Source organism: Polypterus senegalus, chromosome 13 (assembly GCF_016835505.1).
Source record: "Polypterus senegalus isolate Bchr_013 chromosome 13, ASM1683550v1, whole genome shotgun sequence".
Lineage (NCBI taxonomy): Eukaryota > Metazoa > Chordata > Cladistia > Polypteriformes > Polypteridae > Polypterus > Polypterus senegalus.
The window spans coordinates 56798950-56943128 of NC_053166.1; positions in this window are offsets into that span (position 1 = coordinate 56798950).

The following is a 144179-nucleotide window of genomic DNA, read 5'->3' on the forward strand; positions in this document are numbered from 1 at the left end:
TCCATGCTTTCATGTTGTAAATGCCAAAATCTGATCCAACCATCCAAATTTCACACCAGAAATCAAGACACATTAGACCAGGCAATGTTTTTCTAATCTTCATTTGTCCAATTTTGGTGAGCCTATGTGAATTGTAGCTTCAGCTGCCTGTTCTTAGCTGACAGGAGTGGCACCTGGTGTGGTCTCCTGCTGCTGAAGCCCATCTGCTTCGAGGTTCAATGTGTTGTATGTTCAGACATGCACTTTTGCATACCTTGGTTGTAACAAGTGGTTATTTGAGTTAGTGTTGCCTTTCTCCTACATCAGGATGCTCCTTGTTGACTACAGCCACACCTTTAACACAGTTATCCCCCATAAACTCACCCATAAACTGTCTGCACTTGGCCTGCACCCCAACTTCTGTGACTGGCTACTAGACCTTCTGGCTGACAGGCCCCAGTCTGTTAGGATTGGTAATAGGATTTCAGCCACCATTATCACACACAGACACCCCACAGGGATGCGCCCTCAGCCCCATCCTCTACACCCTGTTCACCCATGACTGTGTCACCTCCCACAAAGATAACATCATCCTAAAGTTCGCAGATGACACAGATTGGACGCATCACTGGTGGGGATGAGGCATCCTACAGGAGGGAGGTGGACAGCCTTACGTCATAGTGTGAGGACAACAACATTACCCTCAACACAGACAAGATGAAGGAGATAGTGATAGTGAACATGAAGAAGGAGAGGAGACCTCACCGGCCAATGTTATCCGAGGACTTGAAGTGGAGAGGGTGAGCAGCATTACATATCTGGGTGTCTACATCAGTGAAGACCACACTTGGACACAACACCACACAGCTGATCAAGAGGATTTAACAGCAGCCGTAAACGCCTGCAGAGAGTGGTAAACACTGCTGAGAAGATCTCCAGGAACCTACTGCCCTCTCTGCAGAGTGTCTACAACTGCAGAGTCCGCAGGAGAACTGCCTTGATCCTCAGGGACCCCACCCATCCCCAACCCGAACTGTTCACACTTCTACCCTCAGGCAGGAGGTATAGAAATATGAAATGCAGGACTTCCAGGCTAAAGAACTCTTTTTTTCCCAAGGCCATTAGACTCCTAAATAAGTAACTAGAGTTTATAACCATGGTTCACCTCATTCATTTACCTCACACAACTGTATTTGACTTGTCCATCACACACCTACCTGCACAATTACACTTTATACTTCTATTCTGTTTTTATACTTTATGCTGCCTCTGTTACTTATTATCTATCTGCTACTTATCATTTATGTTTATCTTTTTACGTTGGTTTTGTCATTTGGACTGGACAGCAAAGAGTTTCATTGTACAGGGAAACACGTTTCTTTACTGTGCACATGACAATAAACTTTGAACTTGAACTTTCTTTCCACTCAAACCAGTCTGGCCATTCTGCTCTGACCTCTTGCATTAACAAGGTGTTTTCTCCCAGAGAACTGCCACTCACTGGATATTTTTCCTCTTTTGGACCATTCAGTGTAAACCCTAGAGATGGTGTGTTTGAAAATCCCAGTAGATCAGCAGTTTATGAAATACTCAAACCAGCCCATCCAGCACCAAAAACCAAGTTCAAAGTCACTTAAATCTCTTTTCTTCTCCATTCTGATGCTTGGTTTGAACTTCAGAAGGTCTTCTTGACTAAACCATACCTGTTTTAAGGTCTGATTAAAACACCCCACAAAACCATTAGCTTTTTTGATTTGGAGTTAAAATCATTGCTATACTATTTAATATTGCAGTTATTATTAAATAAATTAAAAATCGTACCTTTCTCTTAGTAATGTATTACTGCTGAAAAAAGTTAAATGCAAATAGCTCTACTAACGAACACTCAATAACTGGTGTTGATCATTAAAATTTACCAAAATGTTTTTCACAGCTAATATGCTAGGTTCACTGGTGACCTTGTTTACTGAACATTTTCTGGGAAATGTACCTTGTGGCTCAATTGGCTGAACCTATTTTCTTAGCTCCCCATGATGCCTTGCAAGGCCAGAAAACCTTACTCAAGAACATAATCCTGATCCCAGTAGTGGATTAAAAATTAGTGGAAAACTTGCAAATGCATTTAAATATAAAATGTGCATGCAGAAGGAAACTGGAAATGTGTCAGTGAATTCTTGTATTAAAGGTAATGTCCTTTTGTATAGTCTTGTATGTGAACTGTGTGTAATACTGAGCCTACCCCATTAATATTATTGCCCAGAGTGCTGTGCAGTTGATACAAACAGGAAGGAGTGAAAAATCCATGTGCATGCTATGCATATTACAGTAGCAGTAGAGAATAAGCAAAATCATCAGTTGACAGAGGTAAGTACTTTCTGTTGAACTTGTGGAGGGCAAGCCTTAGTAAATTCATGTTTTCTATATGCCACTGTCTGCAAGAAATTTTACTGTTCTGATATTTAATCCTATTCATTTTATCTTGGGGAAGCATATTGGCACAGTACAGCAAAGGTCATATTTTTGGCCACAATAATCTGTCCATAGTTGGCAGATATTTTCCTAGACGTCAGGGACATCCCACCATTATAATCCACTAAAAACTACTACATTTTGCTGAGTTCACAAATGTTCTCAAGCAGTTCCACAATTTTGCCAAACCCAAGGCGAAAGGAATTCAGCACGGTTTGCTTATTGTGAGAAATAACCTAAAATTTTTCATTTGATTGAACAAGCCAAATAATTTTAATTGGACAAGACAAACAAAAACAAGATGTAAAAATGCCTAGGACCATTTAACCAACAATTCACAAACAAGCCACACAATATGCAACAAATATGTCTTCATTTTGTCATTTTGCCCTAAATAGCTAATGAGAAGGGAACAGTAATACTATGATTAAGTAACAACCATACCATTTCTAAGACACAAAGAGCAGCTGAAAGGTAAATCATGCTGCATTGAATTTATACAAAAGCATATTTTATGTATGTTTTGATGTTAAAGTTGATTATTTTTACTGTGTACTGATTTATAATGATGGTTGTCTTATGTTGTCTCTTGCCTTTTTTCTTGTATATATGTTTTTTACTTTTCTACTGCAAACAAATGTACTTCTACTTAAGTCTGCCTATCCCGTACCAAACTAACATAATCATGGTTACACAGTCAAATGCATTCACACACAGGCTTTCACTGAACTGTCTAATGGAACTATTCAAAATATTTATTTTTTGTCATTAAAGTTAGACAGTGGCACAGTACCACAGAAGGCTGTGAAAAAAACCTGCATCCCATATTTAATTTCCTCTGTTATTATTGTCTGTGTGGGTATTTCTCCCTAGTCCCTGAAGATGTACAGGCCAGGTTCACTGGAAGTTCTAAATTAGATTTAGTGTGTGTGCATTCACATTGAGATGGACTGGCATTCTGTCTGAGAGTTGTTCTTACCTTGTGCCCAATGCTTGCTGGAATAAAGCATCTGGCCTGTGTGTGCGTGTGAGAACAGGTTCTTTGATGGGCTATTGTCATGTCTAGGGCTGTTTCCAGTCTAGTGCACAGTGATGCCAGAAGAGGTTCTAGTTGCCTGTGGCTCCGAAATTTGATTAAATGGATTTGAGAAGAGATAAATGAATATTAGAACTAAATATATCTTAATTTTAAAAGAGACCAATGGTGGGCATGTTCCCAACTAAGGTATTATATTTGGTATACAACTACTAAATACAAGTCACTGATGCTTGTCCAAATGATTGATGACTGCTAATTTACCAGTCTGAATTTTTAATGTCTTGATTTCTGGAGACATATCTACTCTAGACATTAATTCAAGACAAAAATAGCAATGCCTAGAAATAACTCAGATGTGTTTGCATTATATGGTAGTGCTGTACATGTCAAATTATTAAAAGAGCTACTTACCAGTTTTCTTAAACAAAACAAAAGATGGTATCGGTGCCAATTATTCAGCCAACTGAAAAAGAAAACCTCCTGGCATCTCTCCATACAGAATAAACTGTAAAAATTACAAAATTCTCTCTTGCTTTCTCTTGTACTCCTGAAAGATTCACTTTTGGAAACCATACTACCACATACATATGTAAAATCACTCCTGTCTGAAGGTTTTGTATGAGATGATTACCTAATTCATCTGGCAGTTTCTTGAGACCTGGGCACCTTGTCACAAGGACTGATAAACTTTTATTTTCAATTTTGTATTTTGTGTTACTTATGTTTTTATAGACATTTACAAGAGTAACCGTATAATAACTTAATAGAAAAAGCAAACAAAACCGCAACTCTCTAGAGCCTCACTACAACAACAACCTTTTTAAAAACCTTTGATGTGCAGCTAAGTGGCTAATCATAAGTACAATATATCATATTTAACAAAAATGCAATTTTAGCAGTTAAAAACTGTAACTTGCAAACAATGCAGAACTGTAAATATAAAAAAAAATCCTGTACAAGCTCCATGTGCGTAACATTCTTGCCAGAATTAAATTCTGCTAAGCAGCATACAGGCCACTGAACAGAATGGATAACCAGCTGCTCTTACTCTGTCAATGTGGCAACAGTAACTAATTATCAGAGCTCACGAAGCACATACTGTATAAGAAATTCTTTGCTGATAAGGACAGTGGACGTTCTTAGAAACTCAAGGGTTCATAAGCCCACAAAATGCCTCGCAAAGTTAAAGCTTAACCATCTGTTCTTTATTTATTTACCTAAAAAATACACTTTTAGCTGAAATTTTAAAAAAGAACGTCTGGTAAAATGTGAATGTAGCAAATAATAACCTGACACATGTAAAATGTTAAAATGGCAAATAGGCTGAACTCTGCGCAAAACATTGGTCTTTAGGAACAGCCTGTCGACATTGGTAAATCACTTCAAGTAAAGCCTTTTGCTGTACAAAAAGCAATAATGATAATAAAAAATACTTATTTCCTGGAATCTAAAGTTACTTTTTTGCTTTTTTTTTTAATACACCTTTAAAGTCAATGTAAATAAAACATACATAATTTTAAGTCCCACTGTTCAAATATGATTCTTTTTCTTACAATGTTTTTTTCCAGCTGAATTTTTAAAATGTTGTTTAACCGCTTATTTTAATTCAATTAAAAACGGCAATGACAACCTCACCCTGATCGAAGTGTGGACATGAGAAAAATGTATTTAGCGTAAAAGCTAAAGATCTGTGATGAGCTAGTTTAGAAACTGAATAGACGAGGTGTCTGCTTACAAATTTCAGTTGTACTGTATTTCTCACTTTCTTTTATGTATAGATCAGTTTGGTGTGTTGCTTTTTTCAAAAAAAAAAAACAGGGGATGTATTGAATGAGCACCTAATTAGAGTGGTACCAGAAAAGAATACATTTCAGAAAAAATTAAAAATGGTCATTTCCTTCATTTCAGCAATCGACACAGAGTCCTTGATTTAATAAAAAAGTTTCTTTAAATGTTAAACCTAAGTATCAGTGGGATGGTACTCACTGGTACCCAGTATTGGCACCTCTTTCAATTTCAACACAGAGTACCGGCAACTTTAATTCAAGCTACTTTTTTTAAATTTACCCAGGTACATCTAACCTACATAATAACAGGATTTACTGGTTATATAGAGTACTATGTTCTATCATCGTGTGGATGGGAGGAGAAATGGTGTAGGGGGTTATTCTGAAGGAACAGTATGTCAAGAGTGTTTTGGAGGTGAAAAGAGTGTCAGACAGAATAATGATTATGAAGCTAGAAATTGTAGGTGTGATGATGAATGTTGTTAGTGCATATGCCCCACAAGTTCGGTGTGCGATGGAAGAGAAAGAAGATTTTTGGAGTGAGTTGGATGAAGTGATGAATAGTATATTCAAAGTGGTGATTGGAGCAGATTTCAATGGACATGTTGGTGAAGGGAACAAAGGAAATAAGGAGGTGATGAGTAGGTATGGCGTCAAGGAAAGGAATAAAGAAGGTCAGATGATAGTGGATTTTGCCAAAAGGATTACCATGGCTGTGGTGAATATGTATTTTAAGAAGAGGGATGAACATAGGGTGACATACAAGAGTGGAGGAAGATGCACACAGGTAGATTACATCCTATGCAGAAGAGTCTATCGGAAGAAGACTGAAGACTGCAAAGTGGTGGCAGTGGAAAGTGTAGTCAAGCAGCATAGAATGGTGGTCTGTAGGATGATGTTGGAGATCAAGAAGATGAAGAGAGTGAGGGCAGAGCCAAGGATCAACTGGTGGAAGTTGAAAAAGGAACACTGCAAGGTTGAGTTTAGAGAGGAGGTAAGATGGGCACTGGATGGCAGTGAAGATGTTACCAGACAGTTGGGCAACTACAGCAGATGTAGTAAGAGTGACAGCAAGAAGAGTGCTTGACGTAACATCTGGACAGAGGAAGAAGGAAAAGGAAACCTGATGGTGGAATGTGGAAGTACAGGGGAGTATTCAGAAAAAGAGGATGGCGAAGAAGTGGGATAGTCAGAGAGCTGCAGAAGTTAGACAAGAGTACAAGGAGATAAGGCGTAAGGTAAAGAGAGAGGTGGTGAAAGCTAAAGAAAAGGCGTCTGATGAGTTGTATTAAAAGTTGGAAACTAAGGAAGAAGAAACCGATTGGCTAGATAGAGGGACCGAGCTGGGAAAGATGTGCAGCAGGTTAGGGTGATAATGGATAAAGATGGAAATGTACTCATAAGTGAGGAGAGATTGGCTGTGTGATTACAATCAATCAGTCAATCAATTACAGATACTTCTGATCTTAGCTCGTTATGTGTATAAAGCACACCTGTCCACGGAATCAATTTCTTCCATTCCAACCTGTCCACCACCATGGGCAAGACAAAAGAGCTGTGATAGGACATCAGGGACAAGATTGTAAACCTCCATAAGGCTCCCAATCTGTGGGTTGTAAGGGATCAAATACTTATTTCTCTCAATGACATGCAAATCAATTTATGACTTTTATATAATGTTTTTTTTTCTGGGTTTCTGGTTTATATTCTGTCTGTCTCCATTAAAATGAAAATACCATAAAAATGAAGAGACTTAATTTATTTGTAAGTGAGCAAACGTACAAATTCAGCAAGGGATCAAATACTTATTTCCCCCACTGTACATTGTTGGACATCAATTAATAATTTTACTGTGCTGTGCACATGTGACAATATGACTACACCTACTGCTACTAAGACTGCCTTAGGCAGTGAACTGCTTCATAAACTGTACAAAAGTATATTTTTGTCAGTTTATGGTGCATGGTGTAGAAGTTACATACAAATTCCTTTTTTAAATTGAAGTTATGTTCCAATTATTTTATATTAGTTGTAAGCTTTAATTATAATTTGTAACAAACATGATAGAACTGTTAAAAACAGTACTTTCCTTTCCTGTCTTGTGGTTTTTACCAATAAGAATTACACAATTCCTATTCCCATAAAGAACTGGAAAAAGGGATCTATGGATTCAGCATTTAGCTATCTTAATTTTTCCAGACATGCAGGCTGGTCACATAGCTGAAGTGTGTCATTTGTTATAAAAATAACTTACTTATTTTTAAGTATTTACCACTTGACAGAGATGTGCAAGATAAAGACCTTTGTTAATTAAAACTGTGGCTTACTTTTCTTCAATAATGATCAAAATATTTAACCATATTAATTTCAAAGCAATAACACATAATGACAGCATTGCTCCGATAAAGATAGAGTAGCTCTTTCAGTGGGAACATTTTATAAAAATGTCCTTATAAATTAATAATTACAACATAGTAATTGTAGAGAATATTTAATCCACTATGTTCTATTAAATTTTACAATGTCTTAATTCTGGAATACATCCTAGTTGACAAAGACAAATGTTCATTTTTATTTACATGGCCGTTCTATATATATTCAAACTAGTATAAATCAAACTAAAACATTTTTTGTAGCTCATCTTGGGAATAAACTAGAACAAGGCAAGAATAAGCTTTATTGGGGGCACCAGACCCACTGTTGGGCACACTGATGGAGACAGTCACAGTTACTCATATGCAAACTATTTAAAGTTGCCAATTAGCTTAAGAAGCATAGCTTTGGCAGTCTAGGAGGATATCAGAGCATATTACTAAACTCTGAAACTAGAACCATGGAACTGTGAGAACACACCATTAAATAGTAGAGAAACATGCCACCTAATTCAGTAATTCACATACATTATTTATGAACAGTCTATCTTCCTCCAGCTCCTTTTTTCAGTAATGACCTTCAATAATCTGCAGCTCTTTCTATTTTTGCCAAATATCTAAATATAGCCACTGTATGATATGCTTCTGATGTGCATAGGCCATTGGAAATTTTCCAGCTGAACACAAACAAAAATACATTTCTAAAAAGTTCCCCCTGGAGATTCAAAAATGTGGAGTTCATGGCTCTGGCAAAATGTCCCATTTTCCTGCAAAACTAGCCATGGAGTTACATTTAATAATAATTGGACTTTCCAATCAGAGATCTCTTGTGCATTCAACATTTCACTTTATTATCTAAATAACATTGCCAGTACTTGACACTACCTATCTAGTTTTAATTCTAAAGTTCCTAGCCATGCATCTGTCAACTGAATATTGTATTTCTTTTTAATGATTTTCATACCTGAAGAATCAAACATAAAAATGATAAAGCCAATGTCTTGAACCAAACCAAAAGTTACAAGCACTCAGATGGCTCTTATACACACCGGGTGGTGATATCAAACATCACTAATCAAATGCTAGTCAAGTAACATGAAATGGGAATGTAACTGAACATCAGGTAAGCTGATTTGTGTTTTCTCTTCTTCAATATGAATTTCACCATGGCATCAGAGAGCAGTGACATGTTGTATGTTGGTTAAACATCAGAAATATCTTACAGGAAAATTGTATAGTTCCTTGGACTTACTAAGCATTTGTATTTCTTAAGGCATTATTTTTAGCTAAGTGTGAATTTTCCCCTTTGTATTCATTTTATCTTAACATATTCTCTCTCTCTCTCTCTCTTTCATTGCCAGTGGGAGCTTTCTTTTGAAGTTTTGAAGATCATTTGGAGGAGTTCACAATCATATTGCTCTGTGAAGTTGTGATATATATACTTCTTTTCCCTCACCACCACTCTCTTACACATCTGCATGCTCTGCTCTAGTGCACCAACTTAGATGTGTGCCTAGGCCAGAGAGACTTTCATCATTTTAAAGTCAGTCTGGTCTTCTTGCTTTAGAGGTGTTCCTGTCAGTTGGGATGTCATATCTGAAATGGGTTCTGCCTGTAAAACAGTTCATAACATGGTCATTTCTCATTGGTCGTTCTACAACATGTTAAAATAAAACAAGTAACCAAAAACTGAACACTAACAACATATATAGGGTTCACATCAGTGTCTCTTACATTTTTGTATAAAATTCCTTTGAAAAAATTTGAAGAGAAAACTGAAAAAAAAAACACAGTGTGGATTAGGCTTGTTTAAATTTCTCTGCAATGTAAACAGGGGCTATAGAATGCCACCATTTTTTCCTTGATTTTTTTTTTTTTTTTTGTAACTTTGAGGTTAAGATTGAAAACCTAAATAAATTATTATTAACTTAAGAAGAAACATCCTTCAATCCCTTGAGAAAATTGTCAGAGATCAAACAAAACAGCGTTTTGAAAGTATTAAATATCTAGGGACAATCACAGACTCAAAATTCACTTTCAGGCCAAACACAGTGGCAGTGTACAAGAAAGGATTGCACTACCTCTTCTCTTTCAGGAAACTTTCTGAATTGACTCTTTTAGATGTGCATATTAACATTATAGCATTAACATAACAGTTTGACACTTTTATGGAACCCGCACTGAATCAGTTTTAACTTATGACCCCAACAACTAAACCTGTCATCAGAGTATTTTTTTAATCTTATACCCAACTGAAAATATATCAGAAGTTTTGTTGTTTACTATTATATGTTATTTATTATTTACCAGCTGTTTTACCTGGCTTCACCCAGGAAATTTCATAAGACAATGGGTGCCAGTTATAATGCTGCCATTTAATTAGTTGCATCAGAAGTACTATGTAATTAACAAAATCCATTTCTGTATACAGTATTTGAAGGCGTTTTACTAAGGGTTAAAATTATAAACAGCCGGTATGGTTTAGTGGCTAAGGCTTTAGACTTCAGGCCCTGAGGTTGTGGGTTCAAATCCTGGTACTGATGCTGTATGACCCTGAGCAAGTCACTTCCCCTGCCACAGCTCGAAATTGAAAACAATAAAAATGTTGGATAAAGGCATAAGTAATATTAATAATACGAATATGCTATATACTATTTTCCATGAGTAAAACATTCCTGAAAAAGATGAATTCTTTCCTTTTTTTGCTTTTCCTAATGTTTTGGATTTTGTTGATAGTCATTACAAAACACAGTTTTACAGGAATGTGTTTTCTTTTGAACTGAAACAGGTAATACGTAAGAATAATCTGAAATCTGAGTATATATTATCATTATTAGTTGTTTACAATTTTCGTTTATTTATGTTGTTCCCTCAAGTACAATTTCTTTTGTTTTTAGATAGTTGTATGTGGTCACTTTTAAAATCTGCAGATACAAATGTATATGCAAAACAGTACTTGAAGTGGATATACATAAGTGCTTGTGCCCTGTGTGTTATACTGATGTATTAACTTGAAGAGTGGCAAGCACAGAGTAGTAGCTTTGAGCGTCGCAGCATAACTTCTGTGGCTTCCCCATTAGAAATCCAAGTGACTCAATCAAAGATAGTATCTGGGGTCTTGCATGATTTAAGCATCCTGATTAAAGAGTGGGTGGTTTGGTAGGGAGTACCCCTTTGACCATGTGGGAGCTGGAGGTAGATTGAGCAGAATGGATAACCATAATGAAAGCCGTTAACTTAAAATGCTGCCAGTATACATCTAAGAGAGCAGGTAATCAAACAAATTGAGAAGTTTTATTGTTTTTGAACATGGTATTGGAACTTTCAATTTATATCTAGTGGCAAATTTAGCTTTACAATGTTAACATTACAAAAAAAAGAATTCAAAATAAGAGTACAGTAAATCTACCATTACAGTATGTTCGAATTTATTCAGCAAGATTCTAGTACATACTATCTGACTGAAAAGTAATTATCTTTGTAGTGTTGTTTTCATGGATATACTGCAAACCATACATAGGCTAATTTAAAAGGTATTCTGTGGAAAGATGTTAAGGTTGCATCATATTGTGCGTGAAGTGAGGACTTCAACAGATTGCATCAGTTTTGACTAATTAAAAGAACTTGTGATCAAAAAGGAACATTTTTGTTTTTTTTCAACCGTTGCCAAATTGGTAGTTAGGAGGGCTTTCATGTTGAATCTCCAAGCCATTTTACATCTTTTAGTTTATCCCTTTACAATCTGTACATGTAAAAATGCCAGTTTTTTTTTACAATTTATATTTGGATAATACTATTATAGCCATAACATTAAAACCACTGACGAATGACATGAATAACATTGATTATATTGTTAAGTAAAGTAAACAAAAAGTGATGTGTTGGAGATAAACAATGGGCAGGCATAAGGGCCTGAACAACTTTGACAAGGGCCAAATTGTGATGGCTAGATGACTGGGTCAGAGCATCTTGAAAATGGTAGATCTTGTAGGATGTTCCCAGTATACAGTGGTTAGTACCTGCCATAAGTGCCCCAAGGAAGGACAACCTGTGAACAGGCAGCAGGGGCATGGGATCCCAAGGTTCATTGACGCACATGGGGAGTGCAGACCAGCCTGTCTGGTCCGATCCTAGAAAAAAGGGCAGCTGCAGCACAATTTTATGAAAAATGTAATGCTGGCCGTGAGAGAAAGGTGTCTGAACACACAATGTATCACAACCTAGTGTGTATATGACTGCACAAAGACAGCAGATGATCTGACAGGATCTCCTTTGCGTGCGTTCAGCCGCACCCCCTTCACAACGTGAGCATCACTATATGTCCTGTGAGAAAGAGATGTAAGCACACCCAGGACTAGAAATAAAGGACAAGTATTGTTTTTACAAAGGTTTTAAAGTAAAAGTGAAAATAATGCATATATAACAATTACCATGAAAATAACAATCTCTTTAAATTGTATATCCGGTAAACTAAGCGAGCGAAGCGAGAGGGCGGACCCCTAGTATATAAATACATACATATATATATATATATATATATATATATATATATATATATATATATATATATATACATATACTAGCAAAATACCAGCTTACAGTAAGTAGTGTTTTAAAGAAGTAATGAAAAGAAAAGGAAACATTTTAATAATAACGTAACATGATTGACAATGTAATTGTTTTGTCATTGTGATGAGTGTTGCTGGCATATATATATATATATATATAAATATATATATATATACACACACACAAATATATATACATATACACACACATACATAGATATATACTGTAAATATACATATATACTGTACACATATATATATACATACATATATATACATATATATACACTTATATACACACACATACATCCACATATATATATATACAGTGGAACCTCAGTTTGCAAGCATAATTCGTTCCAGAAACGTGGTCGCAATCCAAAGCACTCGTATATCAAAGCGAATTTCCCCATAAGAAATAATGGAAACTCAGATGATTTGTTCCACAAACCAAAACTATTCATTTAAAAATGATTAATACAAAATATAAAGTAAAATACATAATACAAATTAACTTGCACTTTACCTTTAAAAAGAATCATGGCTGGTGTGAGGTTTTTAAACTCATGTGGGATTCCACCCAATGGGACGACACGCGGAAGAGCATCCCAAAGCAATCGCAGTCTCCCAGCGCTGTAGCAGTTTGCCGTATAAGCGCATCCATGAAGATCGCAGACATGCTATAAGTGCCTGTCATCAATGGGTCATACAAGGAACATTATAAAGATCCCACTACAATAAACAACAGCGCTGTTGCTGTTTCAAGCTGAATGAAGCTGGTGTTAAAGTACTGAGACTCAGCTTCGTGTTTTGGGGAGCAAGATGGGGACTCGCACTTCACAGCGCGCACACACACAGTCACAATGCTGTAGTAAACAGTATACGCTCGTACGGATGTTGACTATATGAGTGAGGCACACAGACTCAGACGGAGAATAGGAGACGATTGCCAGAGAGGGAGAGAGAGAGAGAGAGACAGAGAGATGGGCGAGCGAGATAAGGAGAGAGAGAGACGCGCTGGGCGAGCGAGTGAGCGAGCAAGATAAGGAGAGAGAGAGAGAGACGCGCTTGGCGAGTGAGCGAGCGAGCTAGATAAGGAGAGAGAAAGAGAGACGCGCTGGGTGAGCGAGCGAGCGAGATAAGGAGAGAGAGAGAGAGAGGCGCGCTGGGCGAGCGAGCGAAATAAGGAGAGAGAGAGAAGAGCCATCAGCTCAGTTGTAATCACATGACGCTCAGCAGACAAAGTGTATCCATACTACTCGTATTGCAAGACATCGCTCGTTTATCAAGTCAAAATTTATTAAAAATTTTTACTTGTCTTGCAAAACACTCGTAAACCAAGCTACTCGTAAACCGAGGTTCCTTGTATATACATACATCCACATATATAAACATACAGTATATACATATATATACATATACATCCACATATATACATATACATATGCATACATATGTATATATATGTGTGTGTGTCTATATATATATATATATATATATATACACACACACATATATACATATATATGCATATACATATCTACATATATATATACACACACACATATATATATATATATATATATACACATATCGTATATATATATACACATATATATATATATATATATATATATATATATATATATTAGGGGTGGGACTCGAAAAATTAATCTAATTAATTAGAGGGTTTGTAATTAATTAATCTTGATTAATCGCATGTAATCACACAAAAAAAATTTGTCCCAAAGCGCAAATTTTTTTTTAATTTAAAAGGGTTTTAGTGGGCGACAGAATCAAATAATAGACATGGACATGAATATTTTAAACTCAAGGTCTTTTAATTTCTGAAAAAAAATGCATTTAAACTGCATTTCAGTTCAAAACACAAACAAAAATATCATCCCTGGCTTAAATTGGGCAGACTTAAAAATAAAGTGGTATTCTAAGTACTTTAAGTACATGTTCCGAATGGCATTGTCTTTAAATAATAATAACAAAAATTTCAACTTCAAGTGCAGTTTTTCTGCTTAAAATAATAAGGCAGAAACATAAAAGGTAATTTGACCAGCTTCACCTTTAAACTCCGAGTAACATTAGCCAAAATTATTTAGTACATTAGGCTAAAACAGTGTGATCATTGAACATTCTGTAATTAGATGTAATTAAAATTACTAACGGTCACGGAAGTCCAATGAGCCCCAGTAAGAGCCACAAAGTCCGCTTTCTGTAATGCATCTAAATTTGCTTGCTTTTCAGTGTCATAAAGCTGTTGAATTTTACTTGAAATAGTCTTTCGGCACGGCAGTTGGAAAGTTGGAGAACCTGACACTAACTGTAGCACATTTTCCAACCCCCTATCTTCCACCACTGTTAGTGGTCTACAGTCCAAAGCAATCCATTTTGCAAGAGAATTTGTAAGTTTGACCGATGTTGACTTACGAATTTTGGTCCTAAAGCCAGTCATTTCATCAGGTTTGGGCTGCCGACACCTTTTGTTGGTACTCAAACTCGTACTGGTAGTGCTAACATCATACATAGTTTCTGTGCTCACTGTAACATGTTTTGCATTTAGATGGTACCGTAAGGTTGAAGTGCATCGGTGGTATGCAAACTCCTTTTTGCACAGTTTGCACAAAACCACGCTTTTATCAAGGCTTCCGTCGGGTAGTCTTTCGAAATGAAATTTGCCTCCTATCAGTCCTAGCAACGTGCTTTCTTCAGACTCTTCCATTTTTGTAGCTCTGATGTGTGCATCAATGTAATCAATGTACCAGGAAATCATGCATTGACAAAAGTTCCCCTTTGCTTGGAATGCAAAGTGTGATTAAATGCATTATTTTTAACGTGTTATGGAGCACATGCATCGACGGTTCTGAGCTGAGCTTGTGCTAAGAAAAGGAAACATTTTAAAAATAACGTAACATGATTGTCAATGTAACCTTTTGTAGGGTCTGTCCCTGAGACATCAATTGTCATCGCGAAGCAGAGCCTTACTGGAAATTGGAGGCATTTGAATTGAAATGTGAGATCAGAGGGTGTAACAGGGATGCGAAGAATACAAACTCTTTCCCCTGAGCAACTGCCAGTAAAAATAGTTGCCTCAATTAGGTTCTTTTGCAGACACGTGACCTGAATTTGCGTGCCGTTACAAAGTCTCAGTGGCTGTAAGGTTTTCAGTAATGTTATTGGTGTCCCAGCCCTCAAAATTAGATTATGCTCAGTAGTGCCTGGAGAATTCAGAGTGTGGAGAAGTCCTAGAGACAGCGTGTGTATTAACTTGTGGATTTTTCTGTGAGTATTTGGTGGCAGCGTCACAAAGATGCTTCCGCAAGACCGCGTTAGCTGCGGAGCTCAGCTCAGAGCGAAATGAAGTGAATGGGAGGGGAGATGCTGATGTAACTTCCCCCCCCCACCTTAACTGTCAATCCCCCCCAAAAACACAGTCTCTCGAAATTTGCATAAGCACAGTCCTTCACCAGCAATTTTAACTTAGAAAGTGATCAAAACTCTCGTTTATACCCTGCATCCTCTCATTAAACTTGTATCCCGCGAATATCATGCTAGTCGTGGCATGACAAACGCCAGCGGCAGCCTGTCTATGAACTTAATTTAAGGAGCGTGTCTACAAACTTAAACTTACGGTTTACACCGTGCTTTGTTTCCGCAGTAGCTGCACTTATCAATATACTTGTATGCGTCACTCGCTTGATATTCTTTTTCTGCCTTCTCATTTGTGTAAAGCGTCTTCTCTCAACGCTCTTTGGAGCTCTGCCTTGTTCTCTACGTACTGCGGTTACAGTCAGTTCGCGTGATTACGTGGGAGGCGTGATGATGTGAGACACAACTCCGCCTCCCACGGCCATCGAGAAGCAGTCTATTACAATATATGGGCGACAAAATAGGTTCCAGTATTGACCATTACGCGTAGAATTACGAAATGAAACCTGTCCAACTTTTGTAAGTAAGCTGTAAGGAATGAGCCTGCCAAATTTCAGCCTTCTACCTACACGGGAAGTTGGAGAATTAGTGATGAGTGAGTGAGTGAGTCAGTGAGGGCTTTGCCTTTTATTAGTATAGATGCTGGGTAGGAGCCGAGATGGATGATGGAATTGATGACGTCATAGGGAGCAGACAGAGGAAGGGCGGGAACTGGTGAAGGTAGACTTATGGCGGCAGTGCGTCTTTCTTTCTGTAGAAGACAAAGAGAGGAAGGTTAGTACCCTGCCACTCCCTCCTGGCGTATGACTTTCCGATTTCATTTAGGTCCGTCCACGGCCCCCTACTCGCACGTGCGTGACAATATATATATATATACAGGTACAATTTTGTTACAACGAATATCTTTACAATGAAATTGTCATTACAACAAAGTATTTGTATGGTCCCGACATCTTCCCCATATGACACAAGCTTATAGAAATCTCGTTACTACAAAGTACATTCAGCAGATACTTTCATTACAACGAAATGCACAAAAGACCTTTAAATGCCTGAACGAATCATCCACAGACCAGTTAGTTCTGTGGCCGAAGCTCAGTTGTGCACAACGATCCCCAAACAGAAACACTGTCATTTTTTTTCTTTCTTCGAATTTTCCTCGTACTGTTCTTTTGCCTTTTTTGTTTCCTGCGGTTTTCAGTGATACCTTTTGCTTATTGCTCGTCAACATTTGAAAAACATCTATTGGAATTTAACTCATTATCACCCTCCCATAGAAAAAAAAAACACATTTTTTTCGACACTGTCAACTTTCTTGAAAGACTGAGCAAAAAAAAGAATAATCTCGGGTTGCAAACGTATGTGTACTGCAGCATTTGAAGACGTCAAAAAAGCAGTTTTTATGTGGCTCAGTGATGTTTGTTCAAAAAACATTCCTATTAATGCAGCACTCATTCAAGAAAATGTGGGCTTTGTAAACTCTCTTGGGACCTCCCCCAACTAGACAGCACGCCGAAGAGCATCCCAAAGTGTGATCTCTGCATCTGTATGGGGCAATAGCAGTCTTACAGCTATGCTGCGTCTCTCCTCCAAAGTAAACAGAAAAGATCTCGATGGGTGATGCAAGGTTAGGAGCATGTAAATTGTAAATGCAGATAACAGGATTACTTGATCACTGACCTGGCCACGATCCTGCCTGACTGCTGTGTCTGTGTATAGCAGAGTGGCACATCACACTACAATAAATAACTGTGCCGTTCCTGTTTCAAGCTTAATAAAGCTGGTTTTGCTAAAGTACTAAGCCTCATGTTTTGGGGTGCAAGACAGGGACTTATAGCGCGACTCCGATCTTTTATGATTTGCTTCTGTGGGGCTTCACTGCACCGCTGTGAGCCTCCTATTGCCCTGCCCCAGCAACAGACAAACAATATTCCACAGATGCTGCAATCGCGCTTCGGGACGCACTTCAGTGTGTCGTTCCTGTCAGGTGGGAAGTGGGGGGCTCAAAACAGTTCAGAAACCTCTGTGGCAGGTGGCTGGGTGTGGTCACCAATCAGCCACCTACTTAAGGAGCTGCCGCCCTGCAATCAAGGCTGGAGTCGGGTGAGGAGGAGGACAAGGTCGTGGCAGTGGAGGCGAGGAGAGGCCCGAGTGTGTTGTGTTGAAAAGACAGTGGCTAGTGAGAGCCTAGACTTTGGGGAACTGGGGGGTTGGTGGCAGTGCACTTTTGTAAATAGTGTAAATTAACGTGGTGTGATGGATCAAACGGTGTCCGCCTGTGTGTGTCCAGGCCGCTATACTTCACACCTCACAATATGAAGAAGAAAAGGATGATTCAGCTCCTGATTGATAAATGTGCTGCCCACAACATGCTTCCACATTTTGATAATGTTCGCGTTGAATTCCTCCCACCCAATTGCACAGCAGTGCTTCAGGCATTGGATTTGGGCATCATTTGCACCCTGAAAGTGTATTATCGCAAGGAAATGCTGAGAAAAATTCTCGTCAGCATAACTTGTAGGAAGGGGGAGATTAAAATTAACACGAAAGAAGCTATTGAAATGATTGCAAACACCTGAATACAAGTTAAAGAAAGCGCTATAGTAACAAATACAGAATCTCATTACAACAAAATTTTCATTACAATGAAATATTTTTAAGGTCCCTGGGAGTTCGTTGTAATGGAATTTTACATATATATATATATATATATATATATATATATATATATATATATATATATATATATATATAGATATATATACAGTGATCCCTCTCTATATCGCGCTTCGACTTTCGCGGCTTCACTCCATCGCGGATTTTATATGTAAGCATATCTAAATATATATCACGGATTTTTCGCTGGTTTGTGGATTTCTGCGGACAATGGGTCTTTTAATTTATGGTACATGCTTCCATGCCCAGTTGATTTCATACAAGGGACGCTATTGGCGGATGGCTTAGAAGCTACCCAATCAGAGCATGTATTACGTATTAACTAAAACTCCTCAATGATATATGATATGCTTCCCGCGCGGTGCTTGATTGTTTGCTTTTCTATGTCTCTTTCACTCTCTCTGCCTGACAGAGGGGGTGTGAGCAGAGGGGCTGTTTGCACAGGACTGTTTGCCTAGAGGATACGGATGCTCCTCTAAAAAATGCCATTTTATCGCGGTGCTTCGGCATACTTAAAAGCACAAAAGCACGTATTGATTTTTTGATTGTTTGCTTTTCCTGACATGCACACTCCTTTGAAGAGAAGATATATTTGCATTCTTTTAATTATGAGAAAGAACTGTAATCTCTGTCTTGTCATGGAGCACAGTTTAAACTTTTGACTAAAGGGTGTTATTTCATGTCTATAGGGCTCTAATAATGTTAACAGTGTGGGAGAGTTTATAAGGGCTTAAAATATATAAAAATAACCATACAAACATATGGTTTCTACTTTGCGGATTTTCATCTATCGCGGGGGGTTCTGGAACGCAACCCCCGCGATCGAGGAGGGATTACTGTATATATATTTTGGTCTTTGGCCAGCTTGTCATCCCGGCCAATACCCCCAAGCCGCCAGATGGAACCCTCCCTGCAGTATGGAGGTGCCCCGTAGACCAGCAGGGAGTTATGGACTATGTAGTTTTTATACACAACCCTGCTGGATACCACAGGGGTCGCAAGAGGGAGCTGCAGGGAGGAACGAAGACCCATTTGTGCCCTATAACCCGGAAGTACGTCAAAGGAAGAGCAACGTGCTCCCGGGGTGAGAAGAAGGACTCGTACCTGACCCGGAAGTGATAGAGAATCACGTGGACTGGGGATTGGGAACACTTCCAGGTCAGGGAGGATAAATGGACTGTGGGAGCTCCCAGACGGAGAGCTGAGCTGGGTGGTTGGAGGGTAACGCGTCTGGGAGTCGGAGGATTGTTTATTGATTGTGTATTTGGTATTGTATGAGTATTGTGGTGGAGAGGGTGCTTTGTGCACTGTACTGTGACAATAAAGTCAATTATTGGACTTTTATTTGGTGTCTGACGTCTGATCGGGGGGTTCAAGGGAGCAATAGTGCTCCCTATCTGTCACAATATATATACAGTGGAACCTCGGTTTGCGAGCATAATTCGTTCCGGAAACATGCTCGCAATCCAAAACACTCGTATATCAAAGCAAATTTCCCCATAAGAAATAATGGAAACTCAGATGATTCGTTCCACAACCCAAAACTATTCATATAAAAATGATTAAGACAAAATATAAAGTAAAATACATAATACAAATTAACCTGCACTTTACCTTTAAAAAGAATCATGGCTGGTGTGAGTTTCTAAACTCATGTGGGATTCCACCCAACAGGAAGACACGCGGAAGAGTGTCCCAAAGCAATCGCAGGCTCCCAGCGCTGTAGCAGTTTGCCGTATAAGCGCATCCAAAAAGATCGCAGACATGCTATAAGCGCCTGTTGTCAATGGGTCATACAAGGAACATTATAAAGATCCCGCTGCAATAAATAACAGCGCTGTTGCTGTTTCAAGCTGAATAAAACTAGTGTTAAAGTACTGAGACTCAGCTTTGTGTTTTGGGGAGCAATATGGGGACTCGCACTTCACAGCGCACACACACACATTCACAATGCTGTAGTAAACAGAGAGACACGCTGCGAGAGCGAGATAAGGAGAGAGAGAGACGCGCCGTAAACAGAGACGCGCTGGGCGAGCAAGATAAGGAGAGAGAGAGAGAAGCGCTGGGCGAGCAAGCAAGCAAGATAAGGAGAGAGAGAGAGAGAGGTGCTGGGCAAGCGAGCGAGATAAGGAGAGAGAGAGAAGAACCATCAGCTCAGTTGTGATCACATGACACTCAGCAGACAAAGTGTTTCCATACTGCTCGTATTGCAAGACATTGCTCGTTTATCAAGTCAAAATTTATTAAAAATTTTTGCTCGTCTTGCAAAACACTCGTAAACCAAGTTACTCGTAAACCGAGGTTCCACTGTATATCTATACTAATACTGTAAAAGGCAAAGCCCTCACTGACTGACTGACTCACTCATCACTAATTCTCCAATTTCCCGTGTAGGTAGAAGGCTGAAATTTGGCAGGCTCATTCCTTATAGCTTACTTACAAATGTTAAGCAGGTTTCATTTCGAAATTCTACACATAACATTCATAACGGTCGACAACGTCTGCCATGTTAAACTTTCTTATTTATGGCCCCATCTTCACGGAATTTGGTAGGCGGCTTCCTTGTGCTAACTGAAACCGATGTACGTACTTATTTCCGTGGTATGATGCCACTATCGGCTGCCATATTGAACTTTCCAAAAGTCTTTGTTGCCCTCACTGACTCACTCATCACTAATTCTCCAACTTCCCGTGCAGGTAGAAGGCTAAATTTGGCAGGCTCATTCCTTACAACAAAAGTTAAGCAGGTTTCATTTAGAAATTATATGCATAACGGTCGACAAAGTCCGCCATGTTAAACTTTCTTATTTATAGCCCCATCTTCACAAAATTTGGTAGGTGGCTTTCCTGTGCCAACCGAAACCAATGTACGTACTTATTTCTGTGGTATGACACCACTGTTGGCCGCCATATTGAACTTTCCAACGGTCTTTGTTACCTATGGGCTCATCTTCAAGAAATTTGGTACGCAAGTTCCCAACGCTAACTGAATCCTACTTACGTACATATATACGTCCATAGCCTGCAGCTCGGTCACCGTGTGAGGCGACGTTGGGTCCCCCATCCCCATGCCTCCCACGTTGTTGGCTGCCTGCCTATATAAGGCCGTCTGTCGCTCCGGTCTCTTCATTCCCTTCGCCACAGTATTCATGGTCCCTGCTGATAGCTGCAGCCATTTTATTTAATCCACGACTTCTCCGCTGTTTTATTGTTCGTTTATTACGATTATAGTTATTGTATAGGTATTTTAGACTTGGTTTACATTATTCAGATATTTATTTCCTTTATCGTTCCAACTGTACCCCCATTAACATGTCTATCGAGGTGATCACCATTGATCAAAGAACTGTCACTTACTGAGTGGTTTCCATGCCTGGAGATGGCGCCTGCCTTTTCCATTCTCTGTGTTACATATTGCACGGTGATATCAGGCTCACTCTTGATATCCGGAGGAACATTGTGTCTTATGTATTGAATGACTGGGACAGGTTCAAGGTGTGGACTGATGAAGGTACAGGAGATAACTATACTACACAGGAGCACTATAAGAGTAAAATACTTAAGCCCTTCACTTATGGTTCTGCATGTGAGTTGATGGCTGCCACCATCAAGTGTCAAGTGTACCAAAATGGGCAAATATTTTATACCTAAAGACAACCGCCAATGCCTCTTAAACATCTTAGATTCACAGGTGACGATTTCAGCAGTGGACACTTTGATGTTTATGAATGTTTAAACTCTCAAAAGCTGGATGCGAAGTTATCAATGAAACCGGTTGTATGCTTACAACGCTTGACAGATGCCGAATGTCACTTCAACACAACAAGTCCTGCAAATACTAACGTAATGAAACAAACCATGAAACTCAAACCGATTATGACAGCAGCAATCCAAGCTGTGAGATTTTAGGCAAGATTGCTTTTCACATGGCCAAGTGTACGTTGCATGCTCAAGAGTAAGTTCAGTGCACAGCTTGGACATATTACAACCGGAGGGCTGAACTGACAACGTGGCATACAAAGAGATCCTTAACAAATAATTATTGGTATATTTTCCCTCAGTTTAAAAAGGTTTACTTTTCTTCTTAATAAAAATTTTAAGGCAGTACTTCGCCGCTGCGAATCGCAGGTATTTTACTAGTATATATTGTGACAGATAGGGTGCGCTATCGCTCCCTTGAACCCCTGTCCACGACTCCAGACACCAGGTAAAAGTCCAATTGTTGACTTTATTAAATTGCCACAGTGTACAAAGCACCCTCTCCTCCATTATACTCATACAAACACAATAATAACTACAATAATACAATCCTCCAACTCCCAGACCCATTGCCACCCTTCCACCCAGCTCAGCTCGCCGTCTGGGAGCTCTCACAGTCCTTTTATATTCCCTGACCTGGAAGTGTTCCCAATCCCAGTCCATGTGATCCTGTATCACTTCCGGGTCGGGTAAAAGTTCTTTTCTTCACCCTGGAAGCCCGTCGCTCTTCCTTTGACGAACTTCCGGGTTATAGGGCACAAATAAGTCTTTGGTCCTTCCTGCAGCGCCCTCTTGTGGTCCCTGTGGTATCCAGCAGGGTCATGTACAGTATAAAATCTACATAGTCCATGACTCCCTGCTGGTCTTCGGGGCACCTCCATACTGCAGGGAGGGCTCCATCTGGCAGCCTGGGGGTATTGGCCAGGATGGCAAGCCAGCCAAAGATCACAATATATATATAATTGATATATTTTATATATAGTGTATGTATGTGTATGTGTATATGTTAGCTGATTTGGCTGGCCGGATATTTTTGCGTCATTTACCTGGAGAAGAGATGCACTTTGGGAAGAAGGCAAGCTGGCGGTGGCAGTTTGATGCTCTGGGTAATGTTCTGCTGGGAAACGCCACCGGTATTGGCGTTCATGTGGATGTTACTTTGACATGTTCCACCAATTTTAAAACTGTTGCAGACCACATAATGTACACCACTTCAGGGCAAAGGTATTCTCTAAAGGCAGTTGTCTCTTTCAGCAGAATAATGGACCTAGTCACAATGCAAAAATTGCCCAGGAATAGTCTGAGGAACATGACAAAGTTTAAAGTATTGAGTTGGCATTTAAATTCTATGGGATGTGCTGGAAAAACAAGTCTGATCCGTGGAAGCTCCACTTCACAACTTACAACACATAGGATCTGCTGCTAGTGTCTTAGTGCCAGATATGACAGGAAACCTTCAGAGGTATTGTGGAGCCCAGGCCTCAATGGGTTAATGCTGTTTTGATGGCACAAGGGGGTTCAGTACAATATTAGGTAGGTGGTTTTAATGTTGTGGCTGATTAGTGAATATATTGTCTAAAAACAGACCTTTAATAAACAGCAAAAAATAATGTAACACTATGTTGCCAGGTATAATAAAGATATGGATCCAGTATCATTCCTTTTATGAACAGTCATGATTTTTTTTTAGAATAAAATACATAAAAAATGAATTTCCATGAATTATTGTATTTTAGGTATATTTAATTCTTAATTGGCATAATAAGTCAATAGTTAAAAAATCCTACAAGCATTTATTTTAATTAGACTATAAAAAGTGTGACAAGTTTCAGTATCCACCCACTCACACCAACAACACACTTAACACTCTCTTCCCACTTGGGAAGGCAAAATTGTGTAATACTGTAAATCAAAGAAAGAAAAAAAGAACTTTACCAAAATGAAGTAATGTGAAGATCAGATATAGAATGTGAATAATAAACTATCAATTGTTGAATCCTACCTCACTCAGCCTACAAATGTGATGACAGTCCAATCAATGTGAAGTACTGACACCATAATTCCAAGTCTTCTATTCATTATAGGTAACACTTAAAGTCAACATTTCCTTTTTTTCTGTTCAATGCAGAAGTCTGGTTTTAATTACAAACCTTTGCACTCATAAATTAACTTTAATTAACACCATTTATTTAAAGCCTAATTATTCGCAAAAAGTCCTATTTGTTGCAGTTTCTCTGAAGATCTGTGATAATAAAGTGACATTTAAAGGTATATTATTACCTTTTTTCTCTTACCTAGAAATGTAACTGGGAAATATCCCCTAAAATATAAATGTAATATCACAACTTTAATACAGGTTCTTCTTTCCTTGAAGTGTGTATGCATTTTTTGGCCCCCTCTGTATTTGTGTGTATATATGTATATATATCTATCCATCCATTATATATCTATCTACTATATATATATATATATATATATATATATATATATATATTAATCCATTAAAATAGTTGAAAGAAAATTGTGTTATTTATAATATATACATACTATGACTTTTTAGATGACAAATAATTTGGGGTCATCAACATAATCTTGATTCAGATGTAACTTATAATCATTAACATCATTTTAATTTCTCTGCATGCAAGTTATTATTTGGCTTTTGAATAACTGCCTAATAAAGAAGTGGTTACTCACTGAAGCTGAAAGTAGATATAATGGAAAGTAATAAAAACTCTTACTTATTTGTGAGAATGGGCTCACTAATCAGCAATTTACCAAATACCCATTAATAGAATATAAGCATTTTAATTGAAATATCCATGCATTTTTCCTTGTGTCAAAAAGGAACTGTTTTGTTTGCAAAGATGTTGTTCTTTAAAGCTATTTACACTTTATAGTGAGATATTGCTTTACCTTGTAATGGCTATATTTTGAGTAAGTTGGGCTAACCACTACTATAGTGTTAAATGGAGATCCTATTTTAACATGTTATTTTCATTGATTGCAAAATTAAAGGCTTATGCATAAATATTGGGAGGTGTTTTGCACAGGAAATGCCCCCAGGAATTTAGTTGAGGTTTAAACAAGACAATTTCATATCAACACTAGTTTCATGGAATTTAATTTGGTGGAGTTAATTTAAATATTAACCTATATATACAAATTAGAGACAATGGTATTTATCAGTCTTCAGCAAGATAATGACGAAAGCACTTGGACGTATGTTTTGGACTAATGTTCCTTTCAATTATATAACAAATAAAAACAAAAAACACAGGTTGTAATATGAGAGATTTAAAGGTCAAAATGTGTTGTAATAAAACCTTTTTGGTACTTATAGATCTAAACCACTGGCAAGACACAAGGTGAGTAAACAGTGTGTTAATGACTTTCAAAGCTTTTGGCTGTTTCTTAAAAAAAATAGTGTAGTGGAATTCATGACTCTTGTAGGAGTCCTCAGGATGGCTAAAGAATAATTACAAATTCAAAATCATTTGAGTAAGTACAAAGTGGCAGATTCATTAATCAGTCTGAGACTTTGGAAATCCATGTAATACGGTTCCATGCACATACACTTGTAATGAAACAAATGAACAAACCTTCTTTAAAAAGCATTAATAAAGAGAGAAAAAGTGGAACAGCTGAAAAAGACGAGAAGACCAAGAAAACTGTCCACAATCCAATTGACTGGAACAAAGCTGGGTCATGAAATAAATGTTTTGGCAAAAGCTGTTATCCCTTGGCTTTTGGAAATCAATCTTTTTCCTGAAAACGCTCATGGTTTGCCCAGTGACCACCCAGTCAAATGAGATTTCATTCTTTTTGAGAGTTTCTGAAGAAAGGAACTGGAAACTTTGACCTTATAGTATCATATTTTACATTGTTGCACTCTTAAGTACTAATACTTGTTTTATACATTGCATTTTTTCCCAAATAGGTTTCTCTTTATTAATCATTCAATGTACAGTATGCACTATAAGGAGCATTTGTAGAGTTATTACAGTAAAACAGCACCAAAAAGAAGCAAGCAAAAATGAGGTCTTAACACTAGAATCCCTGAAGCGTGCAAAAATATTCATAAGGCCGGGCAACCTTAATTTTACACGCACCTCCTCATCACTCCATTAATTGAACACCAATATCACCTTTCTTTTTCAAATGTGTCAATCGGCCTCAGGCAAGCACCCTGGTCAGCCAACCCTCTTAGTGAAGCAGCTGAAGTTAGACACAGAATTCTCACAGCTGAAGTCAGTTTATCTGGGAGTTATTTGAAATACATACATTTTATGTGTGTTCCCTGTCTACAAAGATCTGTATAAATTTAGGATGACAGGAAATGCAAGGCAAGAAATTATGAACATATAACCAAAACAGAACATTTTTTCATATGTTATAGTAATAACAAAATGTGAATTGTGTAATGTGTGAAGACTGAAGTTGAAATATCAAATAAACACTTTCACAAAAGATATAACAAAACAAGTGTGCTTTTATTCAAGAATAAACCAGAAGAAGAAAAAATGTACATAAAAACACACTTGTTTCGTTTTACCATGTCTTTATTTGAAAACTAACTGTGAAATTGGGGGAAGTGTGAATGTGACTGAGAGAATAAAACTGAATAAAAAAACAGCTAACTTTTACAAGTACTGTGATTTTACACAGGCTGTTAAACTTTTTTTTCTTCATTTTTTTCTTAAGTTGTATTCTTGAATAGAAGCACACTTGTTACGTTGATTTGTTAGAGACTCAACTCAAACATATATTTTTATTATTTAACCATAACAACAATAGCAGCCACTATTAGTAGCACTCAAAGCACTAAACTTAAGGAGGACGCAGGTCAAACCTGCAATGTCTTGATTATAAAGTAATAGTTCTTACAACTGAACCAGCAAAGGAAATATCTATGAAACCACCCCGTTTCCACTGTGAAAGATGCAAACATACACATACATGGTTTTCAGTTTTCACACATTGACAGCAACATATAGAGGGTGAGCCATTGCGCGAGGTAGAGGCAGCCGAGTGGATTGGGGTTTGGGGTCCTTTGATAGGCGATCCCTTTTAGTTTTCAGTTGGCAACATGTATTGGTCCAGTGGCCACTCTGCTTTCGCTGTCGAAGCATTCTTCAAAAACAACAAATCCATCATCACTACGCAACATGCCTTCCGAACGCACTTCAGCATTCCTCCTAACACTGATGTCCCAAATAGGGAAAACAATTCTTCAGTGGGTGGCTAAATTTAGACAGACGGGTACAACATTGAACTAAAAATATCTCCAGGCTGTCCTAGGGCTGTATGAACGCCTGATAGCATCCAAGCTGTAAGGGCATCAATTTTGCAGTCTACTAGACATTCAGCGTACAAATATGCTTCTGCCTTAGGCATTTCAAACACGTCTTTAAAGAGGATTTTGCATGAGGACCTAATTTCCATCCATAAAAAATGATTTTAGTGCAGGAATTCACTGGGAGAGCTGTAGAGTTGTGTTCATTCTGTTCATCTAGATGCCTTTGTTATGTGTAGTGACGAGGCATATTTCCATTTGAATGTTTGCATAAATAAGCAAAACTCTTACTATTGGGCTGAAACTAACCTTCATAAACTTAGTCAAAGACTGCTGGACAGTGAGCGTGTTACAGTTTGGCGTACCGTTGCAGAATTTGGCATTGCAGGCCCTTACTTTTTTGAGGAGGGGGAGCAATGGTCACCGTTACTTCAGAACATTACTATTAATATTTTTGAAGAGTGTATCGCTAATTATGGCCACCAACTTGAAGACATCATTTTTAAAACAGTGAAAAAAAATTATTTTGTATACCCTTTTTTTGTGTTGCAATGAAATGTATTTTATATTGTATTGTTTATTAGAATAAACATTTGAAATGTGTATATTGAACAGTTTGATTTTCTTCATTTTATTCTTGAACAAAGGCATGCTTGTATTGTTAAACCTTTTGTGAAAGTGTTTGAAATTTAGACTTCACACATTTAGACAGTCTTTACACATTACAAACTTCACGTCAACATGTTGTCGTTATTACTACAACATATAGAAAAAAAATGTTTTAGTTAGTGTTCAACATTTCTTGGCCCCCAAGAAATATCCTACATTTACACAAATCGTTGTAAACATAGAACACGCATGAAATGTATGTATTTCAAATAACTATATATTATTTTTGTATACAATTCCAGACACCTCCTCCCAGATAAACAGATTTAAGCTGTGAGAATTTTGTGTCTGACTTCAGCTGTCATGATGGTGGATGGGATAGCAGGCTGACTGCCTGCGGCCATTTGACACATTTGCAAAACAAAGGTGATAGTTATGCACAATTAACGCAGTGATGAGGAGGTGGTGGCCCAGTATTGCAAATATTTTTGTAGGCTTCAGCGACTCTAGTGTTAAAACTGTCAAGATCTCCCTAGGGTTCTTTTCTCTATGTGTCTTTTATTTTAATTTTCCTCATCTATATTCTGTATGTTAATTATGTCAGTTTGTTTCTTTCTGAGCTCAATGTGTGGTTTATTTTTCTTGATTTTTTTTTATTTTAACTATTTTATTTTCCCACAATGCAAACAAAATCCTTCTTGAACAAGTCTACAGTGCACCCTTCTAAATAGCTGGGAGTTTCAGAATCTTTCCTGCAAAGATGTCAAGAGTCTTCTTTGGAGTGTCTTTAGCTATCCATTACTAATGTATGCCACTCAAAGTGTTCAAGTACCATATATACTCACGGATATGTCGGGACTTGATTTTACTGTATAATTTCTGGTATTTTATAATGTTGGTCATATAAGTCTAATGCGGTCCAAGCGATTATGATATGCTAACACCTACCTGAGAGAGTAACCACGGAGCACACTGCCTTTTTTTTCTATGTGAGTGTGGCAATGCGCTGTATCTGTGCATGCTCCTAACCTCTCTCTCTCTATATTGTGCCTACGTGACAACACGGTAATACCCAAACTATTCCGAAACAATGTTTGCACTGATATGTGTTTTTTGTATCTCACACCCTCATACACCTTTATTATTGGAGCATCCCTCATCTACGATGGAGCATTCAATCAGAATAAAATATGAAGCTGGTTTTAAATTAAACGTCGTTAAAGTAGCGAAAGAAATTGGTAACTATGATGCTGCAAAAAAAAATTAATGCACCTGAGAAACTGATGCGAGATTGGAGGTGGCAAGAAGATGTTAAAAAAAAGGTCACATTTTTGAACAAACGTATAAGTTGGCGTTTGATTTTACAATCAATTTTTCGGGTTTTAAGACCCAACTTATACGTGAGTTTGTACGGTGAGTAAACAATAAAAGCAATTTTTGACATTTCTCCACAAAATGACACAGACTGCAAGTCAAACATGATTGTAGACTGCCTAAATTTACTAGGGTCCACTATATATTGCTGTGTACATAACACCTGTGGCTCTTTAGTTATTAGCACTAATATTGCAACAGCATGGGCATTATTATTTAAATTCTATTCTTCTAGGTCACTCATTTCAGCAGATTTGACAATCCACCTTATATCATTAATTCATATTTTTTAATACACACTTTGCCATGTTAAGGATTTTGAAAACCTGTAGTTAATTCTAAAAACAACAAGCACACAGAAGAAATCAACTATATACTGAAATACCATCTATCAAAGATTCATTCACCACAGCCCTTTTCTGATATGTGATTTTTTTACTATTTTTTTTTCTTGTGCATCTTGCTAAACTTAAGGAAAAAGAAAAAAAGAGAAAACAAAGCCTCTGTGTCAGTCTCTTGAAAAATGTTTTTTTTTTGGCTAAGTTGTATTTGACTTTTACAAAGAACTATAAATTTAACAAAAAATATTTTAAAGTTAATTTACACTTAAGTTGTGTTTTAATTTATTTTACTTTAACTGCATTTTTCATGTTTCTCCAGATGTTTGTTTCTCAAAAACCAGGCAGTGATTTCGCTGCTTTCAATCATTTGCCAAAAGGCAGTTAGACAAACTAAAAAATTACATGATTAACACCTACCTTTAACATTTAACAAATACAAGTTTGTATTAATATTGTAGCACAAAGTTTGAACTCCATAGGTCTTTTTGGAAGGCTAACCACATAGTAAGTAATGACTGCTTGCTAGTTTTAACTGTTCTGTTATCTTTTTTTTATGCTTCAAAACTCTTAATAAAACAATCTTTTTTTTCTGATCCTAATTTTTCTATGACAGAGTTGAAAAGAGGTGTAACCTGGGCCACCACCATAAGACATAAAGTAGAGATTAACCCTGGATGTAACACCATTATCACACATAACTCTCATACTTAAGGAGAACTGCATATTAACTCAACAAGCATGACTTTAGAATATGGAAGGAAACTGGAGCCCTTAAAAAAACACACACACACACAGTGGATTGGGTGAACAACCTAATAATGCAATTGAAGTATTCAGAGAATGGAAAATAATTCATTACAATGCAGGTACTCACTATTGTCTAGCCAAGGGAGATGAAATGTTCTTGTTGCATTTTGTTGAAGTTTTTATTTTACAGGAAAATCTGTAAAGAATAGATGAACACATGAGAGAGTATTTCTGCATCAGATGAGGAGAGGAATAGTCTGTCTCTGCCAGTGTCTCTTAATAGTTAAAAGATATGATGATTGCAGTGATGCAGTTTTCAAAAGTTGGAGTGCTGTCTAGAATAACTCCAGCACTGGTGACGTTCACTGATGGAAGAAGTTTGCTGGAGCCAAGGTCCAGTAAGATATCATCAAGGTTTTTCAATTGACTTTACATACATTCACTTATGTTATTAAGGCAGGGAGAAAGTGTGTCTACATCTACACCAATAGAGATCTTCATGAAGAGCTGAAACATATTCTTGTAAGGGATTACATTAGAGTGAGGTTGTTGATCAGTGTCAAAGTCAAAAGTGAGAAAAAGTGTTAGCAGTAAAGAATATGTTCTTAAAGACATGTACAACAGCCATCTCTGTGGTATACTGAGGTTAGATATTGAACCGGAAATACTGAAAAGGAGGAAGATTCATTTAAAGAAGGCTTACAGTTCTCACTCTCATGTGTGAAATGTGAAAGAAGCTTCTTGAAACAACCCAGAAGAACGCCTATAAAAAAATACTAGAAATGCTCATAAATTATCCAAAAAGCTTGTGTCTTTACCACAAAAGAACTGATACCTTTAAAACCCACAGCAGGCTACTTTTAACCTTTTTGTTAGACCACAGAGGAGGCTTTCTTTGCAGAATGTCTTTATCTATTTCAAGTTCCAGATAAAGAGCCATCCCATGGGACAGCCAAGCCAGAGCCAGTAGATGAGTCTATAATTTGGGAGGAAAACAAAATGGTATACTACTTACTGATTGCTGTGGAGCGACCAGACTTTTCTGAATCTTCTTGTTTTGCTACAGTATGTTGCTTTTGCTGTGATACAGCACATGAAGCTGCAGAAGAACAATTTTCTTTACTTTTCCTAAGGATAAGCTGATATAAAGACTGGGAATGAATTTAATAAATAAAACAAAGTCTAGTGTTAAGTGTTGGAATATATTGCAAACAAGAGCCATTAAACAATCACTGTAATCCAGAATTACAATATTAAACAGCATTAATATAAAAAAACAACATAAAACAATAATAATTTCTGTAATGCTTTGGTGTTGCCTTTGATGTCCAGTGTCAACTGCTCATTAATTAATAAGAAATCAAACAAATACAGTAATCCCTCGCTATATCGCGCTTCGACTTTCGCGGCTTCACTCTATCGCAGATTTTATATGTAAGCATATCTAAATATATAACACGGATTTTTCGCTGCTTCGTGGGTTTCTGAGAACAATGGGTCTTTTTACTTCTGGTACATGCTTCCTCAGTTGGTTTGCCCAGTTGATTTCATACAAGGGACGCTATTGGCGGATGGCTGAGAAGCTACCCAATTAGAGCATGGAGTTAAGTTCCTGTGTGCTGAATGGCTCAGTGACGGAGTGCCAACATCGATTCCGCTGCGTTAACCAGGAAGTCTCGTCTTGGTCATTCAGCATCAATGTGTTTCGCTGTGTAAAGAGTTAACTTTTGTGCTCTTTTTTGTTTATCTTTGTGCATAGTCAAGCCCTTCGTTATGGCTCCAAAGCGATCTGCTCCTGCTACTGCTTCAGGGGCCGTGCCCAGGCGCCAACGGAAGAATCTAACGATTGCCGAAAAGGTAAAAGTTTTTGATGTGTTGAAGGAAGGGAACAGTTACACCGCTGTAGGACACTATTACGGCATCAATGAGTCTGCGATTCTTTTTATTTAAAAAAGAGGAAAAGAATATAAGATCTACGACCACAGTGTTCTTTAACCAGGGTGCAAAATGAGTTGTAAGTGGATGTAATAAGGCGGTAGTCCAGATGGAATCTGCTTTAGGGATTTGGATCGAAGACTGCCGGAAGAAGAACAATGGCAGTGCTACACAGTCGCCTGAAGAGGCTCCTTTAGAATAGCAGTAACGCTCTCCTTTGTTGTGCAGTAAAATTAAACTCATCGTTATCAGACAAGTCGACGTGTCATTGTTGGTGAGTAACCATAATTCATTTTCTACGTACAGTGCATAGTACATGTATGTATGTTTAGTGTAACTGTACACACATTTTACTGTATACAATTTTTCTTGCATTGTACGTATTTATTGCTGGCGGCCTGTCTATCGTAATTGCTGTAGCATATGTGATATAGGAGACGCTCGATATCTTTAAAATAACATTTAGGTTTAACTGTATATAAACAGTGTGTTTACATATATAATTTCAACGAATCTTACCTAATATTTGAGAGAATACAAAGGGTTTATGCTGTATAACTGTGCGGGAAATGTTTATAAGAGTGTGGGAGAGTTTATAAGAGCTTAAAAGATATAAAAATACCCTATGAACATATGGCTTTTACTTTGCAGATTTTCACCTTTGGGCTCAGGAACACGAACCCAGCGATCGAGGAGGGATTACTTTATAATATAATGTAAACAGGATAACCCTTTTAGTTAAGTACAGAGTTCAAAAATAAATACTGCTATTTCATGATGCATATTAAAAGGCTATTTTTTCAACATTAAGCAGAAGACTGAAAGAAAGAAAAATACATAAAACAGTATAATAAAAAACAATATTTTTTATCAATTTTTTAAGTATTTGATATTCCCAAGTGCTATCTATCTATCACTCAGGTTCCATTCAAATTAAATCTACATTACCCAAGGATGACATTGGACCTTTATACTCAATCCAAGTGTTACCTCTACAAACATTGTACTTTTCTTATATGGCGTGGCGGCCTATCTTCCAGTGAAGCAACGATGCGAAACCCAGTATCTCCCCGTGGATGCTAGATGGCAGCCTCCATGGGTTGCAGCGGTGCCTCGGACTCCCCCAGGGCTTCATGGGGTTGGAGTTTTGTGCAGCCCTGTTGGGTTCCGCAGGCGCCATCAGAGGGTGCTGCAGTTGGGACTCCTTAGCCCAGCTGAACTAATCTTCAGCCCCACCCAGGAGTGCAACCGGAAACAGATGATCAACCGCCATGTTTGGTTTTCCAGATACACACTTGTTTTTTTTTCTTTGAATTGTTGCTGTTTCATTAATTTCACTTTTATTTCAGAACTTCTGTAAAAACAATATTTGGAATCTTTTGTGTCCCAATATGCTGAATCTTTTAAATGAGGTCTGTGAGACTTGTGTTTAATGACTTTGTACCATAATTTAGGATAGGTTTCTTTGTTGGAATTTCAGCACAGACAAAGTGATCCGCATCATCAGCAGTTAATAATTTTTTTTGCAAAGTAACCAATAAATGCATGTGAGTTAAACAACATTTTTGAAGTTCTCTGACTTAAACTAATTTCCTTTTGTTTGCATCAATGCGATTTCTGTACTATCTTTTTTGATGCTGTAGCGAATGACGTAATAAAGTGTCACAAAAGTTCTGTTTTAACAATGGCCGATTGCGTAACCCCAAACACAACTTTCTAGCACCCTCTGCAACCCCTCCTCCCACGGGTCTCGCCTCTCGCTTACTGCATCAATCAGCAACCAGCTATCAGTCTTCCGTGCTGTACTCTGCCCTCCCTCGATCGGACCTAACAGTCACTTAAAACAAAAAAGGCTTCAGCTTGGATGGGATGCTACAATACTTTCGAATTTTACTGCTTTCATATTCTGTACCTTTCTCTGCATGTGTATTACGCCTTGTGTCTCTTTTCTCCGCGCTGCTCTTTCTTCTTTGCTGAGAGCACAGAATCTGTGTGTGCCACGTGACTTTACATGACTGAATGTTTTGCTGGCTGTCCGTGCTCTTATTTAATAAGAAGGGTGTGTCTTGCAAGAATCGTATGTTCCACTTCCCTGCAAGACTGCCCTGGGACAATCTCTTCGCACCAATTCTCATGTTTATGGTCCCAGCGAGATGCTCCGTGGCCAGTCTTTTTTGTCTTGCGGGACTTTTAAAAAAGAACTTCCGAGAAAATCATGTATTGCCGCCTTGCTTTTCCATTCCAGGATTTTTTTTTATATATAGAGAGATATGCACGTTGAAGTAACCACTCTCAAGGTAAAAGTAAAATGGTAAACTAATACTGTATGTGGTTGAACTGGCATAGAATGCTTTTAGTTTTTTCTAATAACATGTACATTCTGAACTTAGGATAGTTCAATGACTATTGCACTTCCCTGACAAATTTTCTTGAGGAATAAGTGTGCCAGATTTCAACAAAATTACACTCGCAGTTGGTGAAGTTGTTTCATATGGACAGACAGATGTATAGGTAGACATGGCTATTGCAGTAGGTGCTTTTTACATTATATGTGAACACACCCAAAAAAAAGGGTGCAATCAGGAAAATGTACATGAAACCCAAGTAAAAAGGATAGGTAACAGCCTATTTATTTTTGGTTGATCTTCTTGGAAGGTTTTCAGAAAAGAAAGGAGAAAAAAGAAGTATACAACTACTATTATTCATTTAGGTGAAGGAAAATTGTGATGCAATAGATTTGGTCTCATAGTCACATATGTCCAATACATGTACATACATTTATACATTCTCAAGCCTGATAATCCACTTCAGGGTTGTGGAGGGCTGGAACCCTTACCAATAGAACTGGACATAAGGCAGATAATAAGCCTGAGATAGATATAGTACATAAACACTTGTTTCACATTCACCATTTGACCTAACATGCAGATCTTTAGAGCAATCTGTGTAAACACTGATATGCAGACTTTACACAGACAGCAACCACATATGATATTTGGGCTAAAATGACTGTTTCTGTGCCAATAAGATGAGGTAGTCAAACTATACAGTATATTACAGCTGTGGAAACCAGGGGTGCTCCAGCTGCCTTGTCCCCGACACAACAGGCACAGATTAAAGTGCAGTACAACAGACTATTTATTCTTCCTTGTGGGAACTGCTCTCCCTCATTCCCACCGTTACAGCACAGTTCTAAAGCACAGTCCCATACACACAATAGTTTGTCTTCCTTGTTCCGCCTTCACTCCTTCTCAGGCAAGCTTTGTCCTCTTCCTCCCGACTCTGGCTCCCTGAAAGGAGTAAGGTGGCACCTTTTAAGCAGGTCCTGGGAGTGCTCCAGGTAACTTATCAGTGTTAAATGGAATCACTCCCAGTTGTGTTGGAAGTCCACTGTAGGGCTCTGCAGCTCCCCCTGGCAGCCCCCACACAACCCAACAGGGCTGTACCAAACTCCAACTCCCAGAGTGCCCTGCGGGAATCCGTGGTGCCACAGCTGCCCAGGAGAGCTGCTCTCTAACATACTAGGGAAGGTAGTGTCCTGTGGATACTTGTGACAATGCAAGTTCAGCTTCATGTTCCCATCTGCTGTTCGGGAGCCCTTGAACCCATCACCGTCGATAATGTTACCAAGATGAGCTAGACAGTGAGGCAATAACAATGGAACAAGGGGATGGTATATAAAAGTGCAAAAGTGCTTTTATTTCAACAATCAATCCAAAAAAAAGTGTGTCCACAAAGTGCAGTGCATTCAACAAAAAGTCATTAAATAAATAAATAATCCATTAAAACGAAAGTGACACGTGGAGGTTTAAAACGTTGCTGAAAACAGTCCTTTAAAACAATAAGCCCAGTGCTTCTTTTACTCTAGCGTCTCACCTGCTTCTTCCGTTTGGGCCTGCAGCAGGCGAGACGCTCTCTCTGCAGCTGTCCTTCTCTCACTCACACAGGTCTGGAGGCCGCCCAATCCTGGCTTCAGTCACGCACTCATCCCAGGCCTGAGACTTGGAGTCCTTGCCAACCAGGACGCTAACAACAAGGACTTCTCAGCCAAGTCTCCCGACTCCCGCTTTCTTCAACAGCGAGTCCCCTTCCTTGCCAGTCACTCCCGCTCTTCTCCAAATCCTCAGCGGGAGCGACTACAATCAACTGCCCTAGGTGCTAGCTAAACACCTCTCTAGGGCCCACAGTCCAGCTGCCCTTAAGCCTGATCTCTCACTCTCACCAGCTTTCTCCTGCAACCTCCATTTCCTTCTCTTTTCTTTTTCTCTTTCCTTTTTTCTTCCATTCATCCCCTTCTAGCCGACTCACGCTTCTCTATATTCTGAGAGGTCATAGCAGCTGCAGCACATTAGCAACCCCAGGAACAATCACCGATGTGGGCAGTCCCTCACCTGTTCACTAGGTGAGGAACACCCACACCGCAGATCACCCTGAGATCCGCTACAGCCACCACGCCCCCTCGTTAAGCCGCGGGCATGGTGATTTTAAAAAACTGGCCTTTGCTCAGAGAGCTGTGGACCCATAACACCACAATACTCTCTCCACTGGTTCTTCCATCCAGCTGGCATCCCAGCTGGGTAATGGCTATGGACGCCCATCAAACAGTATAGTAACTTTCTTTTTTTTAATTAGGTTTTACTAATTTTATGGCTCACATTACAATGGATTAGATACAAAAAAAAGAAAAATTCAGTCATTGCTCCTGCCAAATATTTCTGTTCTATATCATGTCAGTTCAATATTGGCACCTTTCCTCTGCCATATTCAGAAGCTTTATGAACAAAATGTTCAATAAACAGTGGACATTACTAAGTTCCCTGCCTGCTTAGTGGCAGCAAGATATTAATGCGATGCATGATCTGTTTGGGGATGTGATTATTACAAGTTTTAAAATATTGACTTACTTTTGACTTTGTCAAATAAAATAAAAAACTGATCACACACACACATACACACAAAATGGTAGACATCACAAAGTTCAAATTAGGCCAATTCCCTGAAAAGAAAGTTAGATGTTTTTGTAATTCTAAGTAAAACAAGATGTTATTTTCCCACTGATTTATTGAGGGCAAAATAAAATTATTATAAAACGAGTAACAAAAGTCCACTAGTAAGCAATGTAGTTTAAGACACCATAGTAGATTTTTCCTGGCAGAGAGCATTGCTTCATTTCGTGTTGCTCTGAATAATGTGGTCCAAGCTGTGTAGATTAAATAATACTAAGTCCAAAACTGACAATTTAGCATTTCTCCCCAATATAATCGGAATTTGGGACATTTCCAAAGAATAACTACCAGCAGCAAGGCATTACTTGGTCTTGTCTTGCATATGTTTTGGATGGTTGTAGTTGTGATAGATGTATGTGCAGTACAGAGAAGAATGTTACATGTTCAAGGTGGATTACTCTACATTACCTTACATTATAATTAAAAACTCCAGTTTCCAGCATTACTTTGGGTCACCTTTAAGATTATTATGAAGTATTCTGATAATATAGTGTTAATATCTTTGTTGTGTAACTTGTTCAATCCTGGACTACACCAACATAGTATAAACAAAGTGTCCGAGAGAAGCAATAATAATGCTCTTAACATTAACACAAAGAAAACAGTACTGTATATGATTCACCGTTTGACTGTCACATAGTGTCTGTTGTATTCCGTAATGCAGCTCATATACAGTAGATATGTGGGTGTAATTATAGAGGGCTTTAATATGCACATGCATTTAATGACCTCATAGGCACAGCCATCAGCAGTGTGTCTGTCTGCAGAAAGAGTGTCAACCTTGTCAAGAGGTTTACTTACCTCGGCAATGGAAATCATATCTCTGGTGACTCATCCTATGAAGTCAATAGATGGACTGGGAGAGCATGGGGGGTCATGAGGTTGCTGGAAAGGGATGTGTGGACCTCCCGATATGTAAGCAAGGACAAAGGTCCAAGTCTTTAGAGTCCTGGTGCTTACTGTCTTGCTATGTGGTTGTGAGACATGGGACCTATTCAGTTACCTGAGATGAAGACTGGACTCCTTAGGTACTGTGTCTCTTTGGGGAATCCTTAGGTACCGCTGGTTTGACTTTGTGTCTAATGAGCGGTTGCCCATGGAGTCCAAATGAGGCACATTACCTGCATTGTCAGTTATGGCACTACAGTCATGTGGCGCAATTCTGCGAGCGTGATTCGGCTTGCAGGATCCTCATTGTTGGACCAGGCCAAGGGGATGCCCACATAACACCTGGCTCTGAGAGATAGGTGGTAATTTCCAGAGGGTAGGTCTGAATCATATGTCTGCCTGGGAGGGTTGCCAACCGGGATCCCGAGCTGTTTCATTGTGTAGTGGGTGTGGCAACACACTGTACCGGTTCATGCTCCCCAACCTGGCCTGACCTGTTATCTTGGAAAGACCATATCGAATTAATCAGCCAAAAGACAAAGCAGAGGTTTATTTTCTCCATCACCTGGGATCCTGACTTGGTTTGTCATGTGATGGGTGCGGCAATGCACTGTATCAGTGTGTGCTCCTAACCTCTCCTCCTGTCCTCTTAGGTCTTTTGGAGCAAGTAAAGAGATTCTTTTGTTATTTTTTACTTCTGTGATTATTAGTGTTTTACAGTATTGTAATACTTTATGGTTTAATTGTTTGTCCATTACCTTAAAGTCAAAACTGTTCTGCCAGATAAAGTTCTGTTCAAAGACAGGGCAAACAAAAGGCTGGCAAACAACATTGTCTCTGATCCTAACCATGTCAATATAACTTGTTACCTTCAAATCAAAGATATATACGGTTCCATGATTTAGTAGTGCAAGGCTGAGAAATTCCTTTGGATATAAATTAATACTAATACTAAATATGGCTCATATGTTCATTAGTTATTTTGGGTTGTGCCACAGATGGAGTTGCTGTGATAACAAAAAAATTTTGGACTTGTCTGACAATAAAGTATTTTAATCAATAAGCTACAGTAAGTCTGGAAATGCTGCTTATATTTTTATTATCACAAGATAATATTTTCAACCATGAATTGTTTTTCTAACTTCCCCTTTTACATTTATAACAAAGGAAGTGTGTTGCAAGTAGATTGTATTTAAGGCATAGTTGTTCAAAGAATACAAACCTGTTGTCAATGCAGAAGTCTTGTCTCTAAAGGTACAAGTAGAACGTACTGTACCACAGAAACAAAAATGTCAATAGCATCTCTGGTTTGAAGTGTTTCCCACATTGATGACATTTTAGGCAAGCTTTGCACCCCAGATTACTTTAAAGTTAGTAATAATCAGCACGTTTAGAAGTACACAGCAAAACATAGTGAGGAATTTAATTCCGTTGTCTTAAATTGCACATATCCATTAACATTTCATTTTCAAAACTTTCTCCATCCTGAGCAGGACCTCTGGGTAGCTGGAGCCAATCCAAGCAATCCCTGGACAGGGTGTCAGTCCATCGCAGAGTGAACATGCACACACACCCACACACAAACACCTACTCACGAGGGCCAATTCAGCATCATCAATCTACCAAGCCTTCATGTCTTTGTACTATTGGAGGAAATCAGAATACTTGGATTAAACCAAACTTCACACAGTGAGGACCTGGGATGTGAATCCTAGTCTCCCTACTGAACAGCAGCAGCACTACCACTGCACCACTGTGCTGCCCCATACTCACAACCCAGTAGAATAATTGAAAATAAGTATTTTCCATCTACTTTAGGTCTTTGCAAAATTCTAAATATAAAAATTAATATTAGTAACTAGATTGTCTTTTAATATGTTACATTTTTGTGTTCCAAACGAACAAGGTAACAGTTGTATCTAGTTTTTGAAAGGAAGATTTAAAGGAAACTTTTAAAATGGATATATAAACTTAGAAAGGATATTCATTTTAACTATATTAATTTTCCCAATTAATGTAAGATGTAGAACTGACCATCTGTTAGTTCCTTGTTTGATGCTCTCTGTTAGATTTCAAAAGTTGAATTTTAATACATCTACAAGCCTTTGTAAGTATAACTCCCAACATATTTGAACTTCTCTGAGACAATACGAAGTAGCTGTTAATGCAATTAAATAATGAAGTAATTAAGCTTATATGAGATGAAGATGAAGAAATAACCATTCATTAACATTGTGTTTGATGCTTATCATTAAATTCCAAAAGTGAATTTGAATGGATTTCAAATTTTTGAACTATTCTAAGACAAAAGAAAGTGATTCATTTTAATCTGATGCACATGAGTATTCACTAGAAACATTACAACACTAATATACAAGTTTATTCTGGAACCTGAACTAACCACAGAATTGTACCAGTACATTCAATAGTATGTAGCAGCAATGAGTATGGATCAGGAATGTACAACACCGTATCAATCGATACACAATATTAATCTGTAGGAGCTTTCATACATTCTGGGGTTCACAGTTGTAAGAGCCGACAGCGACACTAAAAGTTGTGGCAAAACCAAAGGTGGGGGATCTTGCACTGTTTATTAATATCAGATGGTGTAACCCGGGGCATTTAACAGTTAAGGAAACAATCTGGTTTTGGGACATTGAAGTGTTAGCAGTGGGTGTCTGTTCATGCTACATGCCTAGGGAGTTTTCCCACACCATTGTAGTTGTTGTTTACGTTCCTCCACGGGTAGAGGCAGGGACAGCCTGTGACATCCTAGTCGCAACTATTGTTATGCTGCAGATGCAACACCCAGAATCTTTCATTGCCATTTGACTTGACTCTGACTTCCTTCTTTCAGTATGTTGATTGTTCTACCAGAAAAAATAGCACAATTAACCTTCTGTGTGCAACTATGAAGGATGCGTACCAAGCCACTTCCCTTCCACACATGGGTAAATTTTATCATAATCTTGTTTACTTACAGCCTCAGTACAAGCCTGACAACCCAAAACTACGTTCTCCTTCAGGAAATTGTCTCCTTGATTTTAAAGTCAGTTTGTACTTTTTCATGTGTTCTGTGATGAGAGTTCTTTGTTCTTCCTGGTTATTTTCAGATTGACTGACTTAAAGTTGAAATGTCTTTCTTTCATTTTTTTAAGTGCAGCACTATGTCTTCAAACTTCAGAAACCATGTTCAGTAATCTCTTCTATACTTCTCATGTTAACTGCACAGATTTTTATTTCAGGATCATCATCAGAAAGTGAATCATTCAGTTCATCTGGTCTTCTTGGCCACTCCTGTTCTGGCTTTAATAAGAAACTCGGACCTTGTGACCATGTGGTGCTTTTGAGAAAGCTTTCTATGCTTATCCGTCTTGATTCTTGATCTGCTGGATTCAGGGCAGATGTGACGTACTTCCATTGTGAGGGTCGTGAATGATTTCTGATCACTGAGATTGTGTTGGCAACAAAAGTCTTCAATCAAGTGTTTTCATTTGAAATGTACTTTAGCACTGAGGTACTGTCAGTCCGAGATGTAGATTCTTGTAGGGGTGTTTGCAGTTCCACTTGAACAGTGTTTTTCACCTCATTCATTGGACAAGAGCAGAAAAGTTTCATATGCTTTTCCATTGGCATCTGCAAAATGGTGCATTTGTGCTGATTTTATTGTTCCAAACCATGCCGGTTTGATGCATCTGTTCACATTGTAATTTGCTAGTAAATGTAAGTGCATTTTTTTCCCACTTCTTAAAGTGCTTGGCTTCCAGTTCTTCATCCCACTCACATTTCTCATTGTACAAGTCTCTTAAGATAGGCTTTGCTGGCAGTCTAAATCCTTTTGTTCAAGAGTTTTATCGTCTATAGTCAGGAATAGACAGAAAAACTGCTCAGCTGTTACTTACCCACTTGGTGAGGTGAAATCTCCCTCTGAGGCATAGAGTTTGGAGATCATCTGCCAGCTTTATGGCTTGCTCTTCTGTTGCCACAGACTTTAAGCAGTCATCTACATAAAAATTATGGAGCACAGTGTTAACAGCTGCCACAGGAAATGTATCTCTGGCATCTTCAGCTGTTCTACACAAAACATAAGATGCACAACTGGGTGAAGAAGTAGCATCAAAAAGATGGACTGTCATTTCAAATTTTTTGAAGTCTTTACTTGGGTTACCTTGACGCCACTACAAAAAGCATAAGAGATCAGTGTTTTTATTTGGAAATTTACTTGGTTGAACATTGATTGAATGTGGGATTCCACCCAACGGGACGACATGCGGAAGAGGGTCCCAAAGCAATCACAGTCTCCAAGCAGTAGCAGTTCGCCATAAAAGCAAATCCGAAAAGATCGCTAAAATGCTATAAGCGCCTGCCGTCGATGGGTGATACAAGGAACAAGGAACATTATAAATGCACAGGGCACATTACTGCTTGGCCACGACCCTGCCTGACTGCTGTGTCTGTGTATAGGAGAGTGGCAGATCCCACTACAATAAATAGCCGCGCTGTTGCTGTTTCAAGCTGAATAAAGCTGGTGTTGTTAAAGTACTGAGACTCAGCTTCGTGTTTTGGGGCGCAAGACAGGGACTCGCACATCACAACACACGTGTGCGCACACACACAGTCACAATTCTGTAACATTACTCAAAGTTATCGTCTGCTTTTACATGCATTTTTTATTACTCTTTAATTTAATATTGTTTTTTGTATCAGTATACTGCTGCTGGATTATGTGAATTTCCCCTTGAGATTAATAAAGTATCTATCTATCTATCTATCTATCTATCTATCTATCTATCTATCTATCTATCTATCTATCTATCTATCTATCTATCTAAACAGTATACACTCGTCAGGATGTTGACTATGTGAGTGAGGCACACTGACTCAGACGGAGAATAGGAAACGATTGCCCACGAGAGAGAGAGAGAGAGAGAGAGAGAGACACATACAAGCGCGCGAGAGAGTCACACACAGACACGCGTGCATGCGAGAGACACGCACACACACACACGAGAGAGACACACACAGGCGCACGCGCACAAGAGAGACACACACACGCGCGCAAGAAGAACCATCAGCTCAGTTATGATCACATGACGCTCAGCAGACAAAGCATATCCATACTACTCATATTGCAAGACCTTGCTCGTTTATCAAGTCAAAATTTATTAAAAATTTTAGCTCGTCTTGCAAAACACTCGTAAACCAAGTTACTCACAAACCGAAGTTCCACTGTAATATTCTTTTGGCCTTTCTTAAAGGATTCTGGGCTTTATTGGTTTTGGTTAGGCCTGAATAATAACAGTATCGTTTTGTAACATTCTGCTGGATAATTCAGTTCACATGCTTTTGAAGGAGCTATTTCATCTTGAACAAAAGTTTCCAGTGAGAGCACATTCAGAAAGAATTTCACTATACACTGTACTTATAACAATAATGACATTATAAGCCTTCAATGGTTTCTATAGCTCCTCTATGCACAGTACATCAAGAGGACACATTTCTGTTTTATCTGTTAAACCAGCAGAATGACCCTCACTTTTCTTACACTCTGTATACTGACTTAGAAAAGGTAGTTAGTTAAGAATGTGATAAATGATGACCAGGAGAACAGGTCATGGTTATTAAACAAGCATCGACCAACACCAGAAGTCGAAAATAAAATAAAGTATACAACGTCAGAGTTTTCAGATTAAGCTTCTAATGCCAAATGTCACAAAAATGTGAGTCACTATAATCAATACGTTTATCCAATCTGGATAAAATGTCACCGACCGTGTACTCCCAGTGCATCACTGAATGCACTGCTACAACAATGACCATGCAGACCATCTTAAAATGGCAGCACCCACAATAAAAAAAAAAATAGTGGCAACAAAAGAGTTAAAAAAATATTAACTATTTGGGAAAAGCTCTGATCACTATATACATTGCAAAATTAAATTCTTTAGATTTGAAAACCCCAAGATAGATGTCAGAAAGAATTTAATTCCCAGTAGGAGACACACAAACAATTAACACATAATACCATTCCTAACATTCCAAAGCAAGGTTATTATAGTGTTGCCTTTTTATTTCTGTTATTTCTGAAAATAGTTCTGGAAATAGTTTTATTTTAATTTTCATAATCATCATCATATGTTTTTATTTTAATTTAGTTTTTAATTCACAAAGACTTTTGTATATATTTATATATATATATTGTGAACATGGGGGCTGAACACACCCCTAGAAGACACGGACACACCTCCAAAACCCCCTCTTAAACACTGATACAATGGGAATGAATACAGTTTACCTCCTCTTTGCTCCCTTACTTACTGGACTGGTGCTGCTGCTCTGTCGCTTGATATGCTTCTCGCACAGCTTTTCACATACTTAAAAGCCTAAACAGCACCTGTCCTTTTTGACTCTTTGCTTTATCTCTATCTCATCCTCCAGACATCTTCTGCTCCTGTTGGGGGTCCCACTCCTGATGCACACCCCTATGATGAGGAAGATGTTTTTGCATTATTTTAATTGAGAGACGGAACCGTCACCTCTGTTTTTACATGAAGTTTGTTTTACTTTTGAAAGAGACAAATGTTTCAATAAACTTCCTGTCTCTACAATCTCCTGTGCTTCTGTGCAAATCTGTGACCCAAGCCTATATATATATATATATATATATATATATATATATATATATATATATATATATATATACACAGTATATATATATGTACTAGTCATGTGCGCCCAACTACATTGCGCGTGTTAAAGTTGTCTGTAAAGGGCTCCCTGTTCAAACGTGGCTGCCAGTCGTGAACTGGGCCCTTCGTCACACAGCATTATTATTTTTTATAAGGGAAAAAAAATTACAAAAGAAAACCCTTGGATATTGATTCGATAGGAACGAACTACTCGGAATCACTGTCTGAATCGTAATTATGTGGTGGTGTGGGAGCATTTCTGCTTCTGTCCGTTCACAGTCCGTCTCATTTTCACGACGCTGTCGTTTCCTCTCACGATCTCTTCTCAACCTTTCTCCAATCTCGCAGGTTGCTTTGTGGCAATCCAAAGAGTAAGGCAATATACACAGAGCAATGGTTCTAAAAGGGGGACACATAGGTATACAGGGTCTTTAAAGCATAAATAGGGATCACTTCACTGACATGTGAGCAAGCCACGGTACAACTGTGAGACGCACTCGCCAGCTACAACGCAACAATAATAATTTCCAGAACGTGCTGTTACGTTGCCATTCATTTTACCCACTGTCTTTCTTTCATTCATATGTTACGTAGTCACGTACCTTTTATCTTCGGCAATCTCATTCTCTAACCAGGCCTCAGGAGCTAACCAGCATAACGCTGTCCACCACCCCCCCTTTCGTTACTCCGGCACATTGTTGACATCCATGAGTAACAACAACGTACTAAACTGGAAGGTGGTCTACGCATGTGTGGAATTCGTGGGACAAACAAAGGTCAAGATCTAAATGAAGATCTCTTTAGTTAATTTAAAGCACAACAATTTGTTTAGTTTGAATGTCTGTGTTTTGAGATGTGACTGGAGTACTACAGTATTCAATAGTATAAACCTGGAGGAGATTCTTAATGCAATGCCTATGTTTTAGCTGTCTCTCTACTGCCATCTAGTGCTTCTTCTTCTAATTCATTCGCGGACAAACAAAGATCAAGATCCAAATGAAGATTATATATAGAGATATATAAATATTTAATTTTAGTAATTATGGTGATAGAGCTACTGTGGAGTTTAGTTTTGTGTCACAATCAGGCAGAAGTGTAGTGGAAGTTTACTACACTACATGGTATACTACCTGGTTTTGTTTTTGAATATGACGATCTTATACAATTTTGTAATTTTTTCTATGTCATTTGTGGTGAACAACTGACTAATGGCACTTCATTTCCTTTTCTTGCCCAGAATGTGACGATGCAGGTTCTGCTCCATACTCCCATCTTACTTCTGGGACCTCTCAACCCCGGCACCGTCGGTAATGTCACCGATGAGCTGGACAGTGAGAAACAACAAAACAAGGGGATGGTGCAAAAAGTGCAAAGTGCCTTTATTTAAAATCAACAAAATCAAAAACAAAGTATTCAAATTAAAGTGCAGTGCATCAAAGTCAATAAATAAATAATCCATAAAAACCGGTGAATTGTGGAGGTTAAAAACATACTAGAAATAAAAAATTCTTTAAAAACAATGAGGTTAAAACTATGGCTGGAAGCAGTCATTTAAAACAAAGCCCGGTGTCTTGTCTTTACTGACTCCAGTAAAGCTCTCCTCTCCCAGCTGCTTGCAAACAATGCGAGTCTGCACATGCTCACTCGCTTTCTCTCTCTCATCGGCTTTCTCCGTCCTCCGACCCAGGTAACTCAAAGGAATGCCTCCTAAGTTCTTCCAGTAAAACCTGTGAGGCTATCGCTGTATTTTTCAATCAAAAAATTAATGATATTAGAAATAACATAGTATATCCCTCCAACACTAAAGATCCTCCTAAACCCCAGCAACCTGTTATAAACAAATTAAACTCTTTCACTAGGATAGATTTACCTGATTTACAAAAAATAATCTCTCAATTAAAATCCTCCACCAGCATCCTTGATCCAATACCAACAAGGTTTTTCAAAGAAGTATCAGGCGTGCTAATTGATAATGTTCTGGACATAGTAAATTCGTCATTAGATACGGGGGTCTTCTCAGACTGTCTTAAGACTGCTGTAGTTAAACCTCTTCTTAAGAAACATAATCTTGACCACTCGGCTCTTGAAAATTTTAGACCCATCTCTAACCTGCCTTTCTTAAGTAAAGTTCTGGAGAAGGCAGTCATTATGCAGTTAAATGACCACCTCAATAAACATGCTATTCTTGATAAATTTCAGTCGGGTTTTAGAACAAATCACAGCACAGAAACGGCACTCGTTAAAGTAGTAAATGATATGTGAGTGAATGCAGACAGAGGCCATTTATCTGTTCTCATCCTCTTAGATCTGAGTGCTGCATTTGACACCATTGATCATAATATTCTTAGAAATCGCCTTAGTCAATGGGTGGGCCTCTCTGGCACGGTCTTAAATTGGTTTGAATCCTACCTGACAGGGAGAAAATTTTTTGTTAGTTGTGGGAATTACAACTTGAAGACACATGATATCCAATATGGTGTTCCACAAGGCTCTATCCTGGGTCCGCTGCTCTTCTCAATCTACATGCTTCCGTTAGGTCAGATTATCTCAGGGCACAACGTGAGCTACCACAGCTATGCTGATGACACACAGCTGTACTTATCAATAGCACCTGATGACCCCGATTCTATTGATTCACTAACACAATGTCTGACTTGTATCTCAGAATGGATGAATAGTAACTTTCTCAAGTTAAATAAAGAGAAAACTGAAATCTTAGTGATTAGCAATAATGGATACAATGAGGCTATTAGAAATAAACTGGATACATTAGGATTAAAAGTCAAGACGGGGGTAAAAAGCTTAGGGGTAACTGTTGACTGTAATCTGAATTTTAAATTGCATATTAATCAGATCATTACGACAGCATTTTTTCACTTAAGAAACATAAGTAAAGTTAGACCTCTTATATCACTGAAAGATGCTGAGAAATTAGTTCACGTGTTTGTTTTCAGTCGACTAGATTACTGTAACGCAATCCTCTCAGGACTAATCAAAAAAGACATAAATCGTTTGCAACTAGTGCAGAATGCAGCTGCTAGAATCCTAACTAGTAAAAGAAAATCCGAACACATTTCTCCAGGTTTGATGTCACTACACTGGTTACCTGTGTCATTCAGGATTGACTTGAAAATTCTGCTTATGGGTTATAAAGCCTTAAATAATCTCGCCCCATCTTATATATTGGAATGTCTGACACCTTATATTCCAAATCGTAACCTCAGATCCTCAAATGAGTGTCTCCTTAGAATTCCAAGAACAAAACTTAAAAGAAGTGGTGAGGCGGCCTTCTGCTGTTATGCACCTAAAATCTGGAATAGCCTGCCAATAGGAATTCACCAGGCTGATACAGTAGAGCAATTTAAAACACTGCTGAAAACACATTACTTTAACATGACCTTTCTATAACTGATACTCTATATGTTCAATTCATCATAATAACTATTCACGGTGGCTCTAAAATCCGTACTGACCCCTACTCTCTTTTCTGTTTCTTTTTCCGGTTTCTTTGTGGTGGTGGCCTGCGCCACCTCCACCTACTCAGAGCTTCATGATGCTCCAACAATGATGGACGGATTAAAAGGCAGAACTCTACGTGACCATCTTCATCATGCCCTTCCGTGAGAACCCTAAATCCAAAGAGGACTGTTTCATTTATGTTAGGTAGAATGCCCAGAGGGGACTGGGCGGTCTCATGGTCTGGAATCCCTACAGATTTTATTTTTTCTCCAGCCGTCTGGAGTTTTTTTGTTTTTTCTGTCACCCCTGGCCATTGAACCTTACTCTTATTCGATGTTAATTAATGTTGATTTATTTTGTTTTCTTATTGTGTCTTTTATTTTTCTATTCTTTATTATGTAAAGCACTTTGAGCTACTCTTTGTATGAAAATGTGCTATATAAATAAATGTTTTTGTTGTTGTTGTCCTGCTTCCTTCTTCTCCATTAACCTTTCATTCTTTTTTTTTCTCTTGTCTCTTAGCTGCCTTGCGCTTCTATTATTTATCACGGGGACGTGAATCAGGTGTGGCACTTAGCAGCTCCCGGCATCAATTACAGATGTGGACGACTCCTCACCTGTGCACTTAAGCGAGGACCTCCCTTATCACGAATTAACCCGGGAACCTGCTCCGGCCACACTACCACGCCCCTTCTCTAAACCGCAAGTGCGGCGACTATTTATTTAAAAAGTGACCCTATTGACTTGAGCTGTGGACCTGCTACACTATAGGGCCAATTTGGGATGCAAATTAAGGGTTATTTTAAGGTTTAAGGGTTTTATACTCAATGTCTAGAGTACACAACATATCCTTCTCCAAGACACTGTGCTTAAAATGAATGCCTTCAATTTTGTATTCAAAAATCTCCCATACTGGGCTGTTATTTTTTACCAAAAATATTGATCTCTGATTCAATCTCAGACACATACAGTATTTACATTTAGAGACAGAATTTTGTCACCTGTAGACCTGAAAAGCTATCAAAAATCAGAAAATAGATTGTACTGTGTTCTGATAGTTGTGATCACGAAAACCATGGGGTTTAGGAAGAACAACTTTTATGCTTGATTCAGTGTGAACACCCCATCAACTGTACTGAGAGAAATAAAGAAAAACAAGCATTTAGTGCCAAGGTTATGGGGCAGTGAGACTTGAATAGCCCATGCATAAGAACAGCAAACCCTTAATGAGCAGAGCAACAGCAGGTATTAGGAGTACAGACAGCCAAAAAATGACAGAAACAGCATCTGAGATTAGGAGCAATATATATATTTTCTAAACCCACTTATCCAGAGCAAGTTTGCAGGAAACCTGTACCCTATCTGAGCAGCTTTGGATGCAAGGCAGGGAAATCCTTGCTATGCAATATGTATGACATGGCTGATGTTAAGAACAATAAGAGTATGATACTTCAAGTATCTATTTTGAGAGAGAGAAAGATTGAAAAGAGGGGGTAAATATTTTAAAACATAATTTTGCCACTAGATTATTTTCACAATATCAGATATTTTGAGCTGTAAATGTAAAATTTAAAAAAAGATAAATTAATAAATACTGAATAAATACAAAAACAGTTTAGTATGTTTAGTTTTTCATCAGCTGGCAGACTCTCTTCACTTACAGTATGTACCTGTGATTCAGCAGAGACATTGTGAATCAGGAATTTTACATTTGTATCGCTTTGTTGTTAAACAACCATTTTACAGCAAAAATTATTGATGAGCAACCTAGTCAGTCGCTCAATCATTACCATTGTATTTTCAAAAATGATTACTCCTGAGTGAAGTGCAGGTGAATTATTGTCAACAAAATGCAGACACCTGAGAAATAACCTGAAACATTACTCACTCATGATTTTTCTGTCCATTTGGTAACTGTTTTGTTGACCAGCACATTCTGAATTACATCTTGATATACAAGAACCACAAAGCAGCTCATCGTAATGGACATCAAACTCGTATGCAGCTTGGTATGCTTCACTAAAACATGGAACCAGAATCTATCATGTTGTCAGTATCAGCTCCTGAATAACTTTCACTGTTATCACTTAGCAGTTGTGCTTTTCAGTTCACAATCAGGGGAGCATGGTCAGAGATAGCAATATAATCATACTGTGCTTGAAAGTGCATTAAGTCATTACTGACAAAAAAAACCTTGTGAATGCTATGATGCCCTGATAAAAATGGGATGTTATCTCAAGTATAGATAGGAAACCTTCCGTGGTTCCCAAAGGTTGTGATACTCAGTAAAAGATGTTGGGTATTGTAGTTCATTCGATTGTAAGATTATGAGAGCTCAAATGTGGAATTAATGCAATAACTTTGAGATGAATTATTTATCATCCAAATCTGGTGAAAACAGACAGAATTATTTTAGTTTTTGCACCAATAATATTGACTCCCTTTCAGATTCTGATGTTATCTCAAGCTGAAAAGGGGACTCCATTCTCAGTCCAAATTCCCAGTCCTATGGTGGTCTTGTCAAAGTCTGAGCGAAAAACTCAGCCAATCTCGTCTCAACGTAGGTTAATCCTTGTTATTTAAATTGGTTCCTAGCAAAAAATATTTACTGACCTCATGTGCTAAGATATAGCACTTTATTCCTCATGAGTTCATGATTAAGACCTTTAATGTTTTAGCCCACAAAATTTAGCAAATTAGCAATATTTATACTATTTTAGAATATTTTAGTTCATACTATGTTTCAGTTCAATTTTGAGACAGAAAAATTTAACAGCAAAAATTCTATACTTTGTTTGCTTTCCTGGAATTTTCTAAAATTCAGCTGCCAAGGCATGAAACAAGTAATGTCTCATAATAAAGTCTAGACAACAAATAAGATGAATATGACTTGCTTGCCCCATACCCCCCACTTGCTTCCTCAAATGACACAAGAACAATCACTTCAGGGTTTATGACATAACGCAAACCACATCAACCCTGAAACAATCCATTGTGAACTAAAATGTTGCTGAGATATCAATCACAACTAATTATCTTAATCATTTCTAATAAAACAACAAAAAAAAAGCTATTTAGTGGGAAGTAAACTATGAAATACATAAATGTAATTGGCATTCGAATCAAACATTCTCCAGTATTAGGAACAGTAACAAAAAACACTGAAAATGAAAAAAATTGCATAGCATATATTGAGTATTATGTGCTAAATTCAATAATTTTAAGTTGATGAGTGATAGGAAGCTTGTATGGAATGGTAACATTTATAATTATTCCTATTTTCATAGAATTCAAGAAAAAGGTTACCAAGCACAGAAATGACAAATATAAAGTCACTTCATACATAATAACAGATTAAAATGAATTTAAATTATTATGATATAAATAAGAAGAACAAGACATTATTCAGTTATGGAACACACAATAAATTGTGTTGGTATCTATATAAGGCACAATTAGGTATATTGTGTTTTAATGATTGTAACTGTAATATGTAATGGATTATTCAGATCAAAGTAAATGAATGTAGCAATTTCGATCAGGGTTAGTATAATAGTATTTGAGAGCATGGAGTTTTTATGATTTAAAATACATGCTTTAATATTTTCCGCAGTATGAGCTCTTGAAACTCTGATTAGAATTGCGTCAGAGAGCAACTGCTGATGGTCATCAATTAATTTAGCATTGCTGAAAAAAGATGGTAATAATATGCTAATATACAGTAGCAAGCACTTTCTTTAATGCTCCTTTAATTTTTTTTAAGGAGCATTTTATTAACTGTGTCATTAGCTGTAATTTGAATTTACTGCAACAGAGGTATGCACATAGAAGTCACTGACTTTGAATTTTTAATAGTGTTACAAATGTCCTTTTTTAACTTAAAAAGATTCTTAGGTATGTTTCTTTCACACAATTTATCCCTTTCTCATTTCCTATAGTAAGCATCAAAAACATGCCATACTGATTTTTAAAATGAAATTAAACACATTTTTTAAAGCCTTGTGACTTCAACACCATATAACCTCTTAGTTTTAATTTTGGAGTTTATTATAGTAAAGTAAGGTAAGATAATATTATAACAGCACCATATTCCAATATATAATATTTCCTGCTAGTGTAAAGTTATTGCCTTGAATACAATTTGCTGCTAAACTAACTAACTTATAAGAATTATCTAAAACTGGTAGACTTACCATTTTTTAAATTACTAAACATATACTATTAATTCAGATCTTAATCCTTGAAAATTATATACTAAAGTAGCAACTTTTTTCCATAGGCATGTTAACTTGATTACTTGGCATATTAAATAACATTATGACTCATTAAGTCTTTCATGAATTATATGCTAATTGGCCTTTCGCACTTAATACAAGTCTGAAGAGCTTTATCATGAAGAGTAAAGATTTTTTCTGAAGTTCTGTAGTATTACTGAAGATGAACTAAGTGAATTCTTTCATGCTGCAAAATGATAACAATATCAACAGTAATCAAATATTATAATCCACAGTCACGCAATAACAGATTGGCAACTTATCCAGAACTGATTTCTTTGTGAAAATATATTTAATACGCAAGAGACATTTGCAGAGAACATAGGGAATTTTAATAAATGAGAGGATACCATTCAGTCCATCATTCTTGTTTGTTTATCTAGTAGCTAAGCTGTCCAAGTGTCTCATTCAGATACATCTTAAAGGTTGTCAAGGTTTCTGTTTCAAAGCCATGTCTCTGTAGTTTTTTCTGGATTCCCACAAGTCTTCGAGTAAAAAAGTTCTTTCTAGTGTCAGTCTTAAATGTACTGCCCCTTAAAATCCACTGGTGCCCTCACACACATAATTTGTCATTTAGTGGAAAGATTTCAGCTGGATCTACTTTATTGATACCTTGGACATTTTTTGAAGACCTGGATTAGATCTTCATGCAGTCTCCTCTGCTTGAGATCAAACTGGTTTAGTTCTCTTTGTACGACCATGTCCTTAAGTCCTGGGATGCACCTGGTTGCATTACTCTGCACAGTTTCAAGTGTTGCTATGTCCTTTTTGTATTACACTGAAAAAAAAATGTGATGATTCACACTTAACATTTTCAATCTGAACCAATATAATTCTTTTAAGCTTATTGATACCACAATTTTTAAGTTGAGGCAAATTATTTAGAGTGATTGGGTGCAATTCACTTGTTTTTTTTACTGAAGTAAATCTATTTTTAAGTTGTTCTTTTTTGGCAGTTGGAAAGCCATCAAACCTGAAAGTTCGACCGAAAGAATATACAAATGGCCCCTCAAACACAGCACATGAACAACCTAACATATTAAGTTAAATGAAATAGGATTTTTACGTTTATTCCCTCCACCATAATTTAATTTGGTACAAACAACTTTGATTGAGATCTGAAACCAAATATTTCAAGCTTCAACACTAAATGACTAATCTTAAGTTGCTTGAAAGAGAAATTTTACGTTGACTTGAACACAATACATCACGTGTGGTCTCAACAGTGTTGTAGCTGCGTTTTCCCAAAATTACCAAAGTTCTGCAGCTTCAACTCAAAAAATGGGATTCAACAAAAGCGTGACGCGCAGAAATGATTCCACAGACAAAATATCTTGATTTTTGAAAGTTTAGTTAAGTTTTGAAATAAAACAGTTCACACAAAAAAAGGAAAATTAAAATAACAAAAAAGGAAAAATTAATGTTAAGAAAAGTTCAGTTCTAAGCTTAATCTTGTTACATCTCAAATCGTTACTTCTTACTTAACATTTCTGAACCATTTCAAAACGGTCAGAAAACTGTATGCTTATCCCATTCCTAAGCTTAAAATGGATCTTTCAAGTCCCTCTTTAATAGGACCTGTTCCAAAGAAACTGAGCTCATTATCACACTGTTATTCAGTTATAGTAAGAAGGTTCTATCTCTTGTTAACTATAGGGGGAAAAGACTATACCATAAGTAATGACTATGCAAGGAATTTCTATTCTATTCAAGTTAAGCAAACATTAATATGAGTTTAACTCAAAACTTTAACTTTCTAAGATTGGCTCTTACAAGTGTATTATATAGTCTGAGCATAACATCCCATGATTTATATTTAACACTTTTTATGATATAACCTAACATTTTAATTTTCCTTTTGATTACTTTGGCACATTACTTCGATGATGAGAACATTGTGTTAGTTTAAGCCTCTTAATCCTTTTAAAAAGTTTTTTCCTGTAGGACAATGTCTCCCGTCTTGTATTTATATTCCATGTTCCTTTTGAACCCAGTAGCACTACGCACATTTGTGTGTTAGAATGAGTTTTCCAAGTGCTTGTACAGTTCTGAAAATAGTTTTTCTGAATTATTTCCACAGCTTCCTCAATATCTGCCATCTTTGCAGCATCATTTGAGAATTTCACATGTTTAAAAGTAATCTATGTCATTAATATAATTTAGAAAAAGTAACAGTCTAAGGGCAGAACCCTAATGGATTCCATTCATGACCTCACCCACACATGTATCATTATCGTCTTATCTGAACTGTTCATCTCCTGCCAGTTAACTAACTTCAGATCCAATTTTGTAGGTTACCCGTGATGCCAACTTATAGTTTCAAAATTAATTTTCATTGTGGGACTTAATCAAAGGCTTTTAGAAAGCCTGACTAAATTATGGTATACACTTTGCTTTATTCAATTAATAGATTGGTTTGGCAGGATCTTCCTTGCATAAATCCATGCTGACTTTAATTTAGTATGCTATTTTTATACAAGTACTGCAAACCATTTGTACTACATACATAATGTCACCCATTTTGCAAGTGTTTTATTATTAATTCTTGTTTGTGTTACTAATAAAATACAGAAACCAATGACCACACATACTGTAAATTCATTCCCAAAGGGCATCTCATAGTGCCTTTATATATTATATATTATATATATATATATATATATATATATATATATATATATATATTAATAAATGAGCAGCTAAAGGAATATCTAATAGTGTAATGAATGGCACTATTATAATATATGATTTTATTGTAATTAACTGTACTACTTCTTCCATAATATTTGTAGTTTATGAAAGGCACCAGTTCTCATGACCCTGCACCTCATAGGCAAGTTGAAAAAAAGACTGATGAATTTGTGTAAACTTACTTGCTTCTGAAGTGCTAAACACTGTCATGAGGTATTTGTCAATAAAGATGCCTTCTATTAAATTCTGGAATGATTCTGGAAATGGTAGGTGTTAATTGACCTGATGAAATTTGCTATAATGTTGTGCTCCAATCTTGTATATCAGTTCTAAACAAGAAGTGTATAAATGAGGAGTCACTACACATAAAAAATGTTATTTTTCAAAATGACTACATAAGTAATTAGCATATTAACTTTTTATCTACTGCAGTACATATAAGTAGATAGATAGATAGATAGATAGATAGATAGATAGATAGATAGATAGATAGATAGATAGATAGATAGATAACTTTATTAATCCCAAGGGTAAATTCACATACTCCAGCAGCAGCATACTGATAAAGAACAATATTAAATTAAAGAGTGATAACAATGGTATAACAGGCAGACAATAACTTTGTATAATCGGATGGGATTGACGAGTCTGTCGAGGATGCCAGGGGCCACGAACCGGCCGGGATGCCTTGGAGGACCGGAAGTGGGCGTACGCCCATCTGTTATCACGTGGGGGCCGCCTCCCTGGTTGCTTTGGGGTCCACGGGTGCAGGGCATGGAAGCCCCACCCCGTGGTCACCGCCAGGAGGCGCCCCAATGCCTTGGGAACCCTGGACCCCAGTACTTCCGCCACACCAGGAAGTGCTGGGGGGAAGAGAAGCAGGAACACCCGGAGAGCTTCCGGGAGAACAGTCGGCACTTCCGCCACCCTGGGGCGTGTCAGTGGAAGATTGTCAAGGAGCACCTGGAGCTCATCCGGGTGCGGATAAAAGGGGCCGCCTCCCTCCAGTCGAAAGCAAGAGTCGGGTGGAAGTGGACGGAGCTCGGAGGAGAGGAGGCGGTCTGAGGACTGTGCAAGGCATTGTAGTGCGGCCAGGACTGTAAGGGGTGATTGGTGCTGCGGCACTGGGTTTGTGCACTATTGTAAATATAGACTTTGTAAATAAACACGTGTGTGGCGAAACAACATGTCTGCCTGTCTGTGTCCGGGCTGTACCCCACAAGTCACATACAGTAGTGTGGGGGAGGAACTATCTCCTCAGTTTGTCAGTGGAGCAGGACAGTGATAGCAGTCTGTTGCTGAAGCTGCTCCCCTGTCTGGAGATGATACTGTTCAGTGGATGCAGTGGATTTTCCATTATTGACAGGAGATTGCTCAGTGCCCGTCGCTCTGCCACGGATGTCAAACTGTCCAACTCTGTGCCTACAATAGAGCCTGCCTTCCTCACCAGTTTGTCCAGGCGTGAAGCATCCCTCTTCTTTACGTTGCCTCCCCAGCACACCACCACGTAGAGGGCGCTCGCCACAACCGTCTGATAGAACATCTGCAGCATCTTATTGCAGATGTTGAAGGACGCCAGCCTTCTAAGGAAGTATAGTCGGCTCTGTTCTTTCTTACACAGAGCATCAGTATTGGCAGTCCAGTCTAATTTATCATCCAGCTGCACTCCTAGGTATTTATAGGTCTGCACCCTCTGCACACAGTCACCTCTGATGATCACGGGGTCCATGAGGTGCGTGGGCCTCCTAAAATCCACCACCACCTCCACCACCACTTGGTTTTGCTGGTGTTCAGTTGTAGGTGGTTTGAGTCACACCATTTAACAAAGTCCTTGATTAGTTTCCTATACTCCTCCTCCTGCCCACTCCTGATGCAGCCCATGATAGCAGTGTCGTCAGCAAACTTTTGCACGTGGCAGGACTCCAAGTTGTATTGGAAGTCCGATGTAAATAGGCTGAACAGGATTGGAGAAAGTACAGTTCCCTGCGGCGCTCCTGTGTTGCTGACCACAATGTCAGACCTGCAGTTCCTGAGATGCACATACTGAGGTCTGCCTTTAAGATAGTCCATGATCCATGCCACCAGGTATGAATCTACTCCCATCTCTGCCAGCTTTCCTAAGGAGTGGAGGTTGGATGGTGTTGAAGGCGCTAGAGAAGTCCAGAAACATAATTCTTACAGCATCACTGTCTCTGTCCAAGTGGGATAGGAATCGGTGTAGCATATAGATAATGGCATTATCCCATTAACTTTATGTTTTGTGTGTAACATTCAGTAAGTCTGCATATGAAAACTCCTTTTTTTCATTGTTACAATGTTCTTTATTTTTATAAAATGAAATTCGGGGTGTGCAGAATTATCAATAAGATTTACATAATTTGAACTAAATACAGTATACTGCTGTCTAGAACTGCATATAACGGCTTAGTAATTACTCTACAGATAAAATGATAATAGGCATTATTTTGGTAAATGTTAAAATAAAGAAAAGACTTATGTAAATGCCTTAAAGAAGCAATTTGATGCCAGAAACTAACAGAACAGTTTCAGTGCATTTCATATTTTACATATGTCTGGAACTAAAGGCATGTAATACCATTTTTCCCTATGAAATTCTGTTATTTGATATATCTTTAATAAGCTCTCTGTCATGCCAAAATCTAGTTACTAGGATGACTAATTGATAGTGGATGATTCAGTCACCATAAGGATGAAAATGTGTCACTACAGGAAGAAAGTAGTCACTCAAATGGCTTTGTGTTTTTGTTACTATGTACCTTGACCCTTAAGGAAATCAGTAGGACTCAGCCATGCCAGGAAAATGAATACCGCTCCATAGCAAAGCCACCAGAATCTACTTTGAGAGCTTTTGGTGTCTACAATTTTGTGTTGTGTGCTGCACAACTCATCTGCATGTTGAGGACAAAATGAAGTCAGACCCATCACAATGTGACATTTACTGCTCAGTACATCACATATTGTGTTCCTTGCACCATTTTTTAATGAGATGTATTTTTAAGAATAATGCTGGATTTATGTACAACAACCACATAACAGTATGCCTCTGTGTGAAAATCTCAGAAGGATTTGATGATTTGATTAGTTCTTTCAGGTATGTAATAGCATTGACTATAAATGTGGACATCTTACAGAAAGACAAATATGTGTAACATAAGACCAACATTTTGATTCATGTCATTGGAAAAACCAAAACTAAAGACAATAAATAAAATAATCTGTGAGTTATTAATTTTTCAGAGTCAAAACTTTAACTTCAAATTAAGCCTGGCAAAATGAATGCATACATTTTTGTGATTAATCTGGCATGTTTAATGCTTTAAAACATATTGCCGCAACTAGGGCCTGGAACGAGACAAACGTCTCAGGCAGTGCTTTGGTGTAGGGTTGCATTTTCATTCTTTTCGGTTGTACGTGGTCAAGTAGTATCTTGTTAAAAGTTCAGGTTTAAGGTCATTGTTTAAGTTTAAACTATGACATTCATTTTTTTAATTCATATGTGTTGATTCTACATCATTAAATTTGTGATTCAGTGTGTATTTACTTCATGATTTATGTATTAATTTTATAATTACATGTTTTATTGTTAGATGTGATTAATTACATACATTTATACAATTAATTGTTTAACATTTTAATCAATTCCCAACCTACTTCAAATATGTTTTTCTATAGAAATACTCTTCTTTTACACAAACATTTTGCTTACTTGTAGAACATTAATAAATTTCCTCAACAGACAGCTAACACAGGCTCGGACAATGATTATGTATTTTCTTATTTATGCATAAACACAAACTGTTTTCTGTATGAGTAACATATTGAGCAACTGACTATAGCAAGTGCAGCATAAACACTGAGACACATCCATTGTGAATCACATCAATCTCAATGATTTCTCCTTGATTTCAAAGAGTTTCCCCTGAGTTTGTTTGTCTGTATTCTTCAAATATGCATGTATAGGTTAGTTGTCTGTCTTTCTGGAGCTGTTTTTTCTATTTAAAGTAAGCATGGTACATCTGCCTATGTATATGTAAATGAACATTGCCTACTCTCCCAAAAGCTTTAATATGGTCAACAGTTTTTCCTATGAAACCATTAATTCCTCCTTAGGCTTACCATCTCCTTATTGATGGAGAACTCTTTCTGCACATTTACCTGTCCATGAATCATATCTAGCAGTACCTTCACTAGATCTCACAGTTTTCTAAAGTCTTCTTTGCAACAAATGGTTCCATGAAATAGAGTGTGCAGCCCTTCTGTCATTGGGATTAATTATTGGAAGCCTGATTTCATCACAGTAAAATCGCATTATTCCTGAATTTAATGTTTGTAAGATGGGCAGTTCACTCAACACAACAATAAATAGGACAGAGACTTCAGGAGAGATTTTATAAGGAATTCTATTGTCATTTTTTGCACACCCCAACATACTCTCCAGAGACACATGGAGTTTACAGATCAGAGCACCGGTTCAACTATTTGTACAGCGCCCACTGGAGCAATTGCAGGTTAAGGCAATATCATCCACTTGCAGAGCCACAGCACCATACGTCACCGCAGTTCTAGGCCCGCAGTTACAGACCCAGAAGTGACTCCGTCGTTTCAGGACTGACTTCGTAAAGTTACTTTTGGAAGGTTTCGGAAGGTCTTGGCAAAGCCCGGGAAGTAATGTCGGGTCAAGGACCCGCTCAGAAATTAAGCGATAAAAATGAGAAGGGATAAATAGTACATCAAACCAAATAATATGCATCATTGTGAAGTTCAGAGGGTTTCTGCCATCACGTTGTGTCATACATCAAACTAAACAATACGAATCGTTTCTGTGAAATATTAATATTAACACTTACGTTGTGTTCGGGTCTGTGGGAACCATTTAACATGTCAGCAAAACTAAAATCAAACTAAAATCTGTTCTTGACCTGCCCACTAAGGTCCTCTCATTCTGTGCCCCACACTAACCTGCACTCTGTGGGTAACAGCAGAGCCTTCAGTTCTATATAGCGCCCAGACTGTGGAATGGCCTCCTGAAATTAATAAGATCAGCTGACTCCATTCATTTGTTTGTAACTCATTTGTTTAGGAAGACATTAAACAGACCTGACATTCTGGCCCTTCTTTCAATTTACCCCCTTTATCTGTCCAGGTACTCAGGGTTTGCATTTTTATCACAATTTATGCTATTTGTTCAAGATTTGTTTGTAGTATTATATGTTGTATTTTAGTCTGGATTATTGTCTTTTATTCTATTTGAATGCTTTGTATATCCTGTATTTATCTTCATTTAGTGAAGATATTATTTGTAGCCAGTGTTATATTGGTCCTGTTGTTCTTTCTGAATTCTGGGCAGGGTGCAATATAAATAAATTGTGTTCTTATTAGTATTTTATTTTTTTTTCTTTTGATGGCCCATCATTTATAATAATAAGTGATAAAAACTAAAGCAGTTCTATATAATGCAATTAATATATAGCATAATTCAGTGTAGAATATGTATTGCCATTTTCATCACATACATGTTTAAAAATATTAGATTGGCTTAAATGTTTATTCTAAATTGGTTTAGTACAATATTGCACACATACCTAATACATTTTAAAAAAATGTAATCACTTTTATTATAAACGTTTTAATAAACTCTAATGTGGTGTAAACATTGTAATTATATTGTATATTTCGTTTCATGAATGTAAACGAAAAACTATTTTCAATTAACACAGATCTTGATGATTTTAGTTTTGCCGACATGTTAAATGATTCCCATAGACCGGAACAAAACATAAATGTTAATATTAATATTTTACAGATACGATCCGTATTGTTTAGTTTGATGTATGACACAACGTGATGGCAGAATACCTCTGAACTTCACAATGATGCGTATTATTTGGTCTGATGTACTTTTTTTTCTTCATCGTTTTTATCCCTTAATTTCTGAATGGGTCCTTGACCCGACTTTACTTTCTGGGCTTTGCCGAGACCTGCTGAAACCTTTTAAAAGTAGGTTTACGAGGTCAGTCCTGAAACGACAAAGACGTCACTTCTGGGTCTGTAAATGTGGGTCTACAACTGCAGTGACGTATGGTGCTGTGGCTCTGCAAGTGGATGCTTCTCGGTTAAGGGCCTTGCTCAAGGGCCCAACGAAGTAGCATTCCTTCTGTCACGGCCTTGATTTGAAACAGAAACCTTAGAGTTACCAACCCAAATCCTTTAGCCACAGAGCCACCACTCCACCCTAAACAAGTTCACATAATTAATTTTTATTGACATTTTTGTTTTATAACTAAACAATACATATCGCCTACGAACAATACTAAAAAAAATCAGACATGAATAGAACACTTCTAAAAGACTTAGCAAAAAAAAAAAATTGTTCAGTATATTTTATTTTTAAGTCTGCTTTTATAACAACACACTGTTAAGATCAAGTTTGTCAGTAACTCACTGGGTCATATTTGTGGTGTTTGCTGTTTTGAGATTTCTGTTTGCATCAGTATATGAAGGAGACTTTAGCTGGTAAATAACACTTACTGAAAAGCCTACTTTTTTCAAATTTCAAATGTCACAAATTCTTGATTTTTTTAAATTTCCATATCTCTCCGTTTTTCAAAATTGTCTCAAGTTTAAGGTTATTTATGGAGCATTTTCTGGAAGTGATTTATTTGAGAACTAGCTATGTTAACCTGTTGAAGACATGTTATTGAATAAATGTAAAAATATTTGATATCTATTGCCATTCTTATACTTTCATAGTCTTTCCTGGTATCTTTATGTGTCTGAACCTCTCTTGACTGGTGCTTCTTCCCTCCGGTGTGTTTCCGTAAATTCTGTTCCTCAGACAGTCATATTAAGGCACTTTGTTTGCCTCCTGTTTGCTTTTATACTTGTCATCTTTCAAGGCGACACTCAGTGTGGCTCCTGCACTTTCACTCCTCCTCCTCAAGTGCTCACACTTGTACTTCCTCTTTGGATAGTGTCACCTATGTTTTATTACATAGTAGTAGTAGGTATTTTAGTAAAAATAAATGTGGTTGGGGCATTGTAAGTATATATCTGGATGACCTGACATGTGGATTATGCATCATAAGTAACGTAATGTTTTTCAAAGACTTTGATAAGGCGTATGGATTGTTAGCTCAAAACTAGCATTGGTTAACATAGACACATATTTTATCAGAAACTTTTGTTATCTCTATTCTGCATGAAAACATAAGATTAAAAATCTTTTTAACCATCACTTCAAACTATATGGGATAAGTAAAATATAAAAAATATATCATTTTTGGGTGGAGTTTATCATTAAAGAACAGACTAAAGAATATGATTTTGTTTTTATACAAATTAAAGGTAAAGTTTTCCCTCCAAACTATTTTTCTTTCTTTTTTTAGTCTTTCTTTGAATTCTGAAACCAAGCAAAATTGTTTTTCAGTGTTTATCTTTAAAAGCCTCATCTGTCAAAGCTGCCACCAAGCAAAGCACCGGTAAAAATTATGTTTGTTTTAAGAATTTATGGTAATGGCACCAATGAATTCACATATTAATGGACATGTGTGAATAAGTGACAGGCATGAAATGTATGCTCATCATGAACATCAATGCAGACACACAGCTGGCACGTCACATCACTGAGTCACATGTCATGCTGGCTATTTTCGGACAGCTTCAGCTTTTCTGATTTTTTTTTTTTTTGTTTTTATTTTACTTGTAGGGCGGCACAGTGGCACTGCTGCCTCGCAGTTAGGAGACCTGGGTTCGCTTCCCGGGTCCTCCCTGCGTGGAGTTTGCATGTTCTCCCCATGTCTGCGTGGGTTTCCTCCCACAGTGCAAAAACATGCAGGTTAGGTGGATTGGCGATTCTAAATTGGCCCTAGTGTGTGCTTGGTGTGTGGGTGTGTTTGTGTGTGTCCTGCAGTGGGTTGGCACCCTGCCTGGGATTGGTTCCTGCCTTGTGCCCTGTGTTGGCTGGGATTGGCTCCAACAGAACCCCGTGACCCTGTGTTCGGATTCAGCGGGTTGAAAAATGGATGGATGGATGGTTTTATTTTTAAATTGTCAGATACTCATGTTGTTATTTTGCTGAAATACCATTTGTGTCTGACTTTTTATTTTTACTAATCCTTCAGTGTTGTTTAGTGTTCCTATTTTTTCTTTGCTTGTTTTGGACTTTTCCCTTTTCATTTTTCCTTTAGACATGGTGGTGATCTAGGTCTCATTTAGATGCTTGTTTAATAGGCAGGTACCCACATTGACTGTTTTAGAGTCAGTGAATCATGCAAGCCCTTGTGAGCTCAATGTAGTTCAGGTAGTAGTCTTCTATTTTATCAAAGGAGTGTTAAGGCCTGTTAGGTTTTTACAACAGATTCTGTTCCACAATGTTTGTCACTAATCACTGTGCAACTCAATTGTATGTTTATAAATATTTTTTATGTGCAAGTTGATTATGACAAAATCAAAACAATAATATATATTGTTTATATATTGTCATAATACTTCATAGTTGTGTTGATTTTTACAATTATCCAGATTATTCATATTTTGTAACTTGTATATTACAAGTTATTTTATAATAAATTAAATAAATGTAATAAACATTACATGCACACATTCTGTACAGTAATTAATGTGTTTCTGTGAATAAAAGTAATTAAAATAACATTGTGTAGTTGTAAATAAGAAACATTTGTTTTTGAGTAGTGATAAAAACTGAAGACAGAATATTATAAGCTTCTTCCATCACCACTGCAAATTGGCTTTGGAAAAAAAATTGTGCAAACATTTCTTTTGATTAAAAATAAATGGATTGTACTGTAGATACCGTAAGGTACAGCTTCCTGTCTCAGTCTATCATCTATGTGCACAGAAAGAACAAACTGCAAGAGAATATTTCAAAGTGAAATTGTTGTACGAAGAAGAAAAACAATAGAGTTTTCATGTTTTGTCTGTCACATTCTCGCTCATCCTTTTAACGTTTATGCAGAATAGACAAAAAAGCTCAACAAAAGAACATTAGAAGATATCAGTAGCATTTCAAATACTGTATTTACGTGGTTTCAACAGGTGTGTTAAAATGACAGTGACAGGATAGGAACAGGGAGAGAAGTAAAAGAGCAAGCAAAAGGGAGACTTGCCAAAAGAGGAGTTATTTTGGATGTGTCTCAGTGTCCTAGACAACTGACAGCAGTAGAGCACTGTTTATATCACAGCATTTGGAATAAAAACCCAGTTGGCACCTGTGACCTAAACCAGAAAGTGGCTCCTGTGTGGCTTAATCAACAGGGTTGTTGCAAAGTTTTTTTCAGTAAATGTACATTATAAAAATTTGTAAAATGTAAAAAGCATGTCTGGTTTCCTAGATTCTTTCACAAACAATTCTATGAATGAAACAAAGTTGCAAAGTTTTTTTCAGTAAATGTACATTATAAAAATTTGTAAAATGTAAAAAGCATGTCTGGTTTCCTAGATTCTTTCACAAACAATTCTATGAATGAAACATTTCTAAATTTTAAGGTAAATTCATTGACATATACCATCATGAAATATATTATAATCACACAGGCATACTGATTTAGTTTTAGGACAATAAGGCAGGGTCATATTTCTTGCGGCATGTAAGCCCATTGCAGTTTTTTTTTTTTTTAATTAATTATAGGTAAAATTCTTTTATAACGAATATCTTTCTAACAAAATTTTCATTACAACGAAGTATTTTTATGGTCCCGAAAGTTTCCCCATATGACGCGAGTCTATATAAATCTCGTTATTATGTAGTACATTCAGCAGATACTTTCATTACAAGTGCCCAAAAGACCTTGAAATGCCTGAATGAATCATCCACAGAGCAGCTAGTTCTATGGCCGCAGCTCAGTTGTGAACAACAATCCCCCAGACAGAAACATTGTAATTTTTTTTTCTTTCTTCAAACTTTCCTCGTACTGTTTATTTTTTTTTTTGCCCTTTTTGGTTCCTGCGGTTTTCAGTGATACCTTTTGCTTATTGCTCATCAGCATTTAAAATTGGAATTTAAGTCATTGTCACCCTCCTACAGATACAGCAGACACGAAAAAACAATAATAGTTCATATTAGAAAAAAACTTTACATTTTTGCAGCTCTCGATTGCAGCAAAAATAAAAAGGCGTTGCCAGTGAATTCAGAATTTCTTTCTTGAAAGACCGAGCAAAAAAAGAAAAAAAATCTCGGGTTGCAAACCTATGTGAACTGCTGCATTTGAAGACGTCGAAAAAGCAGTTTTTATGTGGTTCAGAGATGCTCGTTCAAAATACATTCCTATTAATGCAGCACTCATTCAAGAAAATGTGAGGTTTGTAAACTCTCTTGGGACCTCCCCTAACTGGATGACACGCCGAAGAGCGTCGCGAAGTTAGATCTCCGTGTCTATGGAAGACTGTTTATCTGTTGTCAGGGCTACAGCTGGCTTAAAGATATTCTGTGTCTCTCAGCTATGCTGCATCTCTCCGCCAAAGCAAACAGAAAAGATATCATGGGTGATACAGCCTGACTGCTATGCCTATGTATAGCAGAGTGGCAGATCACGCTACAATAAATAAGTGTGCCGTTCCTGTTTCAAACTGAATAAAGTTGGTTTTCCTAAAGTACTGAGACTCAGTCTTGTGTTTTGGGGTGCAAGACAGTGACTTATAGCGCAACCCCAATCATTTATGATTTGCTTCTGTGTCACTTCACTGCAGCGCTATGAACCTGTTTTTGCCCTGCCCCAGCAACGGACAAACAATCTTCCACAGATGCTGCAATCGCGCTTCGGGAAAGTGTATTATCACAAGGAAATATTGAGAAAAATTCTCGTCAGCATAACTTATAGGCAGGAGGAGATTGAAATTAACACAAAAGAAGCTATTGAAATAATGGCAAACGCCTGGGAGCAAGTTAAAGAAGGCACTATAGTAACAAATACAGAATCTCATTACAACGAAATTTTCGCTATAACGAAATATTTTTTTTAGGTCCCTGGGAGTTCATTGTAATGGAATTTTACCTGTATATGGCATTGTCTCTGAAGTATATGTTAGCAAATCACTTGTTTCAAAAATACATTTTTCGGTAACACTTTAGCTGCTGCAAAAGTGAATATATTACTCATTTACTTTTATGAAACAAGACTTAACAAAGGCTTCTTTTGGTTTTCATAAAACTTATAAAACATCAGCTGGCTATTTAATTAATTTCTGTACAGTGGGGCATATTGACATGATGATATGATTCTTACAGTAATATGAAGGATTAACAGGTCTTATACTAAATATTTAAAATCAAGAGAAATGTGTCTCACATAAGCCAACTCAGACTACTCCAAAGTGAGGTTTTTGTTAGTAGTTTCATTGCAGAAATAAATACTTCATTGTAATGAAGACCCAAAGAAGACATGTTAGTTCTTGTTGCATAATAGTAATAAAGTAATCAATGCATTTTTCCAGTACCTCAACTAAAGTGTTACCCATTTTTCTGTATGAAACTTGTATAACTATTCAAATATTAAAACAATATTTAATGAATAGAAATGCTTATTATAAAAAGGTTTCATTTAAATATTTTGATTATTTCAAGTGAGCCAACAATAAATTGACCACATATTACATTATTTTCATCATGCCATGTTCATCTACATGTGTACAAAGATTTTATTTCAAATGTCATGAAATACTCATACCTTGTCAGTACACATAGTTTGATTCAGTACAGAATTTCAGTTTCTGCTGCAATTGTTCTATTTACAACGAGAGACACTTATGCAATAGGTGTTTCCCTCCCTGTATCAAGTGGGCCTTTATCTTTCCAACCAAATTCTGATTTTGTTTCTGCAAATCTAATAAGAGGATGATTGCTTTTTTACTAATTAGTCTGTTTATTCTTCCTGGAGGCCTTTGTGTTACTTGTGTAATTAATTTTAAACATAACTTGGCCTCCACTTAGATTGGAAATGACACTTGATAATGTTAGGGGAAGAGAAAACCTAATTAAGCTGAGAAGAAAGGATGTATAATTTAACTGTAGCTGACTTATCTTATTATACAGGTGCTCACCTATTTCTTCTCATACTTTTGCAGCTTGTTCACAGACAAAATCTACTGAGTTCACAAACAAATATCACTATAGAACCGCAATGAAATAATGAAAGTTTTCTAAGAACAGTAATGAAGATCCATGGCTCTTATTATATAACTGTGATTAAAGAGATAAAAACAATGTGACATTATCTAAAAATTAATTCCTCTGAACCAAACCTTAATTAAAATTTTATTTGAAGTTGTAGTCCATTTTTGATACAATATTAGAGCCTTATTAATTAATGTAACACAAAATAAAATTCTCAGACCTATTTAGCCCAATTTAGGGTTATTGGGCCCAGAAACTATCCTAGTAGCATTGAGGGTAAGACAGGAATCAGCCTTGGATAAGGTGCCAGTGCATCGTAAAGAAACTTATTCACATAGGCACAGTGACAAATTATAATGCAAATTAACCAAACACATTGAAACTCTACACATCAAAAATAAGATTTGCCCCTTATACTGAGCAGCCATGTGCAGTAGATCAGGCATGTCAAACTCACTACCATTGGTGGGCCGCTTTGACTGCCATATGTGCTTTAGCAGGCCGCACTGTAACAAATACTGTTATACTATTATACAAAGTTACTGTAGCTTTCTTTCCAATACTGAAATCTTTAAAAAAATGTAACACTTAAAGTTTAAAGAAAAGCAATTTATTTCCATACAATCTCCGTACAACAGCTTAGAGTCAGCCTCTTAGCTAGGTCCTTATATTATTATATTATATTCATTATATTATATTCATTGCTTATATAGGAGTCTTACAGTGTGAGATTTATTTCTTTTGTCTCTTGTTAGTAACCAGTTGGTCAATATCAGGCTTGAAATCTTGTGCAGCTGCAACTTTTATGAGGGATGAAAGGCACTCAACAGTAAGTCTTGAGCGATATGGAGTTTTGGTAGCTTTCATTAACGAAAACAATTGCTCATAAAGGTAAGTGCTTCCAAACATAGACAGTACTCTCGATGCCAACTTATGGATCTGCACATATGAGGGTGGCAGGTAAGCATACAAGCCTGGCACACCAACTTCGTTGTATTTTGCCATCAGAATAGAATCTGACTGCAGTTCAATCAATTCCATTTGTATATTCTCAGGCACAATCTCAACGTTGTAAGAGTATGGTGACGTAAACAGCACAAAGTCCTGTTCGTGTGAACTGAAATCGCGAAAATGCTCACTGAATTCATTGCTCATGTTGGAAAACAAATCCTCCAAAAATATTGTAGCGACCCGTGGAGGAGTCTTTTAAGATTTCGAGCCGAACTCTGCCGTGCACCTCTCCGAAGCTGTCGGCTAGCGGCTTGCCAGCGTCATGCACGCAACTGCACCCAGCTCTTTAAGAAAGAGAACACTCGTGCCCCATACACCGCACGACTCCGAGTGTCTCGGTAGTTTGCTTAGATAACATCTTAGCAAATAAACAGCTCTGTCCTGTTGTATCTTTTTATTACAGAAGATAGTCAGAAACAAAAGCTCAACATTATTGTGCGGCCATTGCCAAGGTCAAGCACGAAGACACATTTCAATAAATTGGTACTTTTTACAAAATAAATAACCCCCGGACGGCGATAACCTAAACCCACCCAACCAATTAAATACAAACACACCATTATTTACAACACAAATGACAATACGTAAATTCCGACATACAATAAGCTTTTTATAAATTACCCATAATTTCCCCAAACTATTTACATAAATTACCCATGAGGCGTCACTCCGCCAGCGCTTGCTGCCGGGTTGTTACACAGCCCCCTCCTAAGAGGGTTAGTGTCCCCACAACCCTACTCATCACAGATAAAATCACGTAAATGTCCTGGCCGTCGACGGACACGCTTTGTCCTGCCGGAGGTGCCATCACTGGTGTCGGGCTCAGTCCTGTCACTGTCTGACTCGGTGCTGGGGGTGGAGGTTGGAGAACCGCTTATATTTTCGAGTTGTTGTTGCTCTGGGGCCAGTGGGTGGTATGGTGCTAAACGGTCCTTGTGCAGCACCACCCGTCTGCCTCGTCCAGGCATTCGGACTCGGAAAACTACCTCCGATATTTTGTCCAATATTTCTCCGGTCCTTGCCAATGGTGGGCTAGTTTTGGGGACAATCCCGTTTCCGTTGCGGGCAAAATACCCACACTTTGTCCCCTGGCTTCAGCGACGGGCCATGAGCCCGCGAGGCATAAGCCCGTTTTGGCGTGCTCCAGCTCCCTCCAGGGCCTCCCTGGCCAGTCGATGAACGGTGTCCAGCCGCTCTTTTAGCCGTCTAAAATAATCCATTTCGGGCCCACCAATAATCTCAGGCTCAGGGGGTGAGCCAAACACTAAATCCACCGGCGTGCGAAGTTCCCTTCCAAACATCAGCCCCGCTGGCGTGCATTGGCTCGACTCCTGCACTGCTGTCCGATATGCCCATAGGACCAAAGGCAGATGTTGGTCCCAGTCCCGCTGGTGTTGACTGGTCAGAATTGCCAGTTGAGTGGCCAGGGTGCGATTAAATCGCCGACCAATCCATCACTTTGTGGGTGAAGGGGGGTGGTCCGGGTCTTTTTCACCCCCAGTCGCTGACACACCTCTCTGAACAAACGGCTCTCAAAGTTCCGCCCTGATCGCTGTGGAGCTCGTCCGAACTCCAAATCGAGTGAACATTTCATCCACGAGTTTTGGGCAGCTGTGGGGGCACTCTGATCCGGAACTGCATACGCCTCTGGCCATTTGGTAAAGTAGTCCATTGCTACCAAAACGTAGCGATTTCCGGCTTCCGTTACAGGAAAAGGACCCAGTATGTCCACGCCAATTCTCTCCATGGGTGCCCGACCAGGTATCGTTGCAATGGCGCGTGAGAACGTTGACCAGGTCCTTTTGTGCAGTGCAGACGTCACAGCAGTGGGCGTGTAGCTCTGCGTCTTGCCGACACCCGGCCAATAAAACCGCTGCCGTAGTCGACCCACTGTCTTAGCGTTCCGTAATGTCCGGATCCAGCCGCTCCGTGGACCCATCGGAGGACCTCGGCGCGCAAAGCCTGGGGAACCAGTAGTTGTAGCCGGTCAATTCCTCCCCCGGTGCGTGCCACCGCCTGTAGATTACGCCATCGTGCAACTCCAAGTTGCCCAACTGAGAGTGGAGTATTTTGAGTTCAGGCCCCTGTGACGACACGGTTTGCCAGTCGGGACGTTCTTGTGTCTCCAACCAGCCCTTTACCTTTTCTAGTGCTTGATCGTTCGCCTGTAACTGCCTCAATTGGTCAATAGTGTACGGCTCCCCTACTCCAACAGTGTCATCTATCCTTGCGGATGCGGACGATGGCCCCAGCCCCCTTTCTTCCTGTCGGCGGCAATATCGACATTCATTGCTGAGGCATGGACGCCTGGAGAGGGCATCAGCGTTGGCATGCTGCCGTCCCGGTCGGTGCTGTATCTCAAAGTCATATTCTTGTAGAATCTCCATCCACCTTGCCACCTGGCCCTCTGGTTGCCTGAAATTCAACATCCAGGTGAGGCTAGCATGGTCAGTCCGCAGTGTGAACCTAGTGCCCAATAGGTAGGGCCGAAAGTGCCGTACCGCTAGGATCACTGCCAACAGTTCCCGCCGAGTGACACAGTAATTCCTCTCCGGTCGACTGAGGCTGCAGCTGTAATAAGCTATCACTCTTTCTCCAGCCTCCCCCTTCTGTGAGAGCACGGCCCCAATCCCCACATTGCTAGCGTCAGTGTCCACCACAAAAGGTTGGTTGGGGTCAGGGTACGCCAGGACCGGCGCTGACGAGGCCAGCCTTTAACTGTTGGAAGGCGGCTGTGCAATCCTCCGTCCACCCAAACTGTTGGCCCTTACTCGTTAGTCGGTGCAAAGGGCTGGCAATGGTCGCAAAGTTTTTACTGAATCTTCGGTAGTAGGAGGCTAAACCCAAAAAGCTCCGCAGTTCAGTGATATTGGCTGGTGGGGGCCAGTTGCTCACGGCAGTCACCTTCGCGGGTCTGTAGCCACCCCACTCGCTGATTACGTGCCCTAGAAACTGAGTCTGTCGGGCGAGAAGATTGCATTTCTCAGGGTTTAACCGCAACCCGGCGCTACGAATGGCGGTCAGGACCTCCCTTAAATTGTGCACCGCCTGGTCAAAGTCTCTGGCATGAATCAGCAGGTCATCTAAATAGACCACACAACGGGTTCGGGAATGTCTTTAGGACCCGCTCCATTAGTCTTTCAAAGCGTGGCGGCGCATTACAAAGTCCAAACGGCATTACCTTAAACTGCCACAGCCCTTGTCCGATGGTGAATGCAGTTTTGGGTCGGTCCTCTGCTGCCAGTTCTACCTGCCAATATCCACTGCGCAAGTCCAAAGTGCTGAACCAACGGGATCCAGCCACATAGTCCAATGCATCATCGATGCGAGGCAATGGGTAAGAGTCTTTTCGAGTGACTGCATTTAATTTACGAAAGTCCACACAAGGCGCCAACCCCGTTTTCTTCCGCACCATGACCATGGGTGCGGCCCAGGACTGTCAGAAGGCTCAATGATGTCGTTGGTTACCATCTCGCGAATCAATTCTTCGGCAGCTTGGCGTTTTGCAAGAGGCAATCTGTGGGGGCGCAACCGAATGGGGGCGGCGTGGCCAGTGTCAATGTGGTGTTTGACTAACGAGGTTCTGGTGCAGTCCTCTTCTCGAGCCGCAAAAATGTCCACAAAGTCGTTCAATACTTTCTGGAGTTGCTCCTGCTGTGGCGTGCTCAGCTGTTCACCACTTCGATGGCCCAATTCTTCCACAGCAGCAACCGTCTCAGTGGATGGGTGGTCGTGTGAGGAAAACCGTTGGGGAGCACTGGTCTGAGCTGCAATACTCTCCTGGGGGTCTTCTTCAGTCCCTGCATCTTCCGAACAACGGTCGGGAGCCGGTGAGCCGTGGTGTCCAGGCAAATCCAAGCTAACAGCCCTTCCAGGATGATTCCAGCCCGATTGGAGCGACACAGTCTCATTACCTACGCGGAGGATGGCCCTGGACACATCAACACATGCTCCCCAGTGGGCCAGCAAGTCTAACCCAATTATGCATTTGTCTTTAATGTCCCGAGCCAGAATTCGTGGCTGGTCTGGCTCGTCCCTACTACTACAGTCAATAGTTTCTTTCCGGGCATTTTTGTCCGTTCACCCGTAACGTGCGCAGTTCGATGTTAGAAGGAGTCCAGTCTTTTGGAAGAGGACCAGCTGTTTGGGCAACACTCCTCTCTGTAATAGACAAATAGTGGACCCCGTGTCCACTAAGGCACTGCATGGCCGTCCGTCTATAATGCAGTCTAGGTACAGTCCACCTGAAAACCCACAGCGCCCCACTTTAGGGCAGTCATTGCGGAGGGATGATGATGGCTGGGCGCGACTGACCTCCACACCCTCAGGTTGGTCCCTTTCTACCACTCGCTCAACTGCTCGTTAGCGGCTTGGGCGTGATGATTGACGTGCCGGAGACCCAAGCTGTAGTACCTCTTCAGCCCGTTCAGCCTCCCGTAGTGCCTCACTCAAATGTCTGGGCGACAGCAGACAGACGTGCTGACGGAGACGCTCTGGTGTAAGGCCCGCAGGAAAGCATGAACACTGAGTTCTTCCCTTGCTGCTGTCGAGAAAGTAGGGTAACCTTTCCGTACATAGACCCTGATGTCAGCTGCAAATGCTCCCACACTCTCACCTTCACGCCGATGTCGGTTTGTCAGCTCCTCCCTGTTGTGTTCCGCTGAGGTTCTCTGTCCAAAACGACGGGTGAGAGCATCGGTGAGGGCCTGAAGATCACGACACTCCTCAGGCGGCAGGTCGATGAGTACCTGAAGTGCGGGACCCTCCAAGGCAAGGGCCAAGTGTGTTGCAGCTTCCTCGCAGCTCCAACCATTGTGAAGAGCAGCCAGATCCACTTGTGCAAGGTATGGCTCTAGGGGCGTCAACCCGCTGTATCGTGGCAGCTTAGCGGGTGACCGTGTGGGGAGGACCGGCCGACTGGTGATTTGGGGTGTCGTTGCGGCAGCTACAGGTTCATTCGGCCGTGCCTAGAAGATCGCAACACTGTCCGGGGAATACTGGCACCCTCAGGCCAGTTTGTCCTTATTCTCCGTGCAGTTCTGCTGATCAGGCGCTCCAACATAACGCTATTTTCCGAGATGGCACGCTCTATTTCTTCAAGACTCTGTTCCATGACGGCGTCTTCTTAACAGCCTGGTCTCCCACTTCTGACACCAATGTAGCGACCCGTGGAGGAGTCTTTTAAGATTTCGAGCCGAACTCTGCCGTGCACCTCTCCGAAGCTGTCGGCTAGCGGCTTGCCAGCGTCATGCACGCAACTGCACCCAGCTCTTTAAGAAAGAGAACACTCGTGCCCCATACACCGCACGACTCCGAGTGTCTCGGTAGTTTGCTTAGATAACATCTTAGCAAATAAACAGCTCTGTCCTGTTGTATCTTTTTATTACAGAAGATAGTCAGAAACAAAAGCTCAACATTATTGCGCGGCCATTGCCAAGGTCAAGCACGAAGACACATTTCAATAAATTGGTACTTTTTACAAAATAAATAACCCCCGGACGGCGATAACCCAAACCCACCCAACCAATTAAATACAAACACACCATTATTTACAACACAAATGACAATACGTAAATTCCGACATACAATAAGCTTTTTATAAATTACCCATAATTTCCCCGCAAACTATTTACATAAATTACCCATGAGGCGTCACTCCGCCAGCGCTTGCTGCCGGGTTGTTACAATATAATTTGACTTTACTAAGTTTACTTCAAAGTTTATATTGTAAAATAAGCCGATATGCAAAAAGCCACCTGACCTACATTAATTTTTCAAACTGAAAATCACAAAAATATGTTAATAAACAACTCACGAACTTCTCATGTCCACTTCAGATCTTCAGCTGTAGTCTGCACTAACTGTTCATTACAATACTAGCACAAAATTACATAAAACTAGAGCAAAAAAACGTGAAAATATGCAAGCTATTACTACTCTTGATGGTCAGTTCTGCCCAGTGGCCAGTCTCAGCAGCCCAGCCAGTAGTGTAGCTCAGTGGTCCGCAACCTGGTTGACACCAAGGACCGCTTTACTAGAAGCAAATTTTTCCAGGGACCGGTGGGTTGTTGGAGGTTGGAGTTTATGGGGTGATTATGGGATGGTTCGTAGGGCAGTTTTATACACAATTTACATTACATTTCTATTATTATTAAGTTATAATTTAATAATAGAAATTATACAGTTTACCATAATGCAGAATCAGTGAGAGCCCTGAGCTTGTTTTCCTGCAACCAGACGATCCCATCTGGGGAGGATGGAAGACAATGACACACGACATGTGTTGCTTATGCTCAGTCTACTCCGTAACCTGGTTTTGGTTGCTGTCACTGCAGAAAACATGCATCACAAAGTTAGGATGTTGGAAATGGAAGCAGCTTCAATAGCTTCTTTTGCGTTAGTTTAATCTTCTCCTGTCTACAAGTTATGCTGACGAGAATTTTTCTCAGCATTTCATTGCGATAATACATTTTCAGGGTGCGAATGATGCCCAAATCCAATGGCTGCAGCACTACCGTGCAATTAATTGGGTGGGAGGAATTCAGCATGAACATTATCTAAGTGCGGAAGCATGTTGTGGTCAAAAAAATTATCAATCAGAAGCCAAATCAGCCTTTTCTTCTTCTTCTTCATATTGTGAGGTTTCTGAACTCTTTTGGGATCTGGGATACCTGCACCCACCAAGAAACGCTATTGCCGCATGTGAGATTCTTTTTCCGTGTCCCAAGAGAGTTTAAAAACCTAATATATTCTTGAATGAGTGCCGCATTAATAGGAATGTTTCTTGAACAAGCATCACTGCAACCACATTAAAACAGCTTTTTCGGCGTCTTCAAATGCAGCAGTTCGCATACGTTTGCCAACTGAGCTTTTTCTTCTTTTTTGCATATAACAAGTATGTCGTTTCTATAAAAGGGTGATAATGAGTTAAATTCTAATGGATGTTTTTCAAATGTTGACGAGCAATAAGGAAAAGGTATCACTTAAAACCACACAAAACAAAAACAGCAAAAAAAACAGTATGAGGAAAGTTCGAAGAAAGAACATTTTTTACAGTGTTTCTGTTTGGGGATCGTTGTGCAAATGTCCACAACTCAGCTGTGACCACAGAACTAACTGCTCTGTGGATGATTCATTCAAGCATTTCAAGGTCACTTTGTTGTAATGAAAGTATTTGCCTCTGAATGTACTTCGTAGTAATGAGATTTCTGTGGACTCGTGTCATATGGGGAAACTGTCAGAAACATAAAAATATTTTGTTGTAATACTGTACTTTCTCACTGCAGTCTCTCTCCTCTTTCTGCACCGCTGCAAAGCCCCGCCCGCCTAGCGTGCCTGAAACGTGTCCTCAGTGAACAGGGCAGCCTTTTTGCTGTAGCACTTCACTGAGAGAGTCTCCGTTGCTGGCAGTTCTCTCGTGGCTCAGTAATGGGCCGCAGACTGCAGCCTAGCACTTCAGTTTTGACTTTGCGGCTGCTACTAAACTAGCAGATGATGTTTCTGGTACTATAATGACATGGGAAAACGTGCTTTTGTCAGAAGGCAGAAGTAAGAAAATTCAATAAGTAACACCGAAGATGCAGAATGATTCAATCACAAACGATATTAATCATTTTGTACAAGTTTAGTACTAACTAGGATCTGTCATGCGGGCCGCATGTGTTTGACATGCCTGCAGTAGATAACAAAAGTGGTGCAGAACTCTACACAGCTCAGTTTGTTGAAAAATAAACAGTTGTTCAAAAACCAATGAAAATCACAGCTGTAGCCATACTTTGACACATTTATGTTGTCATTCGGTCATTGTTGTGTCAGGTGCAATTAGCAACTCATAAGAGTATGAGATTTAACTTTCCCACTCTGTAGCTGGAACCCTGTCATTTAGAGTGTGGACAAACTATTCTGACTTTCCTCTCAGCCACAATAAAAATATAGCCCTTCTTTTCCTGACCTTTTACTCGTGTCCATTTTCAGATACTTCTCATGTGTTTTGATAGATTTGGCAAAACAACACAGAGGATGTGCGACACCTGGCAGCTCCTTTCTTAACATCCTTCTCCCGATATCCCCAGCATCTCTCCTCTGCATATGTCAAAACCAATGCAATCTCGCTTCTCTGGCTTTGTCTCCCAAACGACCAACCTGAGCTGATCCTCTAATGTACTCATTTATAATCCTGTCCAACCTCGTCACACCCAATACAAACCTTAACATCTTTAATTATGACATTTCCAGGTCTGTCTCCTGTTTTTTGGTCAGTGCCACCGAGGTAACATAGCTAATCTCATACCATCCTGTAGACCTTACCTTTCACTCTTGCTGATACCCATTTTCACAAATCACTCCTGACACTCTTCTCCACCCACTCCACCCTGCCTGCGCTGTCTTTTTCACCTCTCTTCCACACTCCTTGTTAGTCTGTACTGTTGATCCCAAGTATTTAAAGTCATCCACCTTCACCAATTCTCCTCCCTGCATTCTCACCATTCCACTGACCTCCCTCTCATTCACACACATGTATTCTGTCTTGTTCCTACTGACCTTCATTCCTGTCCTCTCTAGGGCATATCTCCACTTCTCCAGTGTCTCCTCAATCTGCTCCCTACTCTCACTACAGATCACAATGTCATCAGCAAACATCATAGTCCACGGGGACTGTTTAATCTCATCAGTCAACCTGTCCATCACCATTGCAAATAAGAAATGGCTCAGAGCCAATCTCTGATGTAATCCCACCTCCACCTTGAATGCATCCATCACTCCTACTGCAGACCTCACCACTGTCACACTTCTCTTGTACATATCCTGTGCAACTTTTAAATACTTCTCTGGTACTACCGACTTCCTTGTACAATACCACAGCTTCTCTCGAGGCACCCTGTTATTTGCTTTCTCCAGGTCCACAAAGACACAATGCAACTCGTTCTGGCCTTCTTTATACTTCGCCATCAACACACTCAGAGCAAACATTGCATCTGTTGTGCTCTTTCCGGGTATGATACCATACTGCTGCTAGCTAATCATCACCTAACCTAGTTTCCACTACTCTTTTTCGTAACTTCTTGCTGTGGCTCATCAATTTCATCCCTCTGTAGTTACTTCAGCTCTGCACATCCCTCTTATTCTTAAAAATTGGTACCAGTGCACATCTTCCTCTTAATTTCCAAGATTAGATTAAACAATCTGTTTAAAAACATCACTGCCATCTCTCCAAAACACATCCATGCTTCCAGAGGTATGTCATCTAGACCACCAGCCTTTCCATTCTTCATCCTCTTCATAGTCGTCCTTACTTCCTTGTTGCTAATTCATTGCACTTCCTAATTCACTATATCCACATCATCCACACTTCTCCCTCTCATTTTCTTCATTCATCAGTCTGTCAAAGTACTCTTTCCATCTGCTCAACACACTCTCCTCGCTTATGAGTACATTTCCATCTTTATCCTTTATCACCCTAACCTCCTACAGGTCTTTTCCAGCTCGGTCCCTCTGTCTAGCCAATCAGTAAAGGTCCGTGTCTCCCTCCTTAGTGTCCAACCTCTCAAACAACTCATCATACACCTTTTCTTTAGCCTTTGCCACCTCTCTCTTCACCTTGCGCCTTATCTCTTTGTACTGCTGTCTACTTTCTGCATCTCTCTGACTATTCCACTTCTTCTTTGCCAACCTCTTCTTCTGTATACTCTCCTGTTCTTCCCCATTCAATCTCCAGGTTTCCTTTTCCTCCTTCCTCTGTCCAGATGTCACACCAAGAACCCTTCTTGCTGACACCCTTATTACTTCTGCTGTAGTTGCCCAGGTGTCTGGTAACTCTTCACCTCTACTCAGTGCCTGTTTTACCTCTTCCCTGTACTCAACCTTGCATGATATTTATAACATAATAACTTATTTGTGATCTGCTTACAATGTACAGTTTCTAATGCAAATAAGTAAAAATTCAAAAATAAAGTAACAAACAAATTAATGTGTCACTGATGATCTAAAAATTATATAATGAACAAATACTCCATTGTTTCTCCAAGGTAGTACTTTGAAAGGATGCCTATGGACATCATATCATACCAGAACATTACTGCTGTAGCAGGTACCAAATGCCATTATTTTTCAGTACTTTGCATTATATATATTGTAACAAAGGCGCTATATAGGCGCCTGACCCGACACAGAAAGACACGGAGGCACGTATAAAAAGTACAATGACTTTTATTTTTCTTCAGCTGTGGGATACGTCTTCCCCGTGCCACACAGCCCAAACACAGTCCCAAAACCATCAAGCACAAAACACAATTCTTCACCTCGCTCCACCACTCCTCCTAGACAAGCTTTGTCTTCTTCCTCCCAACTCTGGCTTTCCGAATGGTGGTGGCTTAGCCCTTTTATAGCCCTCCTGGTCCTAATTGCACTTCCGGGTGGGGCTGAAGACTCGTCCAGCCGGCCTGTGGGAAGCAGACAGCCCCCCCTAGCGGCCACCCCGGGCCCCAACCCAGCTGTGGAGGACTCCATCTCCCATGGAGCCCTGAGGGCGGTTGGGGAATCACTGTCGGCCAGGGAGGCTGCCACCAAGCGTCCCAGAGGAGGTATTGGACTGCCCATGTTGGCTCCCCCAGAACATAAGCAGCAGGGGCGTCCCTGCCGGGCATGGGACCCGGCTGTCCCTCACAATATGTATAAAACAAATCCATTTTAGATGTGATATACTCTAGGTAATCAATGTAGACTTCAGCATTAATATTTGCAATGCACCATACAATGCATATGTTTCTGTTATATGCTATGTGGTATAGGATTCATAAAAGCAGTGTTAATGTATGTGATGTGCCATTTATTAGATGTAGACATGCAACCAATGAATGTTATTATTAAGAAACGCTTGTGATGAGCCACTGTTTGAAATGGCAGGGACATAGTAATTGGATGGACACACAACAGACACACAGACAATTACCCTTTTATCTTTTTAAAGTGGATAAATAGTGTATATAAGCTTTTATATATATATATATATATATATATATATATATATATACAGTATATATAATATTTGCGTGTGTGTGTTTGTATATATACTGTATATAATATATACTGTAGTAACATCAGACAGACTACTCTGGTGACTCCATATAATTGAAGTTAAACAACAAAGAGTACATGCAATAACTGAAGTGATATCTTTTCAGATACAAGCTCTCAATTGAACTGATTCCAAGATTTTATGGTCTTAAGTCCCTTTGGCAGGAAAAGGCAGGTCCAGGTGAACTGACGTCAGTGGTGTTATAGCTGTCAGTCTTTGGGCCTGCTGAGAGAGGAAGAGAAAAGGCATTAGGACACAGCACCAACCCCTGGAGTGGCAGGGAATTACAATCACCAGAGCTCTTAAACTGTCCCCAATGTGCACACGCATGACCGTATATATGTGTATGTGTTTATCTGGTATATTATTTTGAGCATTTATTCAAAACAAAAAAAAATCTAATAAAAACATAGACAGCTGCAGTCCAACAGTTCCAGGAGTGTGAGTATGAAATTTGCACATTTTTCCCTTGTTTGGCTATGCTTTTCTTCCCACATCTTGAAGACCAATGTGTTAGTTTAACTGTCAACTCTAAGATGTCACTTACACCGATAAGTGCTCTGCAACAGAGATGTGTCTTGATCAGAGATGGTTCCTAACTTGTGCCCAGTGCTGCAAGAGTAAACTGTAGCACCTTAACATTGTAAAATTGAATTAAGGTGGTATAAGAAACAGATAAGTAATAAAAAGCAATTTTTGTTTCTCATTTTACAGCCAATGTCCTGTGTTTTGTATGATTTAATTGTTGCTTCATTTTCTGCAATTGGTGACAAAAATAGGGAGTTATCACTTATGGTTAGGTATACAGAAAGTGCTTTTTCCTAAAGCTGAAACACCTGATCCCTAAATCACCTCATTCTCCCCCTGCCATTGGTTTTGTTTCATTTGAATTGCATTGTATCATAAATATAGGAAACGTATAGTAACTACAGTGAGCTCAGTAACATATACAAAAAATAGCTTTTTTCTCATTTTTGTAGCCTTATCCAATATCCAGAAGTTCTGTGCCCTTTTAAAGAGCATAAATAAATAAATAATAATAAACAAGTAAACAGATACATGGGTAAGCCTTTGCATTTCACACAAAGCCAGCACTGCACCAGGTAACCCTTGAATAGATAATTTTCAATTCTCACCATACTGCTTTTATACCTTCATCTGTGATCCTCCGTCTTGTTTCTATGGAAACAAAAAAGGTTAGAAATAACATGAGAAGATTTGAGTAGGGAGGCCAGATTTCTATCTGTCACTAAAATGAAAGCAAAATTGATGTTGACTATTAATGCTACAGGTGTCTTTTAAAAATAACAACAGGCATCTATCTAAAGGAAGTAAATAAGGAGAAAGGGGCAGCATCATTTTCTTATTCATCAGTACTCTATACAGAATAAAATGCATATTAACACATTGTAGCCTACAATTGGAACTTGAAAGTGAATATCTTGGTAGTAAGAATTTTTAACAAGAGGCAATTCAACAAATCAGGTTTTAAGTGATGCTGGCTAGTTTTTAATATTATATGCACACTTTAAAAATGTTTAGCAAGCAAAGCTAAAAATATATGAGATTAGTAATAAAAAATAATATGTGCAGTTATTTTTGCATATGTTGTTCACAGTGAATTTTTAGAAAATGTACAACTATACATGCAATAGCCCTCATGTATCTATGTGCCAGATTCCTAAATAAAAAAGCCACCAGGATCTCAGTTAATTTCCAGTGCCATTCAAACTTACAAGAAAACAGCTTGAGGGCCAATTTGGTATTTTTTTTCTTTTTCTCCTTGTCTCTTGTGCACACCTCCATGCATTAAATTGCCTACATTTTTTTACTCTGCACCCATGTGTAGAGTGGATGGATTAAACAGGCAAAGTCTTTGCTCCATCAGATATTCCATTAGATTCCTTTCTCCTTGGAGGTTACCAACAGTTACACTTCTGCATACAGATTATCATTTTATTAGCCTGCCTTTTGTTTCTATCGTTCATGAGTTCTGAACTTAATTTAAGTCTGATGTATGGGGGTAGTTTTAGGAATATTTGCTCGTTTATTGACTTAAGTAGAATGCTTTTTAACAATGCACTGTGTTTCTAGTATTGCATTTTAATTATTGATCGGGTTGGCTCCAGTTTAAGACAAGCTTTTTCTAAGGGTTCTCACCAAGTTTTTCAGAAAAGATGATGTAAACTGACAAACAATGTTAAAAAATGTCATATAAGGAGCAAGAATAACCAGACAAAACAAGAATTAAATAACACATGGGAGCTAATGTAATGTTTGCAGTGGAAATGTGTGAATATTCAAAGAAAGAAATAACACAAAAAAAGTAAACTGAAGTTAGCAGGATGATATTTGCAGAATTAAGAGATGTCACATATCAATACATAGATACGTAATTACAACTGAATCAACAAAGAGAAGTGTAATACAAAAAATAATGAAACATAGATGACATGTTCTGTATTAAGTTAATGTAACAAAACTTAAAACATATAAAAGGAAACTGTTTATAGAAAATGCTCTTTTGTTGTATTTATAGTAGCAACAGTTAAAAAGCACCAATTCTTAACAAGAGTGAGTGAATTAACACCACAGTTTAAAAATAAGTCAAAAGAAATGAGAGTTGTTGCTGCAGTTTTTGCACTCTGACATTTCTTCTTGATTTCAAGTACATTTTGCACTGTTTCATCGCATTATATGTTGCTGTTCTGTTGCGTATTGCATACACTATGTGCAGATAAAATGTTAAATGTCTGTCATTTAGTGTTCTGCTCTGTGCACCAGCTAAGTATTCTAAAGACATCTATAATTAAGTCTGCACTCCTCAGTGACTTGTCATGTACTTGTATTGCCCAGATTCTATTGCTCCTCTGTCACTTGCATAAACAGGTAGGCGAAGTAATGCATATTCCTAGCATACCATGCAGAACAGTACAGAAAAGCCAATATTGAAATTTTACTGCTTTGAAGTTTGATTATAACTCTCATACTTTTGCCCCTTTCTTGCTGTTTTGACTTAATTCAACATAGTTCATGTAATATGTGTGTTCCATGCATCAAGCTAAATCCCATAATCTTTTCTTTTAGGATATATGAAGAATCAATTGTGCTGTTTATATACTATATAAAACTATGTATGTATATGCTATTTGTAAAACTGTCTGAAAATACAAGTAACATTGCTTATTTCTAAGGCTGAAATTTACCAATTGCAAACCCATTACAGGGTCTGTATTTTGAAAGCTAAGAAATGTTTATACTATATGCAGCTCTTCTGTGTTTTCCAAATTACTGCCATGTTGATGGATGGAAAAAGAAGCAATCAGTTGTTGACAGGTAAAACAACCAAGTCCTCTAGTAAATTTCGATTAGTCGCAATGACGTCAGAAAAAAAGAACTTTGACTGCATTTGAAAAGTGAAGCTTTATGCTTTCTGTTAGACACAAGGTATATTATCAGAATCAAAGGCACAATGTACCCAAAAGCTTCAACACATACAAGGTTTTAGTGATGCAAATAGTGAGTAATACAGCCACCTTTGGTTTCTCACAGAAAACAACCAGGATACTATCAAATGCAAACGTACATCCCTCAAAAGATTATATAGTTTACTATGATAAAAGACCAACACAGTTTCTCAAGTATACCATACAACTGTTAGTTTAACTGAAGCAATGTAAATGTAAGTTGTGCATGTTCAAATTACTCTTCTTTACAAATGATTGTATGTTCAGTTCTTGTAACAGGAAGAGACACTGTTGTAGAGAATTTTTCAGCACAGAAATGACAGCAAGAAGCAGAAATGTTTTTGTAAATTTAACAGTTGGTTTAGATGTAACCATTTGTTTCTCCTTTCTTATTGTGTTTTTGTTTAATAAGCCATCTCAGGGAGTTTTTTTTTTTTTCTTACATAGCCCAAAAATTCATTGTTATTGTTGGTTTCCTTTTACTGTATTCCCTTTTCATTTAATAAATAAAAATTTATTTAAAAAAAAAAGTGCATGGGAAAACCAAACAAGAAACAAATTGGCCACAAATATTATTCTCTTTTTTAAGAAGAATTTTGACTTACTTCAAAATGCTCGATATTTCTTTATAGAAAGGCAACTAACTCAGAATAATCTACATTGTTAGGCTGAGCTATGCTGTCTTTACGTGTTGCAGCACCTCTGAAAATTGGGATTGCAGGTGTTTTGGTGCTAATTTAAATTAAAAATTCACCTCCTATATACAGTTTTTGTCAATATGGCTGATGAAATAGAAGAGAAATCAAAAAGTTTATATGAAAAGCGGTATTTATTGAAAGCAAGTATGTAATAGAAATGTGCTAAACTAATGCTCTTTTCACAAAATTTTCACAAGAAGGATTCTGAATTGAACTCATTACAGATTGTAAGATTGGGGTACAAATTATACATGTGGAGATAGTATTTTATGATTGAAAATAAGAAATCTTTAAAAATGTTTCTTTTGTGCATTGTGTAGTCTCATTAGCTGAACTTTATTGATAATTCATGATTCCATTTGCTTAGTCATAATGATAGTTGCTTATAAGTTTCTAATTTATATTAGATTTCAAAGAAACACAAATAAAAACTTATTAAAATGTTTTCCTTGCTGTAATGGAAATATTTGCAGGACAAACAACCAGATGAATGCTTTTATAATAGATAATGCATTATAAAGTAGTACTGTGGTTTGCAGATATCAATTGATTACAGAAATTACAATCAACTTATAATCATTTCTGCTCATGTTTCTGTTCAGTCTGTGAAAGGCTTCATATAAAATAAAAGCCTGATGGTGATGATGTACTTGGGAAAGATTTCTTGTAATATTTTTCTTCCTAAGATATTGAACATTAAATGTTGGATTTCAAAGTATTATTGACTATCTCTTCTTGCTCCATGATTGCTTATTTAACTAGTAGAATAACTCCACATCTATATATAGAATTGCTGATGGATACCCAAAGGCCAAACGATAATTGCAAGGAATTCACATTTTAAGTGTAAAGTATGGAAATGAAGATTTAGTGTATCTATACTGTATAATACACTGATGTAAGAGATTTGCTATCTTAGATTCACCATCACTTACCATCATTAAATTAGATTATTTTGAAAGCTGAGGAGGATGAAGCAATCTACAGTTAACCCAATCTGATAATCAGAAAGAAGAAATCAGTTGTTAGTACTGTGGCTACACAGCTCCTGAGTCCTGAATTTAAATTATGCTCTGATCACAATGTGTGATGAGGCTATTCACCTTTTCTGTGTCTGCATGTGTTTTTATTTGTTTACTCTGGACTTGCATGTTATAAGGTATAGATATAAATGAACATGGGCATGTGCTTGACTGAGCCCTGGGGTGGACTGGTGCCCTACCCAGGGAAAATCCCAGCTCTACCTTCTGATGCTGCAAACATAGACTTTTGCCCCGTGACTCTGAACAAGTGTTAAGCTAGTCTGATTACTGATGGATGGTTGTGAATCACTAAAATGGTGAACTACCTTTAACTGAGGTTAGCTATAAAGAGATAGCTTCCTAATGTTTTTAGTAAAGAAGGGCCCCATTCATACTTGGAGACTGAGATTATTTGGCTGTCACCTAAGACCCATTTGTTTCATTTGCTTTAGAATTAAAGCAGGCTCATACCATTAAGCAAAGACTTGTTTGAGCCAAACTCTACTGAAGTCTTTATTATTCTTATGAATTTTTTTTGATTATCTTATGTTAATTGCCTTTAATTACACTTACCTTTTTCCAATTTGCTTGCTTAGCCTCTTTGCTCATTCTGCTTTTTTTGCTCCTGACTATATCCTCACCTGCTATTTTCTTCCTACTTTGCCAAATCAATATAATGACTCTGCTCACTCAGACATATTTCCTTGTCCTTCTGTCATCTCTCTCAAATTAATGAATTCATCCATAATCAATGCTGCCTGCAGGTTACATCCTCCTATGCCCAGTGGAGTCCTTTGCATCTGTCAGAGCTGACAGGTGGCTAATCAAGGGTGTTCAAAAGATCCAATGTTAATGAGCTGAACATGCAGCAACATGATAGTTACATTTTGTTGGATGCCCATCATCCCAGAAATGATTCCAGGAATAGCCTTGGGTTGGAGTTTAAACTTACCAGAATTTCTAAGGCAAAGGCTAGCTGTCTGGCAAGGTTGTTAAGATTCCAGAGATCTGTGGAGAGAATTAAAAACATGAGTAAGGAGAAACAGAGAAAAACAGTTACATTTGGTAATATTTTAGAGGTTGAAAATAGAGAAAGCCAATCACCAGTCAGCCTGGGTTAAATGTATGACAAGCAGACTCCATGGAGTAGTTGGTACCTATTTTCTTTTTTACTTTATTCCTCCCATTTTTCATCCATCACATGTATCTTAATATAAATAAAAAATGTGATAGTTATGTGTGTTATGCTTGTTGTCACTTGTATTGTTTAAGAACTTTATTAATTAAATCTTTATATTTTTAAATTATACCAACCATTAGTCTGGCAGGTTACTAGACCTGAATGTTGAAAACATTTGTAAAAGGTTGCATATTGGATTAAAAACTTTGAAACCACTAATGTGGTGTTAAATGACAATTATATATTTATGGCAGATATATTTACACAATTTTGTATAATCAGAAAACTTTTTTATAAAACTGGCTTTATGCCCAGTTATGTCTAAATGCAATCAAAAGTTCTTCAGGTAACTCTTAGGTCACTTGCAAGAATTGTTTATGTGCGTGTTGGGAAAAAATGCATAAAGGTTGTTAAACCACGTGAATGAAGTAAATAAACAAAAATTAAACAAAAACAAAACAACTTTTTATTGAAATATTTTCAAGAACATAAAAACTTTAATTCTCTTATAAATTTTATTTGGAGAGTTTAGTTCTTCCCTTAATTAGTATCACATTCTACACAGAAAACTAGGAAGACTTGCCATTCACATCTGTGGTAGTTAAGTGCAGGTTATATTACCAAGGACCCTTAATCAGAATCTTGACATCAATCCTGCACTTGAGCTGTTGTGTCCCCAGATGAGGTTGCCAGTGGAAAAACACCCTTTTCTCTCTTCATTTTTATGTTTTATGCTACATTCCAGCTCTCACTGTGACATATATGCAGTATAAGAAAGATACACTTTTGGATTAGTTTGATGTATCTCTGCAACTTTTTTTTCCCTTCATTTCCTTCATTGCTTGCTACTTTTATCAGTCATGAATTCATTTTAGAGCTTGCAGTAGCATCAACTATTCAACTTTGTGAATATTTTATTGAGAGAATTTCAATGTAATTGGTTGGACCACAAAAGCAACATTTTAATAATTTGTACTTTATTGTTCATTGTGCTTTGAGTGGAAAAAGATCTGTACTTAACAAAATAATTGAAATGTCAAAGCAGGAGATGTTAGGGAAGCAACCAAAACTTCATGGAGGTTGGCATCTTTCTTTTTTGCTGATGACAGTGTTGTCTGTGGCATTTTCTATACATACAGTAGGGAGTGTATGTGGCAAAAACATACATGAGATAATAATGTGCTATGTTACATAACATAATATGGTATAGTAAGTACCAAAAGTAGTACACTTTGACAGGCAAAAAAACTGTTTTATATCAACAATACTATAGTTAGTAAAGAGTACAATATTGCTGTAAACTCAACTTTGAAGATGTGGTGTTTACCACTAGAATCTCTGAAGCTTGCCAAAATATTTGTAATGCCAGGCCACCTTAATTGTAGACTCACCTCCTCATCGTTCCATTAACTGCGCACTGATAAGTGCCTTTGTTTTGCAAACGTGTCAGTTGGCCACAGGCAGGCAGCCTGCTATCCCATCCCCCACCGAAGCAGCTGAAGTCAGACACAAAATACTCACAGCTGGAGTATGTTTATCTGGTAGTGAGGTGTCTGGAATTTTATAGGAAAATAATATATCTTTATTTGAAATACATACATTTCATGTGCTGCGGTGGGCTGGCGGCCTGCCCAGGGATTTGTTCCTGCCTTGCGCCCTGTGCTGGCTGGGATTGGCTCCAGTAGACCCCCGTGACCCTGTGTTAGGATATAGCGGGTTGGACGATGACTGACTGACTGATATTTCTTGTGTGTTCAGTGTCTACAACAAACTGTTATGTTTCCACTGTGAAGGACGCAGACGCACATGCATCTTTACTTCGTATCGATTTGGGCCCCGTTAAACCGACAGATGCAGACATAGGTTAAAATCACTAAGAAGTACTTTTTAATTCTTCTTCTTTTTAAGCAGTGCCTCCAAAGCGCCCCAGCCACAGTAAACAGGCAATACAATATAATAAATGAACACAATAATTCTTACCTCCACATCCCAGCAAGCTCTATCACACTCCTCCAGTCCTTTATATAGTCCTTGACTCATCAGATGGAGAATTGGCTTTTTCTTTAGCCCAGAAGTACTTCAGGGCTCCTGTCCTCATGAGTTAGGAGTACTTCCGCATCTATGTTAAAACAGCAGTGTCAAATGCGGGGTGTGGGGGTGGGATCCTGAACACAGCTGAGAGAATAAAACTGAATAAAAAAAAAAATAAAGCTAACCTTTACAAGTATCATAAATTACACCGGCTGTTACAGACTGGAATCAAATGTATGCTTATTATTGTATTCTAAAATAGTAAGAATACGTGCAGGTCACTTCTCAAAACGGAATCGTCCGGGATCAAACCTGCAAAGTTTAGATTACCAGTCAACAACTGATACCATTGCACCACCGAAGCGCTCGTAGCAAATTTGTATCAATGTCGCACCCTAACGTGGGTTGTTTTTGTGCAGTTATATTCTTGAATAGAAGCGCACTTGTTCTGTTATATTTGTACCTTTTGTGAAAGTGTTTCTTTGATATTTGGACTTCAGGCTTCACACCTTATACACATGTCGTAAATGTAAGAAGGACGGTCCCTGGGTGTGTGCGGGAACTGTTAACATTTGAATCTGATGATTGTATATAGCACAGAACTGATCTCTCTGTACTATTTTGTCCTCTGCATCTCCTGGAGTTGAAAAGAGATACCAACATGCAGCAACATGTGGACACTGGCCAAGATCGGAAAAAAAAACAAAAAAACAAACACAGTCACGTCATGATTACAACCGCATGAAGGTATGCAAATGAATATAATGTTGCATTAGTGCAACAATGTTTTCCAAAATGTAAAATACAGGTCATAAAATGAATTATTCCAAATGTCATATATATTTAAGTCTCTCTTTTTTTGTCAGAGCGGCTTTGACATCATGGATCAGAAGGCACATACTAATTCAGCATGAGCAGGAACACTCAAGAATAAAACTGAATAAAAGCAATTCACATCCACAGTCATTCTCAGTCGCGCACAACACTCACACCCATGTCCACAGTTTTCCAAGTCTCGTTCGCGCACAAGATCTGACACGATTTTCAAATAAAGAGGGGGTATAACAAAACAAGTTTATACCTACCACGTCTTTATCTGAAAAAGGTTTCACATGGGGGTTGTGGAAGCTTGAACGTGAGAGAATATAACTGAAAAAAAAATCGACAAGTACTATAAATTTACAGAAGCAAATCAAATGTATGTTTTTATTTTATGATATAAACAATAAAAGTAGCTCACTACTCAAAATAGTACATTTGGGAAGCAGCGGATATTGAAACCACGACCTCTTGATTGAAAGGCAGCAGTTCTTAGCATTGCACCACACAAGCTGTCATATCGACCTCCTACCGTAACCTGCTTTCTTTTTTCTCGGTTAAATTCTTGAATAAAAGCGCACTTGTTTTGTTATACTTTTGTGAAAGTGTTTATTTCATATTTGTATTTCAGGTTTCACACATTATACATTTCATGTCTACATTTTGTCAATTATTATTAATACATGAAAAACGTTTCTGTGTTAACGTTTTTACAGAGATTGTTGATGACACTGAACACACATGAAATATATGTATTCTAATTGACGATGTACTTTTTTACCCAATAAAGCTCCAGCACTTCATTCAAAGATAAACACTGAGCACTGAGAAACTTCTTTGCAAATTGAACTGTGGCAGTGTGTGGGGGGATGGAATAGCCGGCTGCTTGCTGCTTGTCTTAATCGGCACATTTACAGGACAAAAGACGCTGAGGGAGAGGTGCTAACGGATTTAAGGTGGGCCGGATTTTCGACTTTTCTCGTAGGCTCTGGTAATTCTAGTGTTATGGGTTGCAAAGAAACAAACCACCCTTAATAAAGAGCAAAATCCACTAAAGTGTAAGTGTATGGTGGGTCAAAAATTATTCAAAAGGAATTTTAAGGTCAGCATTTTTTAGAAGCTTTATAAATTATAGGATCTTGATTTTTTACTGTTCATTTATTTGGGGGGGAGGGGAGGGGGGGATGTAGCAAAAGTCACAAAGTTGCATCTGGAATACATTTAGGGTGCTTTTACTGATTTTAGACACATACCGGATCAAATTTGACATGAAAGTGTTGAAAATAATATAGATGATTTTGGAGGTAAAAAAGAACCTGAGAAAAAAAAACAAAAGTGGAAATTCAAAACAGAGTGCCACAGACAGGAAGCAGCAAAGAGGCAGTGAAGCAGTATGTGTACTGAAAATGTAAACAATTTGTCAAGCATATTGGAATAAAAATATTTACTCAGTTGCTGTGGCCAATTATATCAAACTCATTTTTAGAAAAATTTAAGATGTTACCACTTTTTTCACACATACTGTAATGTGATTTGTATTCTTCAAGCATACACACACATAATTATGACATTTTAACTAATATATGTAGTCTTAAATTTATTAAAACAATATCACTGACATATTTGCATTGAGCTCCGAGAAGACATTCTGTCCATAATTTCTGCTTCCAGTACTCTTGTGGTAAACTCTACTAACAGAATATTGTTTTGTATTCTGCATGCTTTCACTATAATACTGTATGTATAATTTTGTAACAAAACATTTTATTTTAACATTAATTTCAAAATATAACATATGCATTCTATGGTTTTTAATTTACTACTTTGGGATACATTTTTCTATAACATCACAAATATGCTTGGTATTTATAATACAACAGATAATTATTTTAAATTGCCATTAATTTTAAATCATAAAAAATGAGGCAGTTTCTGGATGTAACTGCACATTTTATTGAACGTTTAATTGTAACTGGCAGAGGTCATCATATGGAGAACAGTAAATTCAAGACAAATCAACAGAGCACAGCCAGTTCATTTTGGGTCGGGCAGAGCCTAAACTTAAAGTGAAGTTAGCTAACAAAGGCTCATATTCTACATTCATAATCAGTTTAGCTATTTAAATTCTCCCTTAGGGAAAATAGACTTCTGGTAAATATGAGAATGAGTAGACCCTTGTTTTTTAGTGAACAAAGAAGCTCCACTCCTACCATAAAATCCTAAAGCTTATCTGGTGACCTAATATTTTAGGCATTGTTTTCCTGTTCCAGCAGAGCCTGCTTTAAAGAAAAAAAAAAAACCTAATAATTAGTTAGGTTTACAGTGTCCTCCTGAGGAATGACAGGACACACTTTAACAAGCCCCCTTTTCCTATCATTAGCACTGTGTCTTGTTTCCATTTAGTGTGTTTACTTAGCTTGAAGTCTGTGGTATTTAAAAAACATTCTTTTTTCCTTTCTAAATTAAAGATGCCAACAAAACACACACACAAATGTATATTTAAAAAAAATATATCATTTATATTTATTTTATATGCACAACAGAAAATGAATTAAATGGCTCTATTTTTGGTTTAGACAAAATGAGAAAAAGATCATTCCATTATTTTCTAATGTTTAGATTCTTAACTTATGATGTAATTGAAATATAAATATTATCTATTAACTCACAGTAATTATGAAAGATGGTTTAAAAACTATTTTTGCATTTTCTTTAAAAAATGATGCACTAAGAGCTACCAAATTGTGCTGAAAGGCCATATAATTAGGCTGAATATGATCTGACACAAAGTGTTCCACCTGATGCTGTATTTACTTGCAGCATTCCCTTGTAATATATTCATTATTATAAAAGTATTTTACAGACCTATCACATTTCTAATCCTTCTTGTCCTGATCAGTACAGCTTTGCTTCTTTCTAATCATAAGCTATAATACTTTAAGAACATTATTTTTATGTTTTTATGATTGCTTTGCCACATTCAGTACCTTATAATCAATCTACTGTACATAACCATTAAAATAAAGAATAAAAATAAATCTCCATAAACGAATGATACACTTTATGACTCAACTATATACAGGTGCTGGCAGTTTTCTTTAAACCTGTAATAACCACATCATTGTGCAATGTTTAAACAGCAGTGTGTGATCAGGATGCCACAAGCTGACAGCTGGAATACTGGCAGTGACTATATGCCATCACTCGGACTAACACACATTATGCATTGAAACTGCTATGTTCATTGAAATCTATTGAAATATTCTTATTTTTTATAATGTCATTTACTGGAAAAATGTTTTCACTTTTTGCTTTAAAGAAACTTAGACTGAGGATGCTTCCATGGTAATTGGTTTGTCTGTATTTTGCGTAATTGTCATCTTTAAATAACTTAATTGACATTTGAATAAAATTATTTTTGACAATTGTACAGTGATACTGAAGATTAAAAAGTCAAAGAAATAACAAAAATTGAACTGTATAAAAAAATCAATGCATAAAAATAACAAAAGTAATGCATGAAATCCACATAGAAATCAGAGAAGAAAATTACCAAAAAGTGATTGCATGAAATAAGTTGAAGAAAGGGTGACTGAAACTAGTTAATTGAAGGTTTATGGAAAATGTAAAAATATGTTCACAAATTAACATCAGAAAGTGAAAGATGTAAAAAATGCACCAAATTAACCAAATCAAAGAAAACTGCAAACAAAACAGCAGTTTGTAATGGAAATGTTTTCTTTTATTTGAAGAGGACATTTCATTTGTGGATTATATTTTTCTTTTCAGTTTCTGTGCCCTGTTTTTGATGTTTATTTCATTGTTTATTTTTCTTTAAATTCCTGTACTCATTTTTGAAACCCTTTTTTCATAAACCCTTTTTTAAATATTATGTAATAATGTTTGTTTTTTTTCGTAATTTACTGATTTTATGTTACTTTTGTAATTTTATTTGATGGGTGGATTAGCTGACTGTAGCTGCATTTACCCAAAATTACCAAAGTTCTGCAACTTCAGTATGCTTAATGGGATTCTGGCAAGAGGCTTGACACGTTGAAATGATTCCACAGACAAAATATCTTCATTTTTAAAAGCTTTTGTAAAATTTCAAAGTAAAACAGTTTACACAAAATGTGAGAAAAATTCATATAGCAAAAAAGAAAAGTTCTTCTTTAACTAAAGTTCTGTTTAAAGCTTATAAATCTTGTTCAATTTCTTTAAGTTTGCTTGTATAGCTGAACCATTTCTAAATGGCCAGAAAGCTGTATACCTGTCCCATTTCATATTGTAAATGGATCTTTCAGTCTGCTTGCACTAGGACCTATTCTAAACAACAGCTAAAACGGACTTCAGGAATTCTAATGTTAATTAACATGTTGTATCTCAGATATAGCAAGAAAGTTCTATCTCATAGTAACGTACAGGGGGTAAAAGCCTATACCATTGTCTAAGACTATGAAAGAAAATTATATTCTATTCAAATTGAGTACATACTAATATGAGTTTAACTTAAAGCATTAACTTTCTAAGATTGTCTCTTACACTGACCATACTGAGAATATTATGAGTACTACCACTGGATATGTGATACTGATCCCTATTCGCAGCACCACATGGCTGATTTACATGCTGTAAGAAGGCTCTATATTGCACCCGATCCGGCACAGACTTGACACGGGAAGCACATATAAAATAAAAAGTTTTATTTTTCTTCAGCTGGAGGGCACGTCTTCCCCGTAATCCCCCCAGCCACAACACAGTCCCAAGCACTAAACACTGAACTCAAAAACACTCCTCTCTCTTTCACCACCACTCCTCCACAGCTTTGTCCTCCTTTCACCCGACTCTGGCTGTTGAGTGGTGGATGCTGGCTCATTTTATGGTCCACCCGTAAGTGCTCCTGGTGCTTGATCACCTGTTTGCGGTTGCACTCCCGGGTGGCGCTGAAGATTAGTCCAGCTGGGCTCAGGGACCCATTCCACACCCACTCGCGCCACCCCAGACCCCAACAGGGCTGTGGCGAACTCCGTCTCCCATGAAGCCCTGCAAAAGACTGAGGCACTGCTCCAACCTAGGAGGGCGGCCATCCAGCATCCAGGGGGAGGTACTGCACTGTCCAGGGCTGCTCCCCCTGAATACACATCGAAGGAGCATCTCAGCCGGGCATGGGACCCAGCTCTCCGACACAATGCATAATTAGCAACGTTCTGCCCTTACTTAATAACATCAAAAGTTTTATTAATGTTTACAAGGCGTTTCTTAAAGGAAAAAAAGTAATTGCAAACAACAAAGAAATTCAAGCTGCGCCTGAAGCTGCAGCTTCACAGCAATGGAACATGCTAGACTCACGCTGCTGCTTTCTGGCATGGCCAATGTGTGTCACAAGATTGGAAATCTGTGAATGTAGTGACATATACTGTAGATGTGGGTTTTTTTGTTGTTATATTTTGTTTGTGGTTATTGTTCCATCTGAATTTTTTGCTTTTTGAGGCAATATAATGAAGTGGTTAACACTGCTGTCTTACAGCATAGATAACATTTTTTGGCCACAATAATTGGTCTGTCATAGTTGGTACATGCTTCCCAAGCCCACTGGGATAATTGCAATTTCATTGCACCACTTCCCATTGACTTTAATGCATTTCAAAGAGTTTGGACAAGTTCCCAAACTTTACCCTGATATTGCTGAATTCACAGCAAAACAAACTCCACAGAATTCGCTCATCACTAGTGAAGGATCACACTTCTTGGAATCCCTTGGAAGCCTCTTCCAGGGTACTGGAATGGAAACTCCATTCACTATAAAAAGTTATACTACTTTTTCAGTTATAGTTTATCGATTCTCTAAACTGGCCTAATTATGTACCATGAAGGAAAGTGTCAACTACCAAGGCATTTGTGGAAATTTTGTAAAAACTTTCTTTTATTTGGGTACAGGCTCTCTTAGTTAGTTCTTAACAAAGAGTGACAAAGACATATACAATATATAAACAAATATATAAAAGCACATAACACTATTTGGTAAATAAATTAGTTGAAAGTTAACATCTGTTAGTAGTAGTCACTCTCCAGGATTAATTATAGTTAATACTCTTTGGACCACATAAATGGATATTGAAAATGTGAATTATGCAACACGAGTTACTTGAGAATTTGTTTTTTGTTTTCAATGGATTTTTTTTCACAGCATTTTCTGTTATCCAGAATTGGTCATCACACCGCCACATTGAGTTTGAATAATCAATATGTATTTTTTTCTACACAAAAACATGAGATAATTTTTTTGTTTTATTGGCCAGCAGTAGAAAGTACAACAGGGTAAACAAATACCATTTTTGAGTGAAATATTCCTGTAACACAAAAGCATATATTGTAAATAATCTTCCATAATGCCTGTGTGGGTTTGTATTAATGTTTAATGCATACCTGCAGCATGGGGTTTTTACACATAAACACAGGCAAAAAGGACAAACCAGATAAATATTCCATCAAATAAAAATGACAAAAAAGTGGAGACAGATTGAAAGAATAATCACATTTTTCCATCATCTCAACATCTTGAAAATTGCTTTTTTTTCTTTGATTGTGCTTTAGTGCCTGTGGCTTTGGGTAAGGATAACATCATCGGACACAACATACAGTACTGCGCAAAAGTTTTAGGCAGGTGTGAAAAAATGCTGTTTCATGTTTCATGAATACAGTTTCATGTCATGGCAAGATTGAGGACAGCAACAAGACACAAGGTAGCTATACTGCATCAGCAAGGTCTCTCTCAGACAAAGATTTCAAAGCAGACTGGGGTTTCAAGATGTGCTGTTCAAGCTCTTTTGAAGAAGCACAAAGAAACAGGCAACGTTGAGGATCGTAGACGCAGTGGTCGGCCAAGGAAACTTAGTGAAGCAGATGAAAGACACATCAAGCTTATTACCCTTCAAAATCGGAAGATGTCCAGCAGTGCCATCAGCTCAGAACTGGCAGAAACCAGTGGGACCCAGGTACACTGTCCAGAGAAGTCTGGCCAGAAGTGGTCTTCATGGAAGAGTTGCAGCCAAAAAGCCATACCTCCAACGTGGAAACAAGGTCAAGCGACTCAAGTATGCATGAAAACATAGGAACTGGGGTGCAGAAAAATGGCAGCAGATGCTCTGGACTGATGAGTCAAAATTTGGCTGTAGCAGAAGGCAGTTTGTTTGTCGAAGAGTTGGAGAGCGGTATTCATTATTGTCTACAGGCAACACTGAAGCATGGTGGAGGTTCCTTGAACGTTTGGGGCTGCATTTCTGCAAATGGAGCTGAAGATTTAGTCAGGATTAATGGTGTTCTCAATGCTGAGAAATACAGGCAGATACTTATCCATCATGCAATACCATCAGGGAGGCATATGATTGGCCCCAAATTTATTCTCCAGCAGGACAACGACCCCAAACATACAGCCAAAGTCATTAAGAATTATCTTCAGCTTAAAGAAGAACAAGAAGTCCTGGAAGTGATTGTATGGCCCTAACAGAGCCCTGATCTCAACATCATTGAATGTGTCTGGGATTACATGAAGAGACAGAAGGATGTGAGGAAGCCTACATCAACAGAAGATGTGTGGTTAGTTCTCCAAGATGTTTGGAACAACCTACAAGCTGAGTTCCTTCAAAAACTGTGTGCAAGTGTACCTAGAAGAATTGATGCTGTTTTGAAGGCAAAGGGTGGTCACAGCAAATATTGATTTGATTTAGATTTCTCTTTTGTTCATTCACTGCATTTTGTTGATTGATGAAAATAAATGATTAACACTTACATTTTTGAAAGCATTCTTTGTTTACAGCATTTTTTCACACCTGCCTAAAACTTTTGCACAGTACTGTACATGATGTATTTCCATTGTAAAAGAATCTGCAGACAAGAAGTTCAAGTAAGTTGTCTATAAACACCAAGATTAAAAACAAGAATGCACTCTCTGGATGTTATTTTTAGGGATTGCATCCAGAAACACAGTCAGGGGACTCAGCAGGCCAGAAGTTAGAATTCTCATTATAAATAAGGGCATTTCCAAACACTATAAACCAGATTCATGATCAGAAACATGCCAGGTTCAGAATCAGAATTTTAAACTGTTTCCTGTGTAGCATCCTGCATAGCTAGAAAGTAGGTTCAGTGGGGTCTGCTGCTCTCTGTTCTGCAGAATTAGCTAATGCAATTGTCATTTTCCATGAAACATTGTACAAATTGTACACATTTAATAAAGTTTTTTTTCCAAGATTTGCTGTTTTCCCAGGTCTAATAATCTGCTATTTAAACTATAAAAATTCCTCTCTGAACTTTTATTCTAAACATGGAATAAATCATTTTAGTATGCCATTTGTTTTTCAAGATATTATTCATTTTTGGAGTGGCATGATAGAACCATCATCCTTGCTTCAAATCCCATGTTTTGTTGCTGCCCATGTGCAGTTTGCATGCAACTTTCCCCTGACACATTCCTTAAAATGTTTGAGTTGGGTTAAATGGTAATTCTATTTTTCCTTTACCAGTGTAAGTATAACAATGTATATGCATGAATGGACCAAGGTAAAGTGTTGGTTCCAGGCTGCCAGTACAGACTTTTTCTGCCTTATACTGGATTAAGTAGTTTTGAAAGTCTTATGCTTTTATATCTGAAAAAGAACAAGATTTTTTTATTATTAATTTTGTTGAAATGTGATGTATTATTCATGTACCGTATACTGTTGTTTATACTTTGTTTTTTAAAGGAGTCTCTGCAATACATTTACCTGTTTGGCTTTATCCAAAGCAACTTACAACATTTGAGATACAACTGGTTACATTTCTTTTTGCTTTTCTAATTGGTGGACAGGCCTGTGAAGTGACTTGCTCAGGGTCATACAGTGTCAAGTCCAAAGACTTCACTATTCCATGCTGCCTGCCAGGAAAGCAACAGTACAGATGATGGATTCACCAAGGGAAAAAAATAACAGTAGATTATTTGTTACAGATATTTAAATACTGTACTTTAGTTGTGTTTTACATTCATAATTTAGCTTTGTTTTCTGTAATACCTGTCTTAACAAAAGATCCATCCATCCATTATCCAACCGGCTATATCCTAACTACAGGGTCATGGGAGTCCGCTGGAGCCAATCCCAGCCAACACAGGGCGCAAGGCAGGAAACAAACCCCGGGCAGGGTGCCAGCCCACCACAAGGCACACACACACATACAGATACACCAAGCACACACTAGGGACAATTTAGGATCGCCAATGCAGCTAACCTGCATGTCATTGGACTGTGGGAGGAAACTGGAGCACCCGGAGGAAACTCACGCAGACATGGGGAGAACATGCAAACACTTTACAGATTTCTGTTTTCACTTTGACATTAAAAAGGCTTTTTCTGTTGATCAGTTTAAAAAATGCCAAATTAAATTCACAGAGATTCATTGTTGTATACCAATAAACTGCGAAAACTTGGATAAATAAATAAATGGATTAATACATTTTATAAGCATTAACTATGTTTCCTTTAAAGGATTTAAGCATGTTCTTAAAGATTCCAAGGAACAGATCAAGCTTTTATCAAATATAGAGAAAATGATCCTAAGCATGTGTCCATTTATTTTCTAAACATGTCCATTTTATTACATAATAACAGAGACACAAACTTGCATTGGCAGCATTGGGCACAAAGCAAGAACTAACTTTAATCTCAGTCTAACAAAATGCATAACACCTACACTCACTCATACAAAATTAATTTGGAATCACCCATTAACAGGAACATCTTCGAGATACAACATCTAAAAAATAAAATACAAACATTAGGAGAATATACAAACTTGATTACAACAAAGTCAGAATAAATAAAGCACTTTATTTTATTCCCATTGGATTTCTAAGATTGTGGGGTTAAGAAATAAAGTACTAAACAAAATATATGCTTAAGTATTTTGGAAAACAATGAATGAATTGGGAGATTAAGCATGGGGGATGATTCCTGTAGTGAAAAGCAGAATTGCTATCTTCTGATCTGTGGAGTGGTCTAAATGGGGTCTGCAAAGAAAAGTGAAATTTTGCCAGCATATCAAAAACTCATGGAACCATTTAAATTCCTATATTTGATCTTTTTTTCCTTATCCATGCTTGCAACAGCCTCCTTTCCACAGAATACACACCATTATTTAATAGCAGAATGAAACAGACCTTTATTGTAAAATGTAGTGTCTTCTTCTTTTGGCTGCTCCCGTTAGGGGTTGCCACAACAGATCATCTTTTTCCATTTCTTTCTGTCGTCTGCATCTTGCTCTGTTACACCATCACCTGCATGTCCTCTCTCACCACATCCATAAACCTTCTCTTAGGCCTTCCTCTTTTCCTTTTTCCTATTAGCTCTATCCTTCTCCCAATCCCAGCATCTCTACTCTGCACATGTCAAAACCAGCGCAATCTCGCTTCTATGACTTTGTCTCCCAACTGTCCAACTTGAGCTGACCCTCTAATGTACTCATTTCTAATCCTATCCATCCTCGTCACACCCAGTGCAAATCTTAGCATCTTTAACTCTGCTACCTCCAGCTCTGTCTCCTGCTTTCTGGTCAGTGCCACCGTCTACAACCCATATAATATAATTGGTCTCACTACTGGCCTGTAGACCTTCCCTTTCATTCTTGCTGGTACCCGTCTTTAACAAATCACTCCTGACATTCTTCTCCACCCATTCCACCCTGCCTTCACTCTCTTCTTCACCTCTCTTCCACAATCCCCATTACTCTGTACTGTTGATCCCAAGTATTTAAACTCATCCACCTTCACCAACTCTCTACTCCCTGCATTCTCACCATTCCACTGACCTCCCTCTCATTCACACACATGCATTCTGTCTTGTTCCTACTGACCTTCATTCCTCTCCTCTCCAGAGCATATGTCCACCTCTCCAGGGTCTCCTCATCCTGCTCCCTACTATCGCTACAGATCACAATGTCATCAGCAAACATCATAGTCCATGGGGACTCCTGTCTAATCTGGTATGTCAACCTGTCCATCACCATTGCAAATAAGAAAGGGCTCAGAGCCCATCCCTGATGTAATTCCACCTCCACATTGAATGCATCTGTCACTCCTACCACAGACCTTACCACTGTCACACTTCCCTCATACATATCCTGTACAACTCTCACCTACTTCTTTGCCACTCCCAACTTCCTCATACAATACCACAACTCCTCTTGCGGCACCCTGTCATATGCTTTCTCCAGGTCCACAAAGATGCAATGCAACACCTTCTGGCCTTCTCTATACTTCTCCATCAACAACCTCAGAGCAAACATCACATCTGTGTTGATCTTTCCTGGCATGAAACCATACTGCTGCTCACTAAATCATTGCCTCCCTTCTTAATCTAGCTTCCACTACTCTTTCCCATAGCTTCATGCTGTGGCTCATCAATTTTATCCCCCTGTAGTTGTAATTTTAAAATGTAGTGTAAAAGACATAAAATAGGGGGTGGTTTGTCAATGCAATGTGACAGCAGCATCTGTATCATGGACGTCACTTCCCAAGATGCCCTGCCAGTACCAGGCTGGTGGTACTGGGAAATACTTCAATTAAAAATCTGAGGTGGTTAGCTGAGCCTAGTGAAAGAATCCCCAGAAAAGTAATGAAACAAAGAAATCTAAAATTGTGTTCTAGGGTTTTAGAGGAAAAAATGGGAGGGTTGTGATAGATTTTTTCATTTTTTCACATACCTTTGGCAGCAGTTAGTTTACTTCTCTGCAGTAAGATCGATGCAGAACCAGTGTAAGAATGGCCAAACTTAGAATAAATAACACTCAGAATGGGGAGCTTGACTTTTTTAATCAGTACTTCTTAGTAAAACTGACAAAGGGAAAAAAAGCATGTGATATTGTATCTAAGTGTAAGACGTGATTAATAAATGGTGAGAATGTCAATTTAGAATGTACTTAAAGCAGTGAAAGAAAAAGAGCCCTGAGAAATGGAAAGTAACAGAGACAGAGTAGAAAGAGAAAAGAGAAACGTTAATAAGTTTGGGGTTGTTTTAGATTCTACAGAACTTAATGGAGTATTCCTCACTAAGGTTTATGGGGTCATTATTGTCACATGTATAGAGCAGGTGAAATTCATATTTGCATGTGCTAATAAACATGTAACAGTGGCATTCCTGATCATCTATGCCCACAGCTTCAGTGAGCTTTGTCTTCTACAAATACAAATACTAATGAGTAATTTGACTTGAAATGTAACGTAAGCCAACTTATGAATGGTATGTTTAAGAAAAAAAAAACAATTATTGTTGGATTTAAGTACCAGAGAATAACACAAAGCTTCAGAAAACCAGGGTTGGTATGTTGAAATAAAAAATAAGAAAAAAAGCCTCTAGGAAAAATACAATTTTGTGAGGTGCAATACTATTAGGGATAATTGGAATAAAGAGGCCATGGACACTCATTGAGAGGCTAATGAGTGTTGTTTAATTTCTCTATTAGATCAGATGTAATTCAGACTCTTTTGATTCTTTCTTTGGCTGAGCATTATGTTTCTTTGACTGTTGCTGCTAAAATGGTTTCATTCCTGTATGATACTGATATGACATACAGTTCTGTTGTTTGCTGTGGAAGCTTCACCTTACAGTATTCCTAAATCAACCGTGCTCCTGCTTTCTTTAGAACAGTATAATGTATTATTAGGGTGATTGCTATGCACTGTGAGATGAAATGTATTCTCACTCAGCTTCAGCTTTCTGAGTGGCATTTCTTTTGAAATGCCATAACTGTTCACTCTTAAGTCTTATTATGTATGAAAGAACTACAATGTTGTACTACAGACTTAGCTTTCGGCACTGCCATTTTTTGGTATTTTTACAATACACATCTCCTTCCATTTTTTCTTAGATTACACCATCTCTTTCTCTCTTTCTGTCTTTTATACCATCCTTTCTTATCTGCATTGTATGGCTGACATTTGCTCTGAGTATTCTTTGTGTGCTCTCACTGCTGTTCCTCGCCTTAGCATTTTTTTCTTTCAATTGTTCTATATATCATTGCAGCCTTGTGCATCTTGCGCTCTTTCTTTCTCTCTCTGCATTAGAAAGTTCAGGCTCACCTCACAGCTCTAGACTTCCCTTCCTGCTTCTTTGCACTACCAGCTTGCTTGCCTTCAAGGTCAAACTCAAATGACTTTATTAAATGTTGCTTTCAGTTTGTCAATGCCACACTTCTGCTTGTTAGTTTATTTGCTGTCTGTGCTGAAGTTACATGCCAAGGAGCTGTTCTTTTTTTCTGCTGGGCTGTTTGTCCTGACAAGTGACTATTTTCTGGCTTGTGCAGTAATATATGAGTGATATACAAATTGATTTTTGTTATGTTTGCATATGATTGTATTTTTCTTTGGAAGTCTTCTGGTTTTCTTAGTTTCTTTGGCACTCCTGTTAATCATTGTTAACTCTTTGGTAATCTTTATTATTATATATTATTGCACTCTTCTTTAACTATTGTAAAGTGTACTATTTAGTTGAATGGTTTTAATTCAGTTACATAAGATTCATTTCTAGTTGATTATCATAACAAATATGTGGAAATGTCTGAAGGTCCTTCCTTTTGTGGCATTTGCAGCTGTTACTTCTCTCTTCCTTCTCCTGGTCTTGTACACCATCCATTCTGTTCACTCCTGTGGCACTAAGAAAGAGCCATGAAGTTCTCCTCCAAATGCATTTTTAATATCTCCACTGGTTTATTATTAGCTTTTATATTTTTCCCGATGGAAGGCCAAATCAGTGATTGTTGCAGTATGCTTTAAAGCAGGGTGTCCAACTCTTATTCTAGTGAGCCGCAGTAGCTGCAGGTTTTTATTCTAACCATCTTCTTAATTAGTGGGCCGTTTTTGCTGCTGATTAACTTGTTTTACCTTAGTTGTAATTGACGCGACTCAGACCTGATAGCTGTTTCTTTTTCCTTAAAGAGCAGCCAAACAATAATGAGATGTGAAACAAGCTGCCACATGACCAGCTAAACTGAAAATAAAGATAGGTGAAGGTCTTGGTCATGTTGGTCTGCTCAGGTCACCAAAACATCTTGACGGTGGTCTTAGAAAAAACAGAAAATCAACAGTCTGCTGTGGCAGAATGAGAGCAGCAACAACTTATTGTATTCAATAACAGCTTTAATTAAAAGCAAGAATTAGCTTCTCATTAAGAAACTGGTTGGAGTGAGTTTGACGTTCCAGTTTAGCTGGTCATCTGTTGGCTCGTTTCACATCTTATTTCTGTTTGGCCGCCATTTAATGAAGAAACAAATCAATTCAGAGGACTGAATCCTTAAACACAGGGCTATTAAAATGAAGGGAAAAGGAATTAATTGGCAGTGAAATCTGTTCGCTGATTAGGAAAAGGGTTAGAAAGAAAACCTGCTGCCAATGCGGCCCACAAAGGCCGGAGATGGACACCCCTGCTAGAAAGGAATGCTCCACCCAAAAACTATATTTATTTATAAGTTACTTACACTATGTGTGTACTGTAGTTTGTAGAGATGGCCACATTTAGTCTCCTCACTTCTTAATACACTTCACCCTGCACTCTTCCATTCCCTCAGAGAAAGGTTAGAAAGTGACTGCCTGCACAGCACAATATTGTTAAATAAGTCAGTTCAGGAAAACGCTCTCATAAGCTAAAATGTAATGTGCTCAGAAGCAAATGGTCATGTGAATTGAACACCTACTTCTTTACCTCATTCATTGGTATTGTCAGATTTTATTCATGAAAGTTTTGATATTGCTTGCTGTTGTCCAATATTGGTGGCAGTATACTTATATCAGAAACTTTTTTTAGCTCTGTTCTGTTTGAAAACATGAGATTTTTTTCAGTTGCCAGTACAAAACACATAGGGTAAACACATTAAAAACACTTTTGCGTGGAATATTCCTTTTATAATGGCATTACTCTACTGTATATTTTGGCATCATATATTTGACTTGTAATAGAAGATCAAGTTTTACTAGAACATTTATTCAAGAGTTGTATAAAACACTTCAAATGAAGCAATTGCTACACTGTGCTTATCACTCCAAATCTGCTGAATTAGTGGAGCAAACAAATGGTACCATTAAAAAATAAACAGGCAAAATTCTGCAAAGAGACTAGACTAAAATGGCCTGAGGCTTTGCCTTTTGATGTCTTTATGAAGAATACTGCTAGAAAGACTGGATTTTTGCCTCAGTAAGCTCTGCACTCGCTCGCTGAAAAGATGCATTCTTAGTATATTGCCTTTACAAGATTACTAAGTTGTTTTTATTCCCAGGTGAAAACTGCCTTCACTGAGCTACGTCCAGATTCCTATTACATTTTTTCCTCCAGGTAGATGTGTCTACATTCAGATTCACAGGAGAATCCTTTCCCTTCAGATCAGGTTGACAACCTACACTGGAATAAATTAATAAGGGAATATAAAATGGATTCACTCCTCTCATTGCTTTCATGCCCCAATTCACTAATTACAGGTAACTTAATTCTGATTTACCTCTACCTTTTCTACATCTTAACTGTGTCGAACATAGAAGATGACTGATTGGCACTACCACAGCCTCCAGTGAACAGCCCAGAAACCGAGGTGACTGCACAGCTTGGGCCCAGTCCATCAGATATCATTCCTGATGTTCTCATTCATCATTTACAAAATTTTGCTACACTAAAATACCTTCATGAATATGAATTACTCAATACTATTTTTTTTTATCCATTGCACATTATCAGACATCTGGACAGCCTAATCAATCCTCTTTGGAATGTATATTCAGTGTAAATGGATATTTATTCTACACATATTCTACTTTCTTTAGTTGACCAGCTTCATTTGAGAAAAGCTATATTTATCTTACTCATAATTGATCAGTGAATAGGATTAACAAGTTTATTTGGACTTAATGACCCATCCACATCAACAAATTTCTAATGTTTATGTCCCTTTCTTCCACAACTAGCTATTACCTGTGTTTGATTTTTCTTCTTACTTTAGTCATTAGTGGAGTGGTGGCTATGGGGAGAGTGGTGGCTCTGAGGCTTGGAATTTGCACTGGCAATCGGAAGGTTGCTGGTTCGAATTCCGTAAACGCCAAAGGTGACTGTACTCCATTGGGCCCTTGAGTAAGACCCTTAACCTGCAATTGCTCTGTCCTGGGTATGATGTTAATATGCATCCAACCTTGCATGTAGGCCCTCCAGCTTGCAGGGAAAATACTTGGGAGTTGGTGGTAGAATTGGCACTCCAGCCACCATAAAAACTTTACACTGTTCCATTCCATCTGAACTTGTGTGGTGCTGAGGTGTCACTCATTGCATGGCTGCACTCAGGTCCTAATCTGAGATCGTGATTTGGTTTGTCATGTGGTGGGTGCGGCAATGTGCTGTATCAGTGCATGCTCCTAATCTCTCTCTTTAGTTAGTAATACCATTAAAGTCCTAAAACACATTTTTATTCTGTTTTGTATTTAATACCCTATAGCTTTATTATCTTGCTTTTCATCCTTCTGATTCTTCTTAGATTTAAAGATTACTGTATGTTCCTTGTCTCTCGCTTTCTATTATTTTTATCATTTCTGCTATGTCTATTCCTAAATCCCTTGCTCCTGAACTTTTTCTCTCATCCAAGTCTTATGGCCTTCCTCACAAGTTAACATTTCAGTGCCCCTGCATATACTGATATTGACCAAAAGTGTGTAAGATTTGTATCTCTTTGATGATTCTATAAAGAGGTAATGTGAAAATATCAATTGTAAATAAAGTGTTTGTGTGGAGTATCCAAGAATCTGACCTCAATGCAAGATATATTCAACTCAGAAGCTGCACTTCTAACTTTGCCTTGTACAAATTAAATAGCAATAACTATATAAGGATGATAAGCCGTAGTTACCCTTTGCTGTATCTGGTACAGACCTCTAGCAACTGTACATGGAGATTATAAGAGAGTGATGTGACTGAATACACAGTAGACTCTCATCTTACAGAAGGTGTTCCTAAGCCTCGCATAAAGTGGAAATTTATACATAGTGAAATGTCCTTAGACAACCCCTTATATTGTCCCTAAAATAAATGCAAGAGTAGTTTAACTTTTACCCATTGATACCTACATACAGTAATCTTAATGCACCAGTGACTCAGGCTCAGTGTAGGAAGTTAGAGCTGAGAATGACACAGTACCTTGATTCAGTTGAATACAACAATAAATTAGAGCAAATCATTGTGTTACAAAAATGAAAGGACAGTTTACATCTAGACACTAGAAGATACAAACAGCAAGTAAGAAAGAACAATTATCTGTGCCTCTTTGGGAGAGAGGGGTGAAAAAAACAGTGGTGTGTATCCATCGTTCAGCATGCTAGGTTGAGAGAGAGCACAAAAGTATGCAGAGGAATGCATCTCTCTTCCTTTCCTCCCATTGTGGATGAGACTTAGTGAGCATATGATAGGGCACGTCTTGCTCTTTCTTATGCATCACCCCATGCAGAAGTGTGAATGAATGAGAGTGCAAAAGATATTATAACACTTCTTCTTTGTTCTCAAACCACCACACGCTACCGTAACTGTATCATAGTACGAGTACTTGGCATTCTCCCCACACTAGTGTGGATGAGGGGTAGCAAGAGTCTATCAGTGGACATTTCCTTCTTTCTTGCATTGCCACCTGAAAGCACAAGAGTACATTAAACAGTCCTGCTGCAGTGAGTAATACAGATCAAAAGAACAAGAGGTCCTTCTTGCACAATATAAGAAAAAAGCATGTCACCCTGCATGCAGCTCAAGTTCAATCTATGCATTATTTTCTCTCCATTTTAGTTTTATATTCCCCATCAAGTTCGTGTAAGTTCACGTTTTACTGTACCTCATAGTGTGAAATTTGCATCTGCAGTATATAATGGTAATAAAAAGCAATAACAGCACTGCCCTTATTAGAACTGAAACTTGTATTTTTTTCTCCTTGCTCTCAAGGATTTTTTTTCTGTCAATAAAAGATCCCCTGTTCTCCTGCTGAGTGTGAAGCTTGTTTCTTCCACATAAGCAGATTTGAACATCAGAGGAAATGTCAGGTTAGAACCCTGGAATTCAGAAACTGCACAGCTGCACAGGCTACACAGACAAACAGCTTTTGCCTCCAAGAGGCATAAATAAGAACGGAAAAGATATAGGAAGGCAAGGGCTACTTCTGCCTGTCATGATTCAAACAGACATCATAATATTTTGGTCTTTGTTTTCTTTTTTTTATGGATTTTTACTGTGTTTTCATTGTGCAGTGATGATGCCATCACTCCAGCATCATTTTGTATTTTGATGTCATGAGTTAGTGAGACACTCCCTCCAGTCCTTTATATTCATCAATTTTGTCAATTGTATTGTTAATTACTTTGTTTTTATTTTAATGTAACAGGGTAATTATGAAATTAAATATTTGTTTTTGATGGCAGTGGGTTGAGGTCCTTAATTAATCTGTTAGCCTCAATTGTTGTGACTGTAACTGTACGAGGTCCTGGGCAGTAATTATAGCTCAGGCCTCTGTTGAGCCCACATGGAAGCACTGGATTATTCCATTGTTGTCCTTGTTACTCCTTTCCTTACAACTTTCTGGTCAATTGACCTTTTTTGTTTTTAAAATTTAGTTTCTTATTTTTAGTTATTTTAGATTTTTTCATATTTTGCATGTTTTTTATTCATTATTTAATTAATAAGTTTGATTGAACATATAGTTTGGATTTTGGCAGTTTCTCTTTTCTTTTTTGGCATTACCTTTCATAGGTTAAAGGTCTGAAAGACAACTCTCTAGCAATTTTGATGTTTTTTTAACTTTAGTTTTGATTTTTGTTGGGTTTTGTTTTTAAGCTTGATTTTTCACCACTGTTTTGGTTGTCAGAATTTGTGATTCCTATATATGAACTTAGTCCACAAGGAACCAAACAAAATTCAAACAGCTACAGGGAAGGTAATCCCCTGCATTAACAAGACTGTCAGTCAGTCATCATCCAACACACTATATCCTAACATAGGGTCACGGTGGTCTGCAGGAGCCATCCCAGCCAACACAGGGCGCAAGGCAGGAACAAATCCCTGGGCAGGGCGCCAGCCCACCGCAGTTATCAGGACTGGACAATGACTAATTAGTAAAAAACGCTGATGGCTTTACAAAACTTGGGCAGCTGCCATTGAGTAGGTACAAACACCTACAATGTCACAATCTAGTTTTCAAAAATGTAGAGTCGATAACAGGAAGAAAACAAAAAAGGAAGAACTTATTATGAATATTGGAATCAAGTAAGGGTCAAATCTAGGGACACATAGAGTATTAGTTTTAATGGGGTTTCTAAAAATGTGATTGCAGGATGTGTGAGGATCAGAAACAGAAAAACATAGAAATACAGATACAGGCAAACTGAATAAATCAACCTGTGCAAAAATAGGGAACAAGAAGGATACTGGTTGTTTGGCTTGATGTTGGGCAGCCACAGTCAAGATAATATTTAGCATATAGTCATTGGATGCCAGAAATGATGTGAAAAGCTGCCCAACATTCTCAAAAGATACTGTGTATCACATCACTGTCACTGTCACTTTGTCGATGCCCAGCATGATGGATCCATATGTTAATGTGTTTTCCACAATATTCTGACTCTCATGTTAATACAAATTGGCAGAAGTAGGGATTCATCACATCAAGTAATGTTTTCCCAGTTATCTAGTGAGGAGGGTATTAAAGCTTTAATTTCTGCATTGTCACAACTTCTTACTTTATGTGGAAAAGAGTGAAAGTATATCAGGTGTTCAATGGTGAAGCTACTTCTCTAAGAAGTAGCAGCTAGTTATAAAATGCACACGTGTGCTTTATACTTGTGTGTTTTAACAAATCTGTATTTATATGTGTACCAGTTTTGTATTCAGTAATTAGTATCTATACTTGTATTTTAAATGAGAATTATTCACAGTGCTCTGTACCTGTGCTCACTGAAACACGCTACGCAAAAAATAATTTGTATTATAAGTAGATAGATAGATAGATAGATAGATAGATAGATAGATAGATAGATAGATAGATAGATAGATAGATAGATAGATAGATAGATAGATAGATAAGTTGTGTACATTCTGCTTGGCCTCCCCTGGTAACACAGAAATCCTCAGCTGTAGGTTGACTAACAACAACCTATCAACTACTATTAGATCTGCCCCTTTTGCAGAGCATATACTTTATGTTAATGACCAATCAGTGCCAGTGAATCTACTTTAATTAGCATTATCCGCAGTCACTTACATGGGAAATCCAAGTTTACCAAATAAAGTTGGATGGTATATTAGGTTGAAAGTATTTGTGGACAAAGTAAGCTCAATAAATAATATTTATATGGTATATATTTCTCTTTGAAATGTATTCTCTATTGTGAAAATAAAAGAATGTTGCTTTTGTTTGGGGTAACGATAACAATAATTCTACATTTGAGATCATTTTATGAGGAGTAATACACATTTTGTTTTTTTGTTAATTTCACCCTAGATGTTAGTCTATACACATGCTTCTCATAACTTTTCAGATAATATAGGCTTGAAATTACTAAGTAAATAGAGTTGCTTCCAACCTCATACAATAACAACACGGCTTTACTGTTTGCTTGGAAAAGTAATGATTTTAATTGTGTATTTAAATTACAATACATGCAGCACATTAAGCTAAAGCAGGCCTTTTTGTGTGAACTTAATGGCCCCTTAAAATGTAATGTAGCAGACACTTTCAGGATCTCACACATTAGAAAGCAATAATTCCATTGTACTATATCTTCAATGCTTTCTGTGTTTTTCATTATAAATTATTTGCATTTTCTGGGAAATGCACACTATGCCCAACAGACAAGATGTTATGTTAATGCATTTTAAATAGCTCCATACTGTAAAAAAAATAAAACACTGCAAAAAAAGTCTTACTTTTAAACAAGCATCGTAAGATTCATTGCATCTGTAACTTAGAAATTTCCTTTTAAATAAAAAATAAATATATATTTCTGACTATACTTTGTAGCTATATAAATGAATACTTTTAAATGTCATAATCTTACAATTCACTTTAATATTAGGTGTGTCTCTTTGTATTTTTGTAACACATGCCAGTTTTACGCTACCCTTCAGGCCATGTCACAATAGAGCATTGCTGACTCAAATCAAGGACCACTTTAGAAAAGAAAACAAATCACGGCTAGTAAGACCAGCCTTACATCTCATAGTAAACAAACCCCCAACAACAAAGAACAGATGCCTTTCTCAATAAATATTTTGTTTTCAAGTTATATTTTATATGCATATACAAAGTCATGCATGCACATTGGATGACCGCCTCAGAGACTCTTTTGAGGTATGTAATAATCTGCTGGGACAAGTGGGGGTGCTATTTCTAAAACTATCACCTCCTTTTTTCCCCAAAGTGCTGAGAAACCTGCCAGTGAGGGGAGCATTCATACTTACTCTGTGCTTGGGCAATGTTTTCCTGGGGTAATGACATTACCCAACAATAAAAAGTAATAACATTCGAACTTCATACTGTACTTCAGACCGAGAAGTCATAAGGCTGCTGGCAGGTCTGGTGAAATGAGGCAGACAGCACCGCACAGCAAGCACATGCAGAGCAGGCTAAACAGACAGGCTAACAAGTGGGGCTAAAGAAAAGAACTAACATACTTTCATTGCCCAGGTTACTCGTCACTAACTTGAAGCTACTGTAAACATCAGATGATTCAGCTCTGACTGAGGCTTTAAGTGCAGTGTGGAGTAAAGGTTTGTGGAGTACATTTACAGATTCCTGGCTTTATAAAGGAATACCATATTCCATTGTACACTGGGATGGCCATTGTTTTCCTTGCAACAGAACTGATTAATCTGATAGGAATACAGGTAGGCATCTCTTTATTGTTTATAGATAAACAAAAATAGAAATAACCCTCATGTACCTGTATTGTTAATGTTTAGAACAGTGACATATTTTCAAAACAGGAAAAACTGAACTGCCATATAAAGTGTCTTCAAAAATTAGAAGTTTTGATTTTGTAAAATACTTTAATGATAAAATTGATAATAATAAATAAGCAGAAAGACTCCAGATCCAGATTTCCAAATCCTTGAAAATCAGTATTGTGTTAGTATTTGAGTATGTTATGCATATCACCTTCCCAATTTCAACTTAACATAATGAGAAAATTCAAATTTTGATTTCTAAAATAAAATTGACCAGGTTTTTGTTTCAAACTAGTTTTTTTAATGAGAAGTCAATTATAGCTGTTCAAGTACTTATTGCTTAAGCAGCACTTTTTTGCCTCCTTTTAGTTGTCCTGTGAGTTAAGATTCCCCATCCTCAGTTACTTATTTTTAGTTGTGCTCTTTATTAGCAAACAGATGCAAATGACAAAGGAATTAGCAAATGCTCATCTAACGTATTTCCATCTGTACCTGTGTGTATTCTTCTGGTTTAATCTAATATTTAGAAGGAAACTTAAAAAACAAAGTACTAAGAGTTAGTCATCCACTTCAGACTATAAAATAGTTGGACGATATCCTTGGAAAGGAAACAATCTGCAATATAAGAATGACCCAACATGGCAGAATGAACTCACACTAACAAGCCATAAAATTAAATAAGACATGTTATTGACAAGGATTAGTTTCTGATTAAGAAGCCTGGAACAAAGACCTGCAGCCAAAATGACCTACCAGGAATTCTTCAAAAATAGTCCAAGTAAGTTTAGTAAATAAACTCAGTTACTATACATCCAAAATGTTGCCTCAAGGATCATTAACAGGACTTGAAAACATAAAACATCTCCACATTAACTTCTAAGTAACTGTAGGGTTGATTTCAAAATTTGCCTTCTTACATATTTCAGAATCCTTCTTCTTACATATTCTTCAACAGCTTTGACCACCTTTACTGAAAATAACATTAACTCATCCCAAAGTGTAAATAACAATTAAAATTGCCAGTCTTTTATAAATTAAGGATCCAAAGAAATTCCTGTAGGCTCTAGTGCCTTCAGCTACAAGGCACAAGTAATGTGAAAATGTATTATTTTCATTTTTTTCATATTTTCTCTTTCTCTACTAAACTCCTTCTCAAATGTTGAACAGCATGTTTTTTTTATTTTTATGTCTGCCGGTCATGACAGGTATTCCAAATGTTTTTTTCTCGAAGCTGATTATATTGTTAGGTATATGTTCATGTCTGTCTGTTAACCTTATAATGCTGTTTTTAAAAGTCAATGTCAGTCAAGTATGACTACTTTGTATAAAGTATAACTTACCTGGGGTTCATCTTATATTTTTTATACATATATATATATACAGTATATATATATACAGGTATATATATATATATATATATATATACTATATATATATATATATATATATATATACTAATAAAAGGCAAAGCCCTCACTGACTGACTGACTGACTCATCACTAATTCTCCAATTTGCCAGGCTCATTCCTTACAGCTTACTTACAAAAGTTGGGCAGGTTTCATTTCGAAATTCTACGCGTAATGGTCATTACTGGAACCTATTTTTCTCCATATACTGTAATGGAGTTCAGCTCAGTGGCCGTGGAGTTTCGTGTGACATCATCACGCCTCCCACGTAATCACTGACTCTGAGCGCAGTACATAGAAAACAAGGAAGAGCTCCAAAAAGCGCTGAAGAAAACATGCATTATACAATTGAGAAGGTAGCGAAACAATAAGAAGCGAGCGAGTGACACATACAAGCATATTCATAACTGCAGCTACTATGGAAACAAAGCATGGTGTAAACTGTAAGTTTAAATTAAGTTTATAGACACGCTCCCACTGCCGTTTGTCATGCACAGTGATGCATACAAGCATATTCATGACTGCAGCTACTTCGGAAACAAAGCACGGTGTAAACCTAAAGTTTAAATTAAGTTCATAGACAGGCTGCCGCTGGCGTTTGTCATGCCCACGACTAATGCGGGATACAAGTTTAATGAGAGGACGCAGGGTATAAACGAGAGTTTTGATCACTAAGGTAAAATTGCTGTTGAAGGGCTGTGCTTATGCAAATTCCGAGAGACTGTGTTTGTGCGGGGATTGACAGTTGAGGCGGGTGGGGGAATGACGTCATCATCTCCCCTCCCATTCACCTCATTTCGCTCTGAGCTGAGCTCTGCAGCTAACGCGGTCTTGCAGAAGCAACTTTGTGACGCTGCCACCAAATACTCACAGAAAAATCCACAAGTTAATACACACGCTGTCTCTAGAGTTTCTCCACACTCTGAATCCTCCAGGCACTACTTACAAAAGGTTACATTGACAATCATGTTACGTTATTTTTAAAATGTTTCCTGAGAAGCTTCGATGCATGTGCTCCATAACGCGTTAAAAATAACGCATTTAATCACACATTGCATTCCAAGCAAAGGGGAACTTCTCTCAATCCATGATTTCCTGGTACACCGATTACATTGATGCACACATCAGAGCTACAAAAATGTAAGAGTCAGAAGAAAGCCTGATTGGAGGAAAATTTCATTTCAAAAGACTACCCGACGGAAGCCTTGATAAAAGCGTGGTTTTGTGCAAACTGTGCAAAAAGGAGTTTGCATAACACCGAACCACTTCAACCTTACGGTACCATCTAAATGCAAAACATGTTACAGCGAACACAGAAACTGTGTATGCTGTTAGCACTAGCAGTACGAGTTTGAGTACCAACAAAAGGTGTCGGCAGCCCAAAACCGATGAAATAACTGGCTTCAGGACCAAAATTAGTAAGTCAACATCGGTCAAACTTACAAATTCTCTCGCAAAATGGATTGCTTTGGACTATAGGGCTCATTGGACTTCCGTGACACGTAATTTTAATTACATCTAATTAAAAAATGTTCAATGATCACACTGTTTTAGCCTAATGTACAAAATAATTTTGGCTGTTACTCAGAGTTTAAAGGTGAAGCTGGTCAAATTAACTTTTATGTTTCTGCCTTATTTTTTTTAAGATCAAAAACTGCACTTGGTTGAAATTTTTTTATTATTATTTAAAGACAATACCATTCTGAACATGTACTTAAAGTACTTAGACTACCACTTTATTTTTAAGTCTGCCCAAATTTAGCCACGGATGATGATTCTGATTTGAATTGAAATGCAGTTTAAATGCATTTTTTTTTTCACAAATTAAAAGAGCTTGAGGTTACAATATTCATGTCCATGTCTATTATTTGATGCTGTCGCCCACTAAAACCCTTTTAAATTAAAAAAAACATTTGTGCTTTGGGGCAAATTTACGTATATATAAACAGTAATCCCTCCTCGATCGCAGGGGTTGCGTTCCAGACCCCCCCCGCGATAGGTGAATATCCGCGTAGTAGAAACCATATGTTTGTATGGTTATTTTTATATATTTTAAGTCCTTATAAACTCTCCCACACTGTTTATAAATATTCCCCGCAGAGTTATACAGCATAATCCCTTTGTATTCTCTTAGATATTAGGTAAGATTCATTGAAATTATGTATATAAACACACTGTTTATATACAGTAAAACCTAAATATTATTTTAAAGATATTTAGTGTCTCCTATATCACATATGTTACAGCCATTACGATAGACAGGCCACCAGCAATAAATACGTACAACGCAAGAAAAATAGTATACAGTAAATGTGTGTACAGTGACACTAAATGTACGTACATGTACTAAGTACTGTAAGTAGAAAATTAATTATGGTTACTCACCAACAATGACACGATGACTTGTCCGATAACAATGAGTTTAATTTTACTGCACAACAAAGGAGAGCGCTACAGTTCTTCCAAAGTAGCCACTTCAGGCGATTGTGTAGCACTGCCGTTGTTCTTCTTCTGGCAGTCTTCAATGCAAATCCCTAAAGCAGATTCCATCCAGACTACTGCTTTATTACATCCACTTACAACTCGTTTTGTACCCTGGTTAAAAGGACACTGCAGCCGTAGATCTTATATTCCTTTCCTACTTTTTAAATAAAAAGAATCGTAGCCTTCAACAAATCCAAAACGTTTACCTTTTCGGCAATCGTCAACATCTTCAGTTTGCGCTTGGGCACGGCCCCTGAAGCAGTAGCAGATCGTTTTGGAGCGATAATGAAGGGCTTGACTATGCACAAAGATAAACACAAAAGAGCACAACTCTTTACAAAAAGAAACACGTTGATGCTGAATGAGCGAGACGAGACTTCCTGGTTAACACTGCATTCAGCAGGCAGGAACTTAACTGCGTGCTCTGATTGGTTAGCTTCTCAGTCAGGAGAACTTAACTGCGTGCTCTGATTGGTTAGCTTCTCAGTCATCCGCCAAAAGCGTCCCTTGTATGAAATCAACTGGGCAAACCAACTGAGGAAGCATGTACAGGAAGTAAAAGACACATTGTCCGCCAGAACCATAAAGCAGCGAAAAATCCGCATTATATATTTAGTTATGCTTTCATATAAAATCCGCGATAGAGTGAAGCCGCGAAAGTCGAAGCGCAATATAGCGATTGATTACTGTATATGTGGATATGTATATATATGTGTATATATGTACATATGTATATGCATATATATGTATATATATGTGTGTATGTATATATATATATATATATATATATATATATATATATATATATATATATATATATATATATATCTATACTAATAAAAGGCAAAGCCCTCACTGACTCACTCACTCACTGACTAACACACTCATCACTAATTCTCCAATTTCCCGTGTAGGTAGAAGTCTGAAATTTGGCAGGCTCATTCCTTACAGCTTACTTACAAAAGTCGGGCAGGTTTCATTTCGAAATTCTACGTGTAATGGTCATAACTGGAACTTTTTTCGTCCATATACTATAATAGACTTCTGCTCGATGCCCGTGGGAGGCGGAGTTTCCCACGTAATTTAGTGCCTGCCCATATAAGGCCATCCGTCAGCGGCAATCCAATAGAAACACTGCCGCTAAATATTCACGGGTGAAGGACTGTGCTTATGCAGAGGAAGATAAGATGGTCAGGGTGGTGTTTGGCACAAACTCGGCGAAACTGTGAGAGAAACTTTTAAGTGCCGGGTCTTAGCTAACATTAAATACAGCCATGGACATCACACAAGATGGCACCAGTACAGCTGGGAACCTTCGATGCATGTACACAGAGCGGTTCACGTGAAATGACGCAGTGCACGGACAAAAAGCAACAGTTCCAAAGAGTGCTGAACAAAAACCGAATTACACAATTGAGAAGGCAGCAAAAAAATATGAAGCATGTGATACATACAAGCATATTCATAAGTGCAGCTACTGCGGAAACAAAGCACACGGTGGAAAAAGTCAATGTCCCGCTAAAGGAAGACAGTGTAAAAAAAAAACCTGTGCATGCAGTGTGTCACGTCTCAGATAAAGAGGATGAGCTGTTTATTGATGCAGTAAGAAACGAATCGATGAATGAAACCTGTTATCTTTACAACGATTGACAAACACAGAATGTAACTTGAACACAACACATCCTACAAATACGAACCTGATTGAAAGAAATAATGATAATCAAATCCTTGATGACAGCAACACTCATAACACTCACAAAAAAATTACTGTATATTGACAATCATGTTACGTTATTTTTAAAATGTTCCCTTTTCTTTTTCATAACTTCTTTAACACACTACTTCTCCGCTGCAAAGTGCGGGTATATATATATATGCATATATATATACCCCGATCTACATACTCTCAAATAGACAAACCACACACCGTGGCGCAATGGTAGAGGCTTTGCCTCTAGCGCCGACGTCCGAGGTTTGATTCCAGAGAGGGGGTGCACTGAGTATGTACGCGTGCTTCCCAATTCATTTTACCCTCGCATCCCCTTGGTTTGAGACATATGAAAAAATATGCGGTTAACGCAGAAAGACAGATCACCAATTGAAGCTTTATGAATAATGAATACTTTATTCGCTATCAATGATTGTTTTGGTAAAGCCATACTCAGTGTATTCATTAGATGAACGGTAAAAAAGTAAGAGCGAGGGGAGGGTGACTTATTGAGGCACGCAGGCGAAACCACAATAGCACGTGGGCTCGAGAGCTTACTCTTGAGCATGCAATGTACAGTTGGCCATGTGAACAGTAATCTTGTTTCAAATCTCACAGCTTGGATTGCTGCTGTCATAATCGGTTTGAGTTTCATGGTTTGTTTCAATTACGACAGTATTTGCAGGACTTGTGTTGAAGTGACATTTGGCATCTGTCAAGCGTTGTAAGCATACAACCGGTTTCATCGATAACTTCACATCCAACTTTTGAGAGTTTAAACATTCATAAACATCAAAGTGTCCACTACTGAAATCGTCACCTGTGAGTCTAAAATGTTTAAGAGGCACTGGTAGTTGTTGAAAGGTGTAAAATATTTGGCCATTTCAGTACACTTGAAAGCGACAACCGAACAATTCTGCGGCAGCCATCAACTCACATGCAGAACCATTGGTGAAGGGCTTAAGCATTTCACTCTTATAGTGCTCCTGTGTAGTATAATTATCTACTGTGCCAACATCAGTCCACACCTTAAACCTGTCCCAGTCATTCAATACATAAGACACAATGTTCCTCCGGATATCAAGAGTGAGCCTGATATGGCCGTGCAATATGTAACACAGAGAATGGAAAAGGTAGGTGCCAACTCCAGGCATGGAAACCACTCGGTAAGTGACAGTTCTTTGATCAATGGTGATCACCTCGATAGACATGTTAATGGGGGTACGGTTGGAATGATAAAGGAAATGGGTACCTGAACAATGTAAAGTAAGTCTGAAATACCTAAACAATAACTATAATCATAATAAACGAACAATAAAACAGCGGAGAAGCCGTGGATTAAATAAAAAGGCTGTAGTTATCAGCAGGGAGACATGAATCCCGTGGCGAAGCAAGGAAGGGAATGTAGAGACCGGAGCGATGGACGGCCTTATATAGGCAGGCAGCCAACAACGTGGGAGGCGTTGGGATGGGGGACCCAACGCCGCCTCACACGGTGATCAAGCTGCAGGCTATGGACGTATATATGTACGTAAGAAGGATTCAGTTAGCGTTGGGAACCCGCGTAACAAATTTCTTGAAGATGGGCCCATAAGTAACAAAGACCGTTGAAAAGTTCAATATGGCGGCCAACAGTGGCATCATACCACCAAAATAAGTATGTACATTGGTTTCGGTTAGTGCAGGGAAGCCGCCTACCAAATTTCGTGAAGATGGGGCCATAAATAAAAAAGTTCAACATGGCAGACGTTGTCGACCGTTATGACCGTTACACGTAGAATTTCGAAATGAAACCTGCTTAACTTTTGTAAGTAAGCTGTAAGTAATGAGCCTGCCAAATTTCAGCCTTCTACCTACACGGGAAGTTTGGAGAATTAGTGCAGTGGAAAGTTCAATATGGTGGCTGACAATGGCGACATACTACCGAAATAAGTATGTACATTGGTTTCGATTAGCGCAGGGAAGCCGCCTACCAAATTTCGTGAAGATGGGGCCATAAATATGAAAGTTCAACATGGTGGACATTGTTGACTGTTATGACCGTTACGTGCAGAATTTCGAAATGAAACCTGCTTAACTTTTGTAAGTAAGCTGTAAGGAATGAGCATGCCAAATTTCAGCCTTCTACCTACACGGGAAGTTGGAGAATTAGTGACGTTGGAAAGTTCAATATGGCGGCCGACAGTGGCGTCATACCACCGAAATAAGTATGTACATCGGTTTTGGTTAGCGCAGGGAAGCCGCCTACCAAATTTCGTGAAGCTGGGGCTATAAATAAGAAAGTTCAACAAGGCGGATGTTGTCGACTGTTATTGACCATTACGTGTAGAATTTCGAAATGAAACCTGCTTAACTTTTGTAAGTAAGCTGTAAGGAATAAGCCTGCCAAATTTCAGCCTTCTACCTACACGGGAAGTTAGAGAATTAGTGATGAGTGAGTGAGTGAGGGCTTTGCCTTTTTGTAGTATATATATATATATCTATACTAATAAAAGGCAAAGCCCTCACTCACTCACTCACTCACTCACTCACTCATCACTAATTCTCCAACTTCCCGTGTGGGTGGAAGGCTGAAATTTGGCAGGTTCATTCCTTACAGCTTCCTTACAAAAGTTGGGCAGGTTTTATATCGAAATTCTACGCGTAATGGTCATAACTGGAAGCAGTTTTTCTCCATTTACTGTAATGGAGATGAGCTGCAACGCCGTGGGGGCGGAGTTTCGTGTGACATCATCACGCCTCCGTAATCACGCAGTACATAGAAAACCAGGAAGACCTCAAAAGCGCTGAAGAAAACATGCATTATATAATTGAGAAGGCAGCGAAACAATAAGAAGCGGCGAGTGACATATACAACCATATTCATGAGTTCTGCTACTTGAAACAAAGCACGATGTAAACCTACACTTTAAATTAAGTTCATAGACAGGCTGCCGCTGGCGTTTGTAATTTAGTGCCTGCCCATATAAGGCCGTCCGTCAGCGGCAATCCAATAGCAAACTCCACTAAATATTCACGGGTGAAGGACTGTGCTTATGCAGAGGAAGATGAGATGGTCAGGGTGGTGTTTGGTACAAACTCAGCGAAACTGCGAGAGAAAGTTTTAAGTGCCAGGACTAAGGTAACATTAAATACAGCCATGGACATAGCACGAGATGGCACCAGCACAGCTGGGAAACTTCGATGCATGTACACGAGCGGCTCACGTGAACTGGCGCAGTGCACAGATAAAAGCAACAGTTCCAAAGAGCTGAACAAAACCGAATTACACAATTGAAAAGGCAGCAAAAAATATGAAGCGTCTGATACATACAAGCATATTCATAAATCCAGCTACTGCGGAAACAAAGCACACGTGGAAAAAGTCAATGTCCGCTAAAGGAAGACAGTGTAAAAAACCCGTGCATGCAGTGTGTCAGGTCTCAGATAAAGAAGAAGGCGAGCTGTTTATTGATGCAGTAAGAAGCGAATCGATGAATGAAACCTGTCATCTTTACAGCGATTGACAAACACGGAATGTAACTTGAACACAACACATCCTACAAATACGAACCTGATTGAAAGAAATAATGATAATCAAATCCTTGATGACAGCAACACTCAGTAACACTCACAAAACAAATACTGTATATTGACAGTCATGTTACGTTATTTTTAAAATGTTCCCTTTTCTTTTCTAGCTTTTTAACACACTACTTCTCGCTGCGATACGCGGGTATATATATATATATATATATATATATCCCGATCTACATACTCGAATAATGGATACTTTATTAGCCATCAATGATTGTTTTGGTAAAGCCATACTCAGTGTATTCATTAGATGAGCGGTAAAAAGTAAGAGCGAGGGGAGGATGACTTATTGAGGCATGCAGGCTGTAGTGTGCGTCAACTCTATCTGAATTGCGCGATCACATTTGAAAAAATATATCTTTTCAAGTTCTATTTAGTCCATATGTGTCAAACTCAAGGGGCGCGGGCCACATCCGGCCCGGCGTGTAATTATATCCGGCCCGAGATCATTTTATATACTGTATTATTGTTATTAATGGCCGGGTATATGAAGCGCTGGTAACACAATAAACTACAGATCCCATAATGCAGCGCTTCAGCTGCCTTGCCGAACACTTACGCGTTAATCAAGTCTAGCTTATGATGCTGCAAGTTATTGCGAAGCTAGCTCACACGATGCTGAAGAGAAAAGTTGATTCTGAAAATAGAGCCTTTAAAAACCGATGGGAGGCTGAGTATATGTTTACTGAACCCGTGTGTCTCATTTGTGGAGCTAATGTGGCTGTAATTACAGAATTTAATCTAAGACGGCACTATGAGACAAAACATCAGGGTAACCTGAAAGACCTGAATGCAATGCAGAAGATACAGAAAGCAGAAGAATTAAATAAGAATCTGACACTTCAGCGGACGTTTTACCGTGCACAATCACAAAGTGATTTCAAGTGAAGCTGCTTTTATGGGAGACACAAATGCACCAGTGCAACTTGCCCCACTTTCCCTGTTGCCAAGTAATGTTAAACCAAGTCGTCACTACGGTGTTCCCAAATCGCACTTTGCTGATAAACTGGCGCACTGAGTTTGCACGGCGCTTTGGTGACTTTGAAGAACAAAAAAAGTCCGTCTACATCCGGCTCGAACCTTGTGCATGTTTGGTAGCACATATCTGTGTGAGAAGCTCTTCTCAGTGATAAAGACTAACAAAACAGCACACAGGAGTCGCCTCACTGATGAGCACCTGCAATCCATCCTGAGAATCTCCACAACACAGAACCTCACACCAAACAGAAAGAACTTGTTGCCAAAAAAGATGCCAGGCGTCCAGCTCTAAAATGACATATGAGCAAAGACAACTGAATGATTTGATTTGTTATTGCTGAAAGGAACACATTTTATTTATATTTCCAGGTTTTGTTATGCAGCATGTTCATATTTGAATTTGTATAATTTTGACAGGATATATTTTTATGGAGAGCAAAATCTTTTGGGATATTTAAAATCTAAGTTTATTTTTTATATAAAATTACATAAGAGTAAAGAAATTTGAATGTTTGTTCTTTTAACGTTTACTGTATTTCTAACTTGTATAATTTAGACAGGATATATTTTTATGGAGAGCAAAATATTATAAGTTGTTTAAGGTTTGAGTTGATTTATTCAGAATAATATTCCTGTCTGTTTTACCATTCCTACCAAAGATATTTCTGTCGACTAAATAAAAATTCCTTCTATTTAAAATTTAAATAGAACTTGAACAAATACGATAGTTCATAATATCCATGCAGACTTGCACGTAAGAGCGGGAGTTATCCGTTTTAACAAGCAGCGTATTGCACTGATACTGAAATAGCTGTGTGTGTATATATGTGTATATGTGTATATATATATATATATGTATATATATATGTATGTATATATGTGTGTGTGTGTAAATATATATGACAGCAATACTCATCACTCACAACAGTGACAAAACAATTACATTGACAATCATGTTACGTTATTTTCAAAATGGTTCCTTTTCTTTTTCATTGCTTCTTTAACACACTACTTCTCCGCTGCGAAGCGCGGGTATTTTGCTAGTAACTAATAAAAGGCAAAGCCCTCACTGACTGAATCACTCACTCACTCACTCACTCACTCACTCACTCACTCACTCACTCACCCACCAAATTGCCGTGTAGGCAGAAGGCTGAAATTTGGCAGGCTCATTCCTTACAGCTTACTTACAAAAGTTGGGCAGGTTTCATTTCGAAATTCTACGCGTAATGGTCATTACTGGAACCTATTTTCATCCATATACTGTAATAGACTGCAGGTTGATGGCTGTGGGAGGCGGAGTTGCATGTCGCATCAACAAGCCTCCTACGTAAGTACGTAGAGAACAAGGAAGTGCTCCAAAGAGCTGAACAAAAACGCATTTCACAATTGAGAAGGCAGCAAAAGATTATGAAGCGAGTGATGCATACAAGCATATTCATAAGTGCAGCTACTGCGGAAACAAAGCACGGTGTGAACCATAAGTTTAAATTAAGTTTATAGGCACGCGCCCGCTGCTGTTTGTCATGCCTACGACGAATACGGTATTCGCGAGATACAAGTTTAATGAAAAGACACGAGGTATAAATGAGACTTTGGATCACTTTGTAACGGAGTTAAAATTTCAGTAGCAAGAAACTTTTAAGTGCCGGGTCTTACATCACGAGATAGCACGAGCACAGCTGAGAAGCTTCGATGCATGTACTCTGAGCAGCTCACGTCAACTGATTTTGCAGGACTGGAAAAGATTAAATTAATTTCATACACACGCTACCGCTAAATATTCGCAGGCAAATCCACAACTTAATACTGGGAATGCCTGTTGAACATCTTACATTCACGAGTACCGATTTGGGTGGTGAACACTTCAAGGAATGAAACCTGTTATCTTTAAAGCAGTTGACAAACACGGAATATAACTTGAACACAACACATCCTCCAAATACGAACCTGACTGAAAGAAATAAAGATAATCAAATCCTTGATGACAGCAACACTCATAACGGTCACAAAACTATTACATTGACAATCATGTTACGTTATTTTTAAAATGTTTCCTTTTCTTAGCACAAGCACAGCTGAGAAGCTTCAATGCATGTACTCCATAACGTGTTAAAAAAAGTAACACATTTAATCACACTTTGCATTCCAAGCAAAGGGGAACTTTTGTCAATGCATGATTTCCTGATGCACACATCAGAGCTACAAAAATGTAAAAGTCGGAAGAAAGCGTTGCTAGGACTGATCAGAGGCAAATTTCATTTCAAAAGACTAACCGACGGAAGTCTTGATAAAAGTGTGGTTTTGTGCAAACTGTGCAAAAAGAGTTTGCATACCCCCGAAGCACTTCAACCTTACGTTACCATCTAAATGCAAAACATGTTACAGCGAGCTCAGAAACTGTGTACCAAAAAAAAGGTGTCGGCAGCCCAAACCTGATGAAATGACTGGCTTCAGGACCAAAATTAGTAAGTCAACATTGGTGAAACTTAAAAATTCTCTCACAAAATGGATTGCTTTGGACTGTAGACCACTAACAGTGGTGGAAGATAGGGGGGTTAGAAAATGTGCTACAGTTAGCGTCAGGTGATCCAACTTTCCAACTGCCATGCCGAAAGACTATTTCAAGTTAAATTCAACAGCTTTATGACATTGAAAAGCAAGCAAAATTAGAAGCATTACAGAAAGCGGACTTTGTGGCTCTTACTGGGGATCATTGGACTTCTATGACCGTTAGTAATTCTAATTACATCTAATTACAAAATGTTCAATGATCACACTGTTTTAGCCTAATGTACAAAATAATTTTGGCTAACGTTACTCAGAGTTTAAAGGTGAAGCTGGTCAAATTGCTTTTATGTTTCTGCCTTATTTTTTTAAGAAGAAAAACTGCACTTTATGTTGAAATTTTTGTTATTATTATTTAAAGACAATACCATTCTGAAAATTAAACTTACTTAAAGTACTTAAAATACCACTTTATTTTTAAGTCTACCCAATTTTAGCCAGGGATGATATTTTTGTTTCTGTTTTGGATTGAAATGCAGTTTAAATGCATATTCATGTCCATGTCTATTATTTGGTTCTGTCGCCCACTAAAACCCTTTTAAATAAAAATAAAACATTTACGCTTTGGGGCAAATTTTCTTGTGCGATTACATAAGATTAATCAAGATTAATTAATTAAAAGCCTCTAATTAATTAGATTAATTTATTTAATCGAGTCCCACCCCTAATATATATATATGTAGATATGTATATTTATATATATGTGTATATATGTAGATATGTATATGTATATATATATATACACATATACATATACATACACACACATATATACATATGTATGCATATATATATATATATATATATATATATATATATATATATATATATATATAAATATATGTGGATGTATGTGTGTGTATATATATATATGTATATCTATACTAATAAAAGGCAAAGCCCTCACTGACTGACTGATTTGACTCACTCACTCACTCACCACTAATTCTCCAACTTCCGTGTAGGTACATACTTATTTTCAGTGGTATGATGCAACTGTCGGCCGCCATATTGAACTTTCCAATGTCACTAATTCTCCAACTTTCCGTGTAGGTAGAAGGCTGAAATTTGGCAGGCTCATTCCTTATAGCTTACTTACAAAAGTTAAGCAGGTTTCATTTCAAAGTTCTACGCGTAATGGTCATAACGGTCGACCATGTCCGCCACGTTGAACTTTTTTATTTATGGCCCCATCTTCATGAAATTTGGTAGGCAGGTTCCCTGCGCTACCTGAAACCAATGTACGAATTTATTTCGGTGGTGTGATGCCACTGTCAGCTGCCATATTGAACTTTTCAGCGGTCTTTGTTACTTATGGGCCCATCTTCAAGAAATTTGGTACGCGGGTTCCCAACGCTAACTGAATCCTACTTACATACATATATACGTCCATAGCCTGTAGCTCGGTCACTGTGTGAGGCGGCATTGGGTCCCCCATCCCAACGCCTCCCACGTTGTTGGCTGCCTGCCTATATAAGGCCGTCCGTCGCTCCAGTCTCTACACTCCCTTCCTTGCTTCGCCACGGGATTCACGTCTCCCTGCTGATAACTACAGCCTTTTTATTTAATCCACGGCTTCTCCGCTGTTTTATTGTTCATTTATTAAATTATAGTTATTGTGTAGGTATTTTAGACTTACTTTACATTGTTCAAGTACCCATTTCCTTTATCATTCCAACTGTACCCCCATTAACATGTCTATAGAGGTGATCACCATCGATCAAAAAACTATTACTTACCGAGTGGTTTCCATGCCCGGAGATGGCACCTGCCTTTTCCATTCTTTGTGGTACATATTGCATGGCCATATCAGTCTCACTCTTGATATCCGGAGGAACATTGTGTCTTATGTATTGAATGACTGGGACAGGTTCAAGGTGTGGACTGATGACGGTACAAGAGATAATTATACTACACAGGAGCACTAGAAGAGTGAAATGCTTAAGCCCTTCACCTATAGTTCTGCATGTGAGTTTATGGCTTCCGCTGAATTGTTCGGTTGTTGCTTTCAAGTGTACCGAAATGGACAAATATTTTACACCTTTCGACAACTGCCAATGCCTCTTAAACATCTTAGATTCACAGGTGATAATTTCAGTAGTGGACACTTTGATGTTTATGGATGTTTAAACTCTCAAAAGCTGGATGTGAAGTTATCGATGAAACCGGTTGTATGCTTAACTGGATGTGAAGTTATCGATGAAACCGGTTGTATGCTTACATCCCTTGACAGTTGCCGAATGTCACTTCAACACAAGTTCCTCAAATACTGTTGTAATTGAAGCACACCATGAAACTCAAACCGATTATGACAGCAGCAATCCAAGCTGTGAGATTTGAAACAAGATTACTGTTCACATGGCCAGCTGTACATTGCAAGCTCAAGAGTAAGCTCAGTGCACAGCTTGGTCATATTACAACCAGAGGACCGAACTCACATAGTGGTATACAAAGAGATCCTTAAATAATTATTGGCATATTTTCCCTCAGTTTAAAAAAGGTTTAATTTCCTTCTTAATAAAAATTTTAAGGCAGTACTTTGCCACTGCGAATCACGGGTATTTTGCTAGTCTATACTAATTAAAGGCAAAGCCCTCACTCATTCACTCACTCATCACTAATTCTCCAACTTCCCGTGTAGATAGAAGGCTGAAATTTGGCAGGCTTATTCTATACAGCTTACTTACAAAAGTTAAGCAGGTTTAATTTCGAAATTCTACACGTCACGGTCATAACGGTCGACAACATCCGCCATGTTGAACTTTCTTATTTACGGCCCCATCTTCACGAAATTTGGTAGGCGGCTTCTTTGTGCTAACCGAAACCGATGTACATACTTATTTCGATGGTATGACGCCACTGTCGCCTGCCATATTGAACTTTCCAACATCACTAATTCTCCAATTTCCCGTGTAGGTAGAAGGCTGACCCCATCTTCACGAAATTTGGTAGACGGCTTCCCTGCGCTAACTGAAACCGATGTACATACTTATTTCGGTGGTATGACGCCACTGTCGGCCACCATATTGAACTTTCCAACGTCACTAATTCTCTAACTTCCCGTGTAGGTTGAAGGCTGAAATTTGGCATGCTCATTCCTTGCTGCTTACTTACAACATTTAAGCAGGTTTCATTTTGAAATTCTATGCGTAACGGTCATAACAGTCAACAATGTCCATCATGTCGAACTTTCTTATTTATGGCCCCATCTTCACAAAATTTGGTAGGCGGCTTCCCCGCTAACGAAACCAATCTACATACTTATTTCGGTGGTATGTCGCCACTGCCAGCCCCCATATTGAACTCTTCAATGGTTACTTATGGGCCCATCTTCAAGAAATTTGGTACGTGGGTTCCCAACGCTAACTGAATCCTACTTACGTAAATATATACGTCCATAGCCTGTAGCTCGGTCACTGTGTGGCGGCATTCGGTCCCCATCCCAACGCCTCCCCGTTGTTGGCTGCCTGCGTATATAAGGCCGTCCGTCGCTCCGTCTCTACATTCCCTTCCTTGCTTCGCCACGGATTCACGTCTCCCTGCTGATAACTACAGCCTTTTTATTTAATCCACGGCTTCTCCGCTGTTTTATTGTTCGTTTATTACGATTATAGTTATTGTTTAGGTATTTCAGACTTACTTTACATTGTTCAGGTACCCATTTCCTTTATCATTCCAACCGTACCCCCATTAACATGTCTATCGAGGTGATCACCATTGATCAAAGAACTGTCACTTACCGAGTGGTTTCCATGCCACCGAGTGGTTTCCATGCCCGGAGATGGCACCTAACTTTTCCATTCTCTGTGTTACATATTGCACGGCCATATCAGGCTCACTCTTGATATCCGGAGGAACATTGTGTCTTATGTATTGAATGACTGGGACAGGTTCAAGGTGTGGACTGATGTTGGTACAGGAAATAATTATACTACACAGGAGCACTATAAAAGTGAAATGCTTAAGCCCTTCACCTATGGTTCTGCATGTGAGTTGATGGCTGCAGCTGAATTGTTCAGTTGTCGCTTTCAAGTGTACCGAAATGGCCAAATATTTCACACCTTTCGACAACTACCAGTGCCTCTTAGACATCTTAGACTCACAGGTAACGATTTGAGTAGTGGACACTTTGATGTTTATGAATGTTTGAACTCTCAAAATCTGGATGTGAAGTTATCGATGAAACCGGTTGTATGCTTACAACGCTTGACAGATGCCGAATGTAACTTCAACACAAGTCCTGCAAATACTGTCGTAATTGAAACAAACCATGAAACTCAAACCGATTATGACAGCAGCATATATATGTATATGTATGTTTATATGTGTGTGTATATATATATGTATATATATATATATATATATATATATACACACACAGTGGAACCTCGGTTTACGAGTAACTTGTTTCTGAGTGTTTTGCAAGACGAGCAAAATTTTTAATAAATTTTACTTGATAAGCGGCGATGTCTTGCAACACGAGCAGTATGGATACACTTTGTCTGCTGAGCGTCATGTGATTACAACTGAGCTGATGGTTCTTCTCTCTCTCTCCTTATCTCGCCGCTTGCCCCGCACCTCTCTATCTCCTTATCTTGCTTACTTGCTCGCCCAGCGCGTCTCTCTGTTTACAGCGCGTCTCTCTCTCTCTCCTTATCTCGCTTGCCCAGCGTGTCTCTCTGTTTACTACAGCATTGTGACTGTGTGTGTGTGCGCTGTGAAGTGCGAGTCCCCATCTTGCTCCCCAAAACACGAAGCTGAGTCTCAGTACTTTAACACTAGTTTTATTCAGCTTGAAACAGCAACAGCGCTGTTATTTATTGCAGCGGGATATTCATAATGTTCCTTGTATGACCCATTGACGACAGGCGCTTATAGCATGTCTGCGATCTTTTGGATGCTTATACGCTTAACTGCTACAGCGCTGGGAGACTGCGATTGCTTTGGGACACTCTTCCACATGTCTTCCTGTTGGGTGGAATCCCACATGAGTTTAGAAACTCACACCAGCCATAATTCTTTTTAAAGGTAAAGTGCAGGTTAATTTGTATTATGTATTTTACTTTATATTTTGTCTTAATCATTTTTATATGAATAGTTTTGGGTTGTGGAACGAATCATCTGAGTTTCCATTATTTCTTATGGGGAAATTTGCTTTGATATACGAGTGTTTTGGATTGCGAGCATGTTTCCGGAACGAATTATGCTCGCAAAACCGAGGTTCCACTGTATATATATTGTAAAAAGAGATAGCAGGAGACAGCAAAAAGGTTTGGGGTTTTCCGGTCCCTTATATTGTCGACAATCCACAATATATATTCAAAAATGGGTCAAAACTATAAACAAAACTGTTCATATGCGCGACGCTGAATCATGGCGTCGGCGGCCATTTTATGGAGGAGGAGCCGGAAGTGGAGGAATGCTGGGAAGGAACCGTGAGGGAAGATGGGATCGATGACGTCAGGAAAGATGGCGGAGGAAGGGCGGAAGTAGCCGTAGTGCGGGCAAACCCGGCTTATGGTGGCGGAGCGTCTTTTTTCCTGTAAGGAAGCATAGGGAGAAAGTTAGTACCCCGCCATTCCCTGTCGGCGAATGTCTTCCCAGGTGTGTCAAGATCCTTCCGCGGTCTCCCACTCGCGGCGTCGTGACGATCCCCCTTAGCCCAAAACCGTCAGGTCGCGGACCTAACCGAGAGGTCGTGGATACGAGAGAGAGCATCGGCGTTGGTCTGAAGGGTGCCCCGACGATAAGTGACGGTGAACTTATAGGGTTGCAAATCCAGAAACCACCTGGTGACCCGCGGATTCGACTCTTTATGTAGGGACATCCACTGAAGTGCAGCGTGATCAGTCACCAGAGTGAATTCGCGATCCAGCAGGTAATAACGGAGACGGGTCACCGCCCACTTAATGGTCAAGGCCTCCCTCTCCACAGCCGCATACCGGGTCTCCTGGTCCATCAGTTTCCGGCTTAGGTACATTACGGGGTGCTCGACACCATCGACGCTTTGGCTCAACACGGCGCCCAGGCCTGTGTCCTAAGCTTCGGTCTGGAGAATAAAAGGGAGCCCAAAATCGGGCGTCCTCAATACAGGTGCCGACATTAGGGCCTTCTTCAAGTCACTGAGTGTGTGTTCCGCCTTATTGTTCCACACCACGTATAAGGGAGCGCCCTTCTTTGTCAAATTAGTCAAGAGTGCTGCTCTTTGAGGGAAACGGGGCACGAACCGGCGGTAGTACCCCGCCAACCCCAAGAAAGCCTGCACCTGCCTCTTGGTATTCGGACGGGGCCATTCCAAGATGTCTTTGATTTTTGTACACTGTGGTCTCACTTGTCCCCGCCCCCCGAGGTAGCCTAAATACTTGGCCTCCTTTAAGCCAAAAAAACATTTTCGAGGGTTTATGCGGAGGCCGGCTTTAGCTAGTGTTTTGAGGACAGCAGAGACCTGCAGTAGATGCTCCTCCCAGGTGCCGGAATAGATGACGACGTCACCCAGGTAGGCCGCACTATAGGACTGGTGGGGCTTCAGCACTCTATCCACCAGACGTTGAAAGGTCGCTGGGGCCCCGTGCAGCCCAAATGGGAGGACCTTGTACTGCCAGTGCCCGCTAGGGGTGCTAAAGGCCATTTTTTCTTTTGCGGATGCCGTTAAGGGAATTTGCCAATACCCTTTCGTCATGTCAAGAGTAGTCAAGTATTGAGCCGTACCCAGCTGCTCAAGGAGGTCATCAATGCGGGGCATCGGGTAGGCATCGAATTTGGAGACTTGATTCAGACATCTAAAGTCGTTACAAAATCTCCAGGAGCCGTCTGGCTTGGAAACTAGGACGATAGGGCTGGACCAGGGGCTATGGCTCTCCTCAATGATGTCTATATCCAACATTCATCGCACCTCTTAATTTCACTTCGGCGCGTTTTGCCTCCGGGATTCTATAGGGTCTCCCCCGGACGATTACCCCGGGATCCGTGACTATGTCATGTGCAATCAGCGAGGTCCGGCCAGGCGACTCGCTCACTACTTCGGGGATGGCTCGGATTACCTGGGTTAACTCCTGCCGTTGTTTGGGTGTTAGCTCTTCACCGAGGTTAAGGGCAGTCGTGCATAAGAAAAGGGAGAGGGATCTACGGGAGTCGGGAGGCTCCTCCCTGTCTTTCCAGGGTTTCAATAAGTTCACGTGGTAGATCCTTTCGCTCGTCGATGATTGGGCTGTTTCACCAAATAGTCGACGAGCCCCTTTCTTTCCTTAACCTCGTATGGCCCTTGCTAGTGAGCGAGTAACTTGGAGTGAGAGGTAGGAATGAGCACCATAACTCGATCCCCCGGGCGGAACTCCCGGAGGACGGAGTTGCAGTTGTAACACCGGGCCTGCGCTGCCTGCGCACGAGTCACGTGGTCTTTCAGGAGGGGCCTGTCACGCAGTTGCGCCACATACTCCAATATGTTAGAGGAGGGAAGGGCCTCAGCCTCCCAGCCCTCTTTTAGTATGTCCAAAATGCCTCGAGGTTGTCGCCCATATAACAATTCAAAGGGGGAGAAACTTATAGAGGCCTGAGGTACCTCCCGGTAGGCAAAAAGCACAAGCAGGAGGAGCTGATCCCAGTTCCTGCCGTCCGCGTTGACTACCTTGCGGAGCATCTGCTTAAGCGTCTGGTTAAATCGCTCCACCAACCCGTCTGTCTGCGGGTGATAGACAGATGCTTTCAGGTGCTTTATTTTCAGTAATTTGGCCACCTCCCTGAACGTATCCGAGGTAAAGGGTGTACCCTGGTCCGTGAGGACTTTTTTGGGTATACCCACTCTGGAATATAAACTGACTAATTCCTGTGCGATATTTTTGATGTTAGCGGAGCGCAGGGGAACCGCCTCTGGGTATCGGGTGGCATAATCCACTATAACCAATATGTATTTATGGCCACGGTTCGAGGGCTCCTACTAAGTCGACCCCTATTCTCTCGAAGGGAACATCGATCAGGGGTATAGGGACGAGAGGAGCGCGGTCCCTCCTGGGAATCTGGCGGGTCTGACACTCCGGACAGGATTGGCAGAAGCGCCGGACCTCCTCGTTAATCCCAGGCCAGTAAAACCAGAGCTTAATCCTCTCCAAGGTCTTTTCGGCCCCGAGGTGGGCGCCAAGGAGGTGAGCATGAGCTAGTTCGCATATCTCCCGCCAGAAGGTGCAGCTGAACTAGCAGCAACTCCGCACCTCGCCCTTGTGGGTTGCCACCCGATACAGCAGATCATTCTCGAGTACAAAAAAGGGCTCGCTTGGTGTGGAACCGTCGGCTTGTGAGCTGTTTGGCAGAACCACCGCATTCCGGGCAAACCGCAGGGAATCGTCGTTCCACTGCTCCCTCTTAAATGAGGCCGACATGGATCGAAATTGGTGATCCAGGCTGCCGAGAGGGTCTTGTGACCTGGACACCGGAAGAGTTCCCTGGCTTGTCCCTTCCCCAGCGGAGTCTTCCGGGTCAGGGTCCGTCACCGAGGATATGTCCCCTGAAGTGCCAGCGCCACTAGGGCCTGCCCCTGAGCATGGCGTGGAGACCGCGGGAGGGGCGCCTTGCCCCCTCATAACTAGATCCAACGAGGCCCCGGGAGTGGCCAGTGTCTTACCGCAGTTTTTCTTTGTCCCAAAATCACCGGATAGGGGGGTTCGGGCAACACAGCGACCATCAATTTGGTTAACTCCCCCTTCCAGGTGATATAACACTGTGCGGAACGATACGACTTGGTCCCTCCGTGCATACAAGTGACTTGTAGGTGTTGTTTAAGCCACTGTCGCGGTAACACATAACGGCGAGCAACAATGGTTATGTTGCTGCCGGAATCAAACAAAGCCACCACCACATGCCCATTTAACAATACCACTCCCGTGTTCGGACTCGCCAAGGGATGCGACGGGGTACAGTACCTCTCCGTAGATGCCCAGGTGCAGTCCATCGGCTCCGCCGTGATGTTCAGGGGGCAGGCTGGCAGCAGATGCCCGGTTTCGCCGCACTTGTAACAGCGCGGAGAGGCCAATTTTTCTGCGCGTCGAGGGGGCTCGGGGTGGCCGCCCGCCCCTGTCGGTTCCCACGAGCTGACCTTTCTGACCCCCGACTCGGAGATCCGCGAGCTGACGCCCGGGGACTTCCAGGAGACCCGGCATGTCCTTGTAAGGATGCCGCTGGACCTGCTGGGCGAGGGAACTGGGCATGGCGTTCACGAGGCCCTCACAGGCCACCTGCTCTACAACTCTCCGGGCCTGGGGTCCCTCTGGCTGTATCTTGCCCCAGAATTCGAAGGCGTGGGCACGGGCAGGTTTTTCCAGGTCGAACTGCCAGTTCCTCCACTCTGCCGCCTGCTGGCCCGGCGTGATGCCGTAGCAGGCCAGGATCTCCGGTTTGAGGAGGTCGTAGTTCGCGCCTCCTCCTCGAAGGTCATAATAGGCCGCGCGCAGGTCCTTCAAGTAAGGCGCCAGAATGGACGCCCACTCGGACCGCTGCCACTCGCTCTGGGTGGCCGTCCGCTCAAAATGCCCAGGTACGACTCCACATCGTCAGTCAGCATATATTCAAAAATGGGTCAAAACTATAAACAAAACTGTTCATATGCGCGACACCATTTTATGGAGGAGGAGCCCGAAGTGGAGGAATGCTGGGAAGGAACCGTGAGGGAAGATGGGATTGATGACGTCAGGAAAGGTGGAGGAAGGGCGGAAGTAGCCGTAGTGCGGGCAAACCCAGGTTATGGTGGCGGAGCGTCTTTTTTCCTGTAAGGAAGCATAGGGAGAAAGTTAGTACAGCGCCATTTCCTGCTGGCGAATGTCTTCCCAGGTGTGTCAAGATCCTTCATGTCTCCCACTCGCGCATGCATGACAATATATATATATATGCCAGCAACACTCATGACAATAACAAAACAATTACATTGTCAATATGTTACGTTATTATTAAAATTTTTCCCTTTCTTTTTCATTACTTCTTTAACACACTACTTCTCCGCTGTGAAGCGCGGGTATTTTGCTAGTATATATATAATATATATATACTGTATAATCTATATATAAGCAGCAGACAGAGTATTGTTATAGTTACTTATAGTTTCATATTTGTATCACAGTTACTTATAGTTTCACATTATTTTCATCTTTTCTGCATGAATTACCCAAGGGTTTTGCATAAATATGGTTCACTAATAGCTGTCAAAATTGAAACTGATTAGGCTACATGTTCAGGCAAACCTTCTGATTACTCTAGTTGAGAGTGACTCATGAATATTTAAAGCATGCTTTCCCATATTTATTAAAGATTTGAAAGCCAAAATCTTACCTAACCTCCATCAGCTTCTCTAGGCACATATACATCTATTTTGAATATCTGAATGTTTTTGTACACTATAAAGAGTGATATGATAATACTTAAAGCTGCTGACACCTTTCACAGCTATTATATGAGAGGATAAATTTGACCAATATTGTTTATTCAAAAAACATAATTTGAAAGAAAACTGTCACTGTCACTTTCATGCTCATCCAATGCAAATGCCGTTTTAAAACATTAACATAATGAAATTTCTAAATATAAATACTTATATTTTATTGAACCAAATGCTTGTGTTGCAGTAAAAATAATATATTAATTGTTCATATTATTGCAAAAAGAAATAAACAAATGCCCTACAATGGACTTGTACCTTGTCCAGGGATGTTTCCTGCCATATACCCTGTGGTGCCTGGATAGAATTAAGCAGGTTTTGTGAGTTATATTATTATTGCAAAAATGTCTTGTAAATAATAATAATAAAATAATTTATTTATATAAAAGTTTTCCCTTTACTCTAACCATTTTACATAGACAGAGGGAACCACTTCAACCACCACCAATGTGTAGCACCCACCTGGATGATGTGACTGCAGCCAATATTGTGCCAGTACGTTCATCACATATTAACTGTGAAGAGGTGAGAGAGATTGTCAGTTTGAGGCAGGGGATGATTAGGGGGGTAAAAAGAACAAGGCCCTTGATGAACAATTTATCAATTACATCAGGATTAATTCTATTCCTTTTGAAAAATACCCCGGGTATCTTTAATGACCACAGAAAGGCAGAACTTTGGTTTCACTGTTCATCTGAAGCGCATTGCCATTTTTACAGCACATTATCCCAATCACTGCACTGTGGCATTGAGAGAAACAAACAGACCATTGGGGGAGCACTCCCTGCTGGCCTCACCAACACCCCTTTTAGCTGCAACCCAAGCTTTTCCTAGATTGTCTGCCATCCAAATATTGGCATGGCCCAAACAAAGTTAGCTTCAGGTTGATGACCTTTTCAGAAGTGCAGATGGTATGGCTGCTATCATGGTGGTATAGCTTCTATCATAAATGTACATGTATCATGTAAATGTGTGAAAAGAAGTTTATGTTAATTAGTTTTCAAAATAAATATCACTAATGAAAGGATTTGCCGGCAAAGTTTAATGTGTCTGTAGCAGACACAAAGTTTAAAGCTGGAATATGTATGATTAGCGACACCTTGTTTGAGTAACATAGCCCCAACCGCGAAGGAATATGGTAAATTCAGACCCACAATCAAATAGTAGTGATCCTACTGTGACCAGTCTGGCTCTCACCAAATGCATTCTCTGTAGTTACACCTTGCAGTGGTGATGCTGTGCAAAAAGGTAGGGTTTGACAAAGAAAGAGAGAGAGAGATCAACTGATGGTACTATGATGCAGTCCACTTGGAGTTTACAGAGACAGCTTCTGTGTAGCTGACTAACAGGGCTCTCCATTTACAATGCGTCATCCCATCCTAGAATTATCCTTTCTCTTTTGCAGATGACACTGGTATTTGGAGTGTATTTAACACTAGAATTACCAAAGCTTACGAAAAACTCACAATCTCGGTACGAAGCCGGGGGAGAGGTTGCGGAGTTTTGCTTCCTAATCCGAATTCTTCATCTGCTCAGCCGCCTCTCCCCTCAGATCAAGCACCTACATCTTGCCTGTTACGACGGGACACTTCTGCCGCAATTGCCCACATCAGCTTCCTCCCCCACCTCCCTTACCTGAATCTGAGGATATTCCTTTCACAGGGACCCCCAGCCACTCTCTTCAGTTGCCTTTGCTCACTCGCCATGCAGACACAGATCCTTTATTGACTTTGCTGGTGAATGGCACTGAAACTGCTTTCCTAGTCTGCCTCGAAAGATACAGTGACTGTGCTTACTGCTTCTGGACAACCACATGTTTTGCTGGTGTCTAAACCTCTTCGGGTTCAGCTTCATTCCAGTGGTTCCACTTTGATGCACCGTTTTTTTATTAAATCAGCTCTGCTCTGTTAATCTGTTAGGAAGGGATCTGATGACTAAGCATTCCCTCTCTATTTCTCTAACCAAACGAGGGTTTTACTGTTCTATTCCTAAATTCCTGTGCTAAACCTCCCCCCACACTAAGCCCTCTTTTGCAGCCTGGACCCTGAACATCTCCTCACACACCATTCTCTTTAAAGCCCTACACTCTTTTCCTTCATGTCTTTTTCCCCACTTGCAAGACCCCAACACCTTCCACTGTACTGCCCAGTACTTCCCTGCTGAAGTGGACACACCTTGGTTAGAATCTTTTCTCTCTTCAGGTACTAGCCCAGAGACCCTTCATATCCCTTGCATTTTTTTCTCATCCAACAAAGCTGCTGCTGTCAGTGCACCTCACATATTCACAAAGCGTTTTCTATTTAGGAGGTTCGGTTCCCCATGTTTCTTTAGCCAAATCTAGCACCGTTCACTGGGTCGAAATTGGGGAATGGGTGGGACAATGTCTCAATAGGACGGACTGGCTGCACGTTGCTCCGGGTATTTTTGATCATATGATAACTAAGATTTTACTTCGGGATGACCTTCCATTTATCCGTTCATTATGCCATCCCACCCTCTCCACATTTTCATTTCAGCCTTCATATCCCTCTTGGCTTTCCTCACTTCCCGATGCACTGTGGTCCCAGGGGAAAAATGATTATGGAAGGATAGCGCACTGTGGGCTACCCAAAATCATCCTTCCACCTGCATCGTGCCCAGTGTCCTCTGTCTCCAGAAGCAGAGGCTGGCATCTCCGCCGCACATTCCGATCTCGTGAAACGTGGAGCAGTCATTCAAATTAAATACTCTACAGTCAACTCCCCCATTTTACCTGTTTAAAAGGCTGACGGTTCATGGCGTTTTGTTCAAGATCTTCGACAAGTTAATTCTGCAGTTTTTCCTAGGGCACCTATTGTTCCTAATCCTTCCACTATTCTTTCTATGATACCCCGTCCGCCCGTTATTTCTCTGTTATTGACCTTGCTAACGCTTATTTTCTATTCCTTGCACCCGACTCTCAAATCTGGTTTGCCTTTACTTTCCAAAACCCGCCATGGGACATGGACCGTTATGCCTCAGGGATATACTGAAGCCCTTGTGTATTGGACAAGCTCTTGCTCAAAATTTAGACGGCTTTTGGCCAGATAAAGACAGTGTATTGATACAGTATATAGATGATATAATGTGTAGTACTACAGAAGAACATTGTGCACATGATACTCAGAAATTGTTATTATTTTTAGCAGAAAATGGCCATAAAGTTTCTAAAACAAAACTGCAGTTAATTCAAACAACTGTGAAATATTTAGGTCATGACATTTCTTGCGGAATAAGAGCTCTCTCTCTCTAGCGATCGTATAAACACCATTCAAAATCTTCCTAGACCTGTTACAAAGCAACAGGTTGTGTCTGTATTAGGCATTCTAGGATACTGCCGGCAATGGATTTTAAACTTCACTGAAAGAGCACAGCTTTTGCAAACTTTAGCGATCACCCCTGATCTCCCCCTTTCTGGTCAGGTGGCATGGAATGATCAAGCTGAGAAGGCTCTATGTGACTTAAAAAAAATGTGCACTCCTGTTTGCGCCTGCGTTGGGACTGTTGTCTATTTTCATCCATTCACTCTGTTCGTGGACGAAAAGGGGGGATATATGAATGCAGTTCTTACACAACTCCATGGAGAAAAAACAAAGGCTTAAAAAATGGATCCTGTGGCTGCGGGACTTCCAACCTGTCTCAGAGCTGTACAGCCACAACAGAGGCCGTGCTAGCCAGTACAGATATAGTGCTCATGAGCCCCCTAGTGGTAAAAGTGCCTCACGCCGTACACTCCATTTTAGTACAGGCTAAAACCTCACATCTCACTACTGCTAGGGCAATACACTACCAAAATGTACTCTGTACTTTGTCAAACATTACCATAGAAAGGTGCTCCACCTTAAATCCAGCTTTGCTGCTTCCAACTGAAAATCAAGGGAAGCCCCACAACTATCATGACGAAATAACTAAGGTTATAAAACCTAGACCAGACCTACAGGAAACACCCTTAGGAACAGGAGAGATAATTTTTGTGGATGGATGTTCTTTACGATTGGAAAATGGAACACCTTCAACCAGCTATGCAGTGGTCAAAGGTGACCACCTGCTGGAAGCAAACCGAAATTTCTTCAAGTTTAAGCGCTCAGGCAGCTGAGTTGATAGCTCTCACCCGAGCTTGTCAGTTGTCAGAGGGAAAAATTGTAACTATCTATACTGATTCTAGATATGCTTTTGGAGTCTGCCATGATCATGGGGCATTATGGAAACTCAGGGGATTCAAGACCAGTACTGGCAAGCCCATTCAACATCAAAAACTAATAGAATCCCTCTTAGAGGCCATAACTAAACCATCAAAGCTAGCGATCATTAAATGTCAAGCTCACACAGGAAAACAGGATCCTGTCAGCAAAGGAAACAAATTAGCTGATCATTTTGCTAAACGGGCTGCGTATAATAACACACCAATCTCTTTATTCCAACAGAGAAATGACCAGGACACTGATAATCAAATTATTTCTTTACAGAGTGCAGCCACGGACACAGAGAAGAGAAAATGGTCCAAAGAAGGGTCCCTCTCAGATGGAGTCTGGACCCATAAGCAAACTAACAAACCTTTCCTCCCAAAGCTTCTTTCCAGGTATGGCAAAAAATCGCCCATGGCCTAGACCATGCTGGAAAAGACGCCATGGTTCAAGATGTTGAAAAACATTGGGAAGCTGTAGGTTTCTCTACATATGCAGAGCAGTTCTGCAGGTGCTGTGCATTATGTCAAAAGTTTAATGTAGGAAAGGGCACCCAGGTAAGTCCCGCCGTTACACCTAACCTAATGGGTCCATTCGAACACCTTCAAATGGACTTCATTGAATTAACACCATCAAAGGGTACGATACTGTTTAGTAATTGTTGATGTGTTCTCCCGATGGGTGGAAGCTTTCCCTTCCAAACATGCAGATGCCAAAACTGTGGCAAAAGCTTTGATAAAGAAAATCATTCCAAGATGGGGAATACCACAGAAATTACAAACTGATAATGGTAGTCATTTTGTAAATTCTGTTATAAATGAATTAACCACCTGGCTCCAGATAAATGTGCATCATTATTGCAAATACCACCCCCAGAGTGGAGGTATTGTGGAACGATGCAATGGTACCTTGCAATCTAAATTGGCTAAAATCTGTGAGCAAACAAATTTAACTTGGCCTGATGCTCTGCCTCTGGCCTTGATGGGATTAAGGGAAGAACACATGGCAGTTAGGGCTGTCGCCATTCGAAATTCTGACCGGACGGCCCATGCCAGTCAGCATGGTCATAGGTAATGTTACACTGCATACTGTGGACAATGATCTTCTTTCCAGTCTTACAGGTCTCCGAGCTTCTCTGAAGGAAGTCCACGAGCAAGTGAATCAGGCCTGGAGAACTAGTCCTCCATCAAAGGACTCCCCGATTCCATTAGGAACCTGGATTCTGGTTAGAGATACTTGAAGGAAACATTGGCATCACCCTTGGTGGAGAGGACCGTTCCAAGTTCTGCTGTCGACACCACACGCTGTTAAAGTTGAGGGACTGCCTGCTTGGATTTACATCTCACATTGCAACAATGGCACCCTTGATTGTGGTATCCTTGTTTGCTGCCATATCCTGAAGATGTGAAAACTGGGCTAACTGGATAATTTACTTTTGCCTCGTGTTTCTTATGGACATGTGAACGAATGTGCCCTGTGGTAGGATGGCATCCAGTTCAAGGGTTCCAGTGCCCACAACTTTGATAGGTGCCAGATGACCATGACCCTGAACTGAAGTGGGTTAGAACATGGATGGACTGATAAATGTATGAAAGACGCTATATAAAGCACGGCTTGAAAGAAAGCTGGATTTTTGTTCTTCCTACAGATTATTTTCTAGAACATAATAGTAAAAATTGTATGCACTTTCAGCTATAAGAACAGCAATATTTGGACATTTTAGGGTGATTTATTTTCAAGTCGCCGGGGACTTCTTGTGCTTTGTTCCTGTTTGCAGGTTTCTGGTGGCTCATTTAGCTGAGCTGTAGCCACTGTTATGGGTCCTGAATCAGAACACACCTCCACTCAACCTGGTTAAATGGCTTAAGTTAGTTTTCATCTCTCTTACAGTTGCTTTTATCATTCTCCTGCTTGTAGCTTGCTGTATTGTTCCCTTGATAAGATACATTGTATCCAAGTATTTTACTGCCTCTATGGCAAAGGCTTACTTTTTACACGAAGAAAAAATGTTTCAGATCAGCACAGCCACCCCACACTCCTCTGCCCACTCCACTCCATCCCCCTCTTCTACCCTTTTCCCACTCAATTCTCCCCTGATCAAATATTTTTTGTTTGCTAAAAAAGGGGGGAATGTGGAAGATGAATGTTCTCTTCGTTCCCTTGTACTAATTCATGTCTGAGAAGTAAGCTTTACAAAACCATGTAAAAGCATTCTTTGTTTTAGCAAACAGAAAAATATTTGTGCAAAGGACTCAAGGTCTAAGCATTCCACACATGAGTCTGCCTTATCACGTTTTCTCTTAGCTTACATCTGAACACCATAACAAAAGGGGCCAAGAAATCAAGTTGCACAAGGAGCGTTGAAAGGGCTCAAGGATTGTGTATAATAAAGTGTTGTACATTTCATAATGATATTAAATCACGCATTCTAGGGGTATAAAAACTTGCACCCAACAGACGGGTTCAGAAGAGCCCTGACGCTGTCATGTATATTTGATTGTCTGCTTTTCTGAAACTCTTCTCACTGTGACTCTGCAAAAATAAAGCTGCTTTATAATTACACCTGCTGTCTGGTCTGAAGCCTTTGTCCACAATCTGTAACAACTGGTGTAAATTTATAGTACTTGTAAAAGTTTTTTTTTCACTTTTATTCTCTCAGTCACGATCACGATACAACCCCCACCCCAGATCTGACACTATTACTTTTTATTTAAAACTGGGAATAATTGTAGGTATGAGTGGTGTTTTGTGACAATGGAACTGGAAATTCTCTGATCTGGAGGGATAAAAGCTGACAAACAAACACTGGTGAAACTGCCTTCTTGGTATCTCATTGTCACTTGAATTTTTTTATTCAGTTTTATTGAGTGTTCCTGCTCACGCTGAATTAGTATGCACCTTATGGTCCATGATGTTATAGTTGCATTGACAAAAAAACAGTGACATAGTTATATATCATATTTGGAATTATTCATTTTATGACCTGTATGGTATGTTTTGGAAAACATTGTGGCACTGATGCAACATTATTCATATTATTCATATTTATTCACATACCTTCTTGTGGTTGTAATCAGTGACCGCGTTTTTGTTTCCCTATCTTGCCCAATCTCCACATTTTGGTCTGTAGTGGTGTTTTTATTGTACTCCAGGACATACAGAGGAAAGAATAGTACAGAGATGTCAGTTCCGCGCTATATGCAATCATCAAATTCAAATGTTTACAGTTCCCACACACTCAAGGACTGTCCTTTCTAAATGTACGACATGTGTACCTGATGCAATGTACACTCTTCGCTCTGTGCTGTAAAATACTGAGATGTATATATGTGATATCTTCTTCGTGATGATAGGAGTTAAAGCATGTTATTAAACATGGGGACACGGTGGCGCAGTGATTGTGTGCAACCTTCAATGAAATTATTGCAGCAGTACTGTCTCTTTCAAACGTACTCACCTCCAATTCCTGTCCTAACTTTTCTTTCTCCAAATACCCAATCGCCACACAATCAGCTCTGTAATAGACGTCAAGCCATCTGTAAGCCTTACAACGATGATTCTTCAAAACTTTTAAGGAAGATTGAAATATCTTCATAGTACGTGTTAAATTATTCTATACATCTATCCTTCCAGTGTCGCGGCAGCCCAACAAGAATACACGAGGTAGGGTCAATCCTTGAACTAGCTAGCACTGCCAAGTTTAGGTTTTATACATCGCAATTTGAACGTGGAAGCGTTCTTACGCAACATTTCTGTGCATACGCACTGTTTATACATGAGGCCCCTGGTGCTTTCCAGCTCTGAAGAGAGATAATAGCATCAAGTAATTCTGATACTGTCAGAGGTTTATCCTTTTCCTTTGCACTGAGAGTATCTAGATGTGATATCCATAATCTATACTAATAAAAGGCAAAGCCCTCACTCACTCACTCACTCACTCACTCACTCACTCACTGACTCATCACTAATTCTCCAACTTCCCGTGTAGGTAGAAGGCTGAAATTTGGCAGGCTCATTCCTTACAGCTTACTTACAAAAGTTGGGCAGGTTTCATTTCGAAATTCTACGCCTAATGGTCATAACTGGAAGGTATTTTTCTCCATTAACTGTAATGGAGTTGAGCTGGAATGACGTGGGGGCGGAGTTTCGTGTGACATCATTACGCCTCCCACGTAATCACGTGAACTGACTGTCAACGCAGTACGTAGAAAACCAGGAAGACCTCCAAAAAGCGCTTAAGAAAACATGCATTATATAATTGAGAAGGCAGCAAAACAATAAGAAGCGAGCGAGTGACATATACTACCATATTCATGAGTGCTGCTACCTCGGAAAGAAAGCAAGGTGTAAACCTAAACTTTAAATTAAGTTCATAGACAGGCTACCGCTGGCGTTTCACATGCCCACAGGTAATGCGGGATACAAGTTTAATGAGAGGACACAGGATATAAACGAGAGTTTTGATCACTTTGTAACTAAGTTAAAATTGTAGGTGAAGGGGTGTGCTTATGCAAATTCGAGAGACTGTGTTTGTGGGGATTGACAGTTAAAGGCGGGTGGGGAGTCACGTCATCATCTCACCTCCCATTCATCTAATTTCGCTCTGAGCTGAGCTCCGTGGCTAACGCCGTCTTCCGAAGCAACTTCGTCAGACTGCCACCAAATACTCACAGAAAAATCCACAAGTTAATACAGTTAATCTAGAGTTTCTGCACACTGAATCCTCCAGGCACTACTTACAAAAGGTTACATTGACAATCGTGTTACGTTATTTTTAAAATCTTTCCTTTTCTTAGCACAAGCACAGCTGAGAAGCTTCGATGCATGTGCTCCATAACGCGTTAAAAATAATGCATTTAATCACACTTTGCATTACAAGCAAAGGGGAGCTTTTGTCAATGCATGATTTCCTGGTACACCGATTACATTGATCAAGCGCATCCCGATTAATTTTACCCTCGCACCACCTTAGTTTGAGAAGAAGTATGAAAAAATATGAGGTTAACACAGAAAAACATCACCAATTCAAGCTTTATGAATAATCGATTCGCCATCAATAATTGTTTTGGTAAAGTTATCCTCCTTCCATTTTATAATTTTTCCGCCATTAGCCATGATTAAATGAACGGTAAATAAAGTAAGAGCAAAGCGAGGGTGACTTATTTAGGCAGGCATTTATATGACAGCAACACTCATGTTACGTTATTATTAAAATATTTCCTTTTCTTTTTCATTACTTCTTTAACACACTACTTCTCCGCTGCGAGGCACGGGTATTTTGCTATATATATATATATATGAATGACCTCCAAAGAGCGCGGAGACTTTTGATATCATGAACGTGTCTGCAAAACTGTGGTCTCCTGCCCTGTAAAAGTCGAGCAGCCAGCGCGCGTGCATAGCTGTGCCGGCCTTTGAGACGCTGACTGCGCTTCTGCCTTAAGTCAAAGTGAGCACTTTTAATTTTTTTCATCCTCCCCCTGCGCTATAGCCCAGACAAGTGCAAACACGGGACCCCTTTTCTACACCACGGCAAAATAATATTAAGGCGATTCACACCTTCTTTTGCACGTATACGATTATGAGGTCCTCACCTCGGATTATGAAGACACGCACAGGAGTGGAGGACTGACAGTGCCATCACAGTGGATTAATGGCGGGGACGTCTCACCAGTCTACACAAGACCCACCGCGACTGTCCCCAAAAGGGGATCATAACGTCAGCGAACACATCTCTCTATACTATATAAAAGAAAAAGGCAACTTTCCTTTCTTTACACCTTTTTTCCTTTTATCCCAAACCAAAGCCTTCTCTCTTAACACTGCAGAGGACACAAAACTAATTTTCTTTAAATGCCGGTAAGGCACATTACCAGAGGCACAAATTTGAACGTTCACATAGAAAATGTAATTTCTATACCACAGCCGTCGTGTAGCGCCTTTCAAAAGGGATCTACTACCGAGAGATGATCCATATACATTTTAGCTGCTGTTAGTTACTTACCTGTTGTGTTAC